General features: G+C 39.5%; 2 protein-coding genes across 5 annotated transcripts; one reads left to right on the top strand and one right to left on the bottom strand.

Annotated features, from left to right (window-relative positions):
* The first annotated feature begins 16526 nt into the window (after nt 1-16526).
* Nucleotides 16527-30063, top strand: ctnnb1 (catenin (cadherin-associated protein), beta 1). Of its 4 annotated transcripts, none has more exons than XM_072394709.1 (17): nt 16527-16684; nt 23123-23173; nt 23699-23926; nt 24041-24294; nt 24394-24632; nt 24864-25065; nt 25195-25339; nt 25447-25550; nt 25796-25930; nt 26124-26327; nt 26589-26747; nt 27003-27122; nt 27321-27471; nt 27657-27778; nt 27896-27956; nt 28678-28928; nt 29228-30063. In XM_072394709.1, the coding sequence occupies exons 2-16, from the start codon at nt 23161-23163 to the stop codon at nt 28890-28892; spliced, it is 2352 nt and encodes a 783-aa protein (XP_072250810.1). In that variant the 5' UTR covers nt 16527-16684; nt 23123-23160; the 3' UTR covers nt 28893-28928; nt 29228-30063. The 4 variants fall into 4 exon arrangements, with proteins under 4 accessions (XP_072250810.1, XP_072250813.1, XP_072250812.1 ...); XM_072394710.1 differs by lacking the exon at nt 16527-16684 and adding an exon at nt 17618-17636; XM_072394712.1 differs by lacking the exon at nt 28678-28928.
* Nucleotides 30064-31330: 1267 nt separating this feature from the next.
* On the bottom strand, nt 31331-109983 carry ulk4 (unc-51 like kinase 4). Its single transcript, XM_072394718.1, has 37 exons — nt 109922-109983; nt 109076-109216; nt 108791-108890; nt 108401-108540; nt 108161-108314; nt 107517-107618; nt 107138-107221; nt 106968-107043; nt 106207-106335; nt 105774-106093; nt 105337-105394; nt 104962-105028; nt 104781-104873; nt 104489-104549; nt 104179-104393; nt 102410-102456; nt 102171-102249; nt 96011-96118; nt 93671-93751; nt 76225-76386; nt 75706-75891; nt 74111-74238; nt 67181-67314; nt 66821-66942; nt 65959-66015; nt 64983-65034; nt 64372-64466; nt 61464-61515; nt 60740-60920; nt 60411-60503; nt 55683-55731; nt 52277-52376; nt 45907-46073; nt 44417-44518; nt 40648-40842; nt 35939-36027; nt 31331-31472 (listed from the first exon to the last, which is right to left on the bottom strand). Exons 2-37 carry the CDS (start codon nt 109211-109213, stop codon nt 31412-31414), a joined length of 4077 nt encoding a protein of 1358 aa, XP_072250819.1. The 5' UTR covers nt 109214-109216; nt 109922-109983; the 3' UTR covers nt 31331-31411.
* Between the last annotated feature and the right edge of the window lie 10081 nt (nt 109984-120064).

Consider the following 120064-nt stretch of genomic DNA (forward strand, 5'->3'; position numbering starts at 1 on the left):
TGACAATTCAGTAGCATTTATGGGAAAAGGCCATATGTGGTGAGGCACATTTGTGTTGTTGTTCATTATATCTCTGACTGTCTCTCCGTCCTTACAGATCTGTCTTTTTTCTATTCTTCCCTCATCCCTCTCATTGCCTCTTTTCCTCCTGTTCTCTCTTTCCACACCACTAGGTTTTAATCACTGCTGTAATTGGCAACTCCCTGCTGTGCTTGTGCTCACATACCCACACACACATACACATGCTCTGTCTTGCTGCTGCAAATCCCTCTGGCAATGTATGTGTGAGTATGTGTGTGTTTGGGGAGGGCAGGAGGAAGAGATATGGAGAGATAAGGATAATGAAAGAAGGAGAGTTTCAGAACTGCAGGCCAACTCCACAATCTGTCTGCTATGAAGCACTGTGTGGAAGTGAAGCAGTGCAGCCAAACTGTAATTATCCAGGAGAAAAAAGGCCCCATTTAAGATTCATTACAGAACACAACATTGTGTTTGAGTTACCGGAGAAGCTAATGCAACCCTGACTTAGTCAAATTAATAAACAGCAACTGTAAAAGAATACCACATAATATATATATAATGAACAGTTGAATGCAAGAAATCATGATGACAACAATCTAGCAATCTGAGCCCAGGCTCAGTTTCAGTTTATCTCAGGCATTTGTATCTCAACGATTTGTACCGAGTAAAATGCTCAACCAGCTGTTTCTTTACTGGAGCATATTAGAATTGGTATTTTGCTCTGTACACCTGAAAACATACATGTATAGACAATAACTTGATCTCGCTTCAGGCACATTTTGCAATACAATCAGCCAATCTTTTGAAATTAATACAAATCGCTGTTATGAGAGCTGCTTTGTTTCTCATGGTTTGTATAATCATCTTAATAAAACATTTCTGAATCAGGATTTTTCTGGCCCAAAAACAGCATGTGGTGTAAGGTAGTATTAAGGTGGATGGCCCACTTACTCTGCAATACTCTGCAACACTGTCCTCAGCTTAGCTAGCACAGTAATATGAATCAAATTAATAGCCACTTCATCTTAAATAAGAACAAATAAACATTATTTGCTTTGTCCTATGCTAACAAAATTTAGTCCATATTTATTAAGGTCACTTTTAAATCTCTGACTGTTTAAGACCTCTCGGAAAGACATTACGGACCGAAACAGGCTGAAATTAATTACAACTACGAGAGCTAACAGAGCTTCCCCAGTTTTAACCTTTTGGGTGCATTCTTCATATCAGCAGCACAATGTATACTGATTGCTCGTGCTGTTTTCACAGCTCCCTGTTTGTACAAAATCTGTTACACTAAAAAGAGTTTTTCTGCTACTAAGGCCGCGCACATCTAAAGTCATATATGTGTAACAGCTTTAATAAAAATTAAAGAACATAGAGGAGATGGTGTAATGACAGTAATGACTGATGTAATTTAAATTATTTTTTAATTTACAAATCCCATTTCCAGAAATGTTGAGAGGTTTTCTAAACTGCAAAAAAAAACTTGATTATCTATTTGTTTGAACCTTCATTCATTAAACACAAGCACAGAGGAAATTATTTTAGCGTGTTCATACTACTTCATTAAAAAAATGTAAAACAAATCTGGATAATGAAGCCCTGAAAACACCCCAAAAATAAAAAATAAAAAAAGTCAAATAAAACTGCATTAAAGAGACGATGGAGTTTATATAACAAGTGTTTTAAAGGATTCTACAATCAGCAGATTATTGGTGACAGGTAAGGGTGTCAGGATTGGGTATAAAAGGAGCATCCATCAATGGCTTAGTCTTTGCAATCAAAGATTGGTCTGGCTCATCATTATTGGCCTAACTCTGTCAAAGAATAATCACTGAGTTCATCTATCTATCCATTTTCCTAATGCACTTCATCCTGTTCTGGGTCGCTGTGAACTGGAGTCTGGCCCAGCTGTCATAGGGCAAAATGCGTGTTACACCCTAGATAGGTCACCAGCCTATCACCATGATAACACAGGCACAAATGAGACATGCACAAAAAAAAAACACAACATGCATGCTCCAGCTCAAGCAAATTGGAGTACCCAGAAAACTCCCATGTAGAAACTTGCAAAACTGGAGATAACTTTGGTCTTTCAACATTTCCAGATGACAACACTGTGCAAAGATTCAGGAGGTCTGGGGGAATCACAGTGCATGACAGCCGAGAATGAAAACCTCTGTTGGATTTGCCTGACTTTCGAACCTAGAAGTGACACTGCATGAACAACCTTCATTCCACCATGATCAATATAGCCACATGAACTCCAGAGTACTTTGGAAAACATTGTTCTTCAACACTGCCACTGCTTCCAAAAACTTACTTGAGAAAGAGGCCGAATATATATAATATTTTGAGAAAAGACACCACTGGACACAAGCTTATCTGAGATGGAGAGAAAGACAAGTGGGCATGTGTTCTGTGGTCAGATGAGTCCATGCTTTAGCTGCTTTTGAGAAGAAGGGGTGTTTGGTTCTACACATCAAAGAAGAGAAAGACCAAGCAGGCTGTTATAAGCAAAAATCTGCACAGCCACAAAGAATCCTCTTTAAGTTTTCACTTCACATCAGGGTCAGTACATTTGCAAAATCCTAAAGAAAGTATTTTGAGAACAATTCTTCACTTAAATGATGTCATAGAGGCCTCGATTAGTTATGTTGTGTTGGAATGATGTTCATATTTCCATGACTGCACACATCGTTGCTGGTAGATTTATGTAAATTAACCCTTTATGGCATAAATACAAGCAATGGGTCAAAAACCTAACACCACATACACTTTGACAACTTTCATTCAGAAAACAGAGCAGGGAGAAAGTGCTGGAGAGTGTAGGAGTATGCTGAAGCTTACTTGACCAGTGGTCGCCCTCCAAATCCCACAGTGTGAGAACCACATGACAATGGCTGTGCTAAACCCAATGCTTAAGAATCCCAGCTTTATGGTTATCATGCCACATTGGCTGTAGAAAGGAAAGTTTCATGGTTGTGTGTGTGTTTGTATCTTTTATGTTGGTCACCCCACCATGTCTAATGGCCCCTTGCTGCGTGCAGCGTCCTATGTTGAGCTGCTCCCTGCTGTCACACTCACACACACAAACAAATGCATAGGCACAGTGGGGGAGATTTTGGGGTGTCCCTTACCCTAATACCCTCCACAATACACCACCACTGCATCTGTTGCTCCAGTTCTCAAAGTTGAAAGGTGGTTACTGAAGTGCCACCATGTCTCTGCTCTCTGTTTGGTAGATTTCGTCCTCTTTCTGCATTACATCTCCCCCAGCTCCCTCCTTTCCTCCTTTCTGTTACTTTTTCATTTTCATCACACTCCAAAGATGGGCTATTATTTTTGCCATTTCTCCCTGTGATTGGTTTTTTTTTGTTTGTTTTGGGGTTTTTTTTTGTTTTTTTTTACCCTTAGATAAAGGACTGGATTCTTCAGGCCGGCTGCTGCTTGTGAGAGATAGATGGACGAACTTGGCCCTCCGTAGGCCTTCATTATGCAGACAGCTAGCAACTGCCTCAAATGCACAGGTGAGCCTTCGCACTGAACAAACTTAGAACTCTGCTGTGATTTGTGTCACCATGGATACAGTATCAACTGATAAAGGTGTTTGGCATATGTGTCTTCTCCATGTTAAATACATGCAGAATGGAAGAAAGTTCCATTCATGAAACAGGTTGTTAGTGTTGTGAGTTAAGAAGACAAACTAATAAATTAAATCATGGTGTCCAAATCCAGTCAAATTATGCTTCAAAATGCATCAATAGTATAATTTCTACTCGTGTGGCGAGTGTGCTACATGTGTGTATGCTAACTTGTGTGTGAAAACAGGCTGTTTCCCAACAAAGACGCCAGCGTTTGTCTATCTAGGCATTAACCAGACAGTAGAGAAGAAAAGGGCTGTCATTAAAATTCTAGCACTGCAGTTTTATTTACATCCTGCGTTGTGGAATAGTCTGAAGAGTGGAGAGGAGAGGAAAGGAGAGGAGAGGGGGATGGGTGAGGTACAGACGGAGAGAAGAGAAAGGAAAGAAGAGCGAACAGTGAGATGCTGATAATTCAGTTTACCACAGCCAGACCCAGCCCAACCCCAATGAGCTACTTAAACACACAAAAACACACGCAAGTATATCAACTGAAGGCATAAATGTGGTGAAATAGGTTCATTTGATGCTACTAGGGACAAAGTTGCTGTACACTCGCACACACAATTAACTTGAAGCAGTTGCTCTCAATCAGTTTAGTTGTTTGTTTTTTTCTGAAATATGTGAAACAGTACGCACATTTACTTCAACCCGCAAAGTGTGAAACGCACTCAAACACACGAGGACTAAATCTGAGCCACAGAGAAGCCAGTTACGTCAGTACATTTTCACACTGCGGTAGTGTCTCTTTGTCTGCTTGTCGGCCAGCCAGCTGTAAGATGGAGGGCGAGAAATATGCTTTTAGCGGACGATTTCGTAAGACATAATACACGGTTTTGTCATTTTTGTTTCAGCGCAGCATTGTTCTGGTATTGATTTGTGTCACGATGATTAGTTTGTTGTTTGGTGTTTCATCTTTTACAGTGTGTGCATGACTGAGTATTTGGACAGACAAGCGGTTGTGTATGGGTTTGCACAGCGCACGGTTTGATGATTACAAGACCTAGTTATGCGCTTCAAAAGAAGCTTAGCCGGAAAAAGCGTTCACGTACGTGAACATACTAACAGGAACCTGGTGTGTGTTAAAAATGTTTGTGTGGGGGATGGTAACCTATTTGTCCACCTGTCCACAGCATCAGCTGTTTGTGTTGCCACAGACACACAAACAGAGCAGCAGAAGTAATTTGTTCCAACCCTGTCCATGTTGAATCCTGTCCTCATTGTAGAGTTTGCCACAGGGAGAAAACACACACACATACGTGTGGTGTTGCTCAAATCAGAAATCGGTTTTACCATAATATACCTCGATACCATGTTATCTCACACACTACCCTTTGTTAAGTGTGTAATATCAAGTTTTATGAGAGTATTTCATTTCAGTCTTTTCCAACCACATTAGCTAGCTGAGTACGTTTTTATATGTACAAAGATTTGTGCCCCCCCCCCCCATCAGTGAGCTACTTAACAACAGCTTTATGTGAGCATATTAGAGACAATGAAGCATGGTTATTCATTCAAGTCCGTTGTGTTCTGTTATTCTGTTATTCTCATTGCCACGCCTCACACTGAAAGCATCATCGACTTGTCCCACCAGAATAAACCTACATGAACGTTACTGTTGGGTACAGATTTATCAAGAATTTACCCAGAGACCAAAGCATCAGTATGTTCGAGAGAGGAGTACAAAATAGCCCAGAATTTATTTCTACAAAAGTCCCAGAAATTTTTATCAACTCAGGGAAAGACACTGAGCAGTCGAGAATGATGGACGGCTCTGTGAGATAGTTCACTGTAGTTGGATAAACACAAACAGATTTATTGAGGATTTGATTGCCGTTTGATTTTTACTCTTTGCAGTCGGAGTTGTCTTCTAGAAACAACCGTAAGACACACGCACACACACCGTGGACTAGATTGATAGGATTAGAGACTGGTGCTATAGTCAAGCTCTCTGTCTTTCTTTTCCTTCACCCGCCTGGCAAAGACTTGATTATTCACGAGGTTAGCTCCTGTGATAGCACAGGTTCATTATCACTCCACCTCTTCTTATGCATCATGGTCAATTGTGTGTGAAATAATCTCATCATTTAATTATTCATTCATACGTAAATTATCTATCTATCTATCTATCTATCTATCTATCTATCTATCTATCTATCTATCTATCTATCTATCTATCTATCTATCTATCTATCTATCTATCTATCTATCTATCTATCTATCTATCTATCTATCTATCTATCTATCTATCTTTTTTACATTTAAATATATCTTATCAATGCTTTGCATGTGAGGAGGATGTCAGCTGTTCATTATATCAATAAGAATGCATCCAGGCTGCAGACAGGCAGATTTTGCAGAATACTGATGAAACTCTAAATGTGCTTGTCTGAGGATATCAGTGCTGCAGTGGAAGGTTTGAAAAGGTAGCCGTCGGCCAGCCCTCTGCTGTAACAGTGCAGCTGATGTTATAAAACCTCCACCAGCAGCTTGTGTTAAAAAAATAAAAATGTTTAAAAAGGCAGCAAACGCGCACTGATTTCTGTTTAAAATACCAGAAATAAAATTTTAGGCCTTTGATATTTTCCTCAAAAAAGGGAAAATACGTCCTGCTAAGGGTAATTGTCTTGATATTTTCCTCACTGATATTTCGCTAATGACTGATGCTTTATTTATTTGCTACTCATTCGTTGTCATGCAATCGAAAGAGTGTTAGTTTTTCTCTCTGTCTGAGGGACAATGTCCCCATTCTGAGGAGAATGCGAGTGCAGTGTTGACACATGTTAGTGCTGGCTGATTAGTCGACACATAAAGGAACACGCAGCCCCTCCATCACTATTCAGCCATTTTGTCTCCCTGTCTGTGCATACTGGTGGAGTGGATGTCTGTGCGTGTGAGAGAGGCTTTTGTTAAGGTAATGCTTCGGTGAGAGAATGGACGAGGGAGAAGACACCATGAAAAATTGCACAGACTACAACCAAGTCCCATGAAACCAAGGATGCTTTTTTCCCCCACACACCTTTTCAGCATTTTGTTTTTTACCCCAAAAGGCCCAATTTTATATTTGCAGGGAAACACATAAAAATGTGATATATTTAACAAGAAATTGAGACAAAGGTGTTGTGTAAGGTAGTGTGTCAGATCAGTGGTTCTGTGTCTTTTGTGTCTTAAGTGGATTAACAGAGCGGTCAGTGGGACAGACCGTCACAGTGGCAGCCATAACCATTGTTTACAAGCCTGTGTTGCCTCTGTCACTTCACATTTTCGTACGATGTAGATTTGTTTCCCCCAGATTTTCTCACAACAGCAGGGAGGAGTTTGTGCAGATTCGTTGTGTAATCTTTTCGGAAAAAAGAATGAAAGTTGGTGCTGTCACATCTCATCAGTTTCGAGACTGTTTCTTTTAAACATTTAAAGCTCCGTCAACGTTGCTTCACTTGGTCAGGTGGGAGTCTATATATCATATTGTAATTTACCTTCATCAAAGGTTTTTTTATGACAAACAACACCATTTCATTATTCAAATGCTCATTGAGGGCTCTGAATCTCATGTAGCAGAAGAAAAAGAAATGCAATTAGCTGGACTTTTATGCAAATGAATAATTTCAGATTAATACATTTTTCAATCATTCAAAAGAATATTTGTTATTTCTAATATTGTAAAAACAATATCTAGTATTATAATCTTTCAAATAATCAAAACTCAAAACACTGAAGCCTCATAATCTGTATTTTTGTCAGAGGTTTCTTTATTTTTTTTCTGGTAGAATCTCCTGTTTAGCACGTTGCTTAATGGGAATTGTGTAAATACGTGGCAACTTAACGTAAAAACATGCAAATATGTCCCGTCTTTGACAGTGTAATATTAAAAGTCAAATAATAAGAGCAGCACCATTTCAATAAATGTTAAATTAAAAAATTTAAAAAAGAAGTACAAATTGTGTACTGTTTTCTCACATTTTGAACCCATTTTTTTCACCATTAGACCACCATGCCACCGCTATACATGAACTTTATTATACTATAACTGTATATATGTATATGAATTATTACGATTATTATTCCTATTTGGCTATTACAATTGAGACTATTTTGGTGTATTGCTTAGATAATGTAAACTATGTGTTTGATAGATTAGTATGTTTAATTGCCTCATTGTTTTTTTCTCTTGTTCTGTTCTCGGAAAGGGTAAAAACAATGTATGCAATGAATTATTTTACTCTGTTTGAACAGCATAGCTCCCCCTCTGGCTTTCAGGTGGCTGAACATCTTTCATGCTCCTCATCTGATGGATTCGGTTTGTTGTTTTGACGGTTAAGTGAGTGTTTAAGTCAGATTCACTATACAGAAGGAGAGTTTTGTCTCAGCTCCACAGCATGAAATCAGTATAAAATAAAACATGTAATAATGTTTAAGAGCATTAGAATCCACACGGTGAATTGATTTGAATTACTCTTACTCTAATTATTTTTTTTAATGAAATAGATCTAAAACATCTGTTAGTTTCTCCTCCAGCACATTTTTATTCATATCAAAAACCTATAGACAGAATTGAATTAATGACTGACAAGGACTAACGTTCAAAAAAAGAAAAAATGTAAATATACACTGGAGCTTTTCATTAGTTTTCTTGCAGCGATCAAAAAGGTGAATTCAAGTGAAAACCTTTCATATCTGTTATCATACTACATATTTCTCATCTCTACAGATAATAACTACTTGCATCTTTCAGATTTCTTATCACTCTCTCCTAATGTCTTATCTGCCATTAATATGTATATCTATATGTATACACTTAACCTTGCCTATGATAGAATCAAATGATAAGCTTTCAATAATCTTTTAAGTGCTGTGAATAAGATGGTGGTGCGATTGTACCTTCAAGGCCTCAAAGTCATATCGAGTCAAAAAGCGTCTTTTTTTTACATTTCTCCTCTTTTTTCATTTTTTTCCTTCACTGTGAATGATTTCAGTAGACATGTGACAAGCACAAGGTTTCCTGTTTTTTCTTATAGTGTGTGTGTGTTATAGAGATTCTTAGCATTTTTTTTCTTTCTTTTTCGAATAATGTTTTCCTGTTTTCTGCCACAGAAATAATTAAAGCAAAGGTTTAAAGATGAGGTCACTATTATTGATTCCTTATGCACAACTTTGTGATCACGCTCATTACGTTTTTATAATGAGTTAAAATTTAAGACGTATTGTAGTAAGACAGAAGATAAACCTTCAATTTTATTCGGTACATTTGGCAACAATAGCGATAAAATGTGTTTTTTCTGCAGGGACTTGAATGACTTGTAGAATTAGTGCAAAGCATGAGGGAGCATACAGTCAGTGATGACTTTTTGATGACTGTGTATGAAGTCAAATTACCTCTTAACATTTTAAAATTGTAAATCCTACTTACCATGAACTCCCTCACCTTCGACTTGACCATCCAGTCTTGTTAGCTTGTGCTGAGGCCTGTGTTGAAGTCTGCCAATCATCTCCAACTGTCTGTGTAAATGGAAATATGCATTCGTCAAAATGTGCGTGTGTGTGTGTTTGCTTTGCACCGCTTTTAAAGTGAGATTTTGCATCCACAATACTCTCTGTTGTCAATTTTTCACCCTTTCTTTTTCTGTCTGGATCACAGATTCTCCCTATCACGAACACACACTCTCTCTCACACAAACACACACAGACCTGCGGAGGATCAGTCATGCTGGAAGTTGTCGAGGTGCCAGTTTGACATTGTTGCCTATAAGCTGCTTTGGAGCAAAAGGAGATGTTCTGAGGACAATTCCAAAATGGTTCGTACCAGTGGAGGCTTTCTCGCTGCTCCAATAGCTCCTTGTCAGTGAATCATTGAGGGGGAGGGTGGCAATTCACCCCAGTTCATTCTCAGTAGAATCCATTCCAAATGTGAATAGAAACAGCAATTGATTTGCTAATGATAGAGTCCACAGTCTTTATAAAATGCATAAAACAAGCTTGTCCTTGCCGGTATTGAAATGTTTGGGAGGCTTCCTAAATTGATTAACTGAAGGTGAACTGGAGACAGCCGTGCAGGATGTTGTTTTATACTGTGAAGAGATGATTTGATATAAATGTGATACAGCTGTTTATGTCAGCTATATTACTTGAATTTTCCTCAGAATAACCAAATTATAATTATCGAATTATCGTGTGACAAAATGAGGGGAAATATTTGCTCACTCGTGATTTATTAAATTAATTTGAACATATTCGATGCTTTCAATTATACACTCCCGTCAGCTCACCGAGGACTCCTGGTTCATTACTGTCACTTCCTCATACACAGTTTTTACTTGCAGACTTTTACATGATTCACTTTTGCAAATTTGATGAAGATGACTATGTTTTCTGCACACGTGTTTCAGTATTTCCGTACATTTAATAATGTTAATCAGAGACTGCCCTCTTTAATGCAATAGACAACTCAGTTCATACTTTTTGCTAATTTTCATTTTTTGAATTTCCTTCGGAGGGAAGCAGTGCTCACTGGCATCAGAAGTTATGTTAGATTCAAAAGTAAACCACAGCTTGAAAAAAAAATAAAAAATCACAGCACCTCTCTCACTATCTGCCATCAAACTAACATTTACACTCTCTCTGGGCTTGTTGAAATAATTTCTTAGTTCATAATGATATGAGAATAATGATGATAGTCATTATCCCCGCTGTGGATGTGACACAAATGGCATATAAATCCAGATGTGACAGGCTCTAATATGCAGCTGCTGGTGATAATCCAGCTGATAAATGACGTTGAGGAGCTTTAAAGCTCTTAGCTCCAGTTTAGCTCTCCATGAGGAGTTTCATTTTAACATGACATCACGGGTTATAATGAAATAGGGGGCACTCTGGTAGCTTATTGCATCAAGCGGTGTTGACTGACCTCTGTCTGTTTGTGTGGCCCGTTTCTGACAAAACAGAGATGTTCCATGGAAATTATGTGTAGTAGCAGAAACGTACCGCAGCAGCAAAACTGAGCAGTGAACGCAATCCGTGGCCCTCATCGTACGTAGGCTTGCTGTGCTAGTCGTTGTTCTGTGGAGGTGTGATGGATAAAGAGCAAGACATCCCAGCATGATTTTACAGGAACATCTCAGTGCTAGTACATCACACAGCTGTGAATAGCTGTCACTGGGTTTCAGCTGTCTCTGTCTCTCAGACCCTCAATTTCCTCTTGCAAAAATCAGTGTGAGTGTTGCCTCTCTGTGCAGGATGAATGCAGGATTGAGGACCTTTACCATGGCAACCACTAATGCAGTATAGATGCAGGGACTGAGTCTCGGCTACCGTTGTAATAACACAGGACTCACGGAAGGCAGGTGAAATGTCATCCGGGTTGTTTAAATGAGTGCCTTTGATGTTGAGCGCGGTGAACTCTAAATCCCACTCGGCTCTGCTGTGGAAATCAGGTTATTGTTTCCTGTATTAGTTCAGCACCACAGTATTCTCTCCATTCAGGTTCCATTCAGTGGCTTGCAGCCAACAAAAGAGTCTCTCTTCAACATGGCTTCCTGCACTGCAATACAGCCCCACTTCATTTTATGTCAGCCTCTCCTTCACATTGTTTCCTATATCGGCTTATACTGCCCAATCCTAATAATCCTCCTGTAGTCTGGATCCAGCAGTTTCCTCTTACTTTCTTCAAAGATTTGATTTTTGTATCCTCCCATACTTCTTCTTTACACTCTGGATTATTTTTTTTTTCCTTTTTGCAAACAGAGGGTAGAAGTTTAACCTTAAAATATTGCATGTCCCTTTAGGTAAAAAGAAAAGAAAATCCCATTGGAGTGCACCAAAATAAACCATTTGGCGAATTAAATAAAACTACACATAATAAATACATAAATGTTTACACTAACACTTTTTTTATCTACTCATATTATTCAGAGATCAAATTGTCTTTGGAGCCACAGTGGATGCATACCAATAAACATTTCTCACACTTTTTAAAAAAGAAATAACAAGTTTGCATTGCTGAAAGATATTTTCCACCAGACAGAAGGCCATAAGCCACAGCCTTCCTGACCAGACTGTCCAAAACTAACATTCTTTCTATGTGGCCTTGTCAATCATGTTTTCCTGACCTGCTGCTGCTGCTGTCGCTATATGTATGTGTGTGTGTCCCTGTGTGTGAGGGCGTATTTGTTTTGTCTGCCCCTATCTATAGCTTTGAGCTGCCCCTTTCTTTCACAGCGAGAGAAAGAAACCACACCCCTCAGGCCTGAGCTAGTCTATGTATGTGGCGGTTTGCTCTCCAGAGATTTGAGGATTTCTCTTGGAGTCTTTCCTCCATACTAAAAACTACTGCACACCAAATACTCATACTTCCACATTATGTACACAGGTGGTTCTCCAAAAGATATGATAAAAACTGTGTTTTCTGTGTGGACACAGAGACCCATTTGGGCTCATTCAGTGTTATATTTGTTAGATACTTTTTTACTCCCAGCACAATCAAACCACTAAGAATCTTATAGGAAACGTCTCAAATATAGAAACACAGCAGATATTTCAGTATAATCACTGACACAGATGCAAGCGTGTACTCACGCACATGTAAACACACAGCACAGGCTTTGGCCAATAAGAACAGAGCTTGAATGTGACCTGATCTTCCCTTGTGAATAGAGACCCCAGAGAAAACCCACCTGTTTTCATGAGTATGTGCATTATTTGTGTTTAGATATACTCCATCTTGTCCTCTGCTTAGTGAGAGCTAAGGGCACAAGTCCCATGTACATACAGTTTCCTCACCATCATGTTTTATGCCTGATGACTGCTCTGTTGGTTGTGTTAGCAGTTAATACTGCATACAGTATGGTTTGATTGCATTTTCAGATATTTCTTACAAAGTTTGTCATGCTTTTGTAGCCTAAAATTATGTGATGAAAACTGTCAGACACATGTGGAAAACTGTGATCGGGACTGTTTTTTTCATTCACCACAGATGTCGAATTTTTTCAGTATTTAACACTGATGATGTTCTGATTGGACGACATTGTCAGACTGGTTCAGTGGAGAATTATAAAAGCTGAAATCATTTTCTCCATCCTCTGAACACATTTATGCCATCAGCTGATTATTTTCTAAGTGAATGGACCAGAGATTATCAGTAAAGATGCCATACTCAGTCAGCAAATACCATACAATACTTCATTGCAATGATAATAATACAAACTGTACAACTACTACTATTTCTACTACTACTGATAATAATAATGATATAATAATAATAAAAATAATGATAATAATTTTTATATTATATATTAGATTTTTATATGTGTGTGCTTTAGAAAAACTGTCTCTCTTGACGTCCATACCAATGAGCATGTATTGATGAATTTCAGGTGTAAACACTTCTCATGCTGCCTGGATGGAATGTGAAACGGCTTCTCCACCTTGAAGAGCAAGTGCTGTGAGGGCTTCTTGAAGTGATGCAGCAGCACGGGGGTCATTGGAGAACCACAGCCTGTTTGGGAATAGAACAATCTGTGTTATTTCAGCACAGCCAGCTGGATGAAGGGCCCTTCCACAGGCATTACGGATTAATATGTGGTAAAACCTCACCAGGATCAACCAAAATGGGATGTTTAACCTCACGTGTCCTAACCCTCTTGTGATAAGCCAGGACTGAATATGACCCACATTGGGACTACATTCTAAATGTATCACCTGACTCCTAATGAAAATATCATTATGATGATACTAAATACAATGTACAAATCCACAATGTTAAGTTCCAAGGAAGCCATCACTAAATCCAGATGTTGATGGGTTTATGTCTAGCTTCTCCAGGGCCTCTTTATTAATAATCTTTAATCTTATGTGTTTCTCTCTCTCAACGACTAAGTGTCTTATTCAGCTGATTTTAAAAGGTGACCTTTGGAACTATGCGGAAATGTTTATTCCTCCACTTTCCTGCTAGCTTTACAGACAACACGGATTCCCAGCTGAAAGCTCCCACATCTGCCTTCACTTATTACAAATGGTTTGTTATACCAGGCTGTGTGGTATTACCGTCTTGATCAGTTTAGCAGAAGAAAGCATGATTGACAAGTCTAAATTTAACAAGCGGAAAGTACCAGTATAAGTTATGTGGATCAAATGCATTCTTTGTAAATTCAGTAAAAGAAAAATAATTAATGTGATGTGTTTTTTGTTGTTTGTTTGGGGTTTTTTGTATCAGGGACAAATTAAGCATAAAAATGAATGCTACATGTCCGTTCAGGACTTTGACAGAGATTGAATGCAAAGACAGTGTGCTTGATGCAGACTTCCGTAGACAGATTAGTCTTCAGAAGGATTTCATAGAAAGTAAATAAGATTTTTTTAATCTGACCTTTTAATCCAAAGTCACAGCAGGATGAACTGTGACAATCTGGTTGTGATTAAAACGTGATGGTAGCTAAAGCCTGACTGTGCAGTGTCACACTCTCTCTTAAATCACTATCAGCTTTTCTACATTTGTTCCCTGGAATCCCATTGTAAATGCAGACTTTTGTGTGACAGAATTAGTAGCTAAATGAAGTTGAGTTGACATAGTTTCATAAGGCAAAAGTGTACAAAACGGCTCATGTAAAGACACTGAAATTAAAAGATGCTCTCCACTCACACGTGCTTCTTTGACTTCAGTGTTACACCTCCAAAATTAACTTTGCATCCTTTGAAAAGCTCTGTTTACTGTAGATTGGGTAAACTATATTTCACCACTACAAAGGCAGGTATGTCTTTTTATGAGGGAGTTCTTTTACAACAGCGTATCTGTGTGCAGATGAAGGCTTTAATGTGCGTTTGCCATCTAACTCAAACATGATTATGTCAGACACTGCATGTACCATTCTCTCTGTTCAAAGGGCTTTAGTGATAATATGTTTTTATGTAATTTATCAAAGATTCCTTTTTCTAACATCTGCACCCACAAACACGTTCTTTACTGTTTGATATTATGAATATATAATGATGAAGTTGGAGGTTAACCTTGGAAGAGGACATGCAGATCAACAAGCGTCTGATCACCAGCCTGTCACCTTACAGATGTTTACAAAATCTCTTTACTGATATATGTTTTGGACTATAATTAAAATGTCTACCACACTGAATGCTATGCCATCTTGTTTTCCTAAAGTTACTCACTGTAACTTGATTTCGTACCTGTTTGGTTACATGAGCACGCTCTTGTGAAATCACGTCTCCTGGGAACTCGAGCCATTTGATTTCAAACCTCATGGCTCTATGTTTATGTGAGTGACAGCAGCAATTCTCACTGTGGTTTGAAAGCCATTCAAAAAAATATCAATCACTCTCAGTTACTGTAATTGTTGCAATCTCATGACACAGGGTGGAGTCATTTTAGGTGATGTGCTCACGAAACAAGTAGCTGTGATGATTTGATTCCCGTCTAACTTAGTAAGAGACTCATGCAGTAACTGTTCTCAGCTGGAGTTTGATCATTCCACCCACAGACTCAAAGGTTAATGAAGTAGCCTGTAGGCAAATGACAATAAAATATGTTTGTTTACTAATGACATCACCACTTGTTGAATTAATCTAAATTGTAAAGACACATTATCTGCTCTACACCTTTTAGTACACAAAAAATAAGGGATCAAAAACTGGCTAGAGGCTCCTTCATCGCAGTTAATACTGAGCCAATAGAAAAATATCTGAAAATGAAGAGCTGTGATCTCAGAAAAAAAGAGATCACACAATTGACTTGAAGAGTCTTGGCTTTACTCATAGATCATTTATAATTTTAATGGTTGAATCTGCTTTATGATGAAGTCAGCGAAATACGTCTTATCCAAGTCTTCAATATTTTGAAGACTAATAATCCTGTTAGCAATGGCAACCTCCTTTGATTAGGTAAGTCTGCAGTACTACTAATTCCTCGGATTTCCCCACACAGAAATCATGAAATAGTGGTAATTAATCAAAGTTTTTATCTGTTTCCTTCACAAGTGAGATTGGATTTAATTCAGAGGCACAACTATGTCTATCTCAGTTATCATAAACTCTCAGGAATGACAATCACTCACAAGGTGAGAACTGATGCAGAAGTAATCTTATACAAGGGAGGTGTTCCGACCTGGTGAATAACTTGCTGTGTTGCCTGCAGGCATAATAACACAGCAACACGGTTTTATATGTCCAAAGGAGCAAGTGTTTGTGAGTAAAACAAAAACACCAACTCCCGAGTGCCACTGACATTTGACAATTAATGAACTGCTTGTTACTGTTACTATCCCAGTTTTATTTATTAAAATGTTAATTTACTTATTAAAACTCTATTGGCTATGATCTCAATATCAATATGATCGAGATTGGTGATTAGCAAACGATTATATAGGAACTCCTAGCGCTCACACTGAGCCACTGAAATGATTTCAGTCACTGTTCCTTTCCAACTCTGACTAATCTGTGAGGTTATTTTTGTGTTCCATTTCTCGCAAGTGTGAAGAAGCCTCGGCCTGTAGAGGTAGAGGTGTAACTTTGCATAGGTGAGAGAAATAATCCATGTTTTCCAGTCCAAGATAACTCTGTAGAAAGGAGTCAGGTTTCCTTTTTTCTAGTCTGTCGGAACTTCATTCCATTCTGTATTCATACGCCCGTCGTACCCACATATTACGTCTTACTTTACTTTGTTAGATTAACAGTTTCTCACATAAAATTGATTGTCATTGTATTGATAGATAAATATATATTAAAACACATCAGATTGGTAATAATTAAAAAAAATATGTGATTTTAGTTTCTATTTGACTAAAGTGCACGGCAGGATATAGGACGACATAGGGTGTTGTCCGGTCTATATAACGGCGCCGCCATCTTACATTTCATACTTTCTGCGGTTCCGGCTGCATCTGTACCGACTGTCCGTGGAGGGAGTGGATGAGGGCTCCCCGCTGACGCTCGTCTACGCATTTTCCTTGAGTTTTTCCATTTCCAGGTGGCTTTTACTCTCAAGGACCCAAGTGAACGGACTTGCTGTGTTGACAAGGGTAGGCTTAAACATTCAAACTATCGGCTTTAGTCCATTTCTTCCTCTTTACTTGCCCTGCTCTGTCTGAATGTCAGCGGGAATGGAGACGATTGTTGTGTGCGGGCCGGCCGGGGATGCTGCTGCCGCAGCTAGCGAGTCAGCTGCTTTCTCGGCAGATATTTGGGATATGCCAGCCACCGCCTAATGGAAACCTAGCCTTTTACAGAAGATTCTCTCTGACCTAATGTTAACAGAAGGTTTGGTATTGTCCGTTATGAACTATTTTCCATAACAGTTAGACTAATCCCGTGGATCCCGTTGCCTCACAGTTTATTCGGAAACAGAAAACTGGATTTGCAGCAGACGCCGATGTTATGTACAAGTTCGTTTTTAATTGTTAACGTCGGCAAATTTTAGCCCAGCTATTAGCCAACATAATGTTGGCCATATTCCTTATTTCTGACTCATGTTTGGGCGACTTGACTTTCGCCTTTTTGGTCGTCTGCTTTTACAGCTGTTTTAGCTTAACAAACGCCTCACGAGGGGAGGGGGGTGCAGGTGAAGCTCATTGCAGTTCACCTTCAAGTTATATGTTAAATTTTGTTCTGGCAAGCGCAAATAAACATTGGCCGGGTAGCTGAATTCTTTAAATTGACGCCACCGTTTCGTCTGAAGCTCCGTAGAAACTTTATGTGGCTGTGACCGGTTAGAAACGTAAACGCTCAAACGTGACATAATGGCACCAAAACTTTAATGGTTTACATTTGAGTTGACTCTAACTCGTAGGACCGGGAGTGTTTTCCACTCGTCCTTTTAAACAAAGACCGACAAATTCCTCCCTGCCGAAGTGCTTTGGGAGGAAGACGAGGAGGAGCCAGAGTGTGAAATTCGAGTCGGTGGTGTTGGGGCAAGAAAGTCAGGGGCAGCCAGCAGCTGTGGAGAAGAGGCGGGGCAGCACGCTTTTTGTTTGGGTGAGCGTTTGGTCCGTTTTTATCAAGTGTTACATTAAGTATACAATTCTTCCTATGGTCCATTTGCACAGCTAGAGATTAATGGGTTGGACTGTTGGGGAGGCACATGCGAGACGCGACTCTATAAAGTTGCATACCTCGTGGCTTTTTGGCTTCTTCCCCATATAAATAAGTGGTACGGCGACAGCGTCCGTGTTCCCTTCGTTTCACTGGGGTCCGTGATGTGTAGATTGTTTTCTTTACGCGCCATCAGCCGTTTTCTTTTTTGCCTTTTTTTCCCAATTGTTTTCGCGGAAGCCTCCACACGAAACTAAATCATTTTGTGGGTCCAGTGTCCTAATGCACGCGACCAGATTAATCCGTCCTGTTTCCGCGGCCCAGAGATCACTGGAAAAAAGCGTTTCGCTTTCTGTGTTTTGAACTTGGTCCAAATAATTTCGCTAATTCGTCATCCGTCAGTCCTCCGGTGAAATCCCCAACCAAACTGCACAGCGGAACAAAAAAAAAACTACAGGAAAAAGAAACAACAAACCGCGCTATCTCGTCAGCGTAATTTATTATTTTTTTCCTGACGATGCCGCCAAAAAAAAATTAAGACGGAAACGTGGGTGTTGGTTGCATCCGAGACATTAAGTGGTATGCTGTGACGATCCACTAAGAAGAAAACTGCTACCACGAACCTTTGCATTAGTCCAACCCAACACCGCCGTTTTTCTGCCCCTAAAATATTTTAAGATGTAATGACTGTGTTACTGTTGTGAGGCAGACTTGGATTCACAAGCCTGATTCGCAGGCATTTCAGGTATTTGTTCTGATTTGGGGGAGAGAAGAAAATTATTACTCCCAGCCCTTTAAAGTCTTATTATACGGACTGGAATTTAATATGTTATAAAACAGGAGAAAAGTCACCTTCGCGCGAGCCCCGTGAGTGTTTTACCTGCTCCTCCACAGGAATCCCAACGTTGTGCTGTGGAGGAACAGAGCAAAGCCCTGCAGGCTGCAGGCATCGGGTTCATTGTGTTGTTGGCAGCAGGCAGCCAGTGCTGCTGACCCTGCACATTATGCGGCTAAGCCTGTGGCAGCCTCTGTCTCTGCTTGTGCCGATAATACAGCTTGTTTGGGTCATTTACTCATCTGGATGTATTGACTCCTTGTGTTTTTCACGAGAGTAAATGGACTGTGCTCCAGTTTAAATGGATTCTGCTCATTTGTAGTCCTGTGCTCAAAACGCATCTCTGTAACTCAAACGGTGCATAATTTTCCCCTCGAAAGTAATTGTCTGTACCTTCTTTTTAAAGGATGCTGTAGTGTCTGCAGGCCAAGGACTGAAATGCAATTTGAAGGAGGGAGTGTGTGTCAGATGGACAAAAAATGTTACTCTGATCTGAACATGAGGCTCACCTGAACTCAGCTCGGAGGTGTTGAGTTCCAGTGAGAAATAGATGGCTGTGATGGGTTTGTTAAATGTTTCCAAAAATGAGAAATGACACAGAAGAGTTTGCTTAGTTAATTAACCATTATTTTACTTTGTTGGTGTTTTGATTAGGTCTTTTTCACTCCTGATGTTTTTGACATGTTAAACATTAAACGTGTCACAGTTGACGTATAATAACCAACTGGCTGATACACCCTTTTGTCATTGGCCAGTGGAGAAGCCTTTCTTTATCCCCATTTAATGGTTTCATGCTGTGTAAAAATAAAATAAAAAAATCAGCAGAACTACATCCAACTCTAGGCTGCAACTTTGAAACATAAACAGTTGAGCTGTAATGCCTTGGTTTTATGTGCCAGGTACACAGTAATGAACAGTTTCTGTTTTAACAGTACGTTGCACCTACTGCATTAGGGACAGTGCCAGAGGGACACTGTTCCCAGTTATCTTCCTCTGCACTGGACCTGTATGCCCTGTTATTTGAGTGCTGACCTGTAGTTAAACTTCAGCGAGGCTATGTGCATGCACGCATAGACTCGCTATCTACATTCAAATGTCTGATATGCTTGATAGTTGTATCCAAAAATACCTAAAGGTGAAGTTTTCCTTTGTTTTTCTACACAGGACAGACATCCAACTCCGGGGGCTTGTGTGTTAGTCAGTAGGCATCTGGTTTCAATTACATGGCTTTTAACTGCATACGGCACAACTCTTATTGGATTTTGCATTTGGCTTCAAAGTAACCTATCGTTCAGATTTTTGTGGCTGGGCTGCTGGCTCCGTTTAGAACTCGTACAGTAACAAGTTTGCATTTTAAGCTGCTTTTATTCTGTCTCAGTTGGAGGCCAGGCTTTGCTTGCTCGCTCATAAAAAGGAGTTTTCCAGGTCAGATGTAAAGAACCACTTTACCACCAGTGTGAATCATAAATAAAGTTCCACTGTGTTCTTTGATTGTATGTTTGATTTGTATCCAGGCCTGTATGGGACATGTGGCTTCCATTAAGACTGGGTTAGGTTATATGAGGGCAGGCCTGCAGTGCTGGGAGGATGGCGTGTGAACAGCGAATTTGAGTTGGTAGATTTGTGGTTAGAAGCGACTGTCTCTGAAAGATGATTCAGAATTGTGTTTGAATCACACAGCCGAGGTATGGTGGTGTGGGTGTTGGAGTAAGGAAGTAATTCAGAGCTGTGGTTTAGCTGTCCTTGGATGTATTTGCATATTGGCAGTGATTTAACACCAACTCCTTCCCATCCACTAGCACTCCCACTATCCTGATTTTTACCATTCAGCCCCTAACTGCTTTGTCTTTGTATGGAGGCCTTTGTCTTTTTGTGCTCTACAGCTTGCAGTAGAGGGTTTAAGACGCAGGGTGATTTCTATCCATGTCCCATACGAAAATAAATTTGTTGAGTAAAGTGACCAAATTGCATATTTAGCCTTTGGTTTTATTAAATCAAGGTGTTAGAATAAGGTCCTCAGTGTACGGTACCATCTCCAGACATTTAAACACAGATGCATTTGATCTTAAGCAGAGACTTCATGATGACTAAGAAGGACCCTCTAATCAGCCCACATTCAACACACTAAATGACATATTCCTGAAGCAGAACATAATAACAGCTCTGGTAGCGAGTTCTGTTTAGGTTGGATTGCTTTAGGACTTTGGTCTTACATCAGGGTGACTACAGGCCAGACTTGCCCAGCCACACCTTCAGAAGAGAAAACATAGTACTGCTGAACAAACTCCAGTATTTTATTGTATGAAAGAACAGGGCAAGATGCTGTGTTTTTGGTTCACTTTTAAGTATTCAGAGGCAAACTGCAAGATTCACCTCTCACTGGATTTCAGTTATTCAGAATATGGAAATGCATTGTTTGTTCGGTGTGTGAAACAAAAGTTAACCCTTACTAATGTTCACCTTGGACATTACTGTCACTGGACATGAATTAATTTAAGTTACTTCATGGCTCCTCTCATATAACCCATAATAATCTCTTCTGCATTGTGTGAAATCTGGATAATACCACGTTAGTGTGGCATTAAAAAGTGACCTGAAGCGTTTTGACTTTCTTCCTCAGACACAAACTTGAATATTGCTCGAGCACCTATCGTGTTGAATCAAACCTCACTGCAGGAAGCGGCAGCTGATTTATTTGTTTTTTTTTTATTCTGGTTATGATGAAATTAATGAAAATGAAATACAATAAAACCACAAAACAAAAAGCAGTAAATTGAAGCCTGGAGCTCCCTTTGAGAGGGAGCTCTATTTTTCTCTTTGATGGACTGTGAAAGATATCCTCGCCATTTGAGTTGAGTCCTTTTGATCACTTGACCTCTGACACCAAACCACCTGCACTTCCACAGGCAGAAGTAGGACAAGTTGGGTACCCAGAGGTGTGCAACACAGCTGGGGGAAATGCTGCATTAAGGTCAAGGTTCTGAGGGGAGTGGGTGTCCTGCACTTTGCCTGTTTTATGCAAGCTGTATGGCTGGCATGTAGGCGTTCTTGTGGTGTTACAGATTTAGCATTTTTGCAGCACTCCTGCTACTAGACCATATTTCTAAAAATTTGCTCTTTGATATAGTAAACATCTGGCCTTGTGGTCATTCCATGCTCTCTTGGTTTTCCTTGCTATAGCTAAGTCAGCATATTGTCTCATGTGTTAGTTTATTAATCTGTTCTCTCCCCGTAGCCTAGCTGTGAAGTTCATATTTGAAACTAAATCCATTTGGACTCATTCTTTTCAGGCTGGAGATATGCAGCTGTTGAGGAGGGGGGGCACTTATTAACTGTGCTTTAAGTGGTATTTAATCTTCACTTAGTTCACTATTGGTGTGTTTCTTTGAGACTTCCCAACAGCAAGCTCAGCACCTCTCGTGGTGCAAATTCCTCTTATTCACAAGTTTACATCCCGTCTTTCTTTTCTGTTTTTGGACACATCGGAGCAGCGAAGCCTCTCCTAGCTGTTAACTTCCTCTTATGCCATTTGGCTAGCAAGGAAAACCCAGCATGCTGTGCATTAGTGTAATGTTGAATGTTGTAAATGCACAATTGTTTAGGTTTCAAAGTGTTGCTTCATGACGTTTGAAAGTTAGGTTATTTTCAGGATGCTCTTTGTGGAGCAGAGTTATTCAGTTCAGATTAGATGGTGTTGCATGTATTGAAGATTTATTTAAAACCAAAAGGATATTAAAAAACAAAAATCCTTGTTTAATATCATGGCTACCGTCTATAATCTTAATAACTTTGATTACTTTTTTGGTGTCCCTTATGGTTCAGCATGTCCCAACTCGTGTATTGTGACTGAATGAGACTTTGATCCATTTTCCTGCAGAGTTAATTTTTGCAATAACCCCAGATGCACTTTTTAAAAGCTCTCACAGAATGATTTCTCCTTCCACAAATGCACAGCCTCCTTTTTTCTCATTTCAGCCAATATCTTTGAAGGGGTTCTTCCCATTTTCCCTTTTTTGTGTCATAACATTTATCTTTCAATATAAATTGAAAATGCTGCTTTTTCACTCTGGCTTGTTTTTCTAAATTAATCCCGTTTTGCTTGCTCTACCTCTCCTGCCATTTGCCAGTGTTTACTCTCCTGCAGTGTGGTTTCAGCTTCAAAGCCAGAGCAAGAATGTGTTGCCCTCCTTCCTCCCCCTGCCTCCTCTCTCCACCCAGTGCTCCACTTCCCCTGTCCTTCCTCACTTACATAGTTGGTAGCTGCAAGACTTAATGGTGGCTTTTGTGTGAGAGCTGCGACTGTTTGCATATCTGTCTGAAACGGGAAGAGGAAACCAAACTATGGGAGGAGGCAGTAAAGGGAAAAAAAACACTGGAAAATCACTTGTCTGGATCCTTCCTTCTAAGCTAATACCTCCATTAATTTCTCTTTTTTTTTCCCCTGCATTCATCTGCAGTGATCTTTCTTGTAGTGACGTGTGTTGAGTCTGAAATGACTTATGTTTCACTGGTAGTGAGCAGGGTAGATGGAGTGATACATGAAATGCTGCTGATGTGGTTTGACTTCATTTTTTTTCTGTTTTTGTTTCCCCAGATCAGGAAGCTGTGTTGGCTGTGGTTTGAGAAAGGAACATGGCTTCCCAAGGTGAGTTAGAGAGCTTCAGACACACTCTCACTTGTGCATTCTACTCAATTTGTGCACAGATTGAGTAGTTTGCAGTGTATTTTCAGCAGTCCAAACTTATCTTCTCTTGCTGTAGATTTATGTTCTTATAAAAACACGGTGAATTACTTATTGATTTCAATTTAAAACTTGCGCTGTGTGTAAAAGCAGATTTGATGCTCCAAGGGTTTTTCACTGGTGAATCCCAGCTTACTGAGGTATGAAAGCCCTGGAAAATAATAGCACAAGAGGCAGGTCAGAAATCCATTTAGATCTGTGGATATAAACCACTGCTTATGCAACTGGTACCATCTGATGCCAACTTATATTGTTGTCACACATGATGTTGTGGTCTTTTTTTCAGTCTTTTCATAGTATCATCTGAAATTAACTCAACGCAGTGATTTTGACATTTCACAGCCAACTTTTAAACATGTCTGAAGTGGGCTCTATTGAGCATGCCCCCATCCACCCACTCATATTCATGAATATTACTTGTATTTTCAGCTGATCTGATGGAACTCGACATGGCCATGGAGCCAGACCGTAAGGCAGCAGTCAGTCACTGGCAGCAACAGTCCTACCTTGATTCAGGCATCCATTCAGGGGCCACCACAACTGCTCCTTCCCTCAGTGGTAAGGGCAACCCTGAGGAAGAGGATGTCGATAACAACCAGGTCTTGTACGAGTGGGAGCAGGGCTTCAACCAGAACTTCTCCCAGGACCAAGTACAGGGTAAGTTTGATCACTCTCCACCCCTTTTCCCCCTCTTTTAAGCAAGATTGCAAGACAAAGGTTACACAGCTGACAATAAAAAAAAAAAAAAAGCTTCTTTCATGTCTTTTGTAGACCTGGATGGTCAGTATGCCATGACTCGTGCTCAGCGGGTGCGTGCAGCAATGTTCCCAGAGACTCTTGAGGAAGGCATGCAGATCCCCTCCACGCAATATGATGCTGCAAACCCAACTAATGTCCAGAGACTGGCAGAACCATCACAGATGCTCAAACATGCTGTGGTCAATCTGATCAACTATCAAGACGATGCAGAGCTCGCAACCAGAGCCATACCAGAACTCACCAAACTACTCAATGATGAGGACCAGGTCATTTTCTATACTAAATATGAATCAGAATTCTCACTCGGATCATTTCGTTTTCTTCTTCTCTGTAACATTTGTGTTTGTCCCCCCCAACCCACTCAGGTCGTAGTTAACAAAGCATCAGTGATGGTTCACCAGCTATCAAAGAAAGAAGCCTCTCGCCACGCCATCATGCGCTCCCCCCAGATGGTGTCTGCAATCGTCAGGACCATGCAGAACACAAATGATGTGGAGACGGCTCGCTGCACTGCGGGAACACTGCACAACCTCTCCCATCACAGGGAGGGACTGCTGGCTATCTTCAAGTCTGGAGGAATACCAGCTTTAGTTAAAATGCTTGGGTATGTACGGCGAGGGAGAGGGGGGTTCTCTGGGGATCACAATTACTTGGTGTACTGTGGCTCATCAGCAAAGCTAGACAGCAGGCAGTGCATTTATTTATTTATTTATTGAGGAGCTCAAAATCAGGATTTATAAGCAAACAGATCCCATCATTGCTGAATAATTGTAATTAGCTGTTTATGCACCAAAGGCAGAGGTTGTTTTTGATCAACCAGTCTTGTCCTTTGCAGTTCACCAGTGGACTCTGTCCTGTTCTACGCCATCACCACCCTCCACAACCTACTCCTGCACCAGGAAGGAGCCAAGATGGCTGTTCGTTTAGCAGGCGGTCTGCAGAAAATGGTGGCTCTGCTCAACAAAACCAATGTCAAGTTCCTGGCTATCACCACTGACTGTCTCCAGATACTGGCTTATGGAAACCAGGAAAGCAAGGTGAGCGGTCAGAGGGTACTACTTTGTTGCTAAAGTAACTCAAAGACTGAAGTGTTTTCTGTTAGATGTACGGGCCCCTTTGATATTTGGACAAAACCATCTGTCCTTGTGTGTTTTCTGTTTGTATAGCTGATTATTCTGGCCAGTGGTGGTCCCCAAGCTCTGGTCAACATTATGAGGACATACACCTACGAGAAGCTGTTGTGGACCACAAGCCGTGTTCTTAAAGTTCTGTCAGTGTGCTCCAGTAACAAACCTGCCATTGTTGAAGCAGGTATGTTTCCTCACCATTGTCAGTAGTATGAGTTCATATATAATTGTTCGATGTTTTGACTTCAGTGCGTGTCGAACATAAACCATCTCAATTAACACTGTGTCCAGGAGGTATGCAGGCCCTGGGACTGCACCTGACAGACCCCAGCCAGAGACTGGTCCAGAACTGTCTTTGGACTCTCAGGAACTTATCAGATGCTGCCACCAAACAGGTGATGATAACTGCACCTTGAGGCAACTTTTGTGTATTTTGTGTTATTGAGGTTTTTTGTATTTTTAAGATGGAAGGAATTATTGAAACTTTCTGAATTCCATATTCAGTAGTTAGTTTCCAACAGCCATTTTTCAGCCGAGACAGAATATGAAGAAGTTTATATTTTTGAGCTGAACTTCATCTTTGTATCTTGCTTTCATTGTGCTGTTGGTGCAGTATACAAACCTTCTATCTTCTCTCCAGGAGGGAATGGAAGGTCTGCTAGGAACTCTGGTGCAGCTGCTCGGTAGTGACGACATTAATGTGGTGACCTGTGCCGCTGGGATCCTGTCCAATCTGACCTGTAACAACTACAAGAATAAAATGATGGTCTGTCAGGTGAGAGCACACACCCTCAGTTGGTGCACAATCCCAGGTGAAATTTGATTGCCATCAAATATGTAATCCTAACTTTTATTCGAAGGTTTTTTTTTCTTTTTTCAATCAGTTGTTAAAGTAGTAATTTTTCAGTCATTTTTAGATCTTTTTAGAATATTATCCATCCGTGAGCTCTGATTGATGTATTTATCAGGTTGGCGGTATCGAGGCATTAGTTCGCACGGTGCTTCGGGCTGGAGACAGAGAAGACATCACCGAGCCAGCTATTTGTGCCCTGCGTCACCTCACCTCTCGACACCAGGATGCTGAGATGGCACAGAACGCTGTCAGACTGCACTATGGCCTGCCTGTGGTTGTCAAATTACTGCATCCGCCTTCACACTGGCCGCTCATCAAGGTACACACACACAGATCTGCGCTGTTAATTTCTACAGAAATGAGCTTTAGTACATCTTGTTCCTGTCATTGGAAACAAAACAGTCCCAAATAACAAACTGTTAAAAGAAAAACATGATTTGAAACATGGCCTTTAACGGCCTTCTTTATTACTAATATGTTGAAAAATGGAACATTTAAATGTGATTGTTGATTAGCTGGGCTTTAATGTTGGTCAGTTGAAAACGTGTTCTGTTGACATAATGCTGTGCTCCTCTGTCAGGCTACAGTCGGTCTGATCCGCAACCTGGCTCTGTGCCCTGCAAACCACGCCCCTTTGAGGGAGCAGGGCGCCATCCCCAGACTGGTTCAGCTGCTCGTCAGAGCACACCAAGACACACAGAGACGCACCAGCATGGGAGGCACGCAGCAGCAGTTTGTGGTAAGAGCACTCACGCATTCCGAGGACTTAAGTGATTTCACACCACTGTAGTAAACTGTGTGTGTGCTGCAGTCCTCACACAGCAAACTTCAGTTCCAAAGTAAGGTTCCCCTACAACACCTTCCATAGTTGATGAAGAGATCAAAAGCATTACCCGCTCTGCTCAGTTTTAGAGGACTATAGCCAACCGATACAATACGTGGAGAAGTAGGAAAAAGGTGTGTAGATCCACTGTAACCAATGACGTGTTTTCAGGAGGGAGTTCGTATGGAGGAGATCGTGGAGGGCTGCACAGGAGCGCTTCATATCCTGGCCAGAGATGTCCACAACAGAATAGTCATCAGAGGACTCAACACCATTCCACTCTTTGTGCAGGTACGTCTCGAGCAGTGTCACTCTGCTCTTATGAATACATTTTCATGCACTGGATTACAAGGCATTTAAATGCATGTCCAAAAATTCAACTTATTTTTATTATAAAATGTCTGCTTTGACAGTACTGTACTGGAGGTAGTGGCACTTTTAGGAAAGCTGTTTATTTTACCACGAGGTGTTGTGTCTGTTTGTGTGCAGCTGTTGTATTCGCCCATTGAGAACATCCAGCGTGTAGCAGCAGGTGTCCTGTGTGAGCTGGCTCAGGATAAAGAGGCTGCTGAGGCCATCGAGGCCGAGGGAGCCACTGCCCCACTTACAGAGCTATTGCACAGCCGCAATGAAGGCGTTGGTACGTACACAAAGTTACAGCAATTCACATGATGGCTTACTTTTAGTTTGCAGATGTTGACCAGATTCAGTCCAGCTGTACAGAGTAGTTATGATGGATACAACTTTCCAACTTACAAATGAGTATTTGTACAAGTTCCCACATTGATTGTCAAAAATGTTATGTCAATCCTTCGTCTTCTTTAGCAACGTATGCAGCAGCGGTTTTGTTCCGTATGTCCGAGGACAAACCCCAAGACTACAAGAAACGCCTCTCGGTAGAACTGACCAGTTCACTCTTCAGGACCGAACCAATGGCTTGGAACGAGGTATGACGCACTGAAGATCGGTTGTTAAAGCAAATGTCAGTTATCAACGACGTTCATAAGTGTCGTCTTATTTCAATGCTGCCACCCTCCTCATCCTTTCTTTGTTTTGCTCTGCAGACCGGAGACTTGGGTTTGGACATTGGAGCACAGGGAGAGCCTCTGGGCTACAGACAGGAAGGTGAGACACCTCCTCAGCTTTGTGTGGATGGAACACTTCTAAATGAGGCACAAGGATGTCACAGAGCAGTTAAGCCAACAAACATTTCAGCCCAGTTGTCTGGGTCAGTCTGTTTTCCACTGCCAAATTTCTAACCTCTGTGGCACCCTTGAAATGAGCAAAATATTGTTAGTTTGAGCCCCCGTCTCTGTATCATTACTGCTGTAGGATTAACAGTTAAAAAAGAGGATAAACAAGCAACTGGAGAGGGTAAAGGTCAGTAAAGAAGACAACAGGGCAACACGAGAAGTAAAATGCTGCCGCTGTCACACAGTTCCAAGTGTAACAACATTTTGGTCTGCGTGTACTGATCAGGAAGTCAGGGGCAAGCTGGCTGTTAATTTGCTCTGCTCTCATTCCTCCAGCACTAACAGCTTGAACTGGCTCTGACCCAGACGAACGAAAACAGATCTGATGTTGGTGAATGTATTGAACACCCTGATTACTCGTACCCAACACAGTGAACCGAATCATGAATTTAGCTGAATTCCCAGCAGCAGTAGTCTGGACGGAGCTCTGCCACGGTTTTTTCTGCTGTAGGACAGTGTGCTGATGGTGTGTTGGTGTGCAGTGTTACATCTGAATGATCGTACTACTGTGTGACGGTGTGGTTTGTTAACATGCTTCTAACAGCTGCTCTGCTTCCCCTGCCTCTCCTCCATCCACTCCCTGCTTCCCCCAGACCCAAGTTACCGTTCCTTCCATTCGGGGGGTTACGGAGCCGACTCTATGGGTCTGGAGCCCATGATGGATCATGATCTGGGTGGAGGCCACCACCCTGGCCAGGACTATCCCCCTGTAGAAGGGCTGCCTGACCTGGGACATGCCCAGGAACTGATAGAGGGCCTGCCTCCTGGAGACTCAAACCAACTGGCCTGGTTTGATACCGACCTGTAAATACCGAGACCAACATTACACTACACTTTCTACTAGGTAAGATTGACCTCTCATGTCACTCTGTAGCCCTGTATAAGCTGCAATCAATGGTAGCAACTTCATAGCAAAGATTTAACATGGACGCACAGATGGGAGGATTCTGCATAAGGTGGCTGAGGAGGGAGAAGAGAGGATTTGCTCACTATGGCTGTTGCATGTTCAGACTGCTCTCAAAGCTGTGTGATGTGGTGTGTGTTAAGTTACTTGGTGTTTGATCTCTGTGTGTGGTCCTTTTGGCAACATCAGTGCTGTCTCCTTCCTTTTCTCCCCCACTCATTTCTCTCCTCCCTTTGCAGCTGTATCATGTGATCTGGATGAACCTGCATTGTGATTCGCCCATATGGAGGAGGTGGGGTTTCAGAAAGTGCCTGAAGATGACTCAACAACAGCAAGCAGAGTTTCCCGTCTGTGGGAACTCCATTGGGACAAAGTAGATTTTAGTGCGGTTCGGTTCTGGTCTGTCAGCCTGATGGGGGGCTGACTTCAAAAACCTGACATGAAACACACAGATTTTGATCTAAACGATCAAATTTTTTTCTTTTTTTTTCTTCTTTCAAATACCCTTTTATGCATTTTGTTCATTTTTACTCATTTTGTTTTACTTTTTTATTCTGTTTTCTTCAAGTCTGTAATGGTACAAACTGAATCTAGCTTGCTTTGTTTTTCATTTTTCTGCATTATGATACTCATCTCGTTTTTTTGCAGTCCCTTGTATTTTAAGTCTTATAGTGTTGTTTTTTTTTTCTTTTTTTCTTTTTTTTTTTTTTTTTAGTGGTGATGCTCCATCCAAGTAAAGAATCGGATCACATTTTAAATGGTGTCCAAACACTAAAGTTAATCAGTTGAACTGTATTCTGATGATCAAGTGTAACATTGTGTAGCTTTTGTATAAAACATGAATTGGAAATCATGGTCCAAATATTGAGCTATTTTCTTGCTTTAATGGAGGACACTTATGTGTCTCTGCTGTTCCAAAGGGGGTTTAGCTGACCAAGCTGGGTGGGAGTGTCTGAAAGGACAGGGGTGGAGAAGTGCTCCTATTGGTCTGCTGTTACTAAGGGGTGAGGTAGTGAGAGGCGCTGGTTGCTGTAGCCTGCTGTGTTCTGAAACAATAAAATGGACTGTCATTTCACCTGGACTTCTGTCTCATTTCAAATTTACACAGCATTACAATACTTTAGATCCTTTTAAAACTCATGGGGAAAATGTCCTGGTTTATGATGGTGGTTTACAATTGGAACAAAGTTAAAATCGCCAGTCATAGCTGCAGTTTAAATAGTTTGTGTGTACATGTATATTTATTAGGATAAGAAGCAGTCTAGAATAACAACTAAAGCTCGGTGTAGTCATTCACACTGCGTATGGTGGGGGGAGGGGGTTAACGCTTGGAACATAAAACACAGGTAGGACTGTCAATTAATGACAGCTGTGAAGCAAGGTGAGAATAAAGGATCTGCCAAGTGTGAAATTGAGTGTCAACGTGAACTTTTTCAGGAATTCTCTTCCTTGTAAGAAACTGAGTCAAACAGTTTGAAGGAGGACGCTGACAGCTGTGTTTGCAGCAGCTTGCGTTCGATGAGTTGGAAAGGCTTCTCAAACTGGGATATTGAGTGCAGAACTAAATGCTTCCCATCAGTGGACAATGTATTGGGGACTTTTTCAAATTCTGTAGTTCACCTTATTTAAATGCTTTTACCTAATCCAAACTCATGCAGAACGCTTCAATGTAGAAAGTTCTGTTTGGGTTTTTCTCACACCGCAGATATTTTTGACACGTTGCAGGAAATGCACGGGTATTAATGGCTCTTTACCACTCAGGGGCAGGCGCTGCTGTTCGACTTTAGGTTTACTGGCGCCCAAAAACAAACTTTGGTAAAGTTGTTCGTTACATTTCCGCTTTTCATGTTCAAACAACTGCTGTGATGTCATGAACTAATATTAAATCTGGCAGGAGCACTTACAGACTCAGAGGTCAGCTCTGTGACAGTTTGAATTGATGCTCATGTAATCCTGGATGGACTTGTGCTGTCAAATTAGTGTAGTAACAATATTCTTTACAGCCACTGATCCAATTTGCAGATGATGGATGTCATGTAGAGGAATGAGTAAATTCTGTAAAAAAAAAAAAAGTTTACTATCATCTGAAAGCTTTTTAGAGAATTTCAGAGTTGCTGAAACTGGTTTGAATAATCAAATTTATTCTCGAAATGAAAATGAACACAAACCACATACTTCTTAATCTAGTTCATTCCACTTCATTTTTAAACTAAAAGTGCTTATTGAACAATAGGCTTACAGAATAAATAGCTTGTTTTCACTTTTTGATGAAAACAACAAAATGTAGCATTAAGATTCTTTAAAGACAGGAAAAATTATTCCATTTGAAACATTATCAGACAAATGTGTCGTTTCAGTTTCTGCAGTAAAAAGTTAAAAATGCTAGACCCTCGAGTTGAGTGAATGTTTGAAGATTAAAGCTTTTAGGATCTAGAGATCTCTTGAAGGATTTCTGCAGTCAGTGGAATCACGTCGATGTCACACCTGGATGAAGGAAAGAAACAAGTTATTTACTATATGATCACAATGTTGTGTAATTCACACACTGTAAACAGAGTTTTCTTTAAAGTTGCATCCACGAATCACTTAATATTTCAACTTAGCATTGAGGCTTACACATGCTGTGGATGTTTGGGAATCAAGTCAACACCTTGAGCTCTTTTTGATGCCCCTCCAACGAGTTCTGAGCAGAGTAAAAGATGCATTCTCATGCCGACTGAGGTCGCTGCCATCAGCGAACACAGTTAATACGAAGTGTTCTGATTCTATGCTTGAATGGCCGCTAACATCTAAGTGCACGCTAGGGTTTTCCCACTGCAACATAGCTCACAGCATCACACACATTCTCCGATGCCCTGCCTTCTTCCAGCTGCCACCTTTTCCCCGGATACAATACACACACACACCTGGTCACCCACAAACTTAATCAACTTAATTAAATTAACTGAAGCTTCCGTCTTTCATTCCTCAGCTCAGTCCCGTACAGAGCAAGCTGTGATGCACGGTTCACTTCTTTCCGCTTCAGGTGGCTTTGAGCTCCTCTGCAGTTTGGGTGATGGTATCTCCGATTAGGTTTCGGACCACACACACCAGACTGGGCCTGCATCAATGAGCCTTAGTGCCCATTACCCTTTTTCTGGGAGACACTAATCACTGTGCACCGCGGCACACCCTCAAGAGGCGACATTGTGGCGATCTTCTAACGTTCTCATCTAAACATCAAGATCTGACCTTTGTTCTAGTTGTTTGCCCATTTTTCTCACCTCAAACACATCAACCTGAAAAATGGACTTGCTTTTTTTCTTGTTTGCTTGCTGCATCCTATAACATATCCCACCATTTGAAAACTGGAATTTTACCACATCTACCTCAGCTGTCGGTGGTTTCAATGTTATGGCTTTCTGAAGTAATTTGTTCAGGCTGTCCATACTCTTCCTCTCGCCTCCCTCCTTCCTCCTCCTCTTCCTCCCAGGTGTCTTCTAGGGCAGACCGACAGCCAGGCCCGAAGAGGCTCATCCACACCTCTTGGTTAATTAAAACCCACATAATTAACCAAATTAAGACAGTTCCCAGAGGCCTGAGAAACTCTTGAAAGTTTTTGGATTCAGAAAACATAAATTGGGTCCATAAAAGTTTAAGGCCATAATTCAGTGTTTGGTTAATCATCAAATCTGCACTTTCGCAGCACCAAACTGACACTCGCAGCTGCATAGAAGACAGCAGAGAACAGAATCATTGGTTTCAGTAAATGGCTATTCTAACATATTCGACTCCTGTCCACAGTAAGGTGCAGGAATCCCGGTTCTCATGTAAGATGCAGACAGAAAACATGCAGCACCACACGACCCACATTTCTTTTAGAGTTACTAAAGCCCATCAGATACCATCAACTGAGCTGAAAATGATCTTCTGTTTTTCATTCTTATTTTTTGACATTATATAGAAAAGATATTTGGATTTATTTAAAAATGATATAAAGTCACGTTAAAAATGAAAGTACAACTTGTTTCAATTCAAATTTTTGTACGTTGCAGGACATCAAAAGAATATAATCTGGTTTTTACCAGTTCTTAACATGAGGTAACTACAACCTCAGATGAACAACAACAAATGACATACAGTGTTACACAGTGTACTCCTTTATTCAGCCAAAACTAAGCCAATCCAAAAGTTTTGTGTTAACAGAACAACATTTGGTCTTTTGAACTGCTTTTGATGTTGCCGCAGATATTTGAGGCCTGTATTACTGATGGCTCTCACTGATTGAACACAGCAGTAAACTAGTATCATGTTCAGGGGCCTCAAGGCTTTTCTTCAGGAACTGGGACTATGAGTGAGACCCCTCCCCCTCCACCCTCAGTCAAACTTGAGGTTTTCAAAAGGCATTCCTCAGGTTGCCATGGCAAAGGCTCCATGACATCATTTGGGTTAGGTTCTCTGCCCAGACCTCCACCCTCCCTCCCGGCACTTCTTCTCTCTCCTGCCTCTGCCCAAACTCCTCTCATCTTCTCAATTAAAACCTCACCCACCTCTTTCCGTCCCTTCTCCTTCTCTTCTGTCCTCATAACTCCTCTCATCTCCTGCCCTTTCTCCCTAAACCTCTGCTCCCCTCTTCCTACTGCTAAACCAGTGGGAGGGTGCCAGTCTCGGCCACTTCAAAAGCAAGAGCTGATCTGTGCTTTCATCTGTCGGGAGAGGGCAAGGGAGGGGGGTGAGGAGATGAGGGGGGAGAAAAAGAGAAGTGGGAGAGCAGTGGACGGGAAGTCAGAAAATAAGGAAAAAGGACAGAAAATGGAGAAGGGGGGGAGGGCAGGAAAAATGGGTGTAAAAGTGACAAAGGGGAAAAGAAATTAGGTGACCAAGGAGAAAAGAGGGGGAGACGGGGGGGAGAAAAAGAGAGGCCTCTATAGAAGGGCAACAATACACCTTTATTATTGATCTGACAGGGTGTGTGTGTGTGATTGAGAGACAGAATTTGTATATAGAAGAGAGTGAAAGCACCTATTTGTGTGTATTCACCTTGTGCCTGTGTTTGTGTGTGAGAGGTCGCTGGTCTCATGCATCAAAGGATCAAAGGAAGCGTGGTCGCTATAGTGAGAAAACCCTTCGGCTCAAAGAGGGAACAAACATTCGGCCCACATACTAATAAAAGGCAGCCAGATGCAGGGATACAGGTGTTCACATGGGAACACACGCACATCACATGTCACAGTCACTGACATGTAACCTTCAGAATAGAGGTCCTGTTACGGTCTCTATAATGACTCTGACGGTAGACTTTTTACTCGGTTAAAAAAGCTGCAAAAGGAGCTCCATTCCTCTTTTATTCTTTACAACTAATGACTATTTGTTTTGGTAACCACATTATTTTTGATGGTTTCCCTGAAAATACTCAAAGCAATCAAACTGAGTTCTTGGAGGGAAGCTTTGTTCTTGGAGCAAAGTGTGAATCACATTTGTTGCCTGTGAAATCAGATGTCAAGAGATCCCCAAATATGTCTTGTTGTTAAAAATGAAAATACCGTATCTCAGCTTTTTGTGAGCGTTTAAGCCGACAGCTTGCCCGTGGCATGGATCCTCTTAATTAACAAATGCGTGCAAGATCCACAGACATGTGCAGACATGCATGGAAATAATCAGATGGGACAAAGGGCTGGACAAAACCTATTCAAATATGGAGAGTTTGTGACTGGCATCCTTTGAGGTGTGCTTTCACCTCTGATATGGGTAGAATGCATTACATGGATTGACATATTGCAAGCACAAACATACAAACTAAAAACCGAGGAAAACTTTACATCTGGAAATGCTAAAATGGTTTGCCACACCGTCCTACTTCAAATCTTCCTCCTTTTTGTGGTTTATGTGTCCCAGTAAGCCTGAAGGCAGCGTTGCTTGGAGCAGACGCTCCTGGCAGTGACACTGATCTCAGGTGAGAGGCTAGACAGAGAGCGATTCACAAAAGTCAGTCGCAGAGCTAACCCTCACAGGACACATCCCGTCAGAAGTTGGAAACTGGGGCATGTTCTGAGCCTGGGAGAGGAGCTGTTTGACTTGCTAGCAAGAACTTGTGCAAGAAATTGTTGAGCAAACATGATAAAGTCAGGCTCCTCTCGATACAAATCAATGATTATGACATCAATTTATTGAAAGGGGCAGGTGCTTCTCTGGGTAAAAGGCACCAGATGGTATGGAGGTGTTAAACTTCCCCCAGCAGTGCAACAGTGTCTCCTTACAGTTGATGTGCTGAAAACACCAATAGTGCAGAGGGAGTGAAATGATAAATCTTACGAAGATTGTAGAAATCCCCAAAGTCACACTGACACTGTAAGATTATGAGTACAAGACCGATTAGCATTAGGGGGTCAAATAATACAAAATTTCCCATTTAACCCCCAACTCGTTTGACAGATCTTTATCTGTCATCTATTTATTGTATTCCTCCTCTGGGTTTCCTGCTCTTGTGCCACAACACAAAAAAGATATCTGGTTGGATTCTTGGACGTATACACGAGCCAAACAAATAACAGCAAATTAATGTGGATTTTCTGCAGATTTGGGCCATTTCTCTGCAACCTCCCAAATGTACCTTACTTACTTAGGATCTGTGGCTTCTGTGGATTTAAACAGACAAGTCCCGAGACGGGCTCAAACAGTAAGAGGAAGCTAAAAGTGGAGCTGCTGTGTTCAAAGGAGCCAATGTGGTTCAGGCATCTCACCAGGAGGCAATCTGGCTGCACCCTATGAGGTATCACAGTCACAACTGACTGGGCAGATACAATGAAGCTGACAAAGACTGGGATGGATTTATACCGTCTATCCCTGCGAATGCCTTGGCATCAACCAGGATTGAGTGGAGAAAGTGGCAGTGAATGGTACATCTGAGCTACTTTGCTCATACTGCTGGCTTCACAAACCAAGCATAAACATGCATCATCATAAATGCGCACCTCTTGGATGTAGTCATATCCTGCAGTAGACTCATTAGCTCCGCCCCTTCGGGACATTCTAACCAATCAGATCTGTCTGTGGTGTGTATCTGAAAAAAAGAGAAAGAGGAACACTGAGTGAGAAAGAGTGAATTTACCTTGACAACAGATGACTGTTATTATCATCAAACTCAAAGATATGTTGACAAGGGTCTGGCACAGGTGGGAAATCCTAAACAGTGTGACAGGGTAGTTTTGTAGTCTGGCGGTAAAATATGGTACAAAACGTGGAAAAAAAGAGAACGTCTGTGTTCCAATACCACAAAATGACTGTTTGCCAGCTAAATGTGCAAGTTTGCACTGTCAAACTTCAACAGATCACTTTGAAACTAGCAGCTGCTCTGGTACAGTTCAAAACTGCTAAAATACACAATACACCACCCCCCCACCACCCCCCACTGTGTTACTGACATCAGTACTTTTTTTTAAAAACACATTTCTGCACAGAAAATAGTCAGAACTGTGTTGCTCTATGAGCTTATTCTATGATTCTGCTGCTCAACATGTAGGCTTGTCTGGATTAGAGTATCCCCTTCAATCCTCTACTGACTTCCCTGTCCACATCTTTTGTTTCCCCCTCGTCATCCCTTCTTTTTTTAAAGCCATCTTCACACGTTTCGCCGCACTGTGACATCTCAGCTTCTCCCCCATACAGGAACACCTGGTCCACAGACGTGTGTGTGTTTAGGATGGTTCACAATAAAGTTTATGGCAGAACAAACGTATTTTCAGTAAATAATAAAAAAAAAAAAACCTGTTTGCACGTCTTTTTAAGCTCTGTACATGTGTGAGTGTGTTCGAGTGCATTTGTGAGCGCATATGCATGTGCAGGTGTGCCTTTGTGCTTGAGTCCATGGTGAACGTGTTTTCTCTGATCTCTGGTGACATCATCACCTCCGTCTCTGTGGCGACATGGTATGGTTGTTGCTAAGAAACGGGGTTAGGACAAAGATGCTCCCCTCACTCCCTTACTTTTCTCACAAGCACGCACGCACGCACACACATTTCTGCCTTCACCAGCAGGACTGGGGGACAGTTGTGCACGCCTGCCAACCAAACACAGACACACACCTACTTATCATCCCCTCTACATCCTCGCTCTCCACCCTCTCCTGCGAACATGTGAATCAATATTCTGAACTCAAAGTCATACGTGAAGCACACAGTCAGACTGCAGAAGGCAGACAGACGTGCTGCCTCTCAGGGCTGTCATAACAGACACTGAGTTCAAACAAGTGACAATGTACCTGACAGCAGAGAAACAGAGATTTTCCAGAATAACGTGTTGCATGAAAAACAGAACATTTGATCATGGCTGTCTACGTCGGAGAGAGATTTCATTTGTTTTATTGAAAACACTTCTAATAAAAAGGGAGCTCTGGTTGGTGTAAAGCTTCAAACCTGCATTAATTGTATGAGCACCATGTGAGGTCAGCTCTCATGCTCTGTTTGCTTCACAGCTTGGTTAACTCATTTGACGTGAAGATAATCAGTGAACTTGGCACCATGCAGTCAGCTTTGACTCAGAGGTGAACAATAAAACAACACAACTCAATATTCTTTGACTCAGTCTTGACCACAAAAACACTCCAAGCGACAGCAGCTGTAATACTTGGTTAGATATGAATAAAATGTATTGATGAGATAATAAAAAAAACAAACAATTGTGAAGCTGGATGCATTTAGGAACTAAAAGAGAACTAAATATATAAATGTCTGCGCACGTAAAATGTTACAATAATGGTACAAAACGTGCTTTGACATTTTGGAGTCTCCGTGTCAAGAGATTTAAGCCTCCAGGGAAGAGGGAGAAGGAAGCGTCTGGTCACACATGTGGGCTTAACAAACAGACAGGCCAGTATCAACATCAACACCATGCTGTAAAGCCCTCATGTTGCAAGTGAAGGCAATTTGCCCAAAATAATACAGATTATTAAACACAAAAAAAACTTTCTTTCTCCAGCAGCTTAGCACACATCTATTTTCATTTGTTGAGCACTCTAATTTGAGTCTTTTCATGTTACAACAAAAAATTAAGTTCAATTTGACTAATTTAGACATGATCCCCCCCCCCCCCCCCCCCCCCTCCCTCTCCTTTGCAGTGTCCAAGCTATTAGCGGGATCTTTGATTGAGATTAACAAAGCCCTGGAATCAATGAAAGATAATTAAAAAGCTTTCTTTGAAGAGCAGACGTTTGTCCGAGTGTGTAGGTGTGTCTGAGAGAGAATTGTGTTCTTGTGACAGTATATCTGTGTTGTGATTGTTCATCTGACTAATATCCATTATAGAGACAGTCCAGTCTATATAAGTACACAGTCATGCGATTTAAAGGTTTCATGGATGAGGATACAAACACAGATGAATGGCAACTTAGGAAAAAGTGAATCCATGCAGAATGTGTCACAGGTGCACTGTTTGGTACAATGAACAGCCTTGGATCTGAAGCCTCTTTTAAACATAAAGCATGTTATTCCAAAATGCTTCTTAAGGTCCTAACAGGTTAAGAAATTAAAATTGCTAAAAAGGCCCAACTGTATCAAGATGGCATGAGGGAGAGATTTCACTTTGAAAGAACGTTTATTGTTTGAGTACATGTGGTTTCAGTAACAAAAACTGCACCATTGGCTGATGTCTCAGTGAGATGATGTGACTATAGTGACACCAGCATGTAGATCTATGTGGAAGACAGCAGGTCGTACAATGTGGTCAACAGTACACATCTGATGACTGCAATGTCTGTGCATTAGACTAATGTGAATGGAACCTTAAACATCTCATTACAAACTGCCCATTTGCATTTTATGTACACTTAGGAGTTCAGCGGCACAAAAATCATGAGCGCCACTCTATTGAGATGTGGAGAATAGACAGATGAGAACATGTGTATGTGTGGTGAACTCCAGAGAATGGTCCAAGTGGGTAATGCTGGACCCCGACACTGAGGGAATCAAGTGTCTCCATAATGTTGTTCACACAGGGTAAAAGAGTCTGAAAACCAAGCATAACTCTCCTGGCAGAGGAACAAAAACACTGCAAATTAATACTATTGCAAAGTTGTTCTGAGTGATAACTTTTATGATGAATGACGAAACTTTCCCCTTCTGACAGGAGTGGTTTCTTCCAGGAGAACAATATCCCAATCAATACTGCATTAGGGTTACTAAAAAGTATGAAAATCATGTAAACTACAAGATATGGCCTTCCCAATTACCACATTTCAAATCTATGGGAGATGTGCTGATCAATGTGCAGAAAGGAAAATGGTTCCTTTTCTGAGCAAATAAATGAGTTCTGCTTCCAGCACAGAGATGCTGCTTGGTGAATCATCCTCTAGCTACAAGAGAAAAGCTGAAACACTGCGGTGTGTTACTCAGGATCGAGGGCATGATGGAAAAGACACACTGGGGTTACGGAATCTAGTTGCACTGGGGTAATGAGGGAGTTTGCACAAATTTGTCACAAACAGTAGGAGAGACAAACAAGTATGTGACAGAGTTTGAGTGGGTGGTTCAGGTGGCCACAAGTAATTAGTGAGAGGAATCAAAACCACATCTGTACATGCAAATGCTCTATCCTTCCCTCTCACACACAACTACAAAGTACAGTAGCTCCCAGACACAGCCTTCGGTCAGATCATATGATCTAAGGGTGCCAGCTGACCTTGTGTCCCACGTGCAGAAACTATCTCATGACCCTCCGGCCAAGTCAAAACATTAGGAATGCATCTTGCATAATTCATAGAAGACTGCAGAAAAATTAGCCCAATTTTTTTAAACTTCATCTTTGGGTGTAATTCAATTGAACTGCTTTATCAGCCCTACCTCTCCTTTAACCAAATGTTCAAATTAAGACATTGCAATTATTTACACCTAAATTAAATTCGATAACAACATGTTTTAAAACATTCTATTTCGCATATTACAAATAAACTTATTTCACGCAGACCTGCATAGCTCATGCCAGACAAAAGCTGAAATCATAATTTAAAAATGAAGCTTTATCTGTTTGACTAAGAAAGGGTTCTAACCCAGGTCTTCAGTGTCAGTGCAGTGTCTCCTTGTTTCTATGTCAAATAAACCGCATCCCACTTCCCGCATTGCTACTTACTGTTGGAAATGGGTAAAACCATCTAATATTGATTTACTTCAAAGGAAAGTTAGCCTGCAGAAAGAATACCAAGAATGTTTTTGACAGCTTCATGGTTAGCTTAATTTAATATGCTGCCAATCAATACTATATTGGCTCTAAGTCACCTCTAAGTCACCTTTGAAACAGGTGAAACAGTCTGATAGGGCAATAAATTGTATCAAACTCGGCTGTAAAATTTTCTCATTTTCACACTAAATTAATTTACTGTAGTACAATCTCTCACACGTTGTCAATCAATTTCACTGTGAACCATTTTGACTGCACAGACACTTGACCAGGACCTGACAGGAAGATACAATCCTGGATATTTTCTTCTGTGTATTGTGCTTCCTCTGTCAGTCTACTTCTGGAAGCTACACATTATTTCAGAACAGCAGTGTGTGTGTGAATGTCTGCATATGTGTTTCTTGTTATTACTCCAATATTTTCATCCTGCAGTGCCTCCAGGATTCTACAGTGGCAGACTACACATTTAAGTCCGAAGCCTATGCGTGAATGCTTACATGTGCACTGTACTCACCAGTCGTTTGATGATCCTTAGTGTCGTACGTTGAATTCGGGGTGTCTCAGTGTGCATGTGAGTGCGCAGCACGTGTGAGAAGCTTTGCAGGCAGGAAGGTGACAGGCAGTCGTGACCCTCTCCACCATACAGCTGGACCAGTAAGGACAGACACTGAAGAGATTCCTCCCACACCTCCTGGTTTTCAGTGGACAGCTATACAGAAACAGAATCAGAAGGGATACAAAGACTAAATTATAAAAAGGACAACGTTTTTAATCATGTTATCAAGTTTACTTTGGCCATGAGCTAAAATAAAGTGAATTGACAGACAGAACTGTCTTCTTTAAAGTGTTTTTACACCCAGCCTCCACTGCTTGAAAGTGCTGTGTGTACTGTATATGTCTGTAGCATTAATAAAGGGCAGCTGCTTAAGGTAGTATGATAAATTTACACAGTCAACATAATATTCAAAGCTTCCTCTTCCTACTAGTCTCAGATTGTACAGACAGAAGATATTGAGACAACCAAATTTTTAAGATAAAACAACTCTTCACCTAAAAGCACACATAAGCATATCAATGGGACTCATTTCGATGTTGATATTGTCTGTTTACTCCACCTTATATAAAGTTCAGGGAGAATTCATCACCTATTCGTTGTACTGGTTGTTATGTTGGTCAACATTTGAATCACAACTCAGTTTAGAGAAGATGGCAGAAGACCAGGTAATCAGAGGTCTTTAAACCCTAAAGACTTTAAAGAATACAACACCCTCTGTGTTCTGCCACCAATGCTATGCTTACAATCACTGCCATGCAATGGCATTACTGTCTGACACTGAATGTTAAAGTGTGAAGAAAATGGCCATAAAATAAAACCTTTCATATGTCAATAAGAGGCCCACGTCTACCTAAAACTGCACGTTACAACAGAAGTGACTTTTGCAGTTTTAGTGATAGATTGTTATAAACACCGCTGCTCTGTCTCACTAATCTCTCATGGGGCTAAGAGGCTGAGCAGAGGTCGAGAGTGTGTCGACTGCTCCATCAACCCTCTAATTCGTCCATTGTATCTCAGGAGACCACCTCTTCTCTTGCTGCCACTCTTCTCTCTTTCTTTCTCCTCCTATGTCATCGACCTCCCAGGATGCCTCACAGCATCTTTTCTTTTTCGCTTGGATTCTCTCACCTATTTTCCTTGAATTTCATTCCTCACCCTCATCAGTCCTCCAGTTCTTTTAGCCTCTGCTACCACATTTTCATTTATCAGGTTCTAGCCTCCTGTCAACCTATAAATCAAGTAATACTCTTTTTAATATACAGAATGGTTCAGGGAGCATCACTGCCACCTACACTCCCTCACAATTATTTGAAATTTCAAATACTGAATATCTGTAATGACATTTAATTGTGATAATTCAGAATCAGTGAATAGAATTGCTGGATTGTGGAGTAGTTAGAAACCCACCTTTTTTAACTAGTGAAGAACCTTTTACAGAATTATATAAAGGGTACATTCATATACTCAAATTGACCACTCAAATAAAAATTGCAGACAGTACCGATACAAGAGAAAGTAAACACTTTGCAATGACTGGGATTTATAATCGGGCTCAGAGTTGAGGCTAAACTTTCTTTCATTTTTAAAAAGTCTGTTGTTGATTTACTTGTCATTAACCTTTCCTAAACCTCAGGTCATGACCTGCTGCCCTGACATTTATGTGTAAAAATACATGGTTTCCTCAATGACAAAGCAAAGCAACCTCAAACCAACATGCTCCCTCCACCGTGCTACAGAGTGAGAACATTTTAGTACTGATGTACAATGATTTTTCCTATAAATGACACAAACAGCATGTTGTATACATTGGTGTCAGCTTGGCTCGTTTCTCAGCTCTTAAATGTCTTAAATGTTGTATTCTTGGTTATCTCTGCCACGCCCTCTTTCCAGAAAAACAGGAGCAACAGTCCTGGATTTCCTACATTCTGACTGCGAGCTGACGAAAACTTTAGTATTTTTCCTATTTTGAGCATCTCTATAATACCTACAGCACTTCTTCTAAGGTTCTGCGGAAGTGGCTGTGATTTAAGCATGACTCACATCAATAAAACTTTTATGAAATGAGCAGACTTAGTCTGAAACCAGACATTAAAATATTTTGTTATCTAAAGGGAGAGACATCTCTACGACCCACAGTTCCTAATTTTATATCCTTAATAAAAACATCTGACTCCCAGTAGCTCATGAGCACATAAGTTAACATTCTTTCATAGCGCTGTCTGAATCATTACTTACTGACTTCAATGCAGTTAAGTCAGAGTTATTCTCTAATTGTGACTTAGATAAAGAGCAGATCATATTATCAACAGTTAATGTTGCTAAATTTGGAAATTTAGTGGTGTGGCAGTTTTTCTAACTACTGTAAATGTAGTACATCAAATTAGTTAAGCTAATAGTACTTCCTTCTTCTGAGTGCAGATAGAATAAAGGGAGCTTTCAATCACATATTCAATTATCAGTAGTTGATGGTACCAGAAGGTGTGGATGCTTGAATAGGTGCAGCCATTAACATTTGTTACACTTTCCTCAGCAAAAAGGACAAGATCGTATCCACTTCTATCAATCTATGTGGCAAATTGTATCAGATTATGTGTAAGCATTTGGATACACTGCAAGATTTAAACGGTAACTTGAGACTAGTTACTTCAGTAAACTGGGATAATCAACTGTGGTTCAATAGACAGAATGTTCAGGATCATACTTAATTTACTTCATCATCCTGAAGTCAAATTACATGCAAATTTTTTAATTATAAAAGGTGGAAGGAATGAAAAACACGCATCTTTGAAAGATGGCTAATTAATTACTGTAGTTTCAACTAAACTTGATGGAGTTTCTGTTTACAGAGCAGTGAGCAAGGAGTATGTTTGATATATTTAGTCAGGGGAGAAGCTGCAGCTTTTGTTAGCGTAACAGATGGTTTACCATCTTAACGGATTCAGAAAATGTGTCTTTTTAAACGTCCTAATTTTATTACTTTTCTGATTCTCTCGCTCTGTTTAATCAGAGCTCTAACAGGGCCAACTAAAAGCACTTTAGCCCATGTGGTATGACCAATGACTGCTTGGCCATAGAATAGTTCCACATTGTCAAAACTATTTGTAAAATGAACCCTGAAATGATAAAGTCGTAAAATTTCAAGCTGACACACTCTTTAGTAATTAAAACATTTGCTTTATAAAAGGTAAACTGTTCATTTTGCTGCATCTTAGGCAGCTACATACTGTACAACTCTAGCAGTCATTTTTACTGCTATGTGGACTCATGTGTTTACTGGTTTGCTACTCATTTAAAAGTCTTATACCTTCTCTATTTTCGTCCATGCTGTGTTTTTCTTTGTGTGGTCAGAGATCCGTTCAGCTCATTTGGTCTTGATCTTCACTGTTGAGGCTTGTTTTGGTTTTCACATAACAACGCCGGTGTCATGTGTACCAACACTTCACTCCACGCTACATTCCTACTGGCTGATTAGGAGACATAGGTCGTGGCGGCAGCTCCACTGCAAGGTATTCACAGTAAATCTCTGAAACCAGTAGAAATTTGCTGCTGGTTATCTTTGGTCACAAGACCATGATAACCGTGGTCTTTAAACAGGGCGTGGTTTAGTCACAACTGTCAAACCCAGTTTGCGTCACTGTACAAGTTTTTTTATTCAAACATGCTTGCTAAAAAAAAACAAAAAAAACAGCACATACACAGGCACACAGTGTTTGAATGTTGGTCTCACCATGTGAATGAGGTGTGTGCTAAGCTGGCTCAGGGGTCTGTTGGCCACGAGCAGCTTCTCTGCTGCCTCCGTCTCTGCTGCTGGACAAGATAGCCTCTGGCTCTATATACACACATATCCACACGCACGCATGCACACACACACACACACACACACACACACACACACACCAACAGACGCATAAGCACACACACACCTTAAATCATTCATAGAGATTTGACAGTCAATAATGATGGATCCAGAGACCTGTCAAGACTTATTCTGACAGACTGACAAAGACAGAAAGACGCTGTGATAGACTGAGACGGGAAACAGTTTTTCTGTGTATTGTGTTATTGTCATCCCTCTTCACCAAGATGTTCAGGACAACACAGCCTGAACATTTCACACCGAGCTATTTTTGCATCTTCTGATGACTTTAGTCTTCTCAAGTTCTCCTTTATTCCCCTCATCATTAGCACCTCTGTGCCACACTGTGCCTTATTTTAGCACAGTTCATGTGTACAGTGAAACTTCAGGCCAATTAGTGGTGGAATAATGTGATTAATACTGGCACACATTCTCTGTCTCTCCCAAAGTCACTCCTCTACTATGCTATCCGTTTTTTCTTTTTCCTCTGTACTGTAATCTCTGCCGCACTCTCTCTTGACCAACCAAGTAATAGTTTGGGGAGAGCGGTCGAGTCACGTCCTCTCTCTTATCAGACCTTATTACCCAAATGAATTTGGTTTGGGCAGAAGTTTTCTTTTTAATGAGCTTTGCATTTCTGGCAGAATTGATTTCTGCTGCACATTCTCCTTGCTTCCTTTCCGTCTCTCCTTCAATCTCTCCATCATTCCTTCTCCTCTTCTGTCCTTCTCTTTCAGTCTTTTACCCTTCTTTCACTTTAGTCCCCCCACCCCCTGTCCAGGCATTAATATGTATGCGTTGGGCTGGGGTGCACAGTATGGGGAGATGGGGGCTCCTTTGTGTGTGTGCGTGCGTATGTGAGTGTGTGTGAGTCCGTCTATATAGTGTGGCAAGCTGAGGACAAAGCCAGCGGTGATAATGAGGCCGCAGGGACATCGCCAGACAGGCCCCTCGGTGTATGCCTCTGAGTGTGTGTGTGTGTGTGTGTGTGTGTCCCAGGGATTCAGGACCTCATCCGCTTTCTCCTGAGTCCACAACTTCAATATTGCAGTTCCTTAAACCTGCTCGCTTCCACTGCAAACATCAATGGACACACACATACACATGCCTTCGGGGACACGATACAAGGACAACAGTTTGAGGAAGTTGACTTTGTGATTCTATTGGTGACTGAATTCACCAGCGATGAAAATAGTGGGGAAAACAATGTGGGAAAGACATTGGCGTATAAGGGCTGATGCATTGCTAACAACAATTAACAAAACCTTTCATAATAAAACAGTTGACTTCTCTAAGAAGATCGTTGTCAATTTTTAAAGTGACATTTTTAGAAATAAACATAACATAAGTTACGTTTGTACCTGCAGTGCAGCTCGAACAACAACTGATGTTTGCTTTAGGACATTGTGAAGAAGTTCCAAAGGAGCTTGTAACACAACATGGCTGACTTTCCTCCCAGCAGGCCCCTCTCCATCCAGGTAGACTCGTGCAGCTTCTGAAAGAGTATTCACCAGCACCTCTATCAGCCCTGTGCAGCAGAGAGACATGGAGACATTATGTGAGAGTCGGATCTTGACTGCATCTTTACTTAAGTTTACACAGCCTTAGTTATTGCCAATGTCATATCCTAACAGAAAGTATTTTCCAAGGAACCTAAACTGCAACTGGACCGGATGTAAAAATAATGATCATGGAATAACAATTAAGGGACAAATGCTGGTAAAGTTTGTGTTTTGGTGGTCTTGGGGCAGATGCAAGGAAAGTAATGTGAAATCACAATGTACTATTTGATGTGTAATGGTCTAACGTGACCCTCACTGTCCACAATTCCTAGCAAGACACCAGCAAATCTAATTTAGAGATGCTTACTGCGATCTGGTTCCATCTACAATATCTCTCAATGTTTAATATAAGTTTAAGTGCAAAAAATTTATGTAAGCTATTCTTTTTAAATGTATTGTCAATGACAAGGATCACATAGGATCAATGGGAAATAATAACCATTTGTCAAATAATATTAATAATAATAATATTTTGGACTGGTAAATTCTATTAGTTTACAGCATATTCTTGATGTTCAAAAAGTGACTTTTAGAAGCATTTTGTATGAGAGCGTAAATACAAGAGTATGCCTAAGCCTTAATCTGTAGGAGAAGACTGGTTCAACTTGATAGTGGATGGAAGGCTCCTGTGCAAGATGAGGGTCACTCTTCTTTCTTGGTCAACTGGCATTTCATTGCCACTAATTTGCCCCAAAGAGAAAGGTGGGTGAATATGACATTTAGTTAAACTGAACACCAACTGTGCAGCTTTAAATTCTCACATGAAAAACTGACAGTATCAGGGCACCTGCCCACATACAAGACTCTCATCCCAAAACACGTCATGTTATCATCCTTTTTCTTTTCCTTTCACCTCACTCCATCCCACCACAGAAAACTGTCCAAGGCTTAACATAAGGTTTAACTGACCATTTCTGTAACCACAGCTGTTATGAGCATGCTGAGCTGAGGTACAGTAGAAGTAAACTCATCTGTAATAGTCAGTACTGCACAGATTGTGCCAGAGCCAGGTGGACATGAAACATGTATTTTAATGTGTTGAAAAACCTGTCCTTTATTTCCATTTCTGTGTTAAATAACAAATCATCGTCCACACCAGGGAAAATGCACCCAGTTTTATTTCCCATTCCAACAGATCTTTATTTAGAATGCAGATGTGTTTATTTCTGTGAGTGCAAGTGCAACACTGCAGACACAAAAAAGCTGTTTGACTTCCTGCTGTCAGTGGGATGTACTGTTACTCTGTCAAACGGCCTCATAACTAATTAGACGGGCTGCTCTACTTTGGACTGTTCAATCAAACAAAGACCTCCTCTGCTTAATGTAATCTGACAATAGTCCCACTTACATGCAAACCATATTCTATATAGTTACTTTGTATTTGTTAATATTATGCTGTTCTAAACTGCTCAGAAAATGTGATGGTATTAAAAACAATTATCTTATCCTGAATTTTAATCATTTATCCACCAGGCATACACACACACACACACAGAAAATAGGTGAAAAGGGGTGTCATTTCGATACCTTAATGTACATGTTGGGAAATGGTCCTTCTGGTAATTCCAGTGGTCCCTTGGTTAGTTTTTAAGAATCAAACTAAGGGAACATTACTTTACTTTAACTAAGCTTAACTATAACAAATATTCTAACCTAACCTCAAACCTAATGGCAGGAAAATGTTCCACTTTAAAGGGAGTTTACAAGTTTTTTTATACAAGTGTGATGCCTAGGGTACAGAATTGTTCTTTCAAAGGTACAAACCAAAAAATTCTACTTAAAAAAGATATCTAGTACACTGTAAATAACAAATACTAAACCATACATTGACGACAGTTTATGGTACAAGCAAACAAAAATTAACCAATTTTTAAATGTGATATTTGTTTTTGTATGTAAAAAAGAAAAGTGCTAATATTAAAACAGTGCAGATTATGTTTTTAATGGAAGCGTTACAGCACAGTCTCACCTAGTTTACAAGGTCTTTTTATTTCCATGCACTTCAGAAAAAGATACTATCATCAGATACTATTTCCAAATGCTTCCAGTGCCTGTTCTTATCAGATTGTCAATAATCTGACTGAATTTACCCGCCAACTGTGAACAAAACACTGCTTCAAATTAAATTTCAGAAGGGAAAAACTACCTTTGCATTTAGATCCCCATCACAAAAAATGCACAGGGTACTCAGTTTCAGATGGATGCACTGTTTATACAGCCATCAGTCCTTCTAATCTGCCTGCAGGCAGCATAAAAAGCATTCCTCTCAGCTGACTGAGTCCCTAGAGTGATCTGAAAGTCACAGGGCATGTATGGCCTCTCCATTTGCAGTCTCCAATTTATTTATTCATTTTTCAACATTTCTTTTCTCTGATGAAAATATTCAGCTGGTTGCTTTTATTTCCATATTCTAAACTGCTGCCCACAGTAAACAGCCCAAACCATCAAGGATCTAAAGCTAGAGACATGTTGACGATAAGTGAAGTACAAAAAGTTTCATGTAAGATAAAGTTCAATGTAAACAGCTAAGTTAATAAGTTCTACTCATAAAACAGATTGAAAATAGAGCGTGTGCTTTACACATACATACTCAGTATCTTGGCACACATGACACAACCTCTGGCTCTACTCAATATAATTACATGGTTAAAAAGCAGGCCCCCCACAGCTACTCTATGTGCCTCAATAAACACACTTCATGTTTGTTTGGTGTCATCCCATCTTGCTTTGGTTTGACTCCTGTCTGCCAGTCAGTGAAATGCTGTACCCACACACACACACGTTTACTGTGGATAACTTCTAAGAGTACATACAGCATAAAATGTTTATGTTGTCATAACAGAGTACCCAATATCAGCTCTGAATGTGTGTTTGCTATAAGAAGGAGTATCGCTTACAGATCTGGTTCCATCAGATACAGATACAGATGTACACTTTTTGTGGTGATGGTAGTGGGGGGGTGTTAATGTGGAAATTAGCTAACGGCTACATTTACAAATGTCTCGCATGTGAAGATGTTAGCTTTTCATTCCAAGACCATGTGATTCATTTCTGTGAGAAAATCGCTGTGCTATTTCTTTCCTTTTAAGAAAAATCAAATGTTAAAAATAGCCATTCAGCTTGGATGCTTTGCAGAGGGATCTATTTATAAACCACAGTAAAATTAACTCATTCTGTTCTGTTGAATCCCACAAAAGTGCTGGGATTCAACAGAATGGAGGGCTTGGTGCACATTCAGGTGTCCGTTTGCTCGGTGTACTGGTTGAAGATGTACACACAAGGTCAAACTCAGCTACCTGTCACTGATACACACACTCTATGCATAATGCAGGTATCACTGTACTAAGTAGGGTTCTGTCATTTTTCTATAAATATAAATCTTTAACATGTTATGACAGAATGTTCTCACTGGGCCAATACACTGTACTTTGTCTAAGAAAATAGCCATTATCACCAATGTTTAGAATTCAATATCCAAGGGATGCAATGCAAACTTAAAACAAACTCCAAAACATCACACACTTAGTTTCATGAGTGGTCTAATGAGTTTCACTACAAAAAACTGTCAATTCAGTGATCTCTTGGGGGCTTACTAATACAAAACATTAATATGGAAGACAGACAGATCTTGGTAGTATAAATTATGCTGGGAGGCATCATTATTGATCAGACACATATGGACACAGTGTGGATGAACCATTATAGATTATGTTGAGACACCATTTGGAAAATTTCCAGAAACAAATTTCAAATCGCACATTATTGATGCAAATTCCACGGAAACTGGAAGCAATTAGCTAAAAATGTTCCTGTGAGTTTGGTGAGAGAAATAACATGCATTAGTGACAGTTTAAACCCAGACAGGAACCTTCAGGACCCTCAAGGATGACAAAAGGACTTCTTAGATCAATTACAAACAGACCTCTTTAATTAATTTACCCCTTGTCAGCACGTCAGCCTTAGACCAAACCTGAGGAGAGTTTAGGGTGACTTCTAGCACTGAAATGTTGGGCTGAATTTTGCTCTACATGTTCTTGAAATATGCCCATTTTCTTATTAAATCACTCAGTCTGCTTTTCGATGTGCCCACAAAATTGGTTTCACATTCACTCTCAGTGGAGACGCCCAAGGCATCATATCCTTATATAATCAGATTACAGCCTAGACTTTCTGTATTAGTGTGCTACATATCCTCGAATTAAAAGTGAGCAATCCACCATTATACAAAATCAAAAGAACTTTGTTTAGGAATCATCTCTTACTCTGAAATCAAGTTATCCTTCCCCTGCTGCTTGCCTTTATCTGTCACTCATTTTAACCTTCAATTTTCTGCCTCTATAATCTTGTTCCTCCAATGTGTCTCCAACCCAAATGTACTCGATTTTCTCTGTGTATCCCATTCCTCCTCTTTTCACCTTTCTGCAAACCTTTTACCTCGTCTTTTGCTTTTTTTTGGCAACCTTGTCTTCCCTCTCTTCTCTCATTCTTTTTTAGCCAACGTCTTTCTCTTTCTGTTGATCCCTTCTTCTGCCCTATCTCTGCCTTCATTCCCCAGGGAGTATTATCTCAGTCAGAGTCAAATCTGCCCAATTATAAACCTCATCTCCCCCCTCTCCCTCTTAGAAACACTTGGTTTCACTACATCCACAGCTCCAAACACACACACACACACACACACACACACACACACACACACACACACACACACACACACACACACACACACACACACACACACACACACACACACACACACACACACACACACACACACACACACACACACACACACACACACACACACAGTCTCTGTCTTATACATATACGGAAGAATAAGCACAAATACATTCACACAAGCACACAAAAGCCATCTCCCTATTTTGCTCCTCTTCACTGTCTATTTCACTGCTTAATAACAAACACACACACATATAGATTCACATGCCACCCTTCCCCTCCCCTCTGTCACACCTTAAAAAGCCAATTATACACGCATCCTCCCTTTCTCTCTTCTTCTCCCTCCCATCACAACACCGATATGGAATGAACCACTACAAAAACAAGGAAGAGGAGAAGAAGAGCCTAAAATAGAGGCTAGGGGCAAGGGTAAAATTGGTAACAGAGAAGAGGAAGGAGAGGAGATGATGGTGCAAAATGTGAGCTGACTAGACTGGAAAAGCGGAGCACAGCAAAAGACAAACGGGAGGGATATGAGGAGAATAACAAAATAGTCGAAAACAGAGCAGAGGTGGAAAGAGGAGAGGAGATAGCACTAATTGCCAGGCCGGTATCAGTGCTGGGTTGACAATTTCTTGTTGCGAGGATTGGATGATAATGATGCTGACTAGTGAACTGCTGCTCTGCTGACCCAATGGAAATAGTGGGAGAGGAATGGTTGATAGCAGATATAAGTTCACAAAGGAAAAGATAGAAAGAATGATAGTAAAGGAGTGAAAGAGAAATTAGTGTGAGAAAATAAGTATTGTAATGTTGTGTTTCATTACCATGAAGAGTTACAATAACACAGCTGAACTGTAGACCCTGAGACATTTTCATTTGCAACTTCTCACAGACAGACATGCAAACAAAGTGGCTGCAGTGTTTGGAAACAGGCTTTTTCTTTTCTTACCTTTATTCCCTTTGTTTGATCTGAGCTGCATCCATAAATGCCTACAACTCCTTCCTTCTACATCTGTAATTCCTAATCCCTGATTTTAGATCCAATTATAGCACTCTTCAGTGTTAAAATGAACTAAAATGAGTTGATTTTTGAAAACTGTCCCTAATCCAAAACAACACACACATTAGACTGACTGTTGCTTTAGGCGACCGGAATCATACAAAACTGCAGGTAATTCAAATATTAAGGACAAAAGGCTGTGCCTTTGCTTCAAATAGCTATGGTTTCTGCACAGCATAAGCATTATCTCAGACCTGACTATGGTTAAAAAACAATGTCAACAAGCAACCTGGCAAGTGTGAGCTGAGCAGACCTTTATCTCAAAACTGTCGACTGTGGTGAAGTCGGGTCAATGATAGATGTGATACAAGGACTCACCGAACACCCTTAGTAAGAGTACTCATGTAAGAAATGAAACCAAACCAGAAAGCATGGAAGCATGGATACAAGTTACAGTTTCTTGTGTGCAGATTGTAGAAATAGCTGTACCTTGCTGATGTAGTGGCTGTTGATCCATGACTGTGTCTCCACTGAGATTACACAGCAAGACGACTGCGTTTTGGACAGTTCCACTTGTGACACCGTTAGCCTTAAAAGAATAAGAGACAGTGCCAGGTTAAGGGTTCGCTTATAACACCCTGTTCTCTTCCAATCAAACACAACTGAAGGTTTTCTTCTACATCTATCCAACATCTGTCCAACATCAAACTAAATGTGAAAACTCAGACAGATAGAAAATGAAAACAGAGATGGGGGGATGTAGTGAACTTCCAAATTTGACGAGTTCTTCTCGTCAGTCATTTTAAATGTTAAAACAAAGAAAAACAACAATGCATGCTGTACTGAATGCCAGGGAGAAAAGATGAGTCTTTAAATAGGATTTAAAAGAAGACAGTGAAGAAGCCTGCCTAACATGTAGAGGTAACCCATTCCACAGTTTTAGGGTTGCAACCGTAAAAGCCTGATCTCCTCTGAGCTTTGAAGCAAGCCTGAGAGATAGGGTGGAGCGAGGCCATTAAGACATTTAAAAACCAATAAAAGAATTTTAAAATCAATTCTGTAGCACGAAGGCACCCAATGAAGGACAGCCAGAACAGGAGTGATATGTTCTAGCCTGTATGATTGGATTAAAAGACGAGCAGCTGCATTTTGGCATGCATTACAATAATCGAGACGAGTGGTAATGAAGGCGTGTCTGATCTTTTCAAAGTCCTGTCTGGACAAAATGGATTTTATTTTGGCAATTTGTCGCAGTTGGAAAAAGCTGTTTTTTATACTATCAAACTGATCTGTGGATCAAACTTAAGGTCACCTTCTATTTTCACCCCCAGATTGGTGGCAGTGGGTTTCAAATATGGAGTCAAGACGCCAAAGTCCACATGTTGGCTGTCACAAGAACCACTTGAGCGGAATAATATGAGTCTATGAGTCTCAGTCTTTTTATCACTGAAACTGAAAAGGTTCAGGGCCATCGGTGCTCTGATGTCGTTGAAGCATTCCAACAAAGGCTGTAAACAGAGTGGCAATCATATTTTCACTATGCTACCAAACATTACTTACTAATGAAAGTTACTCTTACCTATGAAAACAAAAAAACATCTTTACTGATGACAGTCAACCCGGTACATTGCATATTGAAAGTCAATGTCAATCCAAAACTTTAGTTCCAAGTATTACACTGTTTATATTTTTCTTGCGTTTGTGGAACCTTTGCTGATATATGTATCTGCTATTTTCTATATAAAGTCCCTCAGACCAGTACTGCTCTGTTATAGGACACTTTCCCAACATAAATATTAAGAGCTGGTGTCTCAGAGTCAGGGCGCAGCTGTTATACTGCAATCAATACAGCAGTGTTTCCAACATGCTGCTAGCAGCAAGACACCCCACATGGCAGGTGAGATCAATTATTACTAGTGTGTCATGGGCCACACGACACAACGTTCTGCCAAGTGGCAGAACATACTGTCTGGTGTATCCACAGCATGGATATTTTGGCATCATTTTGTCTGTAAGAATTACCATGTTAGCAGTTCAACATGTCTCCAGTATATTGGATGCAGGTTCACAACATGTCTACATGTCACTACTAAATATTAGTGAAGCTAACGTTTGACACGATGCGCTGCCTTGTATGAGCCGAGCTGTCAATGCTATCAACTAAAAATAGTTGTATTCAATTGTTCTTTTTGTTGTCATTAAAGGCCATGCTTTTGTTTTGCTGCAGGTTTCAATGCGTTTCTCTTGATAGAAGCACAGCAGTACAGAAAAATTGCTAAATATATACTGATGTGTTTTTCTAAGAAGAATATGAGGGTCCATATACTGGACAAGCTAATAATGGATTGTAATTTTGAGGAAAAGATCAAATAGGCTTTTTCTACAAAAGGAATGAGAGTATGATGGAGGTGCGGACTATGACAATGAGCCATTTGATTGATTTTAAGAAGAAAAATGGTCAAGCTTGTTGTTCCCACCTCTCCCTTCTCTTCTTTTCTCCTCTTTTTTCTGCTTCATCTTTCTCCACCTAACAAAACCATCAGCCATTCCACCTACAGTGATTCACTTCTCCTTCCTCCTCTTGGCCCCATTTCACTTTTTGATCCTCTCTGAGATACGCCAGCTCTGCCTCCAGGGTCTGCGCACATCAGTGGGATCTGTGTATGGGCTGATAAGTCTGGCTGGTACTCATCGTGTACACTTGCCTGAGGCTGAACACAATGACATCAATTCGTGCCTCGGACAAAATGCCTCTCCGTAATGACAAATGACAGGGCTAATCTATTTTGATCTTTATGGACTAAAAAGACATCACAAAAGGTATAAAGCTGACAAAGAACAATGAGGAATGGTAAACCTAAATTCAACCTGTAGCCTCCACCTCAGCTCATTTGGCATTCATATTGTGTCAGTGTGTTTACCTTGTATCCATAATATGTTCGTATAGTGTCAATCAGCTAAGATTTGCTAAAGTATATGTCAGCAAACTAAACACTTGGAGCACTCTTTTGCCTTCTTAGTCAAGGCAGTCAAACAGTTAACAGCCCCGTACAAGCCAGCATCCTGAGGTCCTTAAATGTCTGAAACAGAACTACTTCATCATCTAGACAAATACAATTAAGTGAATTTCTCCATGACAAGTGTGATCACCAGTGACAGGTGTACTCAGTTGAGATCAGAGGATTTCAGGCAGCATAAATCAATCCAAAGGTGAGCAATATGGACGGCACTAATGTATCTAGACATAAATAGTTCAGACAGGAGTAAACAATCAAGGGACGAATTAATCAGGCTGCTGAATAACAGTGTTTAAAAATTCTGTATCAGCTAGTCGGAGTTGAGCAGGCAGCCATGCAGAACACTGATTATTAAGTATTTCAGAGTGTGTGTGTTTGTGTGTAAAGTTGTTTCCTGCAGCACAAGCATTCAGACTTGCTGGAGACAGATTGTACTATGTTGGCGGGTGTGCTAAATTGTGTGTTAGCAATAAGGGTCAGGTGAAATAAATTGTTTACTGGGGATGTTGTTATGCCTCACTGATAACAGACAAGTGCTGTGTGTTTGTGTGTAAGGTCTCGTGTTACATCTTAATAGTGGAGTCCATATTTCCACTCTATTAACCCTTCCTCCTCTATGTTGCTTTCTTGCCTGCCAGTCAATTACACCAACCCTCTATAGGTCAAAGCCACTCGGGCTAATTTACATAGGAACGTCTATAAAAGGTTAGATGGAGTGAGTGAGTGAAGAGTAAGAAGGATACAGACAGAATACAACTGAGCAGTCATAAAACACAGCTGAAATGCCATAAAATAAAATAAATTAATTTTATCTGCCGATTGTGCAACTGTTTGATATTTGACTGACTGACATCATTTACCTGAGTTTGGTTTCTTACCATAATGAGCTGAAAGATTACTGGTAGGATCCTGCTTTGTTTGATCAACCTGAAAAGGACAGAGAAAAGACATTTAGAGGTAGTTGTATACAAACTGTAGTGTAGTGAGGAATAATTGAACATGCATTTGGTGAAGAAGAAATGGAGAAGAAATGATGGCAGATGAAAGAGGAAGTGGATGGAAATAAAGGTCGAGAGTAAAGAGAAGATGAGGGATGAGGATATAACATTTGGTAATGTGGAGAAAGACGAGTGGGGATATAGAAGAAAAGAGAAGAGAAATGGGTGTCCATATTAACAATGACATTCTGTCTACTGAATGATTCAGGTTCTTTAATTCACAAGCATTTACTGTGTGGTTGCAGTCAGTGAACAGCATGAACACGCATCTTGTGTATGTGTTTGTGTCTAAGTGCATGGGAAAGCATGAAAGCATTTAGGCTGTAATTGGAACAAAGCTAACTAAAATCAGACGGGGGTTAATATGTTGAAAGTAACAAAGCCAGCCCACTCATTTAAAAATCTGTCTTCACTCTAACTGTGATTTATAGCTCGCCATTGGCAAACCTTTGGAAACTATACTGTCATTGGTGAGGGATTGCATGTATGATTGAGGAAAAGCACTGCTTAGCCTACAAAACTGTAGAGACTGTGCTGTACGAGTATGTAGCCTGAAGTGTAAAAGTGTTTGAGTAGTCAACAAGACTAGAAAACAGCATATAAATGCAATCATAAAATTACAGGTTGTCCTTAAACGTGTGTTCTTTACACAGTAATCAGTTGTCCACTTTATATTGCTGAATTTGATCACTTTTACTCTTTTACTACAGTTCTGTGGCCTTTTGATTGATACAGTTTGTAAAAAAGAAAAAAAAAAAGAAAGGAAAAAAAATCCCTGCATTTCACTGAGTCAAACAGCTGCTTCAGTCGGGCAGCAAATATTTCCAGGTTCGTGGTATCTTCATACTGGAACCCTTTATGGTTAAAGTAATAAAATCAGACAATTTTTTCATACTGTGGTTAGTATGCTGTCTTAAAAACAGTTTTGCTTTTCCTATCTGGCTGCTGATGGGAAATATTCTGACCCAGAATGTAACTGTAATGATTGGTAGAGGGGGCAGATGCTGTAATCAGCACCACTGAAGAAAAGCATTGAAAGGGAGCATAATTATGCCTTTCTTTATCCTCCTATTCTGGGAACACTCACAGTGTACAGGCTGCCTGAAGAAACATTAAGTTATAGAAAGTGTTTACATACCTATAAAAGCACTTTTTACTTGATGAGGTATTTCATAGTCAGTTGTATATCCATTGTTAAGTACATATGTGTGTCTGTGGGATTGTGTTTGTCTGTAGAACTGATGGATGCCCTTCCATTATAGAGGTGACAGGCTGAAAGATGAGAGGACGGGCCGGGCCAGGACAACATGATAAACTGGAGCCCCTTTAAACTACCAGCCATACATCAATGGACAAAGTGCACAACAACAGACATTGAACAAAGAAGACCACAACAGATGACCAAAACACTGATTAGAAAACCTTCAGTGCATCAGGCATATGTCAAATGTGGATAAATCAAACAGAATAACTTTATTATCATGAGGAATACAAAGCATTTCAATGACCGTAAGAATATTTTGAAATGCTTTTTTATGGATTCGCTCACACCAGGAAGCACATTCCATCCTTTTGCCATGTGAAAACGTCCATTTTCGTGTTACCACTCTTTCCACATTTCTCCGTATTGCAGAGATGTAGTTGTGTATGATTTCATGATGTAACTGGTTTTTCACAACTGATTTTCTCAGGGATGCAATATAGATTCATATACAAGCACCGTAGCTAAAGCTCAGTTGAACCAAGACAAAATACGGTCTCATTCTTGTTTGATAAGCGGGCGCCACAAAGTTAGGACACATTGACACACATATAGACATACGTTTAAGGACATTAAACATTCACAGGAAGGCACACATGTAACCACGCAGCGAGAGGTTCTTTGGGTAAAGGTCACAGAAAATGTAGCTGTTTGAAGGTGTGTCTGGACTGTGATAATGCAGAGAGAGACAGCAGGCTGCCTTCCCAACGTTAATGTCCCCAATTTACCATCTAATTACCGCTCGGCTGGCTTCATAGCCACACTTATCTAACCAAGACCCAGGCAATTTAATTTCTGATTGTATAACCGCAGTGATGGAGGAAAAGTTGTGGAGAGAGGGCACTGAGAAGGAGAGAAATGTGGACTAATGTTAATAAATTAGCAATGGTGAGAGAAAAGAAGCCAGAGAGCTGGAAAAAAAGTGAAATGTTGTTAATAATGTCAGAGGAAAAAGAAAATGAGAAAAACAGATGTAGAGAAGAGTGCTGACACCAATTTGAAAAGTTCACGTCACTCCACTTGTGTTGAGGAAAGAGGGGGATGAAGAGGAGAGGGGGTAGTATTACAGATAAGAGAAGTGGGGGCATATTTAGTGATGTAAATGAACTTTAAACTCTAAGGGCAGAAGAGAGAGGGAGAGACTGAGATGGATGGCATGTGGGATATTAGAGAGATTGATTAACTTATTATCGCTGAAGTAGATAAAATAAGTGAACAGAAGCAGAGAAAGAAATGAGAGAAGGACAAAACACAAGGTTAATTATAGTTGTTACAAATTAATACTTACTGTATTTAATGATGAGATTAAATACAAAACTATAGCATAACTACAACCATAACAGACTTAGCCATGCCATTTGCCTCAACACTTTAGTATTGATAATGACTGCATTTTAATTTATGGCATTAAAGACTAGCTCATCTTAAACACTGCCAACTAAGTTTGAAAATAATGTCAGTATCACAGCTGAAGTGAAAACTGTGTTTTACTACAATAGGCCTTTCAATACATCCACGTTAACCATGTCCCTGTCTATGATTATACAAATAAAGTCTCCCCCTTTCTGTGTTCTCTTTGTCACCCACACTTTATATCTCTGTCCTCTCCTAAAACAGGGAGATCAGGGATCAAGGCCTACTGCCAGCTGCTGAAAGAACACAATCTCAAACACACATACATGAACACTTACAGGTGAATGTGTATGTGTAAATGCACACATAGATAAACATAGACATACACATACAGTACACATACACATACATTCTCATTCCTGTGCTGTCCTTGTACAGTTCATAATGCATTCTGTAACTCACCCAACCTTAAAGCTTACTCTACATCTTAAAACATGTTATTTTCTCTACCCAACCACTGAGCTATGCCTGTAAGGCTACTTTTGTGTAACCCAGCTACAGGTTTAATGATTGGGTAAATTTTAGTATTGGCTGATAAATCCAAGACAAAAAAACGTCTCTACCCAGCTGCCTTGTTAAATGTGTGGTCTTTTCTTTACTACTTAAGAAGCTTTGCATCCTCCTTGTCCACTTAAGGCAGGAAAAAGTTTTGATGACTGATTTAGGGAGGCATTTAGCAGTTTTGTGAGCCACCAAATAGCTTTCCTGTGTTACAGCTGCAACACTTTTCACATGACTCACTGTCAGGCAGACCATCCCTGTTAAAGTAACTCTACTGGGAGGTCTTATTCTGACTACAGAGTGATTTGAATGGTGGGTGATTTTAATATAGTGCAGTGTGCTCATTACATGCCAAGTTTGTGAGACATTACATGGAAGGAAGGGCTGCTATTGAGCCATTGGCCACACTAAGAATATATTCTATGTGGTAGAACCAGCCCAGATTGGAGTTAATAAGACCCAATGCAGATTCTACCCAAGGGGACATAAATCCAAACGTATGCAGTCAGGTTAAAGTCCAAATGTACACAAAACAAACATGAGCTCAAACACACGTGTGAAACTTCTGCTAGTTAGACAAGGACTCAGTATATTTCCTGTACAACAGCAGCACATCTTTACCCCTTGTTATTTTGGAGTCAGATTACTGCCCTCTAAAGAGCTGTTTTGAAATTCCAGAATAGTGAATGACTTCTACATTATGCAGTAATAATTTTGTCTTAGTGTTGTATATTTAAACAGCATGCATTATATTTTCAAGCAACACTCCTCAGGAGTAGCTAGTTTGCCCAGATCTTTCACAACAACATGCCAGGTTTGCACGCACCTCAGCTTATGTAGCACCTTATGCTTGTCAGTAAACTGATTACCCGTGCAGGAAAAGCTGGCTCCAAGGAGAGAAGAGTTTTGTTGAATGCAAATCACCAGCAGCAGTACAGCTGGAATGCTGTTGTTGCTATTAGCCCTAAATGTGTATCAGCTGTATCAATAAACAAATGATCATTTGTTTATTCCTGTATATTGTAGAGAGCAAATAAATCATTGCTCATAAATGGGTGAGCGTGTCTGTAAATGCATTTATTTAGTTGGGTGTTTGAAAGTGTAAACACATCCATGTATGTATTTGTGTACGTGGCTGTGAATGATTCACAGAGCTGAACTGGGAATCACTGGCCTTGAAATTAAAACATTCCACACTGTGGTTAAAATGTGCTTGTGTGTATTTGTATGTACACCTGCCAGGACTGCAAAGTATTTCAATAAGACTGAGTATGTACCATTGGTATGTAGATGGACTTGTTCCATGGAACAAATGCATTTTCAACATAGAATTTTTCTTATGTCAGAATAATGATTCTTAGTAGTTTTCTGTACTGTTCAGTGAATGACTCACACTGGGTCACATCTTGGTATCATGATACCTTGTGTATTACCTGCAGATCTGAGAGCTGTGTTCAGTCATTGATACCAGCAACTTGAGACCGTAGAGTGGGATGGGCTCTGTTGCAGATAGAAGAGACTCATACCTAGACATAAACATGTCTTATTACAACATTTGGATTGCAGTGTTAATACACTGATCTGGTTATTCATCAGTAATACAGGACAAATTAAAACGTGTGTTTTGGGGGGGGGGGGGGGGGGGGCAGGGGGTTGCAATTTTTAACAAGCCAATCACATTTGTCTTCCTACAGAAAGTAAATAAAGAATAAGGGAGAAATCCAGAGACACTGTCAGACTTAGAACTGTGAGACAGTCAAACCTTGAAAGCAGACATTTAGTGAAGAGCGATAAGACTTGGCTGCAGGTTTCTCCATTCTCTTTTCCTTCTGCTTCCCCTCTCTGTCTCCTCTCATTTTCCTCAGTATCATCATTAGCATCTTGGACCAGAAGGACCGGGCTTAATTCAGACAGTACCTTCAAAACAAACACCGACCACTCCACTGTAACACAGACAGACAGACAGACAGACAGACAGAGTATAAATATGTAGTAAGTGCATGTTTAGAATAATGCCTGCATGCTTGCATTGTATGGAGGAGCCTTTGGACCTGCACTTGTTTGCTGAGCCACCGTACATGCTCTGTCACTTCCATTTCTTTAATAGCTTTTTGGTTTCGCTGGGACATTATCATTCATCAACAATCCTGCTTAATTTACTGGCATCTGAATAAATACTGTCTCGATAATTGTTTTAAAATCACAAGTAAACTTATGATTTTAGAGCCAGCAGTGATGGCAAATTCTAAAATTCAACTCTTTTGTGGGCAACAGGCACCCGCAGAGAAAACAAACTAATCACTCAGATTTTCCAACGCCAGAACGGACAGTCTCTTGGTATTTGTTGTCAGAATGGTCCCAACGCTGCTCCATTCGTCCATTTAGTCATTTCTTCCTCTCTAACAACACTCACTCATAACATAAATATTGCTTCCTAAATCTTTCCTGTGTTTTCCTCTCTTTTGAAAACAACCAACAATTCATACCATTTCTGCTGAAAGCCAGTGCTGTCAGAGGAGGCAGGACAGCATCCACAACCTTTAAGACATGAAAGGCAGAAAGAAACAAAAAGAAAGACAGAATGAATGTATATGATATCGTATCATACTGTAAAGGCTGTTACGACAAAGTTGTGACCGATTCTGCAGGTTCAGCTTTGAATAATGTCATGACATGAAACAAACAGTCAAACAGTAACAGCTGAAAATTAGCACGTAAAAAAAATAAGCAAACCTGCCAGTGTGCTGAGAGGTTTTCTTCAACAGATTACATCAGCTCAACTTTAGAGTTTTTTCATTTATTTCATTAAGCATTCGGTAATACTCCTCATTTATATCAAACTGGTTAATAAACATCATGACCAAAAACAGAATTTAAAAAGAATTAGACTGGAGACCCTGCAGGCATCAACCAAATAACTAGTAAAAAACACGGTTGAATGTGTGTGTATGGGTTTTTATGGGGATCAAACAAGCACACACAATCATATTTCCGCAACTGTCAAAGCTCTTATCGAGGCATGAAGCTGTATTGCATGAATTTGCATGATTATTTATATTACCATAGAAACAACACTAATGCTGAGAGTGTGTGTGAGGTCATTACATTGAAAACCAGAGAAAGAAAACAACAAAGGATGTTGTCCACCACTTAATGGTCTGTGTATTAATAGCTCAGCCATCAAAAGACTGGATCGAGAGTGTGTATGTGTGTGTATACTGGTGTGTATGGGTGTGTATACTGGTGTGTATGTGTGTGTAAACTGGTAAACACTCTTTTACAGTGTTACTGCTCTGTCTATCGGCCCGTGATGAAAAAAACAAACAAATAAAAAATTAAGCCATGATACATTGTTTCATCATTAGTAAGATGCAGGACTCTGTGTAATGTAATAATATAAAGCATCAAGCTTTTAGAGAGAACTACCGTATTTTTCGGACCATAAGGCGCACTTAAAATCCTTTCATTTTCTCAAAAATCGACAGTGCGCCTTAAAATGCGGTGCGCCTAATGTATGAATTCATTCTGGTTGTACTTTCTGACCTAGAACCGATTTTACGTGGTACACGGCGCTCAAAAATCTGTCAAAATGTTTTAGCACGGCCTTGGTAAGCTACGAAGCTGCACTGCTTGATGGATTGAGCATTACGGCCACCGTAGTCACGAGCCTCGCGGAGTAATACGATCTGTGCTTCAACATTAAGGTGAGTGCATTCATTCATTCATTTTCTATACCCGCTGCTCCTGTTAAGAGACATGCTTACGAAGCATATTTCAAACTCAACGCTATCAGTTACGCAGTAGAACAAGCGAGTTGAATAAAGTTTCACCTTTCAGTTATCTGAGTTTTGATTCATTTAATGCGGCTTATAACCCGGTGTGCTTTATAGCCTGAAAAATACGGTACTCTTTTTTTATTTTAAGTGTTGCCTTCTATCTTTTTAAAAATTCAACTCTTTGTCTGAATTAAAGGCACTCAGACCTAAACCAAAAAAACAAAATGCTCATGTATCATTGCAGCTCAATGCATACTCTCTCATTGTGCAATGCTCAATGATATACAATTTGACATTATACCATTACTGAACACCAGCATCTGCAGAGATATTTAACTGTCTTCATAGTTCTTATCACAACTCAATAACACTCAACTACAACAGTGGGAGAAAGTAATATACAACAATGTTGTTGCCCAAGTATGAAAGAAAAATTGAATGTCCAAAGCCAAACTTACTGGTAACTTTACTCTCAACTCGAAGAGTGAGTGGGTGAAAGAGATGAAAACAAAAAGTCAAACATGAGTGTGTGTCCTTGTCCAGCAGCATTAAAAGCTAATCTGAGCTGGCTGGGGGTAATTAAAAAGTCCTCCTGTGTTATTGACAATCAGTAGCTACAAGTCTCCTGCTTGCCCCTTTCTTTTAGTCCTCATCTTTTTTCTTTTCTCTCCATTCATCTTGTCTGCTTCCTGCTGCTCTTCACTTCCAGATGTCAATAGTCATTAAACACAATCTCACGATTCCATCCCATGCACATCGACGCAAACAAACTTAAACAAAAACAGCCACAGATCTGATGAAGTTCAGTTGGTTCAATACTTGATTAGTGTCTTGCCTAATAGCTCACTAGTTGACCCTCTGTCCTCTGATCTCCAGCAGACCGGTTCAGTGGACTGGATGACACACATTGAATACAAAACCAGGTGCCACTATGTGACATTGACAACGGAGGCAGACTATATTACATCATTAAATTTAATCCTTTAGCAGATGCCTTTATCTCAAGTGAATCATAGATGTGGAGTAACATCCAAGCTTTTATTCAGTGAGAAAGCCCGGCATAAGCATTGAGTACTAAAGTTATGTTGAGGATGGAGTGAAAGAAGAACATGAAGTAAGTGTGGGTTGAGTTAGGGTGTTAGAGTCTTTGGAGAGGAGGCGTTCTTTTTAAAATTAGTTTTTAAAAAAAGTCTTGAAGGTAAAGAACGAAGCTTCTGCTCTGATAGCAAATAAAAATGACTGGACTTTTTTCTTTGTAGGCAGCATTATTAACTTGAATTTGAGTCAGCCATAGTTAGCTAGTGCAGTGGTATGTGCCCTTTTTGCCCGATCAAACAACTGTGCATGTCTTCTACAAGAGCAAGGCGAGAGCTAACCATAGTCTGTAGATATGGGTGGCAAACTGAGATTGTTTGGGATGAGATAATAAAGAAAGTGAAAAATGGCTGCCATCAAATGCTAAACAGGAAATGAAAACTCCTTGAAGATTGTTGGAAAAGCATCATCAGGTGATTACCTAATAAAGCTGGTTAAGCTTACCAGTCAGACACACGCTCACTCAAACATACAGTCAGTGCAGTCAAAGGTCAATCAGACAGGAAGTCAGGTGCATACTTACAGTGCAATGATATGGAGTGATGAGAGTATGATGCTGACTCAGGACCTCCACAAGGGACAGAGTTGTTCTAATCAGCTCTTCACATACTGCTGCACCTAACGGAGAACCAGATTTCATCAGCACCTCTGAGCAATGACTGAGTCCCGGGTTTCTCTAACTTGGTTCATATGGGTAACTGGTAGAAGACTCTGCTCGCTGCACAAGTAAAGGTGATTCAATGCCACATATGTGTCTTCAAACCGCACAAATTCATATTTTTGATTATGATTTAAAGATGAGTGGTGAGAAGAAGTGTAGATTTCACAGTTAAACCTTATATGCTAAATAAAAAAGAGATTATGCTATTTTTCAACCACATATGTACCGTTACATTCAATCTCAATGTGAACAGAAAAGTCAAGGCAGCAAACTGCTAAGCTGCATTGATCACATGGGACAACATTCAGACTCAAACAAAAGGATGAGATAATATGGGATGGTTAATGATCAGCATGAATAAAGCTCTGTACAGTAGCAAAGCACAAAGCTTCAAAAATAAAAAAAAGTTTGATAAATTAAGACGAAATAGAATAGCAGCAGATGATATGTGAACATGTGTAAAAATAACTTACCCACAGCACTGGCCAAATTAGTTTCTTTGGACTCTACAGATGTAACACAGTTCTGAGTAGAAAGACATGATAGAAAAAACATATAGCTCAAGACAAACTGTAGCTGAGAAGATTTCATTGTTGTTTTTTCCTTAGATGCAATATCAATATGTTCTGGTACAGCCCAGACAAGTATTTAATTATCAATATTGTGCATTTACATTTCGAAAGGGGAATAAAATATCAAACAATACATGAATTACATAATTGCATACATTAAGGGGGCATATGATTGAATAAATCCCTTTTTTCTGTGCTAAGAGCTAAATTTGGGTGTCTGAAGTCCCTACTAACAGGAAAAAAAATGAGAATAAACACAACCCTGTATTTGAAAAAGTGTCATTGAGTGAGCCGTTCAGATTTGTAGGTTCATTTACAAAGTTATTCAGCCTCCTTTTTTGTTATCTTTGCCTAACTTCAACTTTAGACGACTCTGCATTTGCCGGAAGTGGGTAGACAGCTTAAACATTAGTTCACTTAACTGAAGATATAAATGAGCGAATTATGATTAACTAGTCCTTTGTTTATTAATCTATATCATATGACATCATCTATAATAAATAATTAGACAAAGAATCTGACTTTTAATAGATGGTCTTCAATTTTTTACAGGTCCAAAGTAAAAAGTTCTGATTACTCATTGTCTTTGAATGCACCTTCAGTACAGCATTGGTAGCAGTTGTTTAAAAAACAAACATAGGTGAAATATTTCCTTTAATTTAGACCTCAGGAAACACTGTCAGCTTATGAAAAAAGGGGCATTATACATGTCCTTTAATTTATAGTCGAACTTGAGATACAGGAATGTCAATGTTACTTTTTACTGCTACGTCTGTTATTTTTTGCCTTCAGTTTGAGATTGAACCACCACTGCGGAGACAGGTAAAAAGTCCAGACATGTCAGTGGGCTGGATGAGCTGGATAACCAAACACTTACAAGCAGCAATCCAATCTGATTCAGAAACTCTTCGGTTACAATTCGAGATCTGAAGACCTGAGCGGAGACCAAGAGTCAAGCAGACAGACAAAATGAGATTGGTTAAAGGGACATCTAAGAGAAAGAGTAAAAACAGGAATGAAAAAATAGCTGTGCTGCACAGAAAAACACATCCACAACGTGTACAAAGACGGATAAATCCAACTGATGCCTGTCTGCGCTGAGCTCAACAGGCAGAGAAATATTCATCCGATTTAGATTTGTTCGGTTTACTGAGTCTTTGAAGTCAACTGATGCGCTGATGTCATTTTTGAAAATAACCTGTACTTATAGTGACTGAGACTTTATTGAAAAGTACTGTATATTTAAATGGTCGACTTGCAAAATATATGGGAAAAGCTGACACGGGGAATATGTTACTGACTTCAATTAAGCCTGTGGTCTTTTGATTAAAGACGCTCCCTGCATGTGTGCAAAAATGTTTTGCTCAAGCTAAAACTGTTTGTTTGCACTCTGAGAAATGTTCATTCGTACAAACATGTCGTGCTTCAGATTCAGCCCTGAACCTCAACCCTTGCACTCAAGCTTCTTCAGGATAAAAGTTTTCTCTTGGATTTTGGCTTTTTACCCTCATTGTTGTAAAATGTTAAAATTCCCCCAACCAAAACAAATCTAGATATGAATAACAAGATATCCTGCTGTCAAATCAAAAGGCTACACTTGGTAAAAGATAGTAATATCTCCTCACTAAGGATGATTATTGCTAATGTATGGAAAAATCGTGGAAAATGTGGAACCTTGCTCGCAATAATGCCAGAACGATAAATCAAACAATGAGAGAATTCACTGCGGCCCAATTTACCTGAGAAGAGAGAAGCTCCAACATGACAGACATTGTTGGTAAAGTCTGTTTAAGCTGTCTACTCTGAGCTGTAGACGGGTGTCTCCTCCCAATCACACCTCTCAGCGCACACAAGACATCCTCTGAAGGTGAGAGGAGTCAAGTTGAAGAGACAAAAGGACGAGATAAGAGGGAATGAATAGAGAGGCTCAATCAGGATGTTTACTACAACAAGTAAAGGGTTTATTGACATGTTCACAGAATTTATATTTAGGTAAGGCTTTTTTAATATCAGACCTTTTAAATGTCTGCATCTGAAGATTTTGTAGATCAAATGTCACAAGTGTGTGTGTGTGTGTGTGTGTGTGTGTGTGTGTGTACCCATTATTGCTGGTGCAGTGGTACTGAGATGTACAATCAGTAAATCCAGACACTGAGATAGGTATCCCGACTGGCTGGAGTTCTCTCTAAGAGGAGTGGCTTTGCGCATATCTCTCTCAATGTACATCACAAGTCTAGAAAAATAGAGACATCCGTGAGTTCTTTGTTAGACCGTAGAAGAAACCGCTTATTTTCCCTTCTGTATGTAGCACTTCTGAAACATTCATTTCAAGGAAGCAGCATCTTTTCTACCACCCAACAAAAGTCAGCATAATTACTAAAATGTAAAAGAAGCTATCAAATTTGACAAAGATGCATGAAAATGAGAAGCAAGGAGTTTCTCTGGGAGGGGGACTGCCAGTTTCACCACATTTTTAATCTTCAGACTGTGCCTACTGAAAAGCAATCAATAATATCCTAATCACATATTCAGAGCAGGAGGAAAGGTTACCACCACTAACTATCAATCATTACAGGCACACAAACATCTGTGTGTGTGTATCAGCACAAACACAAGCCCAGCACGAATGAATGCAGAAGAATGCAGAACTCCAAAGAGGTCATATTAGAGAATAAATATTAATTCCAAGCTTTAGATTAGCACTAGTGCAAGGAATTATAAATCCAGTACTTTTCCTCAAAAACGTTTCATAAAGTATTTCCATCCAGGGTTTACAGTTATATGGAATTCAATTCAATTACTATAGCGTCCCTTATTTCTATGAGTATTTCTATGAGTATTTACATGTAAAACTACTAACTCAAGGTCATATTATGTTCTACACAGAAAGAACTGTGAGTTATCGGTTAATGTTATCTATTTATACACTGTTTAATCACATGCCTGCCTCAGAAGACAGGAATAAACTTGGCATGATCCACGTCCTTGTAATCGATAATTACAATCAATTGACTTAAGTGTGGTTGGCAACACCAAATTTACAGATCAATGAAGCTGGGATTTTGTTTGTTTTGCTTTTAACCAACACTTGAGATAAAGACTAATATGATTGAGGGTTACTTCACAAATTGACGCACACTCTAGTCGATTTAATCTATTTGTATTAATCAGTAACTATGATGTATGCAAATGTGTGCTGGGAATCAGCAGAGATTTCAACGTTTCAGAGCACTTTTCAATCTATCTTATTTCATTCTTCCCTCTATCCCTGCTGTGTGTCTTGTCTCAGGGGCTGTTATGGTCCCAAAGCTCAACATTACAATTCACAATTCAGTTTTCATCAAATCTCAGTCCTTTTTTGTCTCCAAACCTGATGATGACAGTGAACAGTGACTTTAGTTTTAACATTGTCATTGTTGCCTAAATCCAGATGTTGCTTTTTAATTCCTCCATATAGACCCTGTATGTGCACTCACTGGTCTTTGCAGATATTGTCTTAATTCCCATTTGTTAATGAGGTTTTGCACAGTTAAAGCTCCATGTCATCTTTTTTTTTAGACCTTGTAGCCTTTACATCCCTTCATGTGATGACATTTTAGATAGCTGATTAGAGGAGCTCATAGTTGTTGAGTGTTACAATCCATAAAGTTTTAGGGAGTGGAGTTTTTTTCAGCTGCAGAGTTGTTGCCAACTCTTAATGACGTCTATAATGAGCGGCACATCAACTGAGGCCTAACTGTTCACCCACAGGCATGAAAATATTTACCACGAATGTCTTAACAGCATGTTATAGCTTTTAGATACAATTACAGTATTAAAATCTCAGCTGTTCTCCCTGCTCATGTGTAGGTTCTCTCCGGTTACTCCAACTCCAATTGTTGGCTTACTCCAACAATCCAAAAACATAACTGACTCTAAATTGGCCATGAGAGTCAGTGTGAGCACGCATGGATGTTTGACTCATTTGCCTCCGTGTTGGCCCTGTGATGGACTTTCTTCATAGAGTTGTATATATAGAGTTGCTTCCATTGATAGCTCTCTTGTTGTGGCTATGATCCCTCATTAAGCCCTGCAAGCACACTCTTAACTGCGCCCTCATTTGCACATTTAGATTTGTTCCACAAATTAAAATTACAAGGAAATTCTATCATTTTTGCATCAAAATTGAGTGGTTTCAAATGTTTTCCTCCAACTGACCAGAAAAAAATCTCATAAAAACATTTTTACAAACCCAGAGTGTTAAAGCAAATTGTTTTGTGTCATATTTTAGTTTTGTTTATCTTTTTACACAATAAAAAGGCTGAATGAACATCCTCCAAGTGTGCTGATTCCACGATTTTTGCCAGGGTTTGTATGAAGGGAGAAAAACTTTCTCTTTCAACTCTCAGTCGGTCACTGTGGGAGACTCTCAAAGTACCCACACACAGCTGACCTACAAGGGGCCCACTGAGTCAGAGCTTGTGTGTGACTGCATGTGTTGAAAGCTGTCACATTCCACTCTCAATGCCAATCTTGACAGTTCCTCAGTGAGATCATGCCAACTTTATCTCATGGAAACAAGAACACACAGATCTTTTCCTGTTATTGAGGAGCTAATTAAACACAACATGACTGTGTGAGAGTGAGACTGAGGGAAAGATGTGTGTCAGTGAGTGGCTGAGTCATGCAGAGTGCTCAGAGGGAGAGAAACAGGCGGGTCATCTCACACAACTCTAACTCGGAGAGAGCAACTGAGAGGAAATGTTGTGTGTTTGTGTCTGAAAAACAGAGAGAGACAGGTGGAGGAGACCGGCTGAAGAGAGAATGACAGCAATGAAAAAACGTCAACTCTATAATTCTGCTCTCTTGTGTTCAGACGTATGGTAAATAATCCACCTGATGATGGTAAAATGCTGCGTGTCAGATAGAATGGTCTAATTGAAAATATTAATTAGGTAATTAAGGGAGTACAGTTACATTTACTGTCACTGATTATTTGTACAACCCCATTTCTGTGGACATCATATTGCTGTCAAACCTAGATTTTTCATGAAATAGTGACATAAGGTACATGTTATAGTAACAAAAATAGCAGAACACAATGCACCACAACATCGTATTACTACAAAAGAAACGACAGACGTCAAACTGCTCCTTGCAATGCAACTGACAATCTAAAATTTGAAACATGCTTTCCCAAAAATACTCTCTTTTAGTAACTTTAGTAACTACAACTTTATCCACGAAAGAGAAAAAAATTAGCATTTTCTTTTCCAAGTCATTATAGCATAATTCCAATCTTCAAAAATTATTTGAATTACCTTCAGCTGAGACCAGCTTTTCTTCGCTAGTTGCATCATGGGCCATGGTTGGCAGTGACTACCACACTCACAAAGCAAGTCAGAGTGGTGTATGTGAGTGTATTAACAGCCATAGTACAATCTATTGTGTAAAATGACATCTGAGAGGATACTAGAGTTTGTCAAAATAAGCCAACAAAATACTTCAAACCCAAGTAATACTGTTTAGAACTCAAACTGAAGTTGTAGAAGGGTTCAAAACAAACATCAGGTACTGTATGTACTTTAAATATAATATAAATTTGTTTATTTTTTGGCAAAATGGCAAAATGAGTTTATTCTTAACTGAGAGAGTCCTCACTGAATGTCTGAGAAGCTTTGAGGTTATAAGATAATAAAGTCTTGAAAATCAGTTAAAACAACCTAATGAAATTCTATCCCACTGCGATGCATTCAGAACCATTCCACAAGCTACTGGTTCTTAATGCTCCTCTAACTTCAAGGAGACAAGCGGATAAGTATGACAACATGAAGGGATTGCATTACATTCCACTCTACAGACTGGCCCATCCCAAGCAGGTTACGAGGCACGTGCTCATACTCATGCACAAAGATTAGAACACATTTAGGAGGATGAAGTGCACAAAATACTTCCATTACACATAGGTGTGATCCATGGACAAATGATTGAAACAGAAATCTACAACTGTGCGAACAGCTAACTGATGAGTTTCAAAACAGTATACATGACACCAATGAGCTGATGCGGGCCCTTAATCAAACATCATGCAGTACAAAATATTTATTTTCGCACAAACTGAAGTACAGAAATACAGAAAAAATGTCAAACAGGGTCATGAAACAATTCCTGCTGCAGATGCACCTAATAGGTGCGTCGATATTTAGCATTCTGAGTATACTTCGGCTGGAAATTAAGCATTGTTTCACAGATGTTGTTGCATACTTGTCAAAGAAACTATGTGTGATGGACCTTTAAATTTCCAGTATCAAAGACCACAAATACCTCGGGCATCTGGTCCTGTGCTGTACCATAGTTTGAGCACCCTATTCGACAGCATATAACCCGTGTTTGACAACAATTTCTAATAAGCATGGCTTCCTCCGATAATTAGTCCAGTTTATCATTTCTGACTGGAGCTGCCAGGTATCTTACAGACACGTGAAATTCATCAATCTCATCTCTTTTTGTTATTGCTCAAAGTTTCAGAGCCTCCATGTGAAATATGATGGTCAGTAAACGTGTGTTTCTGTATGAAAAAAGCCAGCAGTGAACCACTCCTTTAGCCCCAACCCTGCACCCTTAAAGTAAATTAGCGTTTACACCTAAATGTTCTGTTCCAATTAGTGCAACGCCGTGTCAGAGCCGATAAAGACCGGTGACTAGAGCAGAGCGGGGGGGAATATCAACTAAAGACTTTCACAAAAAAATGCAGACATAGTAGCCTATTGGCTGTAGTATGATACCCTGCTTCTTTTAAAGTTGATGTTTTTTGTCACGGAATAGCTCAGTTGAGCATTCATATAAGGGCAGTGGTTCCCGAACTTGTGTCCCCACTTCTTCGGGGGGCACCAAAGATCACAAGGGGTGTGAAAGGTTTTCAGTGCCTAGAGATCATCAGAATTATATTTGCACATAAACAAATGCAAGACACAGCTACAGAATTATCAGCAGTGTGCATGAGAAGGAGTCGCACGGATGCAAATATTGTTCTTACATGTTTGTGCTTTTCTAGAATCGGAGGAAATAAAAAGTTGTCTTAAAAGAGCACATTTACAAGTATGTTTGAAAAACATCTAAAGATGTTGCAAAATGGAAGCCAATGGAAAAACCTTGCTTGCAAAGATGATCTCTCTCTCAGTATTAAGCAGATTCAATGGCAAGAAATTTGACAAAGAACAGCAAAGAACACAGTTTTGGATTGTGAAAGCACATGGAGTTGAGTTGCATGTGTTATTTTCCCATTCAGGTATCCATCAAAGAAAGCCTTCATCACTAATGACATGGAATCAAAAGATTATAACAGGAAGTCACACCTGAAATCTCCTCCCTGGCCAGAGGTATGCTATCTTCAACCTCAATGCTGGAGTCGACAAAATAATTTGGAAATAAAGATTAAAGCAGGACTTTATATTATAAAAGCAAGGCTTTCATATAAATACTCCGAATGTGCGGGAGTGAGCGATTATGGTCAGAAAACTAGTGGGAGGGAGCAGAATATGTATTAGAAGTCTAGTTCAGACATGTAATATGTCTTAGAGCCATAGCAGGAAAAAAAGAGAGGAAGACTAAAAGGATAGGGTATAAGGTAAAAGCAGGATGTGTCAGTAAAAACTTGTTGAAAGGGAGGAAGACAAGAATGAAACATCAATGACAGTTGCAAGGATCCACATGTCAGCGACTTATAATGATTCTTTTCCAAACTAAAATGCAACCTGGTAATAAACTCGCAGGGGAACTGACTGCATGTATGAATCATGCATGTGCATCTGACCATAAGGGTCTGTCACAGTGTATAGAGTGGGGTGAAACACAGGACAACTGGTTAATGAACTATTTGAAGTTCCAGTAAAGCTACAACATAAAGAAGCATGAATTAAAAGTCCTGGGAACACACATTTATATTATCATTCCCATTGCTGCTGTACTAGTTTAATACAAGGGTTACGCAGAGTGCAACTGCACTGCCAACAACCCCAGGCAGCACTTTCATGGAGAAAGTCTCTTTTTTCAAAGCTATCTGCTCAATATAAGATATAAGTGTGCTTAACAGTGTTTGAGGAGCGTTTCGATCATATTTGATTTTCTGACTCCAAATAAAGCACTCCTCAAAAGCATGCACGAAAGAATTGTTGCTTTGATTTTCTAATGACTTCAGAATTAGGTGAGTTCACATCAACACCAAGTCAGTTTTACAGTTTGTATGATGTAAGCTCTTTTGGTTTAGCTTGGTTTCTTTCAATCCTTAAACAAAAAAGTTTTTTCTCAATAGGTTTTAAGATCTTGTTTTTTTTCCGATCAAAGAAAGGACACATTTTTGGATGTGTCCAAGCGCAACGTATAGAAGAGTTTATTTAGCTGTATTGTAGCAGTCGTGTTGCTGGGTAAGAGATCACAATCGTACAGAAAGCCAACGCTAAATAATTAAAGAGAAATCCTTCTCTAAAATGGAATTCACAAATGCTATTTGTTTGTTCTCTGACAGTTCAGTCTGTGTGAACATGTGCAACTATATTCCAGAGAAACTAATTAGCCAATAGTCTGACAGATTGACTGGAGTTACGAGTAAGCTTCACTAGTCTCAGTGCAGTTAGACAGCAGGAGGGTGCAGAGGGAAATGTGGTAAGTTACGAAGAGCTCATCAGGCAGGCTTCATGTGTTATTATTGAATTCCAATACAGTGCAATTAAAGAGTGCGACTCTTTAATCAGCTAAAAGAAATTATAATTCCACCTTGCAGCATCTTTGCATCTGGTTGTCTCTTTTTGTAGCACGACTGCCAAACGGGCAGAGCTCACAGTTACACCACAACCCTAATTCCACCCTCAGCTTCACACTTTGTGAATGACTGAGAAATAAATATTCAAACAAATTTCAGACAATTAAAAATGTTTTCTAGTTGCTTCTGAGTTGGTCAAATAAAATTGTTTTGCCAGTTTAAAACATTATTTAACATTACTGAGAGGCTCACATTGCCTGTTTCTGACTGCAGTAATGTGTGTGTCGCTCACCTGTGCTGACAGCAGTAAAGCAGCGTGTGTGTGTTGCCCTGTATTAGCAGCAGGAGCAGCAGTAATGCTTTAGCTCGTGTTACTGTGGATGTGCTCTCAAGACAGCGCAGCACCTTCAACACCAAATCCTACAACACACAAACACACAAATGAATCAAGTGAAAATACTGCTGAAGCTCGTTGTCAATTGGATGATGCTTTGCAGCTCAGTCTTATTTAATAAAATCAACCATGGGCAGAAATCTCTTCAAATTTAAAATGTTCCCATTGTAACATCTCAATTAAGCCAGATGACTGTTTCATTAATCAGTATTCAAGAGAAACATTTGAACAATACTGTAAGTTTATCAAACCAAAAGAAACAGAAATAAGAAAACTGTGTCCTTAAAATCATATAGAATTTGAAATAAATAAATTAATGAATAAATGAATAATACAATAATTGTCAGACAAAAACGTAATCAGCTCAGGCTTCATTTTACCACACAACACACAAACATACACACAACTATTCAGTCAGCAGTAATAAATGGGTGGGAAAAATTTCCAAAAACTGTCCAATTCATTACCATTATCATCCCCACCGTGTGTGTGTGTGTGTGTGTGTGTGAGAGAGAGAGAAAATGTGAAAGCATGTTCATGCCTGTGTGTTTATGGAACGAGACACCAAGTTAATTAATTTCAAAGCCCAGCAGTGTGTGCTTAGCTGATAAGTCCCTCCCCACTACCCATAATGCCTTGCTGAAGTAGAAGACTGCAGTGTGTTCATTCAGCCAATTAGCCCAGATACTGACACACTAAACAAATTTGAGTTTGTGCTTTTGTGCGCACACACACAGTCACTCTCTTATATGCATGTGCACAAACACGCAAACACACATGAAGAGACAGAGTTCTGTGTAAACAAACTCTTGGACTGTTTGTCTTTGTGCCAGGGGAGAGAAAGTGGGGGGGGGCAAGGGGGTAGGGGTGAATGCATATCAGTTTATAATTAGAGCAGAGTCGAAGTACCAAGTTTGTGTTCTAGTGTTATAAATTGCAAATGCTCAATGCAAATAAATTCAGTTCAGAGTCAATTACCAAATCCAGACTCCAAGTTGAAAAGCTTCAAATCAATTTCAGCCCCTCTGCCTCAGCAAGATTAGCACATCACATACATACGAGATGGGATGTCTTATGAAAAATTAAATGAGTAAATCCTGACAAATTAGTTCATTCACAGTTCAGCTTTAGTTCATGAACTGTGTGGAGGAGAGGAAAAGATGCACTCTGACGAAGACAGAAAGGAAGAACAATGTGAAATGTTGAGAATTTGAGGCCAGTTTTGTTCTTCATGCTGTTGTGTAATTATCTAGCTGCGTTGTCCTCCCTCAGCCATCATGTAAAAATCTCCTCATTTGAAACATTCCTCACAAAAACTAAAAGCCCAATTGTACTCTGCAGTAATGTTGACAGCTAAGTTTTTCTATAACAATATCAGCAATGAACATTAAAAGGTACAGTGTTTGCAGCTCATTTGTATCCTGAATGCATTTGATTTTGAGATTTGTGCATCTCATACTGTCTTGTAAAAGTGCTTTGGAGTATGAACGCACCTGGCTTTGAGCGATGCGGTGAGTTTGGATGTGTGAAGTGAGTAAGGCTGTGGCCACAGCAGTGAGCAGGTGCTGCTGCACTCTGGCCCCTGATCCACCTACTCCCTCAAAGATGGCTGCAGGGCCACAGGTGTCAATCACTGCCAAGAAGACTGCTGGGTCCACCCGGGTTAACCTGGAAAGAGACTGAGGAAACAGACAAACACACACTGAGATAATGTCCAGTATGTCATTTATGAGCTGTGATCTAATCCCTTTGTCAGGTTGCAGCATGTGCAGCATCTGTTGTATTTTTATTTCTTGTGAGTTGGTCAAATGATGGAGAATGTATCATTTTCAGAAGTATTAAGTTTCACCTCAATGTTCCACTAAGAACTGAATGCATGTCTTCCAAAACATTTGTTTAAATTTGTAAAGCTGCTTTTTCAATGCCGGCATATTCTGGCTGAGTGCGTGTGTTTTCTTTGAGGAGATACCTGACATGACTGTGTTTATGTGCATGTCAGCATGTAAACTTACAGAGATGGCAGTGACTCGGACAGCCTCTACAGTAGAGTGAGTGAATAGGTACCACAGGGCAGAGCCTATCTCTGTGGTAACCAGATGATGAGAGGGTTCAGACACAACTGTGGAGATGTTCTCTATGGCTTTAGCAGCCATATGGTGAACTATAGCATCATCCTGTAAAACAGATAAATCAACTTTGCTGAAATGACCAGCTAAGAACAATAAGTATGTTAAGCTTAAGGTCAGAACATATTAATCAGTGAGGTGAAAATTTAAGACTGCAATGACAACTAGATAAAGCAGTAGCCAATCATCATTTCTCAATAACAGAGTATAACGGCCATCTCTTACATTCTCTGACATTCATCTGCTTAACACAGTCATTAAATGGACAGGGACGCATTATAACAAGAAGACACCAAAGGACACGCATAGAGACTGAGGAAAAGAAGACGTTGTGGCCTGAAAAGCCTCTGGGGTTCCTGATGTTTGAACTACGAGGTGAAGGACATCTTCTATATTTACTGTTAAATATGCAAAAAGTACTTTAAACCGCGGGTGTGAATTTGTCCAAGCATCCCAATACCAAAGCATATTTGTTTGTGCCCAAACATATTTTCCATCTTTAAAATCAAATGGTATTATGACAGTGCATTTTGTGCTTTTATTGTCATGTTACCAACTCAAAACCCGATTACTGAAAAACGCAATGGAGCAAAAAACAGCAATTTACAAAGAACTAATGTACTCACAAACAGACAATTAGATTAGCAGTCGTCTCAGTGAAGCAGACGTGTGTGAGTTCACTTAAGTGAGAGTGAATGTGTGTGCTTTGTATGTGTGGATGCTTTGTGTACACTACATGTGCCCACACACCTTTGCCTCAGTAGAGAATAGCTGTTTGTGTTCAGACAATGGGGCCAGACTAATGAAATCTCTGTGACTGAGGAAATTAGTTTTTCCAGGAAAGTCATTGTGGGAAAAGACAGGAAGTAGAACAGAAGTGATTGCCTGTCAGGTTATTATTGTGTTTCACTGTGTTACATCACTTATACACTACTCTCCCTAGATATGAGATACAATAGAGCCTATTCCAAAACAAAGTTAACGATATTCTGTGGAAGAGGTTTATATAAAAGCTGAAACATTAATTTCCCCAAGCTAATTCCTTATGGTAATATGGAAAAGGAACGCAGGTGATAGTGATGAAACTGGTTGATGATTGTTGCATGTTTCACATTGCGTTGACAGTTCACACAGTTGAGTGTGAATAAAAAAAAAACCTCTGGACTGAGAAACTTAAATGATGATGCATTGAAAATATATTGTACTCAACATCTGACCATAATAAATGTTAAAGTTCAGAATGTCAAACTCTCCTACAGTGTTAATTTTCAGATTGTGCTGATCTTTTGTGTTATATCTATACCCAACTCTGTATTACACTGTCTTTCTCTATATATCGAGATTTTCAACTGAACTTTCTTCTGGTAAAACATTGAGATATGAAAGATTTTTCTGTGCTGGTTTGGATTCTGTCCAGCTTAATGTATTTCTGTTGGCGATTCTGGCACTTTTCAACATCTGTTATGAGGAGATACCATGCTAATGGGAGAGTTGTTTACATGCGGGAGCAGCTGAATAAGACCCCAAAGCTAGAAGCTAGACAAGTTGATGAGGAGGCATCGAGAATGTAGGGCAGGAGCAAGACAGAGAAAGAAGGAAGTTTAAATCATTTCTTCTCTTGCTGGTCATGGGGAATGAGAGCTCAATGGTGAATAAAGTGGACAAGCTTGGAGTGTTGATGAGGACACAAAGGAAATATGAATATAGTAATGTAGTATGTAGGAACATAATTCAAGGCTCCAATTCTTCTCTATACAGCTGTCAGACAATACTACAATGAAGCAAGAGACTGCAGACATAACAATAGAGTAAAGGAGGAGAATTTGCGGCGCTTGTTGACAATGGATGGTGTAATCCAGGACATGTTACTGACAGTTCCAAGAGATATTACCAAGAGAGTTCACCTGCGTTACAGTGCTTGCCAATGCTTCTTCTGACGTCATCAGTTCAGTTGTTGCAAGGCTAAAAACACAACACCCAAATGCATTCACATCTCTGGAGGCTTTGCCTCTCTCTCTCCAAACCTTCCAACTTTCCAGGCAAATTGTCAGCTGATTTTTATTTTATTCTTTATACATTTATTTTTAGTCAATAATTCATACTATTACAATATACATTTCCTCTAAAAGTTCATAAAGTATTTTCAAATACTTTTTAAAAAATTTTTATTGAAAAGTTGCTCAACAGGAGATGGGAGTAGAGAGAGAGGAGAGGGCCCGAGACAGGACTCGAACCAGGGACATTTGTTTCTAAGACCTTCAGTCTCGGTTTATGGGATGCCTGCTCAACCAGTTGTGCTGCCCAGCACCCAGTATCATTCAATTTACCGGTAATTCAATTCAACATGGATGGATGAATGAATGGCAGAATGTTTACGTGAATTTGGCTGCAGGAATGCTTTGAATTTGTTTTGGAAACATCTGCATCAACTTTGTAAATCCATTACAACATAGATTAATTCAACAGACTGAGGCCATCAGAAATGAGGAGATGAAGGGTCCAGAAGCACATCAGCTGTAACATAGCCACTGAGAAGTAACAAACGGTGACTGGACAGTGCTTTTCTAGTTTAGCTGACCACACAAAATGCTTTGACACTACAAGCCACATCCACACACACTCATACAGCACCTGTTAGTCTATACAAAGGTACAGTCTACACAGTGCTTTTTTCTCTATCACACATATTCACACGCTGATGGATGCATCGGGAGGCAAATCTGGGGTTTGGCATCTTGCCCAAGGACACTTCAAACAGGTGGTCCGGAGAGGGCCGGGAGTTGAACCACAGACCTTCCGATTGACAGATGACTGCTCTTCCTCCTGAAATGCAGGCTAAAAAATAATCCAGAAATAATTCTTTGGCAAAAAGCGCTCTGTCAAGTCGAAGCTGTATGAAAAAGTTGACCTTAAGGACTGTGAAAATTGATTTTCTCATGGAAATATGTATGTACCTCTTACATCGTATAACGGCGAGGCTATGATCCCTGGTCACTTCATATTATCCATTATACAGATACATCATTGTCAACCACATGGGAACTTATCGTAATCATACTTCATTACTTACACATCAGTCACTGTCAACTCAAATAACCAACCTATGAATCCAATACAGAACATCACAGTATGTTTACAACACCGAGGGACTACGTCGAACGACAGTATAATGAATCTTCTGGCACCCCTTCGGGAAGCAGCAGAATGGTCTGTTCCGGCGTTCCCCAGGCTGTGCGGGCCAGCTCACTAATGAGCTCACGGGGGAGCACCCACTGTCTGCCAGTTTAATAGACAGCAGCTTTGCCAGAAACTACACAGAGAAGAGCGGAGGTGGTGGAGGGTTATTAAACAGAGACAGAATGAGAAAGATATTCTTACATGGGGTGAGAAACAAGAAACTCATGTGAGAAATTCCATCATTATGATGCAGAGAGGAGAATAAAGGACACAGATGAAAAGAGGAAGTTATTCTCATTAGGTCACCTGCTATGAGAAACAATTCAAGCAGCACATTTATTCCACAGTATTATACTTAAAATCATACCTGAACTTTTTTATCTCCATGAGGTAAAGTTTGAAGCAATTTATTTTGCTTAAAGAGCTTTAACCAAGTCAAAGGGTGGTATTACTATTATTATTAGGGTATTGTTATAAATATACGTAATTAAAACAGGATGGCAAAAGGAAATATATTGGTACTGCGGGCTGCTCACGCTCACCCTGCTGTCCTCATATTTATCTACATCAATCCCAGTTAATACAACTGGATGAACACATTTAAGTGTTGCAGCTATAGGGAATAGTGTGGCTGAGTTATCTCCTTTCTTTCGTAAAGAATGAGCCTTTGTTAAAGAGGATAAATAAAGGAGCCAGTGAAGCTCCTCCCCCTGGCATTTAGAGAATTCAAACGGCTCGTCATAGCTGTTGGGAACATTACTCAGCAGAAAAGAAACTCCTCAGATTGTATCATGTGATGGAAACCCAACAGACCATATTTTTGATGATGGAAAACTTTTAAAAAAGTCTCAGATGGAGGAAGTATTGACATTATTAAAACAGTTATTATTAATTATTAAAGTAAAAGCACCAATAAGCAATGGAAAACAAGCAGAATAAGTAAAGCATGACTAAGGGTAGAAAAAAAAAGTTGGAACGACAGCATATTAATAAAGAAAGTGTGTACGTCTCCAGTTACTGTAGCAGCTGCTAAAGGTGAAACTAGATGACTATTTGGAGAAGACAGAAGGAAAAAATAAGGTTTTTATTCACCACACTTTTTATGTTTTTGGAGTTGCTCCTTTTATACTTTCATTCCTGGATCTATTTATGGCTTTCATCAAAGTTCTGATGGGCATCCTTATTTTTAGTCCAGGTCTACTTGTTCTGTTGCTTTTGTAAAACTCCTGTTTTCTGTTTAGCTTGCATTCGATTTTTTCCTGCTTTACTTTGAAAGTGCATTTCTCTTTTAGATGCATGTAATATTTAATTTGATTTCCATAGCTCGCCTGCCTCATCAGCCCCTGAATATAAAGCATATATAGTCCTCTCTCCCCCTTTTCCTTTGTTAGTCCATTTGTTCACCTTACTTTGGTCCTTCTGTCCGGCCACCTGTGGCATGTATCCTCCAAGTCTTAGTTAGTATTCTATTCTACTATTTTTGCCTTAATTATTGATAGCCACTTTTTGGAGCTGTGTAGTGGATCCTAGACTCATCACTTCAGCCTTAAAGCAACATTACAGAAGTTTGTGGACCTTACAACCACGTGCCTTTGACTCCTTTTCCCAAGTACACCAACCTTTGTTTTGTATATTCCAAAGCATGAAACTGCCCTGGAGCACCACAGGGATAATATACCGAAATTCATAACTTTGATTTCAAGCTGGATAACAGCTGTAACTAGATAACTACACACTATTACAATTTTACTGCTGGAGAGAACTTGGATATAAAACAGTATAATACACAGAAGAAGGGCCATCTTCATTGTTGCTTTTGGTAAATAATAACCGATTACCTCTCTTGCTGTCGTGTTTGATTTGCTTGGTTTTGTCGGCACGGTTACCGATGTGCAGGTTTAAATCCATTCAGAGAATACGATCATGATCACCACTTGTTGCATGTATAGTTTGTTTTCATGTCCATCTTGGGTCCACACATTTCACAGCACTTTGGCTATTAGCCACAACCAAGAATGATGATTAATTAAATTATTTAAAACAATTAATAAATTTCAACAGCAAACTAACTGATTAAATCTAAAACAGTTTTCACAAAATTAATCTTATAAACTAAGCAACTGGATTTGATGCTAATTTCTAGTCATACATATAAGATCCACATAGAGTCCCCAAATTTAAGTATATCTATTATTCAGCATTATTAACAGAATATTTATAAGAACTTCAGCTTCTGTGAGTTCCCCCATATTATTCAGAATTCTGCAGCACCTGGTTGCTCGATAAGGTCTGAATACGCTAATTCAACTTGGATAAAGATGAGGACTGTCACTTCACCTGAACACCCTGTCAAACATATAGTAGGCCGGGTCACTGTCATAGCACTAACATGGACGCAAAAACACTTCATCTGAAATATTATAGTTTCATCTTAGTAGCTGGTAAGAAGTTTAAGTTTTGGCACAGCAGTAATTAGACAGTCTGTTAGTAACAAAGTTTAATACAAAAAAAAAAAAAAAAAGGAACCGGTATCCCGGTTCTATAAAGCTACATTACCCCACAGTGCTTGCATGTGTGTGTATCACATCAGGCAGTGACTCATACTGGATAGTCTGCAGTTAAAACTATTTCAGGGTTTTCATTTTCCAGCTGTAGGCAATCATTAGCTCGTCCACTCCTCATTTTGTGGCATGATATTTTGTTTTTAATCATCTTGGTGTACTCACATTAGCCATATTGTTGCTATTTTTTGGCAGGCATGACACCATGGACATCTTGGGTCTGTTCTTTGTGGTCAACGTGTGAGATGGGAGCTTTGGCTTGAGTTTACACACTGTTCCTACCATCATCAGCTTCCTCTTAAGAACCCCTCTTTCCAACTTCTGCACAGTAATAAAGTTATGATCTGTCCACAGTGTCATTACCTTCTTTATGCACAGAATCAATATGCGAGGAAACAAAGCTTGCTGAGTTACTCTCTTTTGTTGCAATACGCAACCTTTAAAACGGAGCCTTTAAAATAACTTTTTCTAAAGAAGGCGCCCACTGAAAAACAGCAACTTAAGGCTACCCGTTCCTGCTGCAGGCAGAGAGAAGGATGAGCTTGCGGGCACGCTCCGAATATGGAAATGAAGAAATATGGAGCCAATTTTACCAAGAACAACAGGCTGAACTGAGGTCTCTGAAGTAGGTGCAGCAGCTTGCCAGCGAATAATGACATTAATGTGAGAGAAACAAATATACACTGACAGTATGATCGTTTTCTACACTGTGGTCAAGATCAAGAAAGAAAATGATATCATAATATTTTTTGTCCTGTCATCCAGCCCGAGCTGCATCCCTGTCATGGAATAGCAGGAGCAGAAAGATAAAATTCACAAATTCATGCACACATATACAAACAAAACACACGCACAGCGTAAGCAGAGGTACGCTTACACACACTCAGATATTACCTCGTGTTCAGTGGACCCGAACACTATATATATGATAAATGTTTCGAGGAGTGTGTAGCTTGGAGTGTAAAGGTCTTCATTTGTGTGTTTTTTTATAGAAAATAGCAAAGATTGAAAAATAACTAAACAATGTTATTTTGTACTAACTTGTGTTATTCATATTAAAAGTAACCAGTACTGTAATTAACTTCAAATATATGAATGAAGTGGAATAGAAGGTATCAAATTTAGCTCTGAAGTACAAAGTCCATAAAACTGTAACAGAAGTACAGAACTTAAGTAAATGTACCAAATAACTTTAAACCCCTGCACACATTTAAACAAAGTAAACATCTATGAGGCACAGTATAAAAGGGAGCCTGCTTAGGATCATGTTATTGTTTATGTTCTGTACGTACTGTTGGGAGGAAGTGAATGAGATTTTATGATTTACTAGAAATCTATCATAGAAAACATATTTCTAACAATGTGTACTAATAATTATACTAAGTAAAAAAGAAAACTATATACAAATGAAGAAACAAAAACAAAAAACTAAGATTAATTGTAGGCAGACTGGATAAAATGACAAAACCTCCCACACACATTCAGATATGATATCTTAGCAGGTATTGGAATAAAGGTAAGGTTATTATAGACAGATATAGTACTCAGGATAAACTTATGAAGTCTGCTTGGTTCAAATTTCACAATTACTGGAAAAAATAAGCCTTTTTCTAACATGTATTCTGTTTAAACAAGATTTCCATCCTCATCATGTTTCTACAGAACTAACTGGCTTCCTGGCAACTGGATTAAGCTGAAAATCTGTCTTATTCTGCAGCTCAGGCCTGACAAAGATTTACACACTTTGAACCCTTGGCTAAGTTCTTTTTAAATGAAAGACTTAAAAGGGAGGCCTACATGGAACAAGAAGACCATCTCCTCCAGGGTTGATCAGTGCACTAGTTTTATAGCCAACATGTTTGTACCTGTTCTGAGTCTCAAAGACATCCCCATCACAAAAACTACACCAGTTTCTGTGCTTGCACAGTTCACGTCTGATGTGGTTTCCCTCTGTAATTAAGGGCCGTTAGAATGTAGAGCACCTGGTTTCAATCACCCCCTTTGAAAGAGATGTAGACACTTTCTGCACAACAAACTCACATTTCACACATCTAACAGTAGAGATAGCTAAGACAAAGAAAAGGACACTCAAGCAGACAAGACATGATTTAAACCAAAAGAGAAAAGTAGGTAAAGTGAGACACACATATTCAGCATGAACGAGACAAAACAAAGTAATAATGAAGAGGGAATAAGAGAAAAAAAGAGGTGATTGTGATTATAAAATCACTTCTGAAAACATACTTTCTTTGTTTTAAAGGCTGTGTCTATGTGCACTTCTGCATGATGGGTAATCCTGAGGCGGAGGAAGGCTTGGTGCCATGCCAATTCTGCATTTTTGTTGCAATATTTACCAACATTTCTCTAGAAAGAATCGAGTGAAAAATCTAGCAACAAAATCTTGTTCTTGCTGCTCCAAGCGCAGAGAAGCAAAAGAGCTCGCACTGACCGTAGCGCTGTAATGACGAGAATAGGGGCACGCAGCCAATTTTACAAAGTCTCAATGGATTCATCTACGCTGCTTTCAGTGAGCACCAGAGAAGTACGGCAGCTGATACGGGCGTAAATGTGAGTGAAACACTGATTGGCAATTTGTTTCAACCTCCTGCTCAGTTGCATACATACACACTACATACAGCAACTGAACTGAATTGAAATCTTGTTTTATTTGTAAATTTGAGTCAACTGTCATGTACTTGACCTCGAACTGTCAATTTATCAAAATTATTAGGGTTGTAAACTAATGTACCAAACATTGGAAATTATTCATTGTTATCCAGTGAAATGTGTTATTTAGCAGGAAGGGTGAACAATTTTGCAGGGCACTGTTAGGAAGTCACCTTCTCTGTAGTAGTTTATCCTAGAATCTCCCCGATTCTAAGAATCAAGCACAAAGGTCAGAGTGTGATGATATAGAGCTACTTGAGCACAAAAGGTGCTGGGGAAGTGACATTTATAAACCGCACCATGAGATCCTGTAGATATGCAAAATCTGATGGCTAAAATTATGACTCCCAGTCCTAAAAACTTGCAAAAGACAAATATTCCAGCATGATAATGATCAAATAGACACTGCTTGAAAAAAAAAAAAAAAAAAAAAAAGAGGTCACGTGCTTTTGAATCATTGACATTTCGGTGATATCAGGCGTGGTGTGTTTTACAGATCGACTTACTTTCATTCCACATGTGCGAGTGCTTTTGATTGTGCACGAACGTGAAGTGGTCATTCCATGTTAGAGACAAGGCTCAGGCCCAGGACTGTCTTTTAAGAGTCACCCTCTGTTCTCATCTCCTTTGTGAAAGATAGTGATAAATCATTAATAGGTTTACCACTGTCGTGTGTATGTGTGCGAGCATCCGTTTGTGTGTAAGGGGGATTTCTGCCTGGTGCCCTCTGGCTTCTATCACTGCAATACTGTTCACAAACCATTTCTGTTGCAGGCACAGGCAAGCAAACACACACACACACGTACACACACACACACACACACACACACACACACACACACACACACACACACACACACACACACACACACACACACACACACACACACACACACACACACACACACACACAGATTATTCATCATAGGCAGCTGAAGCATCATCTTGTTCAGGCTCATAAATAATTTCCTGCAGCTCAAGTCTGGCCTGGAAACCTGCCTTTCACTCCATGCCATCCACTCCCCCTCTCCAAGTACAACTCTCTCCTTTCCTCACTGTCTGCCTGCCATATCCTCCCCCTCTCCAACTACACTGATCCAGCTTCTTTTTTTTTTTTCTTCCTCTCCGTCACTGTGCTTCTCTTCACTAGCCTCTCTCCATTGGTAAAACCACCATGATCCCTTTGGGCTGTGCGCTCCCCACCACTTCTTTCCCAGTCAAACCCCTCCCCTAGCACAACAATCTGTATCCCTCTCTGCAGTGCTTTACTTGTAAATCAGGAAAACTCTCAACGGCAGCAGAAGGGGCTGGGGTGATCCAGCGGGTCAGAAAATGCATCAAAAACACGCTGCCTGGAGCACATTTGACAGGGTCTTGGCACTATGTCCTAATGCTGTCATGCAATTAACAGTGTAGGGCACTGCATTTGCATGTAGAACATCGGTCGAAAATGTTCTTCTCTTGCCAAAATGACATAAGAAATGCATAAAAATATTTTAGTCTCTAGCTAACCAATGAACAAATAATGAAGAAAACAGTTCATCTGGGAAGGTTGTAAAAAGTTAATCAGGAAAGGGTAATAAATACTGCTTATTTCAAGTTATATTTGCTCTCCTCTTGAAATGTCCCGAGCTTTATTGGAATACCTAAAATCATACCAAAAGGTATGAATACAGCATTTTCTATTCTGAATAAAAGAAATAAATACTAATTAATATGTCACAGATGCATCATATCAATGCTGTGAAAAATGGTTTGCTGAGTAAAACTGCTTATAGTGATGAGCACTAGCACTTAGCTTCCAAGCTATAGTTGTCCTCTGGTTTATGAAACCCTTAGTTTACTTTTAGTAAACTAAGGGTTTATCCAATCTCATTACGCTCATTTTGAGCAATAGAAAGCAAAACATTTTTCTGAATAACTGGTGAAGAGACTAAATCGCTTTATGTTGGATCTGTTTGAGAAAGATTCTGCATCGATTCATAAACGTTAAGAATCAATTCTTTAAATATTGATTGATAAAGTATTGCTGAAGGAACTCAAAAGGTGGAACTTAAGTGAAACAGCCAGAGAGTTCACAGCAGAAGTGCAAGATGGCTGAGTGAGAAATCCGACTGGAACCCTCTGGACTAAAAACTAACATATGGAAGCACTTTGGCCTCAATGAACTTTAACTTTAATATTTTTGAAAAATGATGAACATAAGAAACTATGCAACACATTTGCACCCAGGAAAGGATGTAAAATACACCTGATTGTAGAGGCTGCCAACCAGAGCAACACTATCAATACTTTTATTACCATCTTCAGTCTTACAATCAGGGCTTTTGATCAATGTTGTGCGCTTTGGAGTCTAGATACAACGTCCCATCCTAAAAATATTATTCTGACAGAGCATTCGGTCAAGGAATAATTTCAGAAATCAGGTAGGATATCTAACATGTGGACATTCACTGCCCCAGAGCATTGTCAGCATAACTGTGCATCTGCCAATAATACGTAAAAACATGCCTTGTGTGCTCCAAACAAGTACAGTTAATAAGTTATTATAGTGCAGGTGACAGGGGGATGTTGTTTAGAAGTCCGTTACTTTTTATTAGTGATTCAGAATGTTGACGTCTGTGTTAATTTACCACAAGTATGCTCTTAGAGGCCCACTTTTCCTGTCAGTTCTTCTTCAAGGCTGGCAAATAGAAGGTAAATGTAAACTTTTAGTTAACTTGTCACATAACTTTCATTTGTTCCATCAATAAAATATACTGGAAGTCATTTCTTCATGGATCATTACAAATACTTTGCTTTGCAAGGAAAAAGAAGTCCTGTGTAGAAGAAAAGATGCATAAAAAAAATCATGTCATAATCACATCTCAGCTCTTTTTTCCTTCACAAAACAGAGGCAATCACTGACTGTTCAGATAAAGATTTGCTTGAATTTTAAAAAGTAAACGAAATTAGAAAAAAATAACTATTACATTAGAGCAGCAGAATCTCCTCCAAACAGCCAAAACCTAACTTTCAAACTGAGGCAATGAGCCCGACGTGTATTCTTGGTCTAAAATGTGTGTTTGTTGTAGGCTTTGTAACAGAAGTCAAGTTTCTTTTAAGGGAAGAATTCCAAGAAGTTCCCGTCACTACTCCACAGCAGGGACTTGTGTGCTGTAATGTGCATGTAATCAGGCAGGTTGTTACAATATAAAACACATAAAACAAGAGGCAGAATGACTGTGCTGTCTGGTAAATCATTGCACAACTATGTCTTCACATAGCAAGGAGTTGTTTGCTGCTGTATTAAGGTTTAAAATATTCCAAGTTGCACCTTTAACTTTGCTCAACCTTGAAACAGTGCCCATAGGCGAGGGATCAATTTTCTGAAAAAACGTTTCTCTATAAAAAAAAATATATATATATCTTAGTTCCAAGGCCTGTTTAGCAATAAATCAATCAGTAACTAATACAAAATCATATCAGTCGTCTACTGTGGCAAATAGCTGAGTCACAGCATTGTGTCCTTTGTAGAAACGATAAAAAAATCCATCATGAATTCATTCTCCAATCTGCTTAGTCCATTTCAGGGTCACGATCAATCTCATAAATTATCTATCTGTATATCCGGAGGTCCTATTTTAGAGAGAAATGCATATTTCATTAGAGAGGCAAAACAATGTAACAACGGTGTGTATCAACAGAGAACACGAAAAACACGTCTCCGGCGTAACAATTCATTAAGTCGCTGGATAATTCAAATGTATTACCTTCTCATGTATTGTGCAACACTGTTCCTCTATAAACTATGATAAAATGTCCTTCTACCAGTCTCTTCTTCTGCTATCTGATGCTGAGCACAAAACAAGCTGTTGTTTTCACAGCTTAGTAGGTCAACACTTTACCCAAAGTCAGATCAGCAGAGATTTAATGGTGAGGCGCTTTGAGTAGTCAACAAAATCCTCGTCTTGTTGACCACTTTTACACTGAAAGCCACACTGTCCGTTTCGCACACACACACGCGCACACAAACAACACTTCTTAGTCCACACAGCGTTACAGGTATGGTCTGGACCACAAGCCTTCCAACTGCTTTTCTGCCTGAGCTATCACTTAATACAGCTACCCATTAAGTCTACTACAGCCTCATCCAGCTGGGATCAGATTAGAAGCAGGACATGATCTGTAACACCAGTTCATGACTCACATTCATGTCTGCTGCTAATGCTCAGTCACCTGGGAAGGAGTCAGATTACCTGCAGAAGACATGGATTCAGTGCAGGTGCTCCACATAAATGCTGCCGTCTCTGTCACACTTCCGACTATCCAACTATTTGTTCACTGATCATTCACAATCTTATTTAGTCAGATATCAAAAACTCAATTCCATAAATATGGGGATGCTGCGTAAAAAGTAAATAAAAACAGGATGTAATCATTTCCAAATCTCATAAACTGATATTTTATCATGAATAGAGCATAGGAAACATGTCAAATACTGAAAGTAAGAGATTTTGCTATTTTATGAAAAATATTTGCTCATTTCTATACGTCTCACAAAAGTTGGGATGCAGGCAACAAAAAGCTGTGAAAATAACTAATACAAATAAACAACAGCTGGAAGAACATGTTCCATAAGGTCAATAAAATGACTGGTTCTAAAAAGAGCACCTTAGAGTGGCTGAGTCTCTCAGGAGTAAAAAAGGGCCGAGGCTCAGTAATTCACAAAAAACTGTGCCCAAAAATTATGAAGCAATTTTAAAATAACGTGCCTCAATGTGGAAATTCTGAACATTCTGAATAATCCATTATCTACTGCACACATCAAACAATACTGAGAATCTGGAGACTCTTTGCACAAGGGACATGGACAAAAATCAGTTTTGAATGCCCATGACCACCTTGTACTCCAGGCCAAAGCTAACTGAAAATGGACTGAAACAAAGTGGAAAACTGTTCTGTGTTTTAGTGAATCAGTGACCATGGAACTGGCAACTTGCATATCTGGAAAGGCACCATCAATGGTGTATTATATTTATGTGTTTCTACTCTTTTTCGATAGAGGCCTTGCATATTTCAGCAAGACCATGCTAAACCACATACATCTATTATAACAACATGGCTTTATATATGAGAAAAGTCCAGGTGTTGGACTGGCCTCCCTATAGTCCGGACCTTTTTACCAGCAGAAAACATCCAGTTCATCATGAAATGCAAAATACAACAAAGACTGGAATCCTATATCAACCTAGAACCAAATCCTCTCCTAAAGGTCCTGCAAAAAAGCTCTCCTCAGCTCCCAGACATTTAAAAGCTGATGTTAAAAGAACACAGTCGTAAACATGTGTCCCAACTTTTGTGAGACATGTTGCTGCTATCAAATTCAAGATGAGCTGATACTTCACATGAAATAGTGTCAACACTCTCTGTTTTCTATTATTATTCATTTATTATTTTGTTATTTACATTTTACAGTTGGTCAAATAATCGGAATTTAAGTTATAAATATATAATTTAATTTTTTTAAAAATGAGATGACAAACTGTTGGAAAGGTAGAACTGTAGCAGAGACAGAGGCATGGGATCTCCAGAGAATGACATGCCTGCATTGGGGTGTTGTGTTTGTAGCACGGCAACAACTGAGCTGATGACATCACATGTAGTCATGTGTCAGCTGGTAACACAAGTAAACTGTCATAGCAGACAAAATCAATGCAAAGTTTCAGTTAAAAGTTTAACATCTGTGTGCAAAGACACTCGCTCTCAGTAACATATTCAGAATACCTCCTTTACTCTTGTTGCTGCGTTTGCTCGTATAGTCTGAGAACTGTTTAAAGGAATGTTGGAATATGTTCCTAAATGCAGCTGCACAGCATCTAAACCAGCGGAAGATGAATGCTTCAAAAGTTACCATTTGCACAGAAAAAAAAGCTCAGTAGAAAATCGCAAGACGATGCCAAGAAAGACACAACTGCCACTTGTGCAGTACCTTTACAGAATTTGTGGTACAGAAACAGCAGATTTAGGTGGCAACATGTCAGGTGCAGACCTGGATGTCAAAGTTATCAAGTTAGAAACTTCTTCAACAGCTAGTATCCACAACATTGTAATTTATTGGTAGAGTCACCTTTGATACAAGCTGTCTTGTGTGTTTCTTGATGGGCTTTGAATTTGACTGAAAAAATGTTAAATAGCCATGTTCATATATTCAATCTGAACATTTCAGCTCAGAAGTTTCTAAACAGAGAATTTACTCATAAAATATTAAATATGGCAATATATAGGCTATATAAGACTTAAAAGCTTCACCATGAACAGATTTTACACAGTGATATAACCTCAGCCTCATTTTCAGGCAAAATACTTCATTCAGGATCTTCACTGGCTTTATATTCACTGCATTGATGAGTGGTTGGACTCATTATTTGTGGGTTTGGCAGACTGAGTTTAGAGTTAAAAAGCCCCACTCAGACTGAGTTAGCAGTAACGAACAGAAATGGTGTAATTCATAGTACAACTTCTCAGTTGCAAACATACACACAGACAACAATCTTCATTGGAGAAATAAGGTTACCCTACACCAAGTACCCAGGGAGGGGGAACAACAAAAGGAACTAAAACTGAATTGTAGAGTTAGAGCTGTCAAAGTTACTATTAACTATTGAGGTGGTGGAATAACAGATATTTTGTGTGTGTGTGTGTGTGTGTGTATATATCAACTCTCATAATGGGGCTATCACTTCTGTGTGATAGCCCCATTATTGGTTTTGCTTCAGAAAAAGCTTTTTCCATATTTCTGCCAATAGCAATAATCAGGTAGAGAAAGGAGGACAAACAAACTTCTGTGCATCACTGCTGCATTTATGTACTGTAGCTCATTATCTCTCATTGCACTCAAACTGCCTTTCAGATTTGATAAAGGCATTACAAAAACATTTCTAAAGAGTGACACCCAATCCAAAAACTCCCACACTACAAGCTGTCCATCCCTGTCTTGTTAACGTGTTTGAGAAGAACATTTCCAGTCAATTGATTTCATGTTAGTTTGGTAAGTTGTCATGTGAGCTGCCTTTGCTGTGCGTTATCGTGAGCTTTCAGGTCATTTGCTTCATCATTATTGAACTCTCTCTCCTCCACCATCACGCAGACCCCTCATCTGTTCATCTACCCAGCCAACTACACTCTTATTATCAATAAAATCAAAAGTCGGTACAAGCTCACAGCCGGCCGCTGCAGATCCTTTTCAACAACATTTATTCTACTAGTTGACTGTACCTGTAGTCTCACCTCACACCAAATGTTTTCCCATTCATTAATAATAATGAGGTAAAACATTGGAAAATCTCATGCTTATAATGGATGCGTTCTGTGATACAGTTTAATACAAACAAAAGTGAAGCAAAGAGGAACCAAGACAAGATGATACACTTACTTTTATGTCAACTCTGAATCAATGAATAAACACTGTGACCCTGGGCAAGTGGTTATGTGGTAAAATGAAGGAGCATACTCAGATAACTGAAACCAGGGGTCTTCTGCTGGGAAAAAATATTGATAAAAAATAAACACCTTAATTCTTACAATACCTAACCTCTTGAATTAAGTCCATTTACAGCCAACTGCACCAGTTTAGATCAGTTAGTCTTAGGGTGAGATCAGAGGGCAACTGTTAGACGACAGGCCAACCAAAGTAAACTTAGCTGATGCTGACTCACGAATTGAATGTAAGAAAATTTGTTCAAATCAGTGTTCAAATACATACAATATTCTCTGTTTTCGTAAGCTTTATTTTCAGCGTTTGTATGAACAATAAATCACATTTCGTTGTAAGCAGTTTGAATCCTGCGTGAGGTGATTAAGAGGTTTGCTGTGGTGTATGATTAGAGGTCAATGAATGGCCTTTCATTAGATTTAGATTTTATTTTGTCATTTGTTTTATTCAATTGAAAGAGAATAGTTTATAATCACTGACATAAACTGTTCGAACAGACTTAGAAGTTTACTGAAGTTTCCCAATGAAACTCAACCCTCGATGTGCATGCCTTTTCTCCCCGAGGTCAAAGGGTCTTCTGTCCTCCAGCCTCCAGCTGACTATACCAACACATTCAACTCTTCTGTATGTTCAGTTCTTTCAAAATGCCTCTTCTCATTCATAAAATGTGTTTTTCCTCATTGTTTCCCTTGCTTGTCGTGCAGGCACCACCCATGCCACTCAACCTCCAACCACCTCCAGAGAACTCAATAGTGTCTTCTGAGGCAGGCTCAGATGCCCACTTTAAGAGCACTCTGCCAGCATTTGTTCGTAGCATCCACGGAATGAACTAAGATTGAACGAAAATAAGTTTGTTCTTCAAAATACTAAAAGTAGACAAGCAAAATCCGAACTTTGCGTTACCGATTTGATGAGAACACACTTGCTTCACATGCTCTCTTGCTCAGATGTCAGAAGTTAAGTAGTCTAAGGTATGAACCAAATATGACTCATTTATTTTTTTTAATATTAAATGATACGTTTCATTGACTGGGGAACTATATGTACAATCATTTTAATGTACAATCATTTTAGTGTTTAACCAAACAAATTTTTTGTGACAAACCGATATGAGATAAGACACAAAAGAGCAAAAAGAAATAAATGTGTAAATGTGTATCTGCTCCATCTACTGTGTCCTAATTGATGCTGAGGTCAGGCTGCTGAGCAGTACAGGGCTGTGTTTGATGCAGGTAAGAGTGTGTGCACGCATGTGTGTGACTGCTCTGCATGCCCTTGACTTGCAGCTGGCAAACAAAGCTTTAGGCCCCCACAGCTGCCTCATCATTACTGTTCACAGGGATCCCCTGGCACACACACACAGGCATAGGCACACACAGTGTGAGAGACTTAGTCACAGCTACACAGGCACAGACACAAACAGACACACGCAGACATACACAGAGACACTCACCCCTTCCCGCAGGCTCCTCATTAAGCCAGTGTAGGCGGCAGCGGGAACGAACCATAGTCCCTCTGGGGAGCCTCTCTTCTCCTGCTGATAGAGAGGCATAGAAAAGACAGGGAGGAAGGGTGAGAGGGGAGGGGAGGGGGGAGGGGGGTACAGTGAAGGGGTAGTGGAGGAGCAGAGTGGGAATGAGAGGAAGGCAGACAGATAAAGTGGAGGAGATGCAAGTAGAGTAGAGTGAGGAAAAGGGCAAGAAAAGGCCAAGTAAGGGAGGGGAATAGAAAGCATGAGGAGTCAAGAAATCTTGATTACATGGTTATCATGAATGTGCAGCAGCATGCTTTTATAGCCATCTGAATAAGATAAAATAGATCTCATTTAGATGGCTTTATATTGACATTTTAGTTTTATTCAAAATGTGTTAACTTTTTTCTACTGTTGAAAAATATTGTGCACATTATTTTCTTTAATCATTTAACCAACCACCTGTTCATAAAATATCTCCGTTTATAAAATATCAAAAGTTTAAAATAAAGAAATAAAGCGCTGTGACGGTTATCAGGAGACCAGTGTTTTTCATTGTTTTTATATGGGAAATTCAATGGGTCCAACATGTCTAATTAATTCAGATATAGATGATGATATATAAGATGAACAAACATACTCTCAAAATGAAAAGTTAATTGCCTCTCAATTTCTTGTGGTTAGATCGTAACATTACTGTTGTTTCGTGGACATTTGAAGGCATCTCTGTTAGGACAAGACCTTTTTCATAAAATACACACTTCTCTAATTGGTTACGATGTAGTAGCTGCTAGCCATAACGAGCATCAGCTGCTAACATGAGTGTCATTACAGATGTCGAGCATGTAGTAATTTCTCTGTAGGAGGAAAAGAACAGTCTCGGATCTTGTTGTATTCACATCAAATAGAGCTACTGGTTTAGAGCTACTTCCACTGAGTTAGGATGAATCTTCTATTACTCTATTTTTTTCTTTTAAATCCTAATTTACTCTATTACACCCAAGATCTCCCTAAACTGTCAAAGAAGAACACTCTGTACAATCAGTGGAAACAGAACTTGCAGGAGTCGACATGTGAATTCATTTAGAGCTTCTACAGGAGATATTTTCTTCAGCTTCACAACAGTGTGAAGTGTAATCAGGTGAGCCGATTGATTTTTGAAGGTTATTCATCAGTCAAGTAAATAAAAATCTTATGCTTAATTGACTTCCCTGGTTAGATTGAGGTTAAGCAGAAATAAATTGGCATTACCCCTTTAATTAAGGACGCCTCCTCCACTCTCTCTTGTAATTTTCAGGGCGGGAGTCAATTTCTTTTCAATTCAGTTTAGTCAGCATGTAAAATGAAACTCCATTATGTAATGATAGAGAGCTCGGTTTCATTCGTTTCACTCAAGATTAGTTTTTCTCACTGAGGTAACGAGAAAATGTCATTTGAACTCTCTTGCATGTGGCATAAATGCTGTGCATGATTGATTTCAGAAATCCATCACAATCTTTATCCAAAGTTGGAAATCTTGGGATCTCGATGGCCAAGAAAAACTGCACACAGTGCAAAGATAAATGCAATGTGATATTTTGTTTTCAGATAAGTTTGTGCATTATAAGGCAGATCATTCTCTCAGTAAGTATTTTATACTGTCTGATGTTGTCATTGCATTGGGATACTGATACTTGAATCCCAATTACACTGACAATATATCAGACAGTACAAAATACTTACTGAGAGAATTGATGCAATTTGTGCATTAATAAGTTTACAAGCTCAGAAAAATATTCACATTCTCTCCATATGAAAATTAATCTTATTTTTTGTCAATCAGCTGTTTATAATACAGAATTAGTTGTTTAAAAGTGTGGACATAAAATGCAGTAATACTGAATAAGCAATGAAGGAGTGAAGCATGTTTCCACTGAGCATGGAAGCCCAATCGTGTGTCCACAACAATGCTGTAAATTGATTTCCTAATGAGCCTCACATCTTTATAATCCTTGATTTGCATCACTTCATATCAATAATCACTTAGACAGGTTTTCAAATTAACATTTTCGAACACTTACATCAAATAACTCCATTCAATTAACATTTCAGATTAATTCTGATGAGAAATCGCATCACAGCTCCTTGAACTAACAGCATGGAAATCCCCTTAAAAAGAGAATTTAGAAAAAAGATGAAACCTTCTCATCATTTGTGTTTCTGTAAGCAAATACACATTTTCACTTGTATAAATGTCTTTGAATTAAGCACCTTGAGATTAATTGACAATATAATAATTATTTTGTAGCATCCATTTGTTGGCCTTTGACATGCAGATAGTACCTGAGAGGAGATGAGGTAGAGGAACTCCCCGAGCGGTGGCAGCAGCAACTGCTTCAGCTTATTATTCCTGAGATTATCCCTCAGCAGGTCTGTTAGTGTTGACATAGCCTGGAATGAGTGAGAGATTCAGTTTAGATAAATACAACCATTTCACTGAGACAAAAGCAACTGATAAAAAAAAAAAAAATGGAGATTTAATGCCATAAAAAACTGACATTTACAAGTTCAAACAAGTTCTTTATTATTGGTATACTCCATGTTTTAGCATTTCAACGTGTAGTCACATCATAGAACAGCCCTTAAAATAAACTGGATTTGTAATAAATGACTGTGATTAATATTATGACCCATAGACCTAAGTGGATAATAACATGATCCATAAGCCTGTACTGCAGACACATGAACTTTAAATTTGTTTAGAGGGCCTTCATCTCTGCTGTTTACTTATCAGTCATTTCAGCCGAGATCAGGTGACAAAGAGCCAGAAAAGAACCAGCTACTGCCCCACAGGAAACATGGTCAACATGCTCATACGTTTAGGACCATTGCCCAGTGGAATTGTCCTAAACAGGGACAACATCATGGAGGAATTAAAGTATTATAACCAACCCACCAATTTAAGTGAAATATATCGCTGTGGACATTTTTGTATGTGATTAAATGATAAAGAATGAAGAATGGATGATAAAAGGATGAAGGGTAGGTAGATTTTTAAAAAGTGACCCATAGCAACAACAATCAAACCACACAAATGCAGCATGAGAGATTAAAGATACAGATATACAAGTGTACGTAGTTGCATTTGTGCATATATTATTGTATGTGCACTAACAACATACCAATATGTGCATTCGAAATATTCCCTATATACTTACATACAACTATGTGATCAAACACATGCAAACACAAAGCTAAGCCTTGCTAGCTGGCTGTTTCCCACCTCTGTGATTAAATGCCAACACTCCCTGCACTTTTTCCATATTCCTCAATTTTCTCTATATAAATATTTTGTAAACGATGTTTCAAATATCTTTCATACATACATACTTTTCTCATACTTACTGGCATTCTCTTTCCCCTCCTCTCTAGATTTGGGTAGGAAGTCCATTCCTATCCCTCTCATTCCCCTCGAGTTGAAACAACTATTAGTGTACATGAAGTTGAGATTTGGGGATGTGTTGGAAACAGGTCATGCAGCTGCCCTCAAGCAAAGGGTGCTGAAAGGCATTGCTGTGCAACAACACAGAGGGAAAAGCAAGCGAACGCAAGACAATTTCCCCAGAGAATGTCTTATCATTATCTCATCACCAACATCTTGAATTAAACTATCCCTACAGGTAAACGTATACCAGTGAAAGAAATGGTCGTTGATAAAAAAAACAACAGAACTTTAGTGGCTGAGGATAAATGACAACACATCGCACAAATGTCTTACAAATAGAAATATCACCCAGCAATGAGAAGTAACTGTAACTACATGTGGTGGATTATTGGAGCTGCAAGGAAACCGTTTTTGTTTCCTTGCAGTGAAAGAAGAAACTTGTGTATAAAGCACCACTAAAGTCAGAGGTAACCTTATCTTCAAGTGCCCAGCTTTCCACCTAAATGTGCTTAACTTACTCATTTTACATGCTATTTTCTTCCCTGAGATAACCCAAGACTGATGCTTGCTAATGTAAGTATGTTTTGAGCGATTCTATGGCAGATGAAAGATAATGCAAGTTAAAAGCAGAACATGCATGGTTCTTAAAAAGTAAATATAAGTATCTAAATGCATTCACAAATGATTAAACACCTCTTTTAAAGGAGGTTACACTTAAATCAGTCCAGGCTGTATAAGAATATTTTAACAAGATATTGCAAGGAAATCCTAATGTGATATTTTCTGTTTGACCAGATCATCTCATTCTACAATGTGCAGAAGGTACTGTGCTTTTAAATTAGTGCTAAAGTAGTCACACAACACAGGTGCATTTAATCTCTCATCTCTTCTTTGCAAGGTGTATTCACAAACACTTCACTGCTGTCTTCCTGAAGCCAGTACCCTCTGAATAAGTGCTCCTAAAGATTGCTGTGAGCTTTTAGGTTGCATCACATCTCTATATTCCTTTGTAACATTTTGCCCAGTAGAGCCTTCAGTGCTTCTGCCCTTAGGAAGTACACCCTCTTTCAGTTTTAAGGTTTTACCAGTCAGGGCACGATAAGGAAAAAAAATATCCACAGATGAACAATAACACAGTGATGATTTAACAAAAACTAAGCAAAAATGCAGAAGCAGTGTGAAAAACTAAGTATGCCACATGACTCAAGTTATTGCTGCTGAAGGAAGTCCAACAAGTTATTAATTGTTTAGATAGAATGCAGGTTATCAGGTTGAGGTCTGGACTTTGACTGCGCCGCTCAAACACCTTGATTCTTTTCTTTTTCAGACATTCTCTCATAGGTTTGTTGGTGTTCTTGGGATCATTGTCCTGTTTATGGCTGACTCAATGGCTTCAAGGTGCCCAGGTCTTGTGGCTGCAAAAACAAATCATCAGTCCTCCACCACCATGCTTGACAGTTGGTATCAGGTGCTTGTGGCGATATGCCTTGTTTAGATTTCTTCAAACGTGCTGCTGTGCATTATGAGCAAAGATCTCTACTTTGCTGTCATTGTTTTTGAGGTCTTGTGCTTAGTTCAGATGCAACATTGCAAACTTAAACCACGCTGTCAGAGAAGAGGCTTTGCCCCAGCAACCCTTCCAAACAAGCCATGCTTGTTTAGCCATTTTCTAAGTGTACTGTCATAAACATTTAACATCTAACGGAGACCTGTAGAGTCTAAGATGGAACTCTTGGGATTTACTTTCCAACATTTTCTGAGCTTTGACCTTGGGATGAAGCTGATGGAGAATCTCGCCCTTGGAAGATAAACAATTGTCTTACATGTTTTCCACTGGACTCCAAATCAATATTTTCCCTTCAAAGCATTATGTTAACAAGTACCTGAAGGCTCCAGACCAGCAAAATGACAAAACGTTGGCTTTGACTTGGGATTTAATTCCCATGGAAGCACCAAGGATGATCTTATTTTTTCCACATAGCTTTTGCATTGTGCTTTAGTTTTTGTTAAATAAGAAAGGACAGTGTAATGTCATCTGTTGTTTTTCATCTGAGGCTGCGTTTACCCAGTTTTAGGACCTTTCTTTTTCACGTGACTTTAAATGATGGTAAGTGAGGAAGAAATCATAGGTATTTGGTTTCGAATGTAGTTTTTCTAGATTACACGAAAAGACAAAAGTTTGTGTTAGTAAAATTAAACCAGACATTTTTTATATCCATATACCTCTACTGAAGGGATGGAGGGACAAAAACAGTCAGAGAGAAAATAGAAAAGGACCACGACTAAAAGAAAGAAGATAATGGGAAAAGAAGATTCCCTGGTTGTGTATATATGCCTGTTTGGATGTGTATGTTGGTGGGTAACTGAAGCTTATAGCAGTTACCATGGTAACTGAACCCAGCCCTAACACCAATCAGCAGGATTGCAGTAGGAGAACCCCTGCTGTGACAATATACACACAGAAAAATGCAAGTGTGTGTTGCTTTATTGGTCATCTATTAGAATCACAGCACTATAAAGGTACACACAAAAACAGGGTGTTTGCAGAGCATGTGTGTGTGCACAAACACACACACACAAATAAGAAAATAACAACACAGACACAGAGGAAACTACATACACAGGACCACTGCTGGGAGCTCACACAAACAAAGTTTTTTTAAAAAGCCCATTCACTCTCACACACACACACTCACACACACACAGAACCCCTGCTGAGTCCATAGATGGTCACACATGTTCATAGTCACAAACCGCACACAAATATACACAAGCGCAGTTGTGCAGCGTTGTCCTTTTCTTAATGTACCATCATTTGGTAGCTGAGGGGAGGTAGAGAGAAGCAGAAAAACTGTTCCGCCATTTCTCTTTAACAAGTGCTCTGAAACAACACAGCTATGCCTAAGTCAGCCATTTTGTAAATGACTGAAGACTCAGAAGCAGTAATGTACAAAGAGAGGAAAAAAGGAAACAAACCAAAACAGATGTAGGATAGCATTTACCGATGTCAGAATGGATTCCAGTCAGGACAAACTAAATCATTTTTTTTTTCTTTAATCAAGTGAAGACACAAAAAAAAAGTAGAAATAAAGTAGTTTATCCTCAGATAAAGAATGAAATAATGGAGAGATCAAAGCCTAACACTAATATAAAACCGCTTTTACATTGAATTAGTTAAGCAAGGCTTTGTTTGAACATGAGTGTATATTTAGGGGAGTTGAGTTAAGTTACTGAATTGCTTGTGTGTGTCCATCAAGGAGACCTAGAGTATAGACGAGTGTAGTATTCTAATACTATGCTGCGCTTTCTTGATTATGGGTATTACAATGAGTTAGTTATATAAACGCAAGTGCTAGTTTATTAGGATTAAACTAATGCTGCCTTTAAGACAAGTGCATTGATAAATCTCTTCACGATGGCTCTAATGTTCAGTTTTTGTTCTAAAGAGTTTCTCGTTCAGCTGCATGATAATTCTGCAGTGCGCACAGCTGTGTGCAACAGGTGAACTTCATCATTTCATTACAATGTAATGTTATTGTGGGGTTTTGGCATTCATGTTCATTGTTAATGACTAAGCACATCCCACCATGAAAACAACACTCCTCAACTTTAGCAGCCTGTCTCAGCGATATAATGCTCCTCACCCAATGCAGCTCAAAAGACTCGAGGGATCCCCAGCAAAAATCCCAGCACCGGACTACCACAGGCCTCCTTCAGAGGTCGAGCGTCCATGCTCCAACATGTCAGTGTTGTTTGGGCGGCATTAGGGGTCTTACAAAATGTTAGACAGGGTGTTTTAATCTTATGACCTTTTGATGTTAATTATATGTACAGCTGTTCAGCTGGCGCTAGTATTACCATGACAACGACCGTAATGTTCAGATAATCCATACAATTCATTAACTAAATTAATACAGAACTTACAAAAGTAATAAAAACCTGTACAAAGTAATCACAAAGGTTACAGTTAAGACATTTCTATTGGACTTTCATAATTTTTAAGTGTACATTGAAGTTTTGTGTGTGAAAAAAAAAAAAAAAATTCTATCTTGCAATGTTACAAAATCTGGCAAGCTATGAAATAAAATAAATATGTTGTAGTGGTGCAACTGTGTAAGCAAAGCCTAATAAACAAATGTGTGTAGCTCAACATAAGAATGAACCGAGCAAAAGCCAACAAGCTCTTTCTCTGTGTGATTGGGTGTGCGAGTGTGTTTCTGACAGAGAGAAGTTTGGTTTTCATCATTCACTCAGAGGATGTTGTCTCATGGGTTTTTAATGCCACCAGCTGGTACAAACTGGTACTAAGAGTAGGAATGGACTGAACCACATCTATCCACACCTAAAATCAGGGCAGAATTTCTCCTTCAAGCTGGGCTAAAAGTTTTCAGTACTGCTTATATGCTCCTAAACTGAAAAAAGGAGGGATAATGGAAAAAAAAACAAACGAACAAAAAACAGGCCCATCTTTATATTTTAGGAGTGTCCTTCTTGGTATTTTTACTTCTATGTTGAGCATGTGCTGGTTTCTTTTGGTGATTACTGCCACACCATGGTCTAAACTGGTACTGCATGTATGATGTCCATGACATGTTTTTTGCTTAATTGTTTGGCTGTTCAACTATTCAATATAATTTGGAGTAAAACAGAATACCTTTTTTTTTTAAGAATGATTTATTTTAAGCCGATTCTGAAATATCAATGTTATCCCTTTACTACTTTTTCAAGCCTGTTTTTACCTTTGTGTGAGGATGCGAGAGCTTGCTTTAATTACGTTGCAGATTCATGCATCTTACACAGACTGTGAGGACTTACCACTGTTGGCAACAAAAGTCAGGTTTCCATTTAGGTACAATCAATAAGTTGTAATATGACAACTTTGTTGGGGAACGATAAGACAAAGTAAGGTTTGTGTAAAGCTAAGATAACACTACTTTTTCTTAAATTGTAAAAAGCTGTTTAGGAATTTATTGAAAAAAAAATGCCCACAACTCAAAACATGACTGCGCGCGTGTGTGTGTGTGTGTGTGTGTGTGTGTGTGTTTTTTTTCCCCAAACCTCAGAAACAGGACTGTCCTCTTCAAGGTGACTGCAGTGTAGAGCCAGGAGACCCATCACCCTGAGAATCTTGCTCCGCCTGTAAAACATTCTCTTCTTATTATTGAATGAAAACAGGCAATTCTAATAATCCTATTTTTCAATTACTAAAAAAGAAAAAGAAAATCATTCCTACAACTTTTCAAAAGTCATGCAATCACGGTCTCTTCATGTAGGAATAACATGCGTGATGTACTTACACGTCCCAGTTTGGGGCTTGTCGTAACTGCTGAGTCAATACTAGCAGCTGAATGAGGGAGAAGATTTGACAGGAAGAGGGAAAAAAAGATTGACAAACAGGATTAAGAAACTAATTTATAAGAAAATGATGATAAATGTCAAAGGGGACATGTTTAAAGTCACTCAGTTTCTGTGCTTGACAGCATATATATATGCGTGTGTGTGTGTGTGTGCGTGTGTGTGCGTGTGTGTGTGAAATCACAACCATATCAAAAATTCAGAAAAAAAACAGAACCTTGGTATGTATTTGTAGGTCCCCGGTATCAAAAAAAATCTGTCATTCAGAGATCTGTTCAAATCTGCAGGGAAAACTTATGTCACTTTACAAGGTTATCAGTTTCCTTTCTCGTTATCTCTGCTGAGCTTCAACTTCAGATGTTGCATTTACTGTAGATCAGAAGTGGGAAGTTAAAACTTTTTTGCTTTTAGCATCAAAGCACTTCATTAGTTGTATAGCTAATCGAAATGAAGATACAAATGAGATTAGAATGTTCGATCTGTAATTTGTTAAATGTTTTATATCCACAAAAAAGAGGCTTATAGCTTGGATTCTTTAGCTTTCTTTTTTGTCAGAAGTAAAAAATTCTAATTTCCCTTTTCTCAGTGAATCCACCATCAATACAGCACTGATAACAGCCATCATAAAAACAAACATCTGTGTAATATTGTCCACATAAGCAGATGTCCTTCATGTTAGTCACTAAAAACAAAACACAGAGGAATGGAGCAGAAGTGAAATCCAGAGTTTATAGAGCCGATGTGTGAGGAGGAGTTAAAACGCAAGCTCTTAGTGGGGTTATCATTACATTCTGAGGTGTGTGATTTAACAACTCGGGGCAATTCAACACGTAAATTGCAACAAGATTATCCCTTAAAATAGGAATCAATAGCCTGCTAGTTGTTCTTGGTGCAACTGCAGATTAAATGTAAGTATTTAAGTCTTTTTTAGTCTGTACTCGCAAGCTATTCAACATGTGTTCTTTCACACAGTAAAAACATGCTCCGGGGGTTATTAAGAACTGCAGAACTCAAAAGCAGACCCTGAAGAAGAGAGGGGCAGAATGGAGTAGAGTTGCTCCCTCTATGCCCCTAAAATGACTAAACAGAGGTGTAAATAAATGGCTGTTGTGTCTTGCTCTCATATTTTGACAAAGCATGCCGCAGATATTTCATCAGGACCTTGGGAAATTGTGTCAGCTTGAGAATAAAGACTTTGATGTCTTTTTTAAAACACATTAGATTTTCTGAAATTTTGAAAGTCATAAAAAAAAAAACAGGTCCTTCTAAAACACAAAATAATTGCATATGAGACTTTAACTTGAACTGTGCTAATGACTGTCTTTACATTTTATCTATTTATTCTTTTTGTTGGGGGGGAACAGGACAGTACAGTACAGAAAGAGTGGGGGGGGGGGTGACGAGACTTCATAGAGAACCAGTTCTTTCTGTTTTCACGACCAAACATAAATCCCGTGCTACAGCAGCACGGTTATGTACAGGGTTATGGAGACCACCTCCACCAAATAAACCTGCAACTGCAAAAATTAAAAACTTATTTGATCAATACCATACATTAGGGTTGATAAACATACCAATAGTTTAGATTTTACAACAAACTCAGTTTCAATGCAGCTTAAAATCATAAAACATCGAGATACAAAATATTCAGCCAAATTTGAAAAAAAAAAAACCTTCCAAAAAGGGATCCAAAGTAAACATGTTTTCTTACCAGTGATGAGTTAATCAGCCTGTTAGCAACATTTGTATGTCCAACTACACAGCAGAGGTAGCACAGTAAGTTGAGTTTAGATCGAATGGCTGTTGATGGAGGAGGAGCACTGGAGGAGGGGGGGCAATTGGACATGCTCTGTTGTTCAAGGGACGTACAGAGTTGTGACAGGAAGACAGTCCACTCCTCATCACTCAGAGCCTGCAGCTTCTCAACTAGAAGAGAAAAAGGACAAACCTAGCTTCAATATAACCTGGAGCTGATGACCACACACAAATACTGGGATCTCCTTTACTAAACCAATATATACCTGAATATGCTGGTACACAAAGGGTTTTGGGCTCAAATCGCACAGAAGTCGTCTTAACAATCTGTTAAAACAATGAGACAGCACCACAAAGTCAACTTTACACTGAGTTGTCTCAGTTTGCTCGTACCCATGTTCTCCCTTTACATGTTTATTGAAACTTTAAAACTCTGTTAGCAGGTGTCACAGATTCAGTGTTAAGTCATAGATCCTCACACGCATTTATTGTGTGATGAGGTTAAAATGCAACATAAAGACGATAATTAATGTGTCCATTATTACTGTACGCCCGTACCTTTGGGTTATCAATGATAGGGGTGACAGTCAGATCAGAGTCAGTGTGGAGAAGACGCTTCACACAGTTTGTGATATCGGTACCAGTGCTAGCCTAGGAAGACAGAAAATGAAAGAGAGATGATCAGAGGGGTCCACATGTGCAGAAGAGAACATATAAAGATATATAGAGTAAAAGTAACCTCAAGCGCAGGGTTCTGGTTTGAAGAGTTGGAGGTATTACAACTTCTTCTTGAGTTGGTACAGGAGCTAAAATAACAGGAAGAAAATGTAAGAGACTGGTGCTTCATAATGTGGCTTGGGAGAGCACTTTCTGGCATATATATGCAAGTTCCATTGGTGTCACTCTGTGTAAAACACATTTCAGTTATTGATCATACACACAGCCTTTGTGGAAGCTTTTCCAAGATAAAGATGTACTGTACTGAAGTACTGTATAACTTTATGACGCTTATACACAACATTCCCATTAGTTCCCTCCAAAAAATACGATTAAGTTCATCAACTTGCCACAAGAGAGAAGTCTCATTCACCCAGAAAGCAGAAAAACTGATTACCTAAGCAGGAAAATAGCCTCGGTGTTGTCCTCATCCACGCCACTTTTTGGCCTGAGCTCTAAAGCATTATCAGAAGAAGTAAACACATAAGATTTTCAAGCTTGAATCATGACATATACATTTGAAAAGCATGCTGCAGATGGAGCAGGTACATTAGAGATTTCCGATATGCACAAAGAAACTATAAAAATATAAGTTAGAAAATGTATTTCTTTGTATATCAGCTGAGTAAAAAAACATTGCTAGGGAACTGGTGACAGGGGCTCATTTTCCTAAATAAAGCTCATCTGTCCAGTCACACAGAGAGAACATAAAAAACTATTTACTAACCTTGTTTATATTTCAGGATTACATAGCTTGTTGTGCCAAAGTTTAAAACTACAAAGCCTAACGTAAAACCACATAAACCTTCAGACAACCATCAGGGAATCCATTACCTGTGGTAAATGATTTTTTGGGCTGCTGTAACCCACTGTGCTCAGGGTCATCTCCAGACTTTACCATCCCCTCTCCTCCTCTGTCCTTTCCCATCTTCATATGCAGACCCTGGCTGTTCTTTGATGTCTCAGAAGACAGTTGTTTGACAGATTGTTGGTAATCAGTCTCTGCGTCACATGGTCTGTAAGTTGCTGCACTCGTTGTATTTGAAGAGATTAGTTTCTTTGACACCCTACAGCCTGGCTGAGTGATGTCTAAATGACTACCGAGTAGATTGTCTGTCGGTCCTGAAGGGACGAGGCTGCACGTCCTTGTGTGTCTGTGGAAGTATCAAAAAAATAAAACAAACCGCCTGCAATAAAACTGCTGTTACAAAGAGTCTGTGCAAAACTAAAGGACCACAATGTTAAGAAAAATAACACATTAACACACCTCAAGTTAACTGAGCAAACTCCCTCACAGACATCGTTTTCTTCCTCTCCTTCAACAACTACAGCATCACCTTGCTCCTTTATTAGTTGTGTCCAGAAAGGATGATCCAACAACTCAGGCCACTTCATCCTAAAGAAGAAAAATTACACAACTAAATATTTATCTTTATACTTTGTCTGCTAAATTTTTTTTTAAAGTATGGTCAGATGAAAACATTAAATAACAGCCGAGATGGGCTCCAACCCCTCTAACCCTGAACTGGATTAACTGGGTATAAAAATGGATAGTCTGTGATTATTGCTGCTGACCGTGTGCATCTCTTAACACTGTCAGCTGAGCAAAAGAGATTGAAATTGACACAGCAATGTTGTATTGTAGTCACGTCAACCCTGATCAATTTTATAATGGTAAAAATGACAGTATTAGAACAGTGTGTACTGGATAGGGCTGTACAATCAAAGTATTCATCATTTTTACAGTATCAACATACCGTACTCAATCAATATTGCAAAGATGATCTCTACATCATGAACTAAACAATATCCTTTAAGAGAAAATTCAGTTTTTGTGCATGTTCTACAACTCAGTAGCATGCTTTAGTGCAGAGGTGAATGCAGTCCTTATAAACACACCTGAGATTAGCACAATATACTGAAGTATGTTTTAATATATCACATCATTGCAATATTCAGCAATAATACTGCATGTTTTCCTTATATCGTGTAGCCCTATTGTCGGGCTGTTGTGTCTTTAAAACTGACCTCTTGTCTGTTTTTTTGTTCAGCAAGCCTTTAAGGAGACTCTGGAAGTCCTGACTGGGGGGACCTGCAGAAAAAACTGTAGCAAATGACACAAAAGATGATCTATTAAATGGAAAAGAAAAACAACAGAAAAGGTAAAACTGTCCTCGATATAAGGAAGTGTGTATTACCGCTCTGTCTTGGAGGTGGTGCTTCCTGATACAAAATCATCTCTGTCAGTTTAGTGTAGCTATCAGAGTAAAATGGAGGTTTACCTGGGAAACCAAAACAGCATAGTATAGTATTAGCAAATTATTACTAATCTAATCTTTTCTGTAATTCAGTTTTCAGCACAATTCAACTATTTAACTTTATCATTTAACAGTAAAGATTTGTATTCAGTCCAGCATTTATTAGGAGTATCAACATTATAATCCCCTCACACAACAGATATTCAAAAGAGCAAAAGAGGAAAATAAACATTATGAAATTAATCAATTTTCAGGCATTCTTAATGATTTCCTATGTATGCATGTGTTACTGTGTTTGAGTGTGTGTTCAAATGGTTACCAGTGTACATATAGTAGAGGATACAACCAAGAGCCCAGAGATCAGAGCTTATGCTGGTTTCTGATCCCTGCAAAACCTCTGGAGCACTGTAAGTTGGAGAACCTGGAAATAAACGTACACACAGTAATTACACAGTAAAAGACAAACACTGCACAAGAAGTCAATCATCTAGCTCGTATCAGACAAAACACAGATAGAAAACTGACTTCTTTAGATCACGTAGTTCTCGCACAGTATATAAGCTCCACAGTGCGTGAATTGCTTTCATATTTTAGGGCCTGGTGTGATTAATAGTGTCAAAACATCAGCTATTCTGCATCCCTCTTTTCCCTGACCTGCCGTTTTGCCATTACCAAAAAAAGAAACTAATTTCTTGTTGCACACACAGGCAGTCTCACCTGGCTCATTAGGCTTCCTCTGCATGCTTTGACATCCTGGCTAACACATATAATGGTTAGGTGATCCCCAGCAGCCAATTATATTAGGCCAGCATGATACATAAACTGCATGCCAATTAAACTGGAGCCACAAGAAAATAAAAGGTATCGTGTTGAAGGTCCACTGTAGGCAATCCACTGTTCAGTATCTCTATTAATAAACAAACATATGTAAACAAACACTATGATTGAAAATGGTCATCAGACCTTGTAATCTCTTCTTCATGCTGTCCTTGCTTTCTGCTTCCCCTGCCACCTCAGATGTAGAGAGCAATGTAAACATGTCCTCCAGTGTCTCTCCCTCAGCCTTCGACAGACAGAAGTTGCCAAACTTCAGAATGCCACTACCATCTAGAAGGATCTAAAAACAAATAATAATGATAACAATAATATCGATAATGCTGTTTTGATCTTCAGTCTCTGAATCAGATGAATGCACATTCTAACCTTAGCAGGGGTCAGGTCAGACAGAACGATTCCAAATTCATGAATGTGTTTCAGTCCTTTGACCAAGTCCCATCCGAACCTCCTCACGACCTCTTCTGACAGACTTCCATCATGAGCAATTACAGATTCCAAGGAACCACCTGTCAGAGGGACAGGAAAGATTGATATTTAAGAACAAGAAAAAGATGTATAAGATGAAAGCAAGCATGAGAGATTTCTAATTTTCAATTTACAATATAGATTACAAGTGTTTGCTGTTTTTAAAATCCTTTCAAATTGAAGTTACTACACCATAAAGTGTGTATTCCATGCCATAGTGGTTGTTGGTGGAAAATCAGCAGAAATTAATAAGTTGACTGCTTATCACAAATGAGAAAAATAATTACTGACCAGTACAGAGCTCCACAACCAACCAGAGGTGGTTACTTGTCTCATACCATTCGTAGAAGCGTACTATATTTGGATGATCCAGATCATGGCTTAGTCGTACCTAATAGAGGAGAGAGAAAAAATTATATATCGCAGTAGGTATTATTTATAACTAGGCTCAGTAGAACAAAATTCATCCTAACAAAATGTGCATGTAGCATCACTACAATACTGATATAAAAGAAGCAAGAAAAATAAATTAAAATCACTGATTTATTATGGTTTACAGTTCAAATAGCATCCTACATGATTAGTAATCTCCGGTCTCTTTGTTTTGTCAGTGCAAATGATGGCCACATAGTTGAGATTGCCTTTCCTTCTTCCTTTGTATACAATAGAGCTGCAGCCTGCCCCGAGCTCCTCATACAGGATGAAGTTCTCCATCTTCTGTGGGAGACAAAAAAAAAAAAAGAAAGGTAGGAATGATAAAAGCTGTGTGTATCAACTCTAATAAAAGACAAGGCAATAATTTAAACGTTCCATTTACTCCCATTGTCAACACTATTCTAAAATTAACGACATCATATTTGAGATGTATATACATGGTTTGACATTAGCTGACGCCAGAATTTAAAGAGAAAAAAAAACCAGGCACACAATTACAACGAAAACTACAGTTTGACAGCTAGGTATAAAATGGCCACCTGTGTAATACAACAGCTGATAATATGCTTAATTAGCAACAGAACACCTGTTCACAGCAGCGGTTTCATTAGTGCGGGAAAACATTTACAACAGGGTTCTAGCTAGCAAGAAATTATGCCAAAGTGTGTATTGAATTAGTACTCTTAAAGTAGACACTTAACGTTTGGGGTGGCCAGTAGCATACCGTGTTAAGCGTTACCTTTAGTCTCTAACTTTACTGTTAGACACTAACGGTTATGGTTGCTTGACTTTTATTAGTGCGCTTACCACTGACGTTGGGGTCTAGTCGGGAGCCCAGGCGATTTGTTTTCCTACAAGACAGCAGTTAATTGCAACACTTAAAAACGAACATAAATACATAAACAATTACTGTAGCTATCTGCGGTCTAAACTATGCTGGGCTTTGCTATCCTCACACCTATCATTTTCAAGCACGTTAAAACTTACTTCTTCAACGACCCGCTGTTTGTAACCGGAAGCGTAATGGGTCACGTAGTTCCAGCTGGAAAAGGGAAGTCTGGAATTCGAGACTTGAAATTAAGGGCTTTTCTGCTCACCTTAGTCATTAATCGTGAATACACATATCTTCTTTGAAAAAACAACTTTGTTTTCACATATGACTCAAATAAAACACTGTTTTTCTTCATTAGATTTTAATCATTTTCACAAACACACCTGCAAATGGCACATTCCTTCGTTGCTCGGATACTAGACTGAACACAACAGACAGCGCGTGGAGAAGTGTAACTATGAAATCAAAATCGCTATGTATTCAAGAAAACTGTGTTACACTTATGTGTTTGTTTACCGTTACACGACAGTAAACAAACAAAACAGACTTTTGAAAATAATTCAAGTGGAATAACACTTATTTCCAAATGCAGTAGATAAAATGTGGCTTGAGTTACTTTACTAGTTGTTGTTTTGGTCATTTTTATCCCAGTCAGAGTCAATGGTTTTACTGCTTTTCACGTAGTTTTAGTTTACACATACGCACCTTTTTCTCTTTCCCTTTCTCTCTCTATCACAACCATCTGAGTGAGCAGTGACGTCATTTATTCAGTAAGACGATTGACGTGATTGTGAGGTTTGCTCAAACTTTTAAACCGAGCGAGCAACAACTACATGCAAACGTTTTTTTTCTTCAAGAAAAGTCATTTTTTACATGATTCTCCAGTCAAGTCGAAGCTCGATCACTGCATGGGTAGTGAATGAACAACAGGGGACACTGAAAATCCTCCCAAAACATAATAGAATTTAAAACCCACCCACTATTGTGTAAAGTTAGAGGAAGTTACCCAGGAGTGTAATTTCATTCAAGCCCTTTTTCTTTAACAAAATAAAAGCGAGCAAAGGATTACTTTTTCCCTGCACAACAATTGAGAAACTTTGCCTTTCTCAGTTGTAACAACTGTGTTGTCTGGCTGCTCAACAGTCTTAAGTCTTCTCTTTCTAATTTTATATTTCATGATACAGCAAAGGTTTCAGGCCAGTCCAGCACCCAGACTCTTCTACCACAAAGGCACGCCATAGTAATAGGGATAGTAATAGTAAATAGTTTAGTTTTATGTTGATGAACTATAACCATCGTTGAAAATACTTTGTTTGTTTAGAATCAAATGTCATTAGTTCCAAAAAGATCTTTTAGTTTTGTCCTCATTTTTACTTCTAAGAGACTCTGCGTCTTTAAGGTGCTCTTTTTTTTTCTTTTTTTTTTACATCCAGTCATGTTAGTAACTTTTTACCAATTAACCTGCTAAGTTTGAACACTTCTCGCCAGCTGTTTTTTTTCTTTCAGTATCGCCTCTTTTTCCCCATCCTTTTGTTGTCCCCAACTAAATTTATCAAGATGTGTTGCTGCTACCCTATTTAAGATTAGCTTTTTTTTTTTAAATGAAATGAAATAGTCAAATGTCTCACTTCCAATATTTATTTAATGTTTTCTATGTTTTATTTTGAATTATTTGAACGTGTTCACGTTTTCCACAGCATCAAAACTTTTTTTTTTGGAACCGAGGTTGTGTATTTTGTAAAAGATTAACTAAATTAATTGAAAAAAAGAACCTTATGTCTGTGTGGTATCGTTCGTGTCATGAGAGTATGCAGTGTGTACCTCTTTTGCCAAACTATATTTTACGTGGAGATGACAACAGATGCATTTTGCTTTGAAATTCGTCAGACCGGATGTTGCCCCACTATTAGTTTGTGCTTTGATTAACTCGTTTCGGTAGCGTGTAACAAGCAACTCACTCACTTCTGCAAAGGAAGCACTTTTTTATATATGAATTTAAAAAAGCACGTAAAATTTAGCGACCACGCACGGGATTTACATTGGATTACAATCTCCGCACCCAATAAAAACCAACGGTTGACTGTTTCACGGGTCTCACCGCGGCTCATATAAAGCACAGTCGCTGTGAGTGAATGAGTTGCTGAGTTTTCTTTTTCCAAGTCGCCGGTGGGAGGTTTTTTTTTTTTTTTTTTTAACTCTTCTGGGAAGTTCGCACAACTGAAGTGGTAAGAACCATTTAGTGAGTTTGTAAAACTTCTGGGATTGAAATGTTTGTGATCGTGCGATGGTGTTGAAGCAGGTGCACTTTGCCCCATGGGTTCCAAAGTGGTAACGGTTAAGTAACGGCTGGACAGGCTATGGTTCGTTACATTTCTCTTTAACGACATCTGCCTGAATCGGCCGTTTTTTACTTGTCCTTCGGGAGATCGACAAGGTGTTGATGAGTAGGATGTGTTCATCAGATGTAAATCTTCGTATTCCGGCCACAGTTTGTGTTTAGAGCGACTTGCTTGTGGCTGTAAACATTAATTTCACACTTTAATTGGTTTAATCCAACTACTGTGAACCTTAGCTCGTTAAAACGGACTTAAGTCTCCTCGGTCTTCACAAGGCTTATGACAGATTATTTTAACTACAGCTTTTGCAGTTAATGCCAAGTGAAATGAGGTTATTATTGCACCTTTGTTAAGCCAAGACTCATCCGCTGCACAAAGCAGACCTGAATCTGTAGTGACAGTAAACACAGAGGAACCAACTAAAGATTTAGTCAAATTTGAATATGCAAACTGATCATAAAGCTACCATGCAAATACTGAGGCACAGAGAAGGTTTGGAAGGTGTATACTGTGTAATAATAGGGACTCAGTATAGTAATCTGTGTCCATCATTCACAACAATGATCACACAGACACCACAGAAGGCTTTCTGCTTCTACAGGTGTCCTTATCTGAGACACTGCAAAATGTTTTCAACTTTTTAAAATAGAAATTGTATTGAGTTGTATGTTGAGCTTTCATCAGCAGTGCAGCTGAGGAGGAGGGTTTATCGGCCACTTCTAAAACTCTAAATAAGGTTCCAGTTGGTTTGCCAGCAAACGGCACATGATCCATGGAAGGCCTGCCTTCTGTCCCACTGCCAGGACACTCAGCAGACTTCACAGTGTCTGCTGAGGCAGTTCACGCGTCCAGCAGTGACGGGAATTAAGCACACAGCTTGGATGTCTGACAGCCAAAATGAACTCTGAAACATTGTTCTATCTGACCTTTCTGTATCATTACATAACATCAACATGCACACGTAGACTAATTCATCCAGAGAGCAGTGGCTCAGTGATTTCATTTGACTCGACCCCTACCCTGCCTCGCTTAGCCAGACTGAATGCTCCTTTCAAGGACTGTTAAACATATTGATTTTTAACCGTTTTTTAGCCAATCAACAGTCGGGTATGTCTGTGGGTGGCACAGTCTTGTTGCTGTGCAAACATAAACCGTAAAAGTGTGAAACACATGATGCTGCCCCTTGTGTCAATCAAACTATCATGCTGCCTTTTTTGTTTTATCCATCCCATCATCTTTCTTCTCAGCCATTCACTTACATTTATCTGTGTAATACGACACCTAGGAAGTGTTCAGCTGTGACACTGCATGAGGGGCCAGGAGTTTGAAAAGGGTGTCTCAACTTCCTTCAACCGATCATGTGACTCAGTAGTTGTTACAATCAATCGACAGCTTCCTCTTCCTCAACTTCTCTCCTTGCCTTCCTGTTAGTGCCTTTTCCCCGTGAAGACCGCGTATGTCTTTGAGTAATGGTATTAGATCTGTTTTGTCTCACAGCAAGTCTGGTAGATCTGAGCCTGCAGGAAAACCATGGGTGTGTTGCCCGTGTGCCTTTCAGGGGCCTCAGGGTGGAAAGCTGGAGGAAGCACATCAGAGACAGATGCAGTGAATGAACTTGAAGGGGCAGCGGGGATTTTCTCTTTTTTTTTTATTCACGCTCCTCTTATCTCAAGCCGTACTCCGTCAACAAACAACGTCACCAAGGGCACAAGGTTTCAAACATGCTTCCGTGATGCAATCATCTCAGTGACACAGTGCAGGTCTGTTCTGTAACTTTACTCAGGCTGGTCTTCTGAATGTCAACTGAGCAAGCAGACTCTTGTTTAGTTTACTGTGCATCAGATACAGTAAAAGTAGTTTGCAAAGGTCACACTTGCAATATTTAAGTCCCCGAATCTAACAAAAGACACCGTAGTGTTGTAACTTACTGGATTGCAATTTGGTTAATATATTTCTAGTATAATTCTGTATGAAACTGAATGTGTTGTACTTTCCTCAATGCTTTCTTCATTTCCTATTCTGGACCATTACTTTAGAAAGAAATAGAGTGTGTTTGCGTGTGCGTTACATCAAGGGGACCCTCTGAAGCTCTTGTGTATCTTCAACATCAGTTTAGAGTAACATGAATGTACTGTTGGAGGCTGTCAATGGAAGCTGAATGTTAATGAGTAAATGGGGACCCCGTGAATGTGTGAAGCCAGGCTCTGTGCTAGTGATACATTACACTGCCAAATAACTGAGACACAAAGTCTCTACCGGAACAATGCTTATGTACGATAAGCCCGTCTCGGATGTCTGTTACTTGCCTTGTCGGTGTGTTACTTGTGTGTTATCAGAAAAACTAGTCTTGCCGATTGTAACTTATTTTTTCTGACACTTGTAAATGCAAACACAGTGCAGATAGACTTGTTTTGGATCTTGAACATGTTTTACTCCTCACAGAGGAGCCAGCTCCTCAGGACGAGACTCAGCAGTGAAACTGCATCTGACATCTGTGTAAAACTGGGATGACTTTCGCAGAAGGAGAAAGGTGCCCAGCTTGCTTTACCAGTGTCTCTCATTGCTTCCCTTACTTGTGTCTTTTTCTTGCATCCCATCGAGGATCTTAGACAGCATTCTGAGGAAAGATACAGCTGCTCCAAAAGCCCCTCTTTCTTCTCGATACCTTTCTCTTCAAGTTGATTTTGAGTGATCAGAAGATACAAAGCGATGGCGGGAGGCGAAGAATTTTTGGGCCACGGGAAGGCAGAGAATCCGACTAAGTGAAATCACTCCTTGAATCATTAGAATCTGCTTATTGGCAAACTGCAGATTTCTGAAGAGTAAAGATCTGTTGTTGGGCTTGAATAAATATCTGGGACTCCCTACTGGTCAGAACGGATCTTTGAGGAGAAGTGAAACATCTCCAAGAACCAAAAGTAACCCCAGTTATTGTTGTTGTAATTGGTATTAATCCCAGAGTTTTTTAAGCATTAAGATCAATAAAAGATATTCGTAATCAGTCATTGTCGAAAGGATCATCATGAAGAATGAATATTGTGGGCAGGAATAACCTCGTATATCATTAAATGTTAAATTGGAGCTAAAGAAGCTTCTTACTGAACACACTTTGCTGGTTAATCACTGTTTTGTGGAGAGGATTTGCAGTATTGTCCGTTATTTTTAGTAACTTGTTGAGCATTTTTCTTTGCACAATCGGCTGCAGGGGCTCCAGAGCGGTCCCCAGCTCAGAGTCAGCTTTATTTATCAGTTTGCTCAGTTTCTTTTTGTCACTGGCTCTGATGCTGCTGCCTCATCAGATGGCTGTATAGCAGATTACTCTGTCCACTGATGTGCAACATCTTGCTGCAAACATTTGCCTCTTTCACATATACATGGTGAAAAAAGACTTCCTTGTTAACCCATCACTGTTCCTCCTTGTAACTGACACGTGTCAAACAGACATCATCACACATCAAGCCGACGTTACAGAATCATTTGTACTTTCACTCAACGTTGAGTTCAGTCCTGGCTTGAAAAGGCATATGTGAAAAAGGGTGCTCTGTCTCTTCTTACAGACATGTTCAGCTTTTTATTTCCAGTTCAGTCTGTTTTCCAAGTGAACACCTATGTATCTGTAGTCCTCCACCACCTCCACCTCTTCTCCCAGAATAGAAATCGCATTTGGCTTATTCCTGATCCTCCTAAAATCCACTGTCATCTCTTTTGCCTCGTTTAAATTCAACATGAGGTGATTGTTGTCACGCCATGCCTGAAAGTTCCCTGTACTCAGCCTCTTTTCCATCACTGATACACCCAACAACTGCAGTCATCGAGTATTTCTGGTTATGACAGGACTCTGAGTTGTACTGGAGTCTGAGGTGTACAGTATGAAAAGAGACGACCGTCCCCTGAGCTGCTAACCACACAGACCCTCAGTCTCACAAACTCTGGTTTTTTTGTCAGGTAGACAATCATTCAGGTGATTGTAGAGGCATCCAACTCTGGATGCACTGGGGAAATCAAGCCTACCTCATCTGTTTTGTCCAGATGAGGTAGGCTTGTTGAAGCAGGTCGATGATGGCATCTTCAACCCCATTCCCAGGACGATAAACATTCTGTGGTGATGATGCCTCGCCTCAGTACGCGGTGCACCACTGCAAGAGTAACACAGGTGAACTCTCTGAGTAGATGATGTGGACAGAAACTCAGTTTGATTCTGTCCTTCACAGTAACATGTTCAGGATCTGTTGTTAACAAGCTCTGCAACGCCTCCACCTTTGCTTTTGCCGCTCTTTTCAGCATCTCTGCGCTCTCCTGCTGTGTCCTTGTGAGTGCCCCCAAGCTAATCTATTTTATTTGTCATCGATCTCACATTCTCCATGATGATAGATGGTCCAAACTTCCATCACCTCTTAAAATGTCATATTTATGTTGGACGCTATGATATCGAGAGATCCAACCCGAACATGACCAAAGGTCAGAGTGTTAATAAATCTGATACATTTCTTGTAAGTAAAATGCTGCTTTTGTCCACTTTTGTCTCACTTGCTCTGCCCGACATCAGTGGCACTTACCCTTTAACTCCTCTGGGATATGGGGCCTTTTTTTCCAGGCGTTAGTTGGCTTTTATAAAACTCAATCAGCTGCTCCCATTTCTGTTGTGAAGTGAAAATAAGATTGTTGAGTTGACACTTTTCAGTACCATTATCATCTAGTTATTATTTCCCTTTGTTGATTTAACCAGTTGTTCATTGATCAGACTGTATCTCTGGTTATCCTCGGGGTAATGGGCATTGATTGCATCCATTGATCATAAAGTGGATGACAGAAAGAGCTGCATGGAATTTAAAACACTTTCCTTAAAACGCAGAGTATTATAAGCAATATCATAAGTTTTATTTCTTTCTTTGGAGGTTCTGCTTTTTGCAAGTTCTCATACTTGCATGTCTTTTAAGGGAAAGTAGAAGTACCATAATTGTTGAAGACATTTCAATCTGAATCCCAATATTTTTATTCTAATAACTAAAATCCCCTGCTGAAGAGGGGATTAAAACATAATTGAAACTGAAGCCTTCGTGTGAACTTTTTACCTGTTAATTTTAGGCTTAGAATCAGGATTCTTGCATATTATCCTGGGCAGCATGTCTTTATTCAGGACTACAGTGTTACTGTGCAACAAGATTATGTTGGAATTACTGTAGAGTCCTGTTTCAGGTTCAGCTTCAGCTTCAACAGGTACAACATGGCAGGGATTTTTACATATGTTTTTATATATTTATATTTCTCTGTTATGAAGACACTTTTATTTTCTTAGGGCAGACCGACATATTTCTGGAGGTTTAAATAAGCCTTTTAAAATGTTTCTTGGCATAGAACATTAACAGGAAGTTGATCTGGTCTTCAGTGTTTCCTGTGTTAAAGCTCCACTTTGCAGACTTGTCAGTCACAGTGTGTGGGTACAGTCCCATGCTACCAGACATATGATCACCGGGACTAGTTGTCCATCACCATATCAGCCTATATTTCCATTAGAAAGGACACAAGCATGCTCACCATGCATTTTAAAGCACTAACAAGTGCACTACTCCTAGTCAAAGTGCTCAACATGATCTCTTAATGAAAGTAAGAAAATGCCCTCGAGCAAGGACAAACCTGAGTGCTCAGCTGCTAAAAAGTGCTGCAGAAGCATGTATTGCAAATCAGTGTTATTGACTGTCTGGGTGCTTAACAGCAGACAGGCTAAAGTTATAAACCTTTTAGGCAAACTGATGAGTTTGGTTTTAGGCTAACTTCATCGGCTGCATGTCCTTGTTTTGTTCTTTATGGCATCGCTGTTGTGGTCAGTGTTATTCTGTTATCATTTATTTCATCTCATTAATTAAATCTACGGCTTTTCTTACCTGATTAGTAGTACTCTGGGAAAAGTGCTGTTACTTTGTGGGATACTCGCACGTCACAAAAGAGTTGATCACAGGTGTACGGTGCACACAGACATGTACTGAGCACACATGATTGTGGTGAGGTAGGTCAATATGTGACCTGCAGTGCTGACAAACTGTTTTTCTTTGTTGTTGCACAAACGCGTTTCTCTTGAGGATGTTCGACATAATCATGTTGTAGATATTGGCACTTTATCGGTAGCTTTTCTGTGTGAGTGGGTGAGGTGTTTTTTTTAATGTTGCTCATGATCTTAAGGTTCTTAAGGAGGATAACTTGCATCACTGAAACAGTTAATCCACTGAGGTGCACTTTGACTCATTCTGCACAGACTGGAAAAAATTCAGTGTTTCTGACAGAGGTTTGGGTGGGGCAGCTCTGGTTTCTTTAAGGAACTGAGAATGAATATTTGTGGTTTGTGTTGTGCTTATTGTCGGGGGCTTCAAGTACAGTCAGTAGTACATGATCAACAGAATGCTCCAACTAATCATCTGTTTTTCTTCTTCTTCTTCTTCTTCTTCTTCTTCTTCTTCTTCTTCTTTGAGAGAGACAGGATGGACTGAACAGGCATTGCCTGTACATTAATGATATTAGGTACTTTAAAGGGTCATTAAGAATCATTTATATTGCTACCAAAAAGACGTATTCTTGTTGGCAGCCAGTGTCCATGAATTTTATTATTCAAATTTTTTCCAATAATTTGAACGAATCATGGTTCCTGCAGGAAATTTGCTTAGAGGTTGACTGAAAGAGGGCGACTCCCCTATTTATGGGTATAACCCCACAACAAAAGCTTGACTTCTGTTTCCTTGTCAGAGCGACACAGACCCTCATATGTAGCCTTTTTTTAAGTATGCCATCATTCCCATTTATATCATTTATAGTGTCTGCATTGGTCTGTCAGTGGATGGAAACTTTTCTTTTATTCACATCGGAGGACAGAAGCTGTATGATAATTGAATCTGAAAAACAGAACGATATATTCTTGGAAAAAAAAAACTAAAAACTTCAAATAGCCATTAAAAATACTGCTTGTCATATACAAGCAAGAATCGAACAGATGTTTTTAATTTTTACAACATTATACAGCTGCACTTTAGATCAAATTGGAATGCTATGTAAAATGTAAGTAGAACGCAGTGCCTCATTTGTGTTAAACTTTATTTTCTTTACATTAAAAAAAGAAAGAAAGTGGAGAACCACACCTTGTCTGCAGTTGCTATTGTGTCCTTGAGCACTGGCTCCATCAGCACTTTGAAATCCTCCACTTCCTTTAAACTCCACCCAGCCATGTTATGCCCACCCTGAGGGGATATTATGGACATAACAGTAGATCCTGCTATTGTTGACCCTCATGCAAATGACCTCTAAGCTGGTGCACTACTGTTTGGTAACATGTAGACTGAATAATAATGACACACCCTTCATTCTGGTGGCCAACCGAAATAGTTAAATCAGTTTGAAAGACAACAATTCTTTCACTACAAAGGCTCCTGTACTAGTATAGTTTACTATACTATCACAAAAAGCTTTTCAAATATGTTTCCAAACTCTTTCTGTATGGTACCTACTTTAAAAAAAAACTTCTCCTTTTCCTATAAAAAGTAATGACTCCATTCCTGACGCGCAGCAGAAACTATTGCCTGGCTTGTGTTTTGCAGCAACTGTATATTTTGTTGTCACTGGCAACAGTGTTTGGGCATTTGGTCTTTTTGCTTCTAAATAATGGAAATCTATGACCTAATTCCTACTTTCCACAATGTTCCATTTGATATGACTGAATATGTGTCAGAGGAAACTCTGGGAGAAAAGGACGGATGATGAGAAATGTATGTGGTTGAATAAAGGAGTGTTATGGGTGTGTATGTGTGTGTTCCGAATGGTTGGTATAAGAAAAAAATCTTCTATTCAAGAGCAAGTAGTTCAACTATTTAAGAAAAAGGTTTTCACAAACTGAAAAGGCAAAGATGGATTTCAACACCTATAAGTGAGATTATTTAAAGGTTAATGTCTGGAATCAAAAAGCAATAATCAAAACCAAGC

Source organism: Leuresthes tenuis, unplaced genomic scaffold, assembly GCF_036924035.1.
Source record: "Leuresthes tenuis unplaced genomic scaffold, fLeuTen1.0.hap1 SCAF_10, whole genome shotgun sequence".
NCBI lineage: Eukaryota > Metazoa > Chordata > Actinopteri > Atheriniformes > Atherinopsidae > Leuresthes > Leuresthes tenuis.

Coding starts and splice junctions, on each gene's coding strand:
- ulk4 (XM_072394718.1), bottom strand. CDS start 109,213: ATGGAGAACTTCATCCTGTATGAGGAGCTCGGGGCAGGCTGCAGCTCT. Junction 106,094..106,206: donor GTTTGCTCAGTTAACTTGAG/GTGTGTTAATGT, acceptor ATACTTCCACAG/ACACACAAGGACGTGCAGCC. Junction 31,473..35,938: donor GATATGACTACATCCAAGAG/GTGCGCATTTAT, acceptor TCCTTCATCCAG/GTGTGACATCGACGTGATTC.
- ctnnb1 (XM_072394709.1), top strand. Junction 24,295..24,393: donor TACTCAATGATGAGGACCAG/GTCATTTTCTAT, acceptor CAACCCACTCAG/GTCGTAGTTAACAAAGCATC. Junction 27,472..27,656: donor CAGCCGCAATGAAGGCGTTG/GTACGTACACAA, acceptor CGTCTTCTTTAG/CAACGTATGCAGCAGCGGTT.